This window comes from Hypanus sabinus, chromosome 8 (genome assembly GCF_030144855.1).
Source record: "Hypanus sabinus isolate sHypSab1 chromosome 8, sHypSab1.hap1, whole genome shotgun sequence".
Taxonomy (NCBI): domain Eukaryota; kingdom Metazoa; phylum Chordata; class Chondrichthyes; order Myliobatiformes; family Dasyatidae; genus Hypanus; species Hypanus sabinus.
Window position 1 is genome coordinate 118338238 of NC_082713.1, and position 144179 is coordinate 118482416.

The 144179-nt window shown below is 40.9% G+C and overlaps 1 protein-coding gene across 1 annotated transcript; it reads left to right on the forward strand.

Moving 5' to 3' along the window:
- Window positions 1-81873: 81873 nt before the first annotated feature.
- LOC132397658 (cysteinyl leukotriene receptor 1-like) lies at window positions 81874-82734 on the forward strand. Its single transcript, XM_059976426.1, has one exon. The coding sequence runs from the start codon at window positions 81874-81876 to the stop codon at window positions 82732-82734; it is 861 nt and encodes a 286-aa protein (XP_059832409.1).
- Window positions 82735-144179: the final 61445 nt, after the last annotated feature.

Consider the following 144179-nt stretch of genomic DNA (forward strand, 5'->3'; position numbering starts at 1 on the left):
GCAGTGGTAGAAATACTGACACCTGAGGAACGCCAGTAGTGCCTAGCGGCCAACCAGAAAAGGTCCTTTTATTTCCAGTCGCTTCTTCCTGTCAGCTATTCCACGGTCCATGCCACTATCTTTCCTCTAATGCCATAGGATTTTATCTTGTTAAGCAGCCTCACGCGTGGTACCTTATGAAACAACTTCTGGAAATCCAAGTAAATGACATCCACTGCCTCTCATTTGTCCACCTTGCTTGTTACTTCCTTCGAAGAACTCTAACAGATTTGTCAGACAGGATTTCCCTTCACAGAAACCACGCTAATTTTGACTTATTTTATGATTACTCTCCAAGTACGTCGAACCTTCAACAAGGTTAGGCTAACATGCCTATAACTTCCTTTGTTTTGCCTTCCTTCCTCCTTGAAGACTGGAGTGACATTTGCAATCATCCAGTCCTCCAGGACCATGCCAGAATCAACTGATCCTTGAAAGATCATGACCAATTCATCCATTATCACTTCAGTATCCTCTCTCAGGACTTCCGGATGTAGCTCCTATTGACCAGGTGACTTGTCCACCTCAAAACCTTTGGGTTTGTCTCGCACTTTCTTCTTTTGTAGTAGCAACGGACTCACTCCTGCTCCCTGACACTCACATACCTTTGGCATGCTACTAGTGTCACCAGCGTCATTTTCAGTGGTCCAATATCAACTTTCACCTCTCTTTCTATAAGTGAAAAAAAATATTTTGTTATCCTTGTGTTGCCTTTAAGGCATTCATTTGGTTTATTATATTTTCGCTTTAGTAATTCGTCTGTAATTATTTTTTAGTTAAAGTTAAGGTTGTTTAAAGTAAATTCGTTGCCTGTGATATATCGCGGCATGCGATGACATCACAGCCAGTTTCGCTGCGTCCTGTGGGAAAATACCGGTTTGGAGAAACGGGAAGGAGGGGTTGCGTGTACAGGATCAGCGCGAGAAAAATATTCTTTCTACGCACTAGAAACATCAGAGAAGCAACGCCGTAAGTTCATAAGATAATTGATACGTTGAAGTAAAAATGTTAACGCTGATTCTGTTAAAAGTAAAGACGGTTGATAAGGTTTATGTTCTTTGTTATTTAAAGAGTTGCGGATAGTTTGTGTTGAAGTGTATTTAAAGCAGTTGATGGCGTTGGTAGATTCTGACTGTATGTTGCACTTTAATGTAATATAGTTATTGTAGTTTTACTTTTGCAAGTATTTATGATGTAAATGTGATGCCAAGAAGGAAACAAATACTGTATATATTTGGTATTGTTTTATCAACAGTTTTCACCATACGTTAATGTGGAAGAGTGAACAGTAAACGGTTAATCTTACTGGGATCGCGCCTCATTGACTCGGTTTATACTGCGTGTTTAGTTAAGAGTTTTTTACACCTGTGCGAAAACACTACAATCCTGTTTTATATTAATGGCTAGTCTACCCTCATATGTCATCTTACCCCTTCTTAGAGATTTTTAATTTCCTTTCATTGAATTTTAAATGCCCGTAAGCTTTTGTTGGTTCGGAACATTAAATCAAACATCATCATCACTTGTATAGCATTATTTATTCTGGAATACTAAGTTTTATTATACGAGCTCATTTTTCACGAGCAGGTGGAGTAACACTGCAGGATAGATTCATGTCTAAATTCTCAGCGATTCGGCACTGTCTTGCTATGTCAGCCTTTGTTTTCTCCTAGAATCTTGAAACATCGATTTCAAACTTTCCTGGCTTTATTCTGGCTTGTTTCTGCAATCATCTAATTGAACTTGATGTTTAATTATAACGAGTAACGTTCAGCTAATAGAATCTTAACCGCTGGAGAGATAATAAAATACGGTTTCCTCAAAACGATTACCTCGTGCAATTATTGGAAGGATCTGTAAAAGTGAACACTGCTATAAGTTGTCGATAAGTCACATTAATATCAAACTTCAGAGGAAAGATGGGTGGCCTGATTCAGCAATTAAGTTTGCTTATCGGTGTGCTGCCTAAACTCTGAAGTGCTTCCAATAGCTTGAGGATGTTTTGCAGTTGTTCAATATGAAGGCTGAATTAATTGCAAATAACCAGATCAAATGTTCATTCGGTCTGCAATTAATTGTTCATTGCACATGCGCGTGTGTCAGAATTACTGATGAAGGATGCACACGGTGTGACGGGATATACAGCGCGGAACTCCCTCTCCGTTTATGCACCGAAAGGTAGAGGGCACCCCCATTGAACAATAAGTGAAATGATTGGATCCGCAGTCAGCGGGTCATTCAGACGCTTCATTCTGGGAAACCAATTACAGCTCGAGATGACCGAAGACACATAATATACCGAACCTGGGAATCGATATAACGATGTAACAACAGATAATATCGTGAAATGGATCGATGCTGGGGATAACAAAATGTTCAGAGCAGAAACTGAAACAGTATTACACTGAATTATATCTGAGAATGCTAAACTCAATTTTGATTGCAGGAAACCTAAAGGTGACCATATCCAGACAACAAACAGGTTTCAAACCACAATTGATACTTAAAAAGGAAATCGAGGAGTGGCTCTTCTAAAACTAGATCATACGCACAATGGCATTGAAATTGATGCCGCTGGTGACAGAAGGATGCATTTAGAGTGAAAAATGAAGATGTCCAGTTGTGAAGTTATCAGATTGGCTCAGACGGACTTTGCTCCTGATACGCGCGGAAAGGACCACGGAAGGTGATTGGAGAAGCGTTCGAGAGTATCGATGAACAGAAGCTGCATGGGGTATAAGCGCAAGAATCACTGGAGAGACCACAATGACACGCTTCATGATTATGTATCTCATCTAACGTAGATGTGCAGGACTATAAAGAGGTGGTTGCAGCAACTACCTTCTCACCCTTTTGCTATCCAACATTACCCAATTTTCAAATGGCCATTTATTGCGTGAAAAAAACGTTTATAATTCATGTTAACAACTTCCCCACTATCACGAGTTCTTAGTTTGTGGTCCATTTCACATCATCTTGTCATCAGTCTGAATACATCACATCCACTGATTTGAATGACACTGCTCGCAACACTCTAATCAACTCCGGCCAATTGGTCGAAAACATATCATCCTCAATATAGCCGCGTTGAACTGATCTATTACATTAACGTTATTAATTAACGAATACTTAGAAGATTATTGATTCTAGAATCTTGTCCATTTTCCTATGATCTCTCTCCTGATATTATATCCTTCCTTACCCCACAAACAACGCCCCCAAAGCCATATATGATGCCACGTAGACACATTCGCTGTGTCCTTAAATTTAGAATCCCCCTGGAACAACGTAAACTTTGAAAAACTAATGCAACCTCTTTCATTAAATTCTCCTGGGTTCGGGCCTTCAAGGCAGGATGACTTTTCCACTTTTTTGTTTTCTGATATTGTCGTTGAAAATATGTTTTTCTTTGCGAGTACTTGGATGCTGTTTGTAATTGGTCCTGCTGCAACCGAGTCAAACAGTCACGCAGCATGGAAGCAGACCACATCCAAGTAACATGTGGGCATCCACCCATAATGAAACCCACATTGCATGGTGCATAACTTTCTGTGCCTATGTGATTCGGACCCACATCCTGATGCTCGTTAAATATCGTAATTTAGTCACAGATACGTGTAGCATGCAAACAAGGCCTTCAGCCCAACTTCTCCAACCAATCAAGAAGACTATCCCCACTAATTCAGCTTCTCTGCATTTGGCTGATATCCTTTTGAAATCGCTGTCTCTAGTTGACTGTATCTGCCTCTAGTAGCATGTTTCATATACTAACGTAACCCCTTCAGAAACCTATTCCTCAGATCTTCTTTAAATATCCCCCTTTCACTTTAAGTCGATATCCTGTACTTTTAAAGTTCCATATCCTTTCAAAATGGCTACCAATATCTTCCTACGACTATCACTATCTGTGTCACTCATAAATTTATTAACTTCAAGTTCACTGCTAAATCTCGTGTGCTCCAGTGGGAACAATCCCAAACTATTCAAACATTTGTTTAACCAACGCTCTCCATTCCAGGCAACGTCCTGACAATTCTCCATTGCGCTCTTTCTAGTGTGAACATTTGTTTTCTGTAATGTGATCATCAGAAAATGCACACCATTTTCCGAGCATGATCTTACAAAAAACTTGTACAGCTGCAAAACTATTTGCCAATGTTTATATTCAATATACCTGCCCATGGATACAAGATACACGACACTCTCTTCACAACCCAATCCATCCGTGTTATAATTGTCATGTAGCTATGAACTTAGCACTTTCGCCCCTCCCCCCGCCACCACCCCAAAGCCCCCCGCTACAATAATCCTTCTCAGGAGAACTTTTCATCAACACATTCGATCTTTCGGATCCCACTCAACTTCCCAGATAATCTATATCCTTTTCTCCTTGAGGAACCATGCACACATTGTGCAATAATGCTGATCTTTGCTTCATCAGCAAAACTTACTGATCAGACCAGAAAAATCCTCACACAAGACGCTTACATGGCAATAACAATGATCCACGCGTTCATCCTTGCGTAGTACAATTGAAGACAGAATTCGAGTCAGAAAAGCCGCCTTCCACCATTACCCTCTACCGCCTGTCACTAAGTCAGTTTTAGGTTCAAGACATCTATTTAAATTGTTCCTATCAAACGTGTTAATTATGTCTACCGCCCCAAAATAAATGGTCAATATGTTTGTTCTTAACTCCTCTAATCTCCAAGCAATATAAATCAAATTATTTTCATTTAATTTGGTGTCAACCCTGCACCAGGTGATATCTGCCAATGTTCACATACAGACACCTCTCAGTCTCCACCCAGCAAATCGGATTCATCTGTCACTCGTTCTAGACTTATCACCCACAGCCTATTTAACTCTAGTTCTCATCCACAGTTGCTGCTCACTTATTGAGCCTGCCGGTCTATATCAATTGCTCCTTGCCTTCACTCTCCTGCTTAAAGTTTCCCTTTTTTAGCTGTAGTGTTTATTTTCTGTTCTCTCTTTTATTATGACTCTCGTAGCTTGCTACTTTGAGAACTACAATAAAAGCTGTCGTTTGGTACTAAATCGTCTCCGTTGCGCGACCTTAGGGTCCTGCCTCCTCTAAATTTCCTGACAGGACGAGTGATCGATTGAACCAGCAGACTAGGCTTTACTAAAATAAGGTGTCCACTGACACGAGCCCACAATCCAGGGGCAGCAGGAAAATATTAACATTCTGCCCGCCACTTTTATCGAACTCTCCGACTTGGTGCAGCAACTTCGCGTCACTCAACTTACTTACTCGCGGCACCAGATTCCCGTGCCCGAATGCTCCTTACAACATCACAAGGCGAGGTTGAATGGACATATACCCTTTCTAGTTAAATTATTCAGGCCGTGCTCTGATGTAACCAGAGAGGATCAACACCTGTTATCATAATTGTCCTCTAATTTGGGTTCTTCATGTCCTATCATCATCCTTGGTGATCCTAGTTAACTACTACATGTGTGGAATGTGACACAATTTAAGCTAATACGTCCAGCTGAGGGATAAACTCCGCTTGGTTACTTTTGTGTCAAAGAACGAACTGCCCTTCTAATTAAATGGGAGGTATAACGATAGCAGGTTGAAAGATACGGGGCAGGTTGACTCTAAATATGCAGCTGTTCGTGAGGAAATATTTATTACAAAGTGATTCAAGTCACACACTAAACGGAAGTGATAGATCTGAGGTCCGTTTTCACGCTGTGTGACTCCATGACAAGGAATTTACTGTAAAGCAACTCACCAATGAACTTCCCTCGATTGTTACACCACTCTTGCGAAAGCCTCAATGAGGATTTGCAAATGTAGAAATGCTACCAAGTGGTGGAAATCATGGCATTATACACGTCTGAAGGGGGTGACATTGGGCCTGGGTGTGAGTCCACCTGGAATATTGTCCACTCTTCTGGTCTCTTTACTTAAAATCTTAACAGAATGGACAGAAACCTCTCTGAACTAAGTCAGGTTCTCTTCAGCTGCTGACGCCTTGACTTGTTCAGAGTGACCTTGACGCCACTGTGTAATGACCAGGAATTGAAATCTAACGGACGACAATACATCACCATGTTCAAGTCAACAGGAGGAACATGAGCAGTCTCTTGGCGTTAATCCTGTGGACGTTTGCGGGGGGGTGGGGTGGTGATGCGGGGAATAATTAGGCGAACGTTCGTGCACTGCTTCCTTCACATTCGGTAAAAGGTGCGGTGTTACTATTTCCCATGGAAGAGTGTGCTGAAGTCTTCCCAGCATCACGGTTCAATGACAAAGATTCCACAACCATCATTCAGAATCACTGCATAAAGGTCAGGAGTAGGGAATAGAGATTTACATACTCTCTATTCTGATTCTGGCATGGATCTACAATTGGCGCAGTAAGTAGGGCTTAACATGGCCAACCATTCTGGAGTACAAGCTGTGCACTGGAAGTACCCTGGCATGAACAGCAGGAGGGCTCCGATGTACGCGCTAAGAATGTATCCATGAAAATCAAATATGAATGTTCCAGCGCATGTCCATTCAATGTTTTTCCAAACCTGCCGAAATCGAAAGTATATTCCGTTATACATTAGTTGCTGGGTGGAAAGATGTTAAATGAATCTGTTCATTCAGTGCAGTGAACTACAGTCTCTGTGGAAACTGGATGTGCCACCGGGGCTTTCTCCCGTCTATTAATGAGGGGTTCTTTTAATGCGTCATCTCAGAAGTGCCGGAGTAAATCAATACTTCGCCACTGACATATATCGACTCCATACATAGGGAGGAGAGAGGATTGGCCCTAAGACATGGAGTGGCACGTTACAGGAATGAATCGAACTCCAGTGATGGGCGAGTGGGGTTCTTCGAAAACGGGAAGGAATGTCTTCTGGATGTCTCGCTATATTTTTGGAAATTACGATGGTCTAACGTTAGATCAGCGGATCTATTACGCCCTTCGGACCTTTCAGCCAATATACTACCCTATTCTCGCCATTATTGCTGTTCCGGGTAAGTTTTTTTTCTGTCCGACAAAGATTGTATACTCGTGTTAAACTGCATAATCACACTCCCGCCACCATTTCCGTGATTTATTTCCCCATTCACAGATGCTAATTCAGCGAATCACTGCTACCTGTACAAATTTCACACCCTCGCCTCTGCTGCTGAGGGTGCCTGGAATCTGCCGGAATTTTCAACTATCAGAAGGATGCACGAGAGTTTTATTGCATTTCATTCATTCCGTGCAAAGCAATCCAAAAATCATATTCTGTTCAAGAATTCCGTTTCCTCAGCCGGTTTCCTTACAGCCCTAGAGTATATCCCAGGCTTACACTTAGTTTAGCTCTTAGATGTGTGACAACATTGTAGTCTTCCACTTATCAATCATACGACTTACACTTTCACAACACTGTTCTCTACCACATCACAACCCAGCTGCTGTAGAAACACCTAAGCCTTTGTTGTCACCAAAATAATTATTTCAACGGTTCCCTAATCAGACTCGCCTCACTGTTGCACGTCTCCAAAAGCAAGGTCTCCTGTCAGAACCTTCTGGCCATTCCGAACCCATACCGATTTAAGTCAACAACTGGCTTCTCTGCTCAGACATCTGCATTGTTTCTTGATTCCGATTCTTGTCGCCATCTCATTGGTCATATCCATCTAAGGTATCTTAAATGTCAGAGAAATGTATATAATATACATTCTGACATTCTTGTTTTTTGCAACCATCCACAAAAACAGGGACACGTACGATCTGGATGAACTCATCAAGTCGGGCCGCAGCCGTTGAAAGGAGCAGTCAACATTTCGGGTAGACCGGCTGAGTTTATCCAGCTTGTTGTACTTGTTGATTTGACCACAGCATCTGCAGTGTACTTTGTGTTCACTAAAACAGAGGAGTGCTCAAAGAAGGAATGACAGTTAAATTTTTGAAACCCAAAGCTACCCCCAGCTTCCACTCCCCCCCCCACATAACCAGCAGCGGAGCAACGAACCCCCTCCTCCAGCAACAAAAATAAACATCAGCACCGCGCAGCGAGGACTCAAGCATGCTGCGAAGCATCAATAAAGACACAGACTTGCAGTGCCCCAAAGACTCTTCGTTCATCCGGTAATATGACATACTACAGACTCTCTTTTTCCCATTTTAGGGAAACAGGTGTCCCGTTTCACAGCGAGAGGGCAGACATAACAAACAACTCGCTGATTTACGCTGTTTCGTCGCTTTTCCCAAGCTCTCTGCCCAAAGAATTATGGTGTTTGGGCATAATTATGCTGTTTTCGATCTTTCGTGTACTCCCAGGACACATCAGGCGTCAGCACGTAGCTCGAGTCCACCGGCCTCCACAGGCCAGGGTCTTCAAAACAACCCTCAAAGGGAAACATAGAGATATTAAAGACCGAAATGGAGCTGTTTCCGAAGATGCACCTAAAGTAATCGCCGTTAGGCGCCATCGTCCTCCTAATCTCTGTACTCCGACTTAGCCTCACGTATTTGATAAATTTCGTTGCTCCGGCTTCGATGCAATACTCCAATCCGAACCATCACGAGTGGCTTCGAGTCATTAAAAATAAACACAGCCTGGCTTTGCCTCTGAACATCATTCTCTGTAAACACATTGACATAGTGACTGCTTGAAAGCAAAAAAGAAAACTCCTATTCTGGTTGTGAAAGAGGCTGGCTCCAATCCCGTCGTGGTGAATGTCGAAGAAACTTTGGATTTTGGAGTGGTCTGAAAGGTGCTAACCCGCGCTCAGCGAGAATTACTCATAGGACCCGAGGCACGATATTTCTTTCGAGAGAAAGGTCCCAAATTCCGCAAGCCGCCTAGCTGAAGTATCCACCTTGTCGTTCTCCGACCAGCAGAAGCCGTTCCTGCACGTAATTTACTTCCTCGCCCTCTTCTGTGTCCAGTCACTCCGCGGGGTCAGCTTTACCGTCCAGAGACGAGGAAGGTCCTAAGCGGAGTTGTCTTAATGCAGGGTATTTCCTCTGTACTTTGGGGACCTATGGTTGCAGGTGTTTCCAGGACAGTGCAGTACAATTCATTTCCAAGCCGTTTCACTGACACGTCATCTACCTGTTCTTTTTGTGGCCGGCAAAATCAGTGCATAATGCACACGTGGAGTCCGAGATATTGGGGCCTCTTTTTCATTAACTGGGTTGGCTGCTCCTGAAGTTCCTGCCGCACTTCAGCGCCATGCTCCTGGTCGACGGTCACACAGTAAAGCCGGGGGCGGCGTGGGGATTTCCTGGTCAGCCCTTCGATGCCCTTCCTAGTCAGGAACCTTATAAATCTCAGGTTTAAATATACCCGATGTCTTAGCCTCCATAGCCCTCTGTGGCAATGAATTCCACTGATTTACCAGATAAAATTCCTGTTCAACTCTTTTTAAGAGACCTCTTTGGGCTTTGGGCTTTGGACCTAGATTATCCACGATAGGAAATATTCCCTCCACTTCCAATCTATCTATGCCTTTCACTTTTGTGAGTAGTTCGGATGAGTTTTCCCACTCCTTCTTGAAAATTCTGGTGAGTACAGTTTCAAAGCAATCAAGTTCACGTCATGTGTTAACACTTTCATTCCTGTGATCACTCTTGCAAATCTTCAAGGATGGTGTCCTGACCTAAAACCGTGGTAAGTATTAAATTAATGCTGGAACAGCAGTTGTTTTCTCACACTAAATTATGTCACTATGCAAAGATATGGAGCAGAAATTGGAGCCAGTAAACACGAAGGGTCATAGTGGAATAATTAGTCACAGACAGGCAGTTTGATATTGCAATACAAATCTGGGTCAATTCGGTTTTCATTAGAAGTACGATTATGGACTAATTATCTAATCTGGCCCAGATCAGTACTTGGTGATTAGGAATAGTGTGTTGGATATAGTTTCCCAGGGACTGTTATCCCTGCGGTAGAAACATATCACTGTTTACTTATTAGGAATATGACACGGCTCATCATACTAACTCAATTTCAATGAGGAATCGCCAGGAGATTAAGGGAGGTAACTTGGATGAATCACCAGACTAACAGAAGGGATAGAGTGAATTTGATATCCTATACAAATCTTTGGTCACTTCAAAATATTCAGTTGGAGGAACATTGGATAAAATGATTATTAAGTATAAATAGGTAAATGGAATCTAGACAAGTCCTATTCGCAAATACATTGATCGATGTGAATGTCCTCAGTTTTTTGAAACACATACTGATAACTTGGATGTGACTGTTGGAAGTATGATTAGTTAGGCCATGTATGGCTCATAAGTAGATGATGTTAAGGATAGCAAAAGAGTTTGTCTCAGGCTGCAGCTGGACATAAATCTGATTAAAAAAAAATTCTGGAGATGTTGTGGACCATTCGCAGCTGGAACTTTGTCAGGAAAAAAAGAAGATAAAATATTTCAGTAATATGAAAATATTTCCAAGACAGAGAGAGTTTGATTAGCAGATATACACCACCACTGCACACACTGGATTCAGATATGTTAACCTATTTTTTTCAACTGCTGCTTCTTACGTGTTGTTGGAACCCGAATATGAACATATTCCATAATACTGGTTAATTTCAATGTCACCTAATCCCTGTTTCCATGAGATGATCTGTAACACAGGTCAAAGTGTTTTGCCACATTCTGATTACAGTGGCATGCTTGGAGATCTCAGTTTCATCTCAGTGTATCTGCTGCCATTGCTCTGACCTGATATGTAACTCCTCTGTTTATTTTCCTTCTCATAGTGAATATCGTGACTATCATTATCCTATCCCAAGGGAAGTGTGGTCTCTCCAAGGGCGTTACTCACTACCTAATTGCGATGGCAGGGGCGGATTTACTGGTTTCTTTCCTCGATCTGATTATGGCGCAGATTCCAATTGTTTTTCGGGAACACTTTCTGTTCCTGAAGTCTGTCCCTTTGTGTAACATCCACGCTGTTCCACTTTACGCAGCCACTGACTGTTCTGTATGGTTCACAGTTGCTTTCACTTTTGATCGATGTGTGGCAATTTGCTGCCAGAAGCTGAAAACTAAATACTGCACTGAGAGAACAGCGGCTGTGGTTTTGGGAACAGTGACACTGCTGAGCTGTTTAAAAGATACTTTCTGGTATTTCATGTTCACAGGTGAATATGTACTTGGCAATATCCCCTGGTTTTGTTGGCCAAGAGCAGGTGTTCAAGAATCAGCCGTCTGGACTACAATTGAGTTCATCTATTACTACCTTAACCCTCTTGCCCCATTTTTCCTAGTTTTGTTGCTCAATGCTGTGACCGTCAGACATGTTTTAGTAGCCAGCAGAGTCCGCAGGAGACTCCAGGCCTCTAGTAGTAAGGAGGGTCCCAAAGACCCAGAGATTGAGAAGCGTAGGAAATCCCTCATCTTACTCCTAATCGTCTCAGGGAACTTTATCCTGTTGTGGGCACTGTTTACCTTAAACTTTATCTGGTACCGTCTGTGGCATTTGGGGTCTGTAGCTATGTTCCCCCCTGATTTCGTGCCAGAACTGTCCTTCATGCTGCAGCTCCTGAGCTGTTGCACCAACACAGCACTTTATGCAGTGACTCAGACTAAGTTCAGAGAGCAGTTGAAGGAAATGGTGAACTATCCCTTCACTCTCATTGTAAAACACACCCAGGGTTGAAAGCAGCTGCAGAATTCATGGGTTTCCATGCCTGGGCTAGTCATCTCCTTCCTTTAGCAACTTATCCTAACAGTGCAATTCAGTAATATGCATAACATCCAAACCAATCTTCAATAAAGCTATCATAGCACCTGCCAAATATAACACAGCTCTGTGCTGATCTACTTTTCAAATATACCAATGACCCTCTTCACTCCTGCCCTTCAGTACATTTCAACGTTACTTCAAACAATCATGATAAGCATCCTCATTCTCTACTGTCCTGCATGATACGTACAGACTCTTCTTCTATGTGATAGTATTGGGTTCCCTACCAGGAAAGCTATAAACTAAATTTTAATCCCGGTCCAATTTAGATGCCTATGGGTACCCCATTATAGGTAGGTTATACTGCAGCCACCTACTCTTGAAGGATGAGCATGCTTCCATTTCTAGCCTCTGCTGAGAAGTTAGGCTGATAATTCCCAATGCTTGATGATGGGCCTCCAGTCCTAACAAGGACTAGATACTTCCAGCTAACTAAGTAGATAAAACACATTTATTTTTAATGTTACATGTTTAAAATTTACAAATAATTATCTGTACACACTTAAAACTCACAGATGATTTCTAATTTATGAAATATTTCTGAACTACCAAATATTTACAAACTACAAAGACACCCGAACAAACATCAAATTCCGATAAACTGCAAGAACATAACAACTAGTTGCAAATGAACAAGTAATCAGGCACAGAAACTGAATGTTATTGAATTAATTCTCAATCGACTTTTTTTAACTCCATTTTTCTGTTGCTTTCATTGCCTTTCCGGACAATATCCAATATTTGTTACATTTATAATACTTTTTCTACTAGGTGACATCATCTGCATGTGATGCTTTCTAGATAACCTTGCTGGGACAATACATGTCTAATAAGTTGATGTTTGGGATTTCTGTCACCAGTAATTTTTAACAGAGATGGTGTTAAAAGCTTCTGGTAACACAGATGCCAAACATACATGATTAATGTGGGGGCTGATCCCCTTAGTATACAGCCATTACAACTTGTAACTATGGTTAATGCATAAAATGACGATCACTTATTGTCTTATTTTGGGCTAATGATGACAAGTATTCTGATCAATTTGCTATGGAAAGTAATGCCTCCAACTACAAACTGATAGCTGCTGTCAATTTGCATTAAGAACCTGGGACTGTTTCTTGTTTACAATAATAAAAAAAAAAACAGTAAAGAGTAATCACTAAATGTTTAATTTTATCACCAACAACACTGACCTTTTTTCGAAAACTCATGCACCTGTCCTAGAAAGCTAGGTTTAGCAATAAGCCTTACAGTCACTGAAAAGTGAATATTGATCACTATTTGACAGTGGTTCCATGTATTTCACCAACTATCTCCTCACTTACAACCGACCTGATGTTTCTTTCTCTTTCCCAATTTAAATTAATGGTACGTGCCTGTATTTCCATATAAGTTTTTGCAACCACACGCATAAAACAATTGCTCTGTTCTCTTTCAACCTCAAGAAGTTAGCGGTATTACCCCACTGTTAATTGCTCCAAATATGCGGTTGAGTGGCAGAACCTTAATGTTCGTGGTAATGCTGGAAGAATAAAATATGGTCAATGCGGATTCCTATGAAAAAGCAGGTGCTTGATGATCTATTTAGAGAGGTTGCACTCAACGTCTTCTCTCCACGTGGTATTCCCCAATATCTACATTACTTTCTCTTTCGCAATATATATTTAAAGTCAAAGTCCAGATTATAGACCTGTGAACAAATACAAGTGCAACTAACAAAACTAATTTGCACCAGCACCAGCACCAGCATCACTGTCACGTGGCATCATAGAAGCAGATTCACAAAGAAAAACATGGACTAAACATACATTACTCACAATTTTTACAACAGTGAACATGTTCTGAGCAATAAAAGGGCAAAATCCATTACAGTGCAAAATCATCAAAGTGCTGACTAGTGTTGTGCAGACCAGTGCAAGAATCGAATGGTTGAAAAGTAGTCTATCTGGGATCTAGTAGCACTGGACTTCAGTCTCCTGTACTACCTGCCAGATCATAATTACAAGAAGATGGCAAGGCCCAGATGATGGGGACCTTTGATGTGTTCTGAGGCACTAACTGCTAAAGATACCACAAATCGAGTGGGCAGATGAGTTTGTATTGTAGTAGAGAGTTTCACTACTCTGTCCTGTTTCATACATTCCTGCACATTTAAATTGCCATTCTAGACCATGAATCAATCAGTCATGATAAACTCAGCAGTATATCTATTATACCAAGACGTACTTGGTGACATGCTGAGCCTCCTTAACAGTCTGAACAATTAAAGAGACTCTGTGTCTTTTTTTTTCATTTGCATATAGGTGCTGGGATGATAGCTCATCAAATGTATTAACATCCTGTAATCCACCACCAGTCCTCTAATATTGCCAGTCAAATGGTCTCCTTCCTTCCTCTTTCTGACAACAGTGGAAGAATTTAAAAGAGTGCGGTTTGTACACCAGCCCAGCTGACCATTGCACTTTCCAGCCCAGGAGGAGGAGCAGGGATAGTATCAGCTGTAATGGGTGATTGGGAGATCAAGGAGGCAATCACACAGAGGTAAAATGTTCTGACAATCATGGTTGGAGTGAGCCAGTGTATATATGGGAAGTTGAGCTTTGGTGGCGAGGCAAAGGTAAGAGCAGGTAAGACTTTATTTGGTTTTACATCCTTAGTTGATATGAGTGTGTGTTTATCACCTAAATGCAGAGGGAGAGACACTGAAGTGGATGAGCTGTTCAATGAATCTTAATAAGAACATTGCAGACAGAAAGAAAAAAAAACACAATAAATGCTATGCCAACAGGGCCATTAACTAAAACTCTCAAATTGAAAATTTCATCAATATGGTGGCTCTGAAGTGGTAACAATAGTAAATAAATACTGCTTATTTACAGGATCAATCTGGACTGTGGTCTTCTTTCTCAGAACAAGGACACAGGTCAGCAGGGAGTGTTGATGTTGCTTTGCTTTGATCAAGACTCAACAAGACAGGAATGAGAGGAAGAGAGTTAAATGTAACTATAATGAAATATTAATTGGCTGGAATGTACATATTCACACGTGTGATTGCTGAACCCATTTAGCTGCCTGCCTGTGAGGGCACCCGGATTCCACAGCAGAGTCCATGTTTTGGCATTACGACTTGATTCAGTGCAGGCAGCGTGGCAGTTTGGACAACTGAATACATCTCCTGCAAGATGTGGGGAGCCAGGCAATCCAACAATAGTACTTAAATCTGCAGGAAGTGCACCGAGGTGCTATTTTTGACAGATGAGGCTAAGGAAGAGGAACTGGATCTGTAGATACTTCAGGATTCCTCAAGATACTGAGTGCATCATGGATGAGACTATAACTGAGGTTGTCACATCCAATGTACAGGCTTCAAGTAAATAGAGAACCATCAGGAAAGTAAAAGCATTAAAAAATATAGCATTTCTGAACATTCCCCTCAGTAACAGATACGTACACTATGTCTGTTTTTTATATTTTAGTGAGTGGGATGGTCGTTAGTGGTGAAGTTATACAGCATGGCAGCACTTAAGCAGCCTTTTCAGCTCATCTAATCCATGTTGAACTGTGATACTGTCTAGTCCCATCAACCCACACCTGGACCATAGCACTATATTCTCCTCTAGTCTATGCACATCTATAAATGAGTCTTAAATGTTAAAATTGAACCTGCATCCACCACTTCTGCACCACTCTGGTTAGTCATCTCTCTGGCACTATGACCAGCACTGTTGCTCAGAATGGAAGAGTTCAGATTGACAGGGTGATAGCAGTGGGAGAGTCAATAGTCAGTAGGAAAGACCGAAGATTCTGTCGCCAGAGAAGCGATGCCAGGATGGTGTGTTCCCTTCAAGGTGCAAGGTCTAGTATGTCTCTAAGTGGCTTCAGAACATTCTTGAGGGCGACAGAGAACAGGCAGAAATTGCTGTATGCGTCAGTACAATTAACTTAGGCAGGACAGGGATGAGTTCCTGTAGAATGAATTTGGGGGCTTGAGGGCAGTAATCTCTGTATCACTTCCAATGCCATGTGCAATCAAGCTCAGATAATAGGTCAGATGAATTTGTAGCTAAGGAACTGGTGCAGGGAGCAGTTATTCTGGTACTTGGACCATCATGATGACCTGGGGTAGAGGCGACCTCTTTAGCAGAATTAATTTGCACTTGAACCAGAAGGGAACCAATATCCTTTCTAGTGCTACTCAAAAGGACATAAACTAGTTTGCCAGGTGTGAGGGTTTGTTGAGTCAGTGCGAACTTGAGGAAGAGTTGTATTGACAATTGGTTCCATGCTGTAAGAATGGTGTGGTGGTATGAGTGAGAAATGTTTATATCCACAGTATTGACAGGGCACCCAGTGTGTTAAGGGCATTTATGGTGTGCATTTGTAAAACTTGTCCTTTCAGTGACACATTTCACTATATAGAAGGCCCTCCTCAAGAGGATGCAATACTGGCCTTCCTCATATCAACAAGACAGTCTGTGAACACTTTGGCTTTGGTGACCATAGTTAAGATAATGATGGTAAAGGATAGGTCAGATCTACAGTTTACAGTCTTAAGCAGGGTAGCACTATCTTTGCGGGCAACTGGGAGCAGATTTAGGCAGGTCTTAGTAGAGGTCAATTCGTTCAGGCAATTTGAAGAGAATTGAATGAATAGTAAGTGGAAGTAGTATATAAAAATTCATTTTCATCTCAAGATGAAGGGTAGACCTGTCAAAATCCATGGAACCTAGGCTGAGAGATTTTGAAGTATAGGTCAAGAAAAAGACGAAGCGCTTTGGTGGTTGTGATCTCATTAATCACTTGATGACAATAAAAATATATAAAGAATACTCTGGAGGGAATTCAGGAGGGCAAAATTTGGCAGATATGATCAAGGTTAAGGAAAATCCCAAAAGGCTCTATAGCTATGTTATGGGTAAAGGGGTAGGGTTTGCTAGCAAGAGAGTAGGTGCTCTTAGATATCAGCAGAGATATTTAAGTCTTGAATGCAGAAAACGATGGAACAAATAATGAAAATTTCTCCTTGGTGTTTACTGAGAACATTATGTTTGCATAACTATTAAGAGAAGCCAGTGAAGATGTAATGAATAACACCCTGTTACAAGGGAGGAGATATTTTCAGCTTTACAGTACATTAAATGCCCAGTGACTGACTAAATACTTGTCAGTCACTGTAGGAGGGGAGTAATGAAAATTACAAAAGCCTTTATGGAGATACTTGTTTCATTGCTGACCACCAGTGAAGTTCCCAAGAAATGGAAGTTGCTAATTTTTTCCATTGTTTAAGAAGGGCGGCAAAGAGAAGCCAGGGAAGTACAGGCCTGTTATCCTGACAGCAGCGTTGGGAAAGTTACTGGAGGGAATTCTAAGGGACACCAGCTATTAGCATTTCAATAGACAGGGTATGATTAGAACTCTGCGTGGCTTTTCTTGTGAGAAATTATATTTGACAAATCATTCATTGTTTATTAAGAAGGTACTGAAATGGTAAATTAGGGTGGGGAACTGAGAGTTGTCTGTTTGGATATTAACAAAGTCTTCTTAAGGTCATGCATGAATGGCTGGCCTGGTAGGCTAGCTTCCATGGAATCCAGGGAAAGTTGTTTACAGAATTTTAAAATTGGCTCCAAGGTAGAGAGCAAACAGTGGCAGTTGAATTTTGTTTCACTGAATGGGAACTAGTGTCTAATGGCATGCATACGTGGTGTTGGGACCTTACAATTTGGCATTTCTATATGAAATTTGGATTTAAATGCACAAGGTTCAATCAGAAAGATTGCAAATACCACAAAACTAGTTGATGTTGATAGTGAAGAAGGATTTACTAGATCACAGAGGGATCTTGAACAGTTAAAGAAGTGGACTAAGGAGTGGCAGGTAAGTTTCCATATAGATACGTGAGTGTTGATACATTTTGGAATGTTAAACTAGTGTAGGACTTAAGCTATGAATGGTAGAGCACCATGTAGTCTAATGGAACAGATGGATCGAGACACAGAAATGTGGTTTGTTAAAATTGTCATCATAGGTAGGCAGTTGGAAGAAATTGTCAATCAGCACACCACTGGTCTTCAGGGCAATGGGTATAAGTGTTGAGACATTATTTTACACTTGCATAAGTAGTCATTGACAATTTTCTTGGAATTCTGTGCACAGTTTTGTCACCCAATTATAGAAAAGATTTACAAAGATGTTACTAGAACTAGAGGACCTGAGTTATAGGGAGAGCTTGCCCAGGGTAGGGTTCATTCTTTGCAATGTAGGAAAATCAGGTGCATCCTAATAGAAATGTTTTAAATTATGACTGGCATAGATAAAGTCTTTTCTCCAATGCAGGGGTCTGGGGGTACAGATGTAGGTTGAGAGTGGAAATACTTAAAAGGGCAACTTTTCCATGGAGAGAACAGTGAGTATATTGGAAAGAACTGGCAGACTAAGTGGTTAAGGCAGGTACAAAAGTGTAATTTAAGAAGCACTTTGATAGATTCATGGAGGGGTGTGACTTGAAGGGTTATTAGTCAAGCTGGAAATTAGGACTAGCTTCATTGGTACTATGGTTGGCATAGACCGGATTGGCCAATGGACATTTATTGGTCTATGTCAATATTATAGTCTTCAATATGTAGTACTCTCAGTACCTTTAACAGTGGTGTTAACTGTTTGGGCTAACAAAAAGGCCTCTCTGTATTGTTATAATGAAATGGCTTCTCTGTAATGCTGTAATGGGTTACTGTGTCTGGTATGTTTGGGTTATGAATTCCGATAAGGGGGAAGATAACCAATGGAGAACTGTTATGCTACCTTGTATGTGTAAGCTGAGCGGGAGTTCACTGTCTTGTTCAGGAGGAGAGCAAGGAGGACGGACATGTGAGGAGCAGCCAGCGGTTCTAGAGCGACAAATACTGGACGTTGGCGGTTCGGACGGCGGCCGAAGGCTCAGAAGATCGTTGTGGATGGAACCGGAGGCGTGAGCTCCAACGTATTAAAATAATACTGACAATTTTTTTTTGAATTATTTGCAAACTTATTCAGCCAGCCATGTTCATTTCCTTCCAGGTCATTGATACACATCGGAAACAGCAGATGTTCCGTGATGTATCACCACCAGTCAGGGATCTGAAACAAGGACTTTTTTTTTCCATAAGCTATGACACTCTGTCTTCTACGGTCAAGCCAATTCTGTATCCACACATGCCACAGTGGATCCCATGCATCTTAATGTTCCGGATGAGACTACCAGGAGTAGTCATTTAAACCTTTAGTAAAATCCATGTCGTCAACGTCCATGCCATCAGTCACCTTTGATACTTCATGAAAAGTCCTATCATGTTAGTAAGATTCAATTTACTCAGCACTGAGCCATACTGACAGTCCCTAATTAGGCCATGGTTTTCCAAATGCTCACAAAATTCTATTCCTAAGAATCCTCTCAAAGAACTTCTGTTGAAATATGTATTGAATTCAGTATTTTTGTAACTATTTGATGTTAAAAATTACAGTAGCCGATCCCAGAGAGTGAGCAAATGTGTTGCAATATATGTATGTGGCTACAAAATAATGTGCTTATTGAAGGAATACGATACTGCCAGCGTGCAATGTACCGAAAATTATGCAAAAATAAGAAAGTAGCTGAAATAAGTCAACTGCAGATGGCAAAATACAACAAATGTATCGGACGGTCTGAGCTTAGTGGAAATAGGAACCTCATCTCACTGATATATATATAAAGAATACTTTGTAAACAGTATGATGGAGGTTAACTTTCCCTTTGCAAGTAATTAAGGCAGATAATAAAGATCCACTCAGTGTTGGTAGTATGTTTTTGTGATACCTAGTGGAGAGAGACTCAACACTCCCCTACCACTGATGTAAGAATCAGCAATCTTTTTCCTTCTTAATGCAGAACAACATCGTCCTCTAGGACTTTGTGATTGTAGAGGATACTGAGATCTGGATCAAGAACACATTAATCTCATCTCTTCCTTCTGTCAGGAGGTTGGAATATATTCTGTCAGGCTCTGGGAGATTATCCGCTATTCTATAAGAGACCCAACACTACTTGTTTCTTTATTTCAAAAAACCCTAGAATATTAGTATAATCTGCACTGATCTCAGTTGTCATCACATGTTTTTTGGGCAACTATACAATCGATGCCTTTCTGAATCAGGTGCTTAGACTGCATGTTAATAAATGGCAAGCTTGCTGAAAGAGGAGATCTAATTCAGTGAATGTAAGATAAGTGAGATTGGAAAAGTCAGAAGATGTAGAATGTGCCCTCCATTTTAAAGGTGCACAAGAATACATCCAACTTTATAGAAAGGGCTGCAACCACATGACATACTCAGCTGACGTCACAGTACAAAAAGCACTGGCTTGGAATTGAACCACTGACTCCTGTGTGATGGGTGGGATTTCTTCCAATGAGCAACCTAGGGCAATATTTGAAACAATCTTTGTATCCCACTGTCATCAGTGACAGTCAACAACAAAATAGATAAACCTGCATTCAGAATAATGAAAGCAAACATTTCCAGTACTCCAACTACATCCAGCACAGAACATAGAACATTACAGCACATCACAGTATAAACCCTTCTACCCATCATATTGAGTCAATTTTTAACCTAATCTAAGTTCTGCCTTTCTATATAGTCCTCCATTTTTTTTCTATGATCCATGTCCTTATCTAAAATGTCCCTCATATACCTACATTTGCAACCACAAGCAGCAGTGTTGAACATGTTCTAATTATCCATTTGATCTATGCTTATTACTATTTTTGCACCACTTTCCAATCACCTCTCAAACTGCAATCCAAAGAGAACAGCCAGAACTCACTCAAAGTTCCCTCATATAACATGCTGTCTAATACAGACAGCATCAGGTTAAGTCTTCTCTGCACACTTGCTAAAGCTTCCACATCCTTCTTATATGTGGAGTCCAGAAATATACACAATTTACCAATTTACAGTCTAACCAAGACTTTATACATTTACCTGACGGTCCTTGAACTCAATCCCCCAACTAATGAGGACCAACACACCAAATACACTTTAATAACCTTCTCAATTTGCAAGCAACATTAAGGATTTATTGACATAGTTTGTATAATTCCTCTGTTCCTCCGCACTAAAAAGAACCTGTCACGAACTGTATTTTCTGCCTTCAAATTGAACCTTCCAAAGTGAACTACTTCACATATTTCTGGTTTGAGCTCCATCTGTCATTTCTCCACCAACTTTGCATCCTGTCCCTGTCCCATTGTAACCTAGGACAATCTTCTACATTATTCACTACTCCACCAACCTTCACCTCAGTTTCAATGTTAACAACCCACTCTTCCACTTCCTCATCCAAGCCATTTATGAATATCACAAAGAGTGGATGCCTGCAGAAACACTACTTGTCAGCAGACTCAAGGCCGAATACAATACATTTACCAGCTTTCTCTACCTTCTATGGACAAGCAAATTCTGAATCCATGCAGTCAGGTTTCCCTGGATCCCTTGTCTTCTGACATACTGAATTAGCCTACCATGGGGAACCTTCTCAAATGCCTCACTGAAAACCATATACACCGCATCCACTGTTCTTCCCTTATCAGTATGCTTTGTTACATCTTCAAAGTTTTCAAACAGGCTCATGAGGCAAGATCTATCCTTCACTAAGCCATACTGATTCTCCCTATGCTTCTCCAAACAGTCATAGATTATGTCTCTAAGAATCTTCTCCAATAATATGCCCAACACTGAAATAAGATTCACTAGTTAATAATGTCCTGGATTATCCCTACTCCCTTTATTGAAGAAAGGAATAACATCCGTCTCTCTCCATAAGTTTCAATAGGTCCATTTAATGTCAGAGAAATATATACAATATACATTCTGAAATTCTTTTGCTTCACAAACATCCATGGAAACAGAAAAGTGCCCCAAAGAATGATTGACAGTTAAATGTTAGAACCCCAAAGACCCCCAACCCCCCACCCACACACAAGCAGCAGCAAGGCAACGAACACCCACACCCCCACCAGCAAAATCACATCAGCACCCCCCACCAAGCACTGAGGTGTGCAACAAAGCATCAATAAGGACACAGACTTGCAGTGACCCGAAAACTATTCAGTCACCTGATATTTGACATGTGACAGGCTCTCTCTCTCTATCTCTCCTTAATAGGGGGAAAGCGGTGTTTCCATTTCTTAGCGAGGGGAGATGTAACAAGAAAACTCGCTGATTTATGGCATTAAAAGTGTGTTGCGTCACTTTTTTTGAGCTCTGTGCCTCTCCAATCATTTGGTACTACTGCAGCAGCCAGTGATTATGGATTTACTAAGGACATTGCTACATCCTTCAACTTCAGGCAAATGTCTGAACACACACAAAATGCTGGAGGAACTCAACAGTCCAGGCGGCCTCTATGGAAAAGCTAACAACCAATATTTTGGGCTAAGACCCTTCCTCAGGACTTGAGAGAAAAAAAAGATGAGGAGTTGAGTTAAAAGATGGGCGAGTGGAGTGGTGAAGTAAAGTGTTGGGAATTTGACCGGTGAAAGATACAGGGCTGAGGAAGGAGGAATCTACTATCAGAGGACAGAAGGCCATGGAAGAAAGAAAAGGGGGGAAGAGCACCACAGGGAGGTAATGGGCAGGCAAGTATAGAGTGGAAGGGGGATGGGAATTGGTAGAGGATGGGGAGGGCCATTGAGGGATGTTTGAGAAATCGATGTTCTTTGCCATCCGTTTGGCGGTTACCCAAATGGAATATATGGTGTTGTTCCTCCAACCTGAGAGTGGCCTCGTCATAATATTAGAAGGGGCCATTGATAGACAGAGCAGAATGGGATTGGAAAGTGGAATTAAAATTGGTGGATACTGCGAGATCCCGTTTTTTTCTGAAGGATGAAGAATTGGTGCTCGATGAAGCAGTGTCCCAATCTATGGCGAGTCTCACCGATACACTGGATGTACTGGAGGCCACATTGGATGTAGTATATGACCTCAATAGACTCACAGGTGAAGTGTCACCTCACCTTGAAGGACTGTTTGGGTCCCTGAAATGTAGTGAGGGAGGTGTCGGGGCAGGTGTAGCACTTGACCCACTTGCAAGGATACGTGCCAGGAGGGAGATTAGTTGGGAGGGACAAATGGACAAGGAAGTCACATAGGAAGCAATCCCTGCAGAAAGCAAAAAGTGTGGCGAGGGGGTAGGAAAAATGTCCTTGGTGTGGGATCCCATTGGAAAAGATGGAAGCTTCAGAGAAGTATGTTCTGGATGTGGAGTCTCTGGTAGTGTGGTAAATGAAGACAAGAGGAAACCTGGCCCAGGTAGGGAGACAGAATTTTGGAGTAAGTGCAGACATGCATGAAATGGAAAGGGTGTGATTAAGGGCATCTTTGATGGCGGAGGAAAGGAAGACCTTTTCACTGAAGGAGGGCATATCCTTTCTTATAGAATGAAAAGCCTCATCCTGAGACCAGACACAGTGGAGATGGACGGATTGAAAAAAGGGGATGACGTTTTTACAGGTACCAGGCTGGCAAGAGATATAGCCCAGAGAGCTGTGAGTGTCTGAGAGTTTGTAATAGACATCATTAGATAAGTTGTCTCCAGAGGTAGAGACAGAGAGATCGAGGAAGAGGAGGGATGTGTTAGCGATAGACCAGGTAACTTTGAGGGCAGCGTGGAAGTTTAAGGCTTCTTCTATCCCTGATTGTCCTAACCTCATTCCAGTTATCCTCCTGTTTTTCATCTAACTGCAGAATGCATCGGGACTTTCATTAATCTTACTTACATAAGCTTTTCAAGGCCCCTTCTTGCTCTCCTAAATCAATTCTTCAACTCCTTCCTGTGTACCTTGTAACTCCCTAGAGTCATTTCTGATTCTTTCCCTCTAAGCTTTAAAGTAAGCTTCTTTTTTTACAATATAGTATTGCTTCATTGGACATTTCACTGCCAGTTTTGCATTATAACCCTGTCCCTATCTTTGTTGCAGTATTTCTGCTCACACAAACTAATTTAGTTTCAATCCTTCCATTCTCTATTATGCATCCAACCCTCTTCCATTCGTGGTTTAACCTTCCTGCATAGCTGCAGTGAACTTCCCTGCCAGGATATTGGTCCCCCTCCGGTTACACTGCAGTCCATCCTTCTTGTTCAGCCCTTGCCTAATTTAGAAGTGATCTCACTAACACAGAAGCCTGAAACCCTTCTCGCTTTACTAGCTCATCCACTCATTCTTCAACTTCTAAAGTTTGGTTCCCATCCTCACTGGCACATGGCACTGGGATAAATCCAGAGATTACTGCATGAGGTCCTGCTCTTCATCTCTCTGCTAACTAGAGGAACAACTTTAAAATGAGCTGTGGTATAAATGGGAAAATATCTGCCTGAAAAAGTGAATGATGTACGGAAAATAACACCTTATTGCCGGTTGGACTGGTAATACTTAGAAGGATATACATTAAATGCTGGCATCTAAGACAAACTTGTATCAGGCATTAAGATGAACATTAGATAGTTATGTGGAAAAACAACTTCCCTGCTAAATATTTCTATCCCTCAATATCAGAATGTCTAAAATCACATTAAAATGAGGACCTTAGTGATTTTGAGAGGATCTGAGGAAGGCTTTTCTTCACTTAGAAAGTTGTTGTGCACTGGAGGGTATTACCTGTGGACGGTCGGGGCACGTTCTCTCACAACGGTGAAGAGGAATCTTCATAAATTCCTGAAACACTGGTGCATTGTAGGCTGAGTGCAGGTATATAGGATTAGTGTGGATGTGGATTTGATTGTTGGCATAGACATAATGCATCGAAGGGACTGACTGTTCCTGTGCTGTGTGACTATGCACTTGGACTAAATGTATTGGTGAAACCTCAGTTTATATCCTGAAATCTTCCTACAGCCTAGCCAGGACTCTAATTACATTAACTATTATATGCTGAATCTCTGTATAGACGTTCTGAGACAGGTATATACAGGCATGCAGCTTCCTCTATAAACAAGGCCATCGCATGTTCTCACTGTGGTAAATTTCACTGAAGACCCTTTTCAAGGTCAATATGGGTGATCAACATTAATCCACCTGCTTTGTCATCCACAAAGGCTTTCAGCATCCTCCTTACGACCTCATTAATGCAAACCTAGAGTATTGATTTCAAAAAACAGAGTTGTACTTTGGGCATAAATAGCTCAAGCACATTACAAATTACAATCTCACAAGACTAAATGATACATTGTTTACAACTCAATTTTCTCTCATTTCACCACATCACAATACTCTCCGAATATAGACAATCCAAGTTTCTTTTGATAATCTCCTGTGTGGAAATATGTTGAACTTCTTCCTAAAGTTTATTTAGTCATAGCCACTGTTTCACCCTTAGATATGCTGCAAGCTACAACATCAAAACACCAGCAAACAGTTGTAGATTGTAGTTCAGTTTCATAAATCGGTGTTGAATCAATCCAAATCCACTGTTATCACCATAATTTACTGTTACAGATGCGCTTACAACATAACCTATTTTTTCCTAATTAGTGAAGCCAGTCAAACTTGACTAAGTTTCAATGGCTTCGCTCTCCGATATTAAGTTGTGCTGAGGCATTTGCATTCTATTTATTTATTTTATTATTGAGATACTGCACAAACATATGTACAGATAACTGATTTGCAGGTACTGGGAACTATTTAGATGCAACGGGATTTTGATTATGAAGTCTTAATATCATCAATCCTGCTGACGTTGACTGAATATTTAACCCTCTAGATAGAAAGGTTGTCATCAATTGGCCCTGCTGACTGCTCTCAACTCCAGTTGTGAAATCCTTCTAGACAGAAAGGGATTCACCTATTTGTCCATTAGCTTCAATTAAACTCGGTCTCCGTGGAGATGGATTGTGTCACTGATATGTCTCTCTTCTGTGTTAATAAAGGTTTTGTTCCATACCTGTTTGCAACAGAAGTTCCTCTAGCACCAGCAGAAATTAATAGCACTTGAAAGACGGAGGGGGAAATCCGTGAACAGTAGAGTGGAACAGGAAAGCGATCCATCAGAACACGGGAACAGATGTGGGGAATATTCCAGGAATGGGGAGAAATGCACTCTGGCAGCTCACTATATATTTGCAGATTCGAATTGGTTAACACTGGATGACCGGATCTACTATGCACTTGTGACTATTCAACAAATTTACTTTCCCATCCTTGCTATTGTTGCTGCTCCTGGTGAGTCTCTCAGTTCATTGACTAATTCCAAGATGTGCTTAAATGCCTCACTCTTTCTGAGGGATATTCTCCCTTAGTATTATAGATATTAATTAAGAAATCCTTTGTGATTCTTGTAAGTTACTTACTCACCACTGCTACTTTGGGTGTGGGTGTTTCAATGAAGTCCCCATTTTCAGTTATCACAACTGTAAATTTCTATTGTATTTTAGTTACTGTTTTTTCGATATTTGGAAATTTGTGGACTATTTTCAGCGTATAAACTCTTAATTCCTGTTCACTACACTCTCTACTGGACAATATCTGCCAGTGAAGGAGAGTGTTTTCTTGTGGAAATTTAGCCATTTCACATTGTCTACATTATCAGCAACTCTGACGGCCATCGCACCCCATTCTGGACATATGTATTTAATCTCTCCATTATGCCATCATCTTCTCCTGGTGTCTCTTGTTAAGAGGTTTGACAAACAAGAACTCTTCCCAGAATCTGCTGCTTTTTCTTCGATCCAGTGTCATTAACACCTTTTTATCAATTTTATCATTTTTAGCATATTTAGAAATGAACTCACATTTTCAGCGAAACCCGTTCCCTACATGTTCACCACAGCTTTGCATATTTCCTGCTTTCTTTCATCTCTCAATGTCTCGCTCTATATCTATCGTTCTCTCATTCTCTTTCACCTTTCTACATATCTCTCCCTCCCTCCCTCATTTTCTCATTCCCTTCCTCCCTTGCTCCTCCTGTCCCTCATTACTGCCTCCTTTATCACTCGCTGCTACCCTCAGTCAGAATAAAAAGATGATAACACACAGCCGACAAAGGCACACAGCTATATTTTAACTGACATTGAGTAGAAAGAAATATCTCTTCAGGATTTATCCCTCTCTTTTCTTTTCCAATGTCTTTTTGTCTCCAATATCTGTCTTTTTCAAGAAATCAACTTGACAGATTACACCAAAACCGTAATGAACTGGAACTGATTAAAATATCATTACTGTTCTCTGAAAAGAGGAATAACAGAGTTCTTCATCCATTATAAAATCACGGGTCCCGCTTGTTCATTATCTCTGAGTGTTTGATATGACTGTCCTTGGTTCTGAAACAGATACAGCAGTCAAACCAGTGTTCACTTGCTTGAAAAAAATAATTCCTGGCATTTACTCTCTGATGTCAGTATGTGAATCTAATGACAAGGGATTGTTTTTGCATTAAAGATGGAATTCAAAAATTGAAAATGGAAACAAATAGCACAGAAACAGGTCCCATGACCAATTACATTGTTCCAAACCAATCAAATCAGAAAGTAAATATCTAACGAAACCTATTCCCTCTGTCTACACAATGTCCATATCCATCTAATATCGTACATTCATGTGTTTATCTATTAGTCTCTTAGCTAGTTCTCTGATTGGCCTCAACTACTCTAGAGAGAACAACACAAGTCTGCCAATATATTCGTATAACTGTAGGACTTTTAATCCGGAGCGCATCCTGGTATGCCTCTTCTGCACCTCCCACAACATTCCACATGATTCCTATTATGGGTTGACCAGAACTGAATGCGGTACTCCAAATGGGCCCTAATCATTTTTTATGAAATAATGCAGAACATTTTGGAAAGAATTGGACCTGCAGATTTGTCTGCAACAGTGTGGGGGAGAAAAACTGTCTTAGTTACAGTTCATGAACTGGCATCAGAACAGGTAGGTCATATTTACTAAGGTATGGATGAATATGGGAGAGAAGATTTGAAGAATGAGCAATGTTTAAAGTTTACAAGGTGGACTCAAAAGACGGCAATCAAAATCGGTGAATATTAAGGACATGACAGGTCAGCTGATGACCTGGTCAAACTGATGATGAGTTTGATACGACTAGCATTAGAGTCCAAGGAGGGAGATCATAGTGGAGAGACGTATTGAAATCAAGGGAAACAAAGTTACTAGGTCAAGTTTGTCTACTGAACATTCAAGGTAAATATATTATCAATGTATGTCGATGTCACCATATACAAACTTGAGATTCATTTTCTTTTGGTAATTTAAGGTAAAATAAAGAAGGACTACACTATAATCAGGAACACAACATTATGAAGTGCAGAAGAAATTAGCAGAAAATAGAACATAAATAATACAGAGAATATGAATTATAGAATCCTTCAAAGTGAGTCTGTAGATAGTGTGGTGGCTGCCTTCTTGTGGTAACGACCCTTCTAAGTATGCTCAACGGTGTGGATCACTTTGTCTGTGATGGTCCGGGCAGTACTCACCACTTTCTGTAGATAGAATAGCAGTGATTCTTGCACTTGCCTCACATTCACTTCACTTACATGGTAAAGAGGAGGAACATAATCAGTGAAAGTTGGGTCCAAGTCCAAGGGTCACCATGCGATGACGTGGAACATCGCAGACTTCCCACACCTGATGATTGTCAAGAGATGACAGTTGAGCTTTTTCACCCACATTGCCAAGTTCATTCTGGGACCAGGAAATGGGGCTGCAATCCCCATGCTAGGACAGGAGCAATAGACTGGAGCAGAATCTGCATTGATTTCCTCATATTAAGTCAGGGGCACTGGAGGTAAGGCCAAGGTGCCTGGCCTGTTATCCGATCAAATGGAAAGTCATTGGGAGACAATCAGGAGCAGGAACTTGAATTCATTGCCCAAACCCAATCATTGTCAATGCATAATAACTAACAGAAGGATCCTGCATGATGCTGTCGTCTCAACCCAAGGTACTAGGGAATAACCAGAGGCAGGTATTTGGTACCTTCCCTCACACTACCCCGGGGTTGAAACCCCCTCATGGTCACTGGGTTATAAGTTAATGATCCGGGTGTAGACTGGTTAATCGATTGGAGTATCCTAACGTCACCAGTAATATATAATGGCATAAGCTTGGTCCGGCAACACCACAGGCACTGGTTTAGTGGACAGCAAAGAGCAGGAAGGATTTGGGCTGATTTAATGTCCACGTCATACGCCGGCCCCTAGTGACCCAGGATCTCTGGGTAAAGGTCAAAAGATGAAGCAGACTTTTTTTTTTCTCCTCGCACCCATCGCTTTTGTTAAGTAATCAGGAACACAAATCTGCACTAACTCCTTCAAATTTGCCCAAGATGCTCAAGAGCTCCTACTTACTTGCGCGTGCTTATCAGTGGCAACTTATGCTGTTTGCCTTGTTGCTATTTATAATCACAGTTACACTACTATAATGCCCTGTTTCATATCTTTACTGCTATGCTATAGGCATTTCATTTAGCAGCTCTGTGAAAGCAGTCTGTTCTGTGTTCAGCCCGTTGAAGATGAGGGATGATGTGGAACGTGTGCCATCCCATTTTTTTTGGGGGGGGCGTTCCTGGTGAGGGACAATAAGGTTGGTCTTCGGTTTTTTGTTCAGCAGAGAGAGAGAAGACGCTAGGGAGCACCGCCCATAGGATACTACCCGGAGGGAAACCCATTTTTTCGAGATGGATTACGAACTACTTTCGAAAGGTGTTGTGTGCTTTCACGCTGACCGAGCGCCCAGCGTGTGAATTCCGGAGAAGTTCAAGATGACCCCCAACTTGTGCAATGTTTAACTGTGTAATTAGAACGGCCCTTGTCTTTTTGGTTTTCTTTACTAACCCTTAAGTTAGGATTCATAAATATTATTCCTTTCATCGTATGCAGTGTACTATCCGTTATCTCATGGCACCAATTTGTTACAGGCTAGCAAATTACGCAGCATCCACACAAACCCGGCTTTGGGGCGGAGCCGGAGAGTGTTTCCCCCTGACCTACGCAGCGAAGGAAACCAGGTGGTTTCACTACGAAACGTTCTCAGTGAATCTGTTCTCTTATCTTTTGGCCTCATGCGTAATCCTTCTGTTTATTTCACTCCCCACAGTGAACATTGTGACGATTGCGATTCTATCCCGAGGGTAGTGCGGACTCTCCAAAGTTGTCACTCACTACCAGGTTGTCCCACTTTTCAAGAAAGGAGGGAGAGAGAAAACAGGGAATTATAGACCGGTTAGCCTGTCATCAGTGGTGGGAAAGATGCTGGAGTCAATTATAAAAGGAAATTACGACACATTTGGATAGCAGTAGAAGGATCAGTCCGAGTCAGCATGGATTTATGAAGGGAAAATCATGTTTGACTAATCTTCGTTAGTTTTTTGAGGATGTAACTATGAAAATGGACAAGGGAGAACCAGTGGATATACTGTACCTGGATTTCCAGAAAGCTTTTGATAAAGTCCCTCATAGGAGATTAGTGGGCAAAATTAGGGTACATGGTATTGGGGGCAGCGTACTGACACAGATTGAAACTTGGCTGGTTGACAGGAAACAAAGAGTAGCGATTAACGGCTCCCTTTCGGAATGGCAGGCTGTGACCAGTGGGGTACCGCAAGGTTCGGTGCTGGGACTGCAGTTGTTTACGATATACATTAATAATTTAGATGAAGGGATTAAAAGTAATATTAGCAAATTTGCCAATGACACAAAGCAGGGTGGAAGTGTGAAATGTCAGGAGATTGTTATGAAAATGCAGGGGATTTGGACAGGTTGTCTGAGTGAGCAAATGTATGGCAGATGCAGTTTAATATGGATAAATGTGAGATTATCCACTTTGGTGGCAAGAACAGGAAGGCAGATTACTATCTAAATGGAGTCAAGTTAGGAAAAAGGGGATGTACAACGAGATCTAGGTGTTCTTGTACATCAGTCAATGAAAGCAAGCTTGCAGGTACAGCAGGCAGTGAAGAAAGCTAATGGCATGCTGGCCTGTATAAAAAGAAAAATTGAGTATAGGAGTACAAACGTCCTTCTGCACCTGTACAAGGCCCTGGTGAGACCCCACCTGGAGTATTGTGTACAGTTTTGGTCTCCAAATTTGAGGAAGGGCATTCTTTCTATTGACGGAGTGCAGCGTAGATTCATAAGGTTAATTCCCAGAATGGCGGGACTGTCACATGTTGAAAGATTGGAGCGATGGGGTTGTATACACTGGAATTTAGAAGAATAAGAGGGGATCTGACTGAAACATATAAGATCATTAAGGGATTGGACACGTTGGAGGCAGGAAGCATGCTCCCGCTGATGGGTGAGTCCAGAACTAGAGGCCACAGTTTGAGAATAAGAGGTGGGCCATTTAGAACAGAGATGCAGAAAAACTTTTTCACCCAGAGAGTGGTGGATATGTGGAATGCTCTGCCCCAGAAGACAGTGGAGGCCAAGTCTCTGGATGCATTCAAGAGAGAAATAGATAGAGCTCTTTTAGATAGCGGGGTCAAGGAACATGGGGAGAGGGCAGGAACGGGGTACTGATTGTGTGTGACCAGCCATGATCACAGTGAATGGCGGTGCTGGCTAGAAGGGCCGAATGGCCGAACCCTGCACCTACTGTCTATTGGCTATTGCCATGACAGCGGCTGATCTTCTGGTTATTTTTCTTAACTGATTTTGAGGCAGATTCCGATTGTTTATTCGAAGTACTTTAGTTTCCTGTTTTCGCGGCGCATGTGCAACATCCAGGCGTCTATGATTTACGCAACCACCAATTGTTCAGTTTGGTTTACCGTCGCTTTCACTTTTGATCGATGTGTGGCCATTTGTTGTCAGAGGCTGAAGAATAAATACTGCACCGAGGGAACGGCGGCACTGGTTCTGGGGACAGTGACCGCTGTGAGCTGTTCAAAGAATATTTTATGGCATTGTATGCACAAAGGTGTGTATTTTATTGTTGATAACCCCAGATTTTGTGGGGCAAGAAATGGAGTTCTGGGCTCTCCAGTATGGGGAACAATTGCAATCCTCCATTACCTGCGCAGCACTCTGGTCCAGTTGGTTCTGGTTCTGCTGCTCAACGCAGTGACCATGAGGCATGTTTTCGTGGCCAGCAGAGCCAGCAAGAGACTCAGAGGTCCCGGAACTGGGGAAACTGACAGAGAGCCAGATGGAGAGCCACAGAAAATCCCTCATCCTATTGCTGGCAATTTCAGGGAACTTCATTTCCTTATGGGCATTGCTTGCAATGTACTTTATATGGGCTCGACTATGTTACTTGGTGCGAGGGACAGAAATTCCACCTCATTCATTGTAGGAGCTGACCTACATTCTTCTGCTTCTTAGCTGCTGCACCAACGCAGCTCTTTACGCGATAACCCAGACAATTTTTAGGAAGCAGCTGAAATACATTGTGATATACCCTCTCTCTTTCATTATAGGGCGCACCCAGTACCTGCGAGCGCCAATGAATCCACTTTCCCTTGCTGCCTGACATGCGTGACTATCTCGCAAACAGCGCCCCCCTCCCGCCAATAACTCGCTCTGTTCCACTGTCCTCGTCTCCCGCTTTTCCTGCAGAGATCTATATAACATATAACAACTACAGCACATAAACAGGCTATCTCGGCCCTTCTAGTCCGTGCCGACGCTTACACTCACCTAGTCCCACTGGCCCGCACTCAGCCCATAACACTCCATTCCTTTCCTGTCCATATACCTATCCCATTTTACTTTAAATAACAATACCGAACCTGCCTCTAACACTTCTACTGGAAGCTCAGAGTGGATTCTACCAGAATCAGTGTGGATAATGTGCTGGGCTGCTTATCATCCTGCTTGTCAATCTATTTAAACACTAACTTTTCACAGGCGACAGATGGATAATTATATTCCTCTCTCTGACAGAATTAATGCAACAAGCTATTGCAGATTAATCATGAAAGAAACACAAACTCTTTCCAGTTAATTGAACAGTTCCTTCGTTCTACTGGCTGAAAGATGACATGATAGAGTTAATTAAATTACAAAAGGCACCAATATGGTACAGTCATTCTTTTTTCATGGTCGGCTCTGAAACAAGTGGAGCATCAGGGAAAGGATTCAAAAGGAGATTGGAAGGGTTTCTGGTGGTGACTAGGCCGTGAATCGAGGGGGGAGAAAACACTGTACATTTTCCCCTTCATGGTGTGGGTTTCATTTGGTTGTTCCTGTTTCATCCCACATTCCAAAGATGTAGATTTAGGGTTCGTGGGTTGTGGCCATGTTATTTTGGCTTTGGAAGCATAGCGACACTGGATGAGCTACCTCCGGCACATCCTTGGACTGTGTTCATCATTGATTAAATCACACACTCACAGCATGTTTTGATGTTTCATTTTGCATATGACAAAAAAATAAACCACAGATTAAAGAATCAAATTAGTTCATTATTTCCATTTAATAACGAAGAATGTATACAATATACAACCTGAAATTCTTGTTCTTCACGGGCATCCATAAAAGCAGGAGTGTGTCCCGAAGAATGAGTGATAGTTAAAAAGTTAGAACCCCAAAGTCCCCTCCTCCCCCCCCACACACACAGAAACAACAGCAAGCCAGCGACCCTCACCTTCTCCCACTTGCTTTGGCAAAAAAGGCATCAACACCCTCCACCCACCAAATAAGCAATAGTAAAGTCCCACAAGACAGCCCATGATTCACCCAATAATTTAACATACCACAGACGCTCTCTCTCTCTCTCTCTCTCTCTCTCTCTCTCTCTCTCTCTCCCCCCCTCTCTCTCTCTCTCCCCCCTCTCTCCCTCTCCCCCCCTAATAAAGGGGAAGAGCAGAGTCACTTCTCTGTGAGGTGCTACGGTGCTACTTCACAAATTAGATTAGCTAATTAATATTTTTCAGAGTTTAAGAAATGTTCTCAATCTAGTTGGATGAATTGGTATAAGCCAATACATTGCATATTGCTCCAGAGGCCCTGAGTTATAAAGGTTGGACTGGCTAGATCTTCAATCCTGGGAACATGGGAGACTGAAAGGCGACCTTATTGATATGTTTAATATTATGAGAAATTATAGCGACAATAGTATTTTCCGAGGGTAGAGGAATCCAGAAACGATCATAGCTTTCGGATGTGAGTGGAATGATTTTAAAAGGCTGTCAAGGGCAACTTTATTATGTGGAGGGTGGTGAGCAAATGGAATATTCTACCAAAGGAAGAGCGTGAAGTGCATATGATAGCATCAATGAAGAAGCTCCAATATGGAGGTTGAGGTCTTGGAGGGAAAAAGGGTAAACACAGGCTACTGGGACTGGCTTGATGGACAATATAGTAGGCATGTACTTCTTGAGCTAAAGGGCCTGTGCCTGTGCAGTATTGCTATCTAGTTCCATTGTGACCATTCCATGGTATACATCAACTCACACTTATTGCTTGCTGGTTTGTTCTCAAATGAACTACAGTTGAAACACAAACAAGAGGAAGTCTGCAGATACTGGAGTCCTGCCAAATGGACTCAACCCGAAACATCAACTGCACTTTCTTCCATAGATACTGCCAGCCCTGCTGAGTTCCTCTAGCATTTTCTCTGTGTTGTACAGTCGAAATATTCATTTTGTCATTTAACAACACTTCCACCAAAGTTAATTTCCTTTTGCATCCTGCTTTCCCGAGAATGATGCATTCTGAAGTATATACCAACATCATTCTCCACAGCTAATTGACATAAATTCAAAGATTCAAAGTAGATTTATTATTTAAGTATGCCTGCAGCATACAGCCCAGCGATTCATCCTGTCACAGACAGCCATGAGACAAAGAAAACCATGGAAAATATCAAACACCCAACATGCAAAAAAAACTGAACAAATCAGCCAAGCAGCAAAAAAAAAAGCGCTTGAAATACACAGAGTACAAGACATATACTGTTCAGTTCAGTCTCACTATCTGTAGGCCACGGAGCCTGTCCGTCCTGATCAATATTGCACAGAAATCAGGATGTAGCTAACGTGAACCAGAGTGCAATCCACAAACCATGTTGATTACACTTTGCTCAAGACCAAGTATTCCAGCAGTATCGAGTGAGATGCAGAAAGAGGCCATTCATCCGCAGGCTGCTTCCTCCAGGAGCAGTGGATGAGAGGATGAAAGAGAGAAACTGGTCTCGCGCTGGCAGACACCACTGAACACCCACCTGCCTTCTGCTTTTGTCAACGATTTCAATTTACACTGAAGGTTTAATTGGTGAGGTCAGCAAGGAATAGAGTCAGACAAGTGCTCACACCCAGTCAGCAGGCCATACACTTTGCTTGAAACCTCACTGAACACTATTGGGAACAGTAAAGTACCGGATCGTTCAATTGGCCTAAAACAAAACCAATGTAGACAACAATGTAGATCTTAGACTCCAATTGTAGCAGAACCACTTTTGAAAGTAAAAGATAAAGTAACCATAGTGAAAAATAGTTTCATGAACTGCTTAAAGTATGTTGCACTTGGATATGTCGTTCTCTGGCATCATCTTCAATCATGAACACCAATTAGCTTCACAGGATGTAACTGTCTTCCTCACCGTACTACGTTTGTATTATTATTTCTTAAGGACAGGTTCAAGTGTTTTATTCTTTCTTGAGTTTTGATATGCTTACTTTGGTTGATTAAATATATATAGCCTATTTACTTGTAACATTTGTATATTTGGTCTTGTGCAGGGTGTTTCACACGCCATTGTCATAAGGGGGCGCTGACGGCGGACCCAAATGCAAGACACAGACACTGAAGTACTGGGAACTGGACTGGACTAGAGTTAGGGACGGCACTGGACACAGAGTAGGAGCTGGGACAGAACACAGACTTGGGCTAGGAAAGTGGGACCCGGACAAGGAACTGGGAACCCGGGCTTGGACTCCGAGCCAGAGACTGGGCATGGACCCAGAAGCTGAGTCTTGAGTCGAGCTCGGACCCCGGAACTAGGCGAGGACATGACGTGGCTACAGGATTGGACGAGGCTTGGTCTCTGAGACACTCCTGGGCAGTACGAGGCACTGCTGGGAGGATGAGGCACTGCTTGGAACGCAGGTACGGGACACTTCCTAGGACGCCGCGCTGGGATGCTTACCAGGATGCAGGACCGGGTTGACTGCCGAGGTAAACCGCCGAGGAAACTGTCAGGGTTCAGATGGAGAGGGGAAGGGAACAGACCAGCCTCTTGGTAACGACAACAACAGCTTGTCTTACCCAACAGAGGAGAGGACGGAAAGGGACTGATCCAACTGCAGAGTAACAGCAAGGATGGCCTGACTTACCCCACAGAGGCAAAGACACGAAGGGAGCTCAATTGGGGTGGCTCCGAGTCTGGCTGGCTAAGGAAACAGTCGAATCCATACCCCAATGACTACTCCGACTAGAAACAACAAGGCTCCATGAAGATGTGGTCCCCCAACCAGGCCTAGAGATCACTAAAGGCTGCTCTAGACTTCTACGGGCGGGTTGCTCCAAGGGCATACTGACGAGACAAACCAGCAACCACACTCGACCCCAGGGCCATTTACATTCCCAGCCGCAAGACGAAAATCAGGTGACTATGATTAAGCCCAACTGAAGCAAGGGACAGCTGGAAGATCCAGAGTCTAGAGTCCACGGACTGCACCATGAACTAAAATGCGCATTTCACGGACCGGACCATGACAGGACTCTTCCCCCCCCCCCCACCCAACCTCTATGGGAGCCTGTGGGCGACTGGACAGGCTCTCCAGGACTAAGGGCGAACGAGGCAGCTGGAGGGTATTCAATCAGGAGGGAACCCAAGATGACGAGAGTTATACGAGAGTGTCAGCGTTGCTGGGTCCATGGATGGCTGGTTCGTTCTGTCATAAGGGGTGCCTGACGGCGAAACCAAATGCAAGACATAGACACTGAAGTACTAGGAACTGGACTGGACTAGAGATAGGGACGGGATTGGACACAGACTAGGAGCTGGGACCGGAACACAGAAATGGGCTAGGAAAGCGGGACCAGGAAAAGGATCTGGAAACTAGGAACCTGGGCTTGGACTTCGAGCCAGAGACTGTACAAGGATCCAGAAGCTGGTTCTTGACTCGGGCTCGGACCCCGGAACTAGGCGATGACATGACGTGGCTGCAGGACACATTCCTGGGCATGACGCCGGGCCAGGATGCTTTCGCAGGGCCAGGTCACTTCCTAGAACGCCGGGCTGGGATGCTTACTAGGATGCGGGACGGGATGACTGCCAAGGTAAAACGCCCAAGAAACTGTCAGGAATTTAGACGGAGATGGGAAGGGAACGGACCAGTCTCAAGGTACCGACAAGGATAGTCTGACTTTCCCTACGGAGTCAAGGACAGGAAGTGAGCTCAATCCAGAGTGGTTCCGAGTCTCCAGGCGGCCAGCAACCTTGGCTGGCTACGGAAACAGCCCAATCCACTTGTAGCTCGGAGTGGCAGATGGCCACTCAGCTAGACCTGGAAGCGACTGAGTCCATATCCCGATGGCTAATCCGACCAGAAATAGCAAGGCTCAATGAAGCGGTGATCCTCCAACCAGGCCTACAGATCACGAAGGGCTGTTCTAGCCTTCTACCGGCAGGTTGCTCCAAGGGCATACTGAGGAGACGAACCAGCAACCACACTCGACCCCAGGGCCACTTTTATTCCCAGCCCCAAGACGAAAATGAGGTGGCCATGGTTAAGCCCAACTGCAGCAAGTGACAGCTGGAAGACCCATAGACCAGAGTCCACAGACCGGACCGTGAATTGGCCTTCGGATTTCACGGACCAGACCATGACAGCCATACTCTGCAAGTCCTCTGGGTGCTGAAACTGAGACTTCTGGCTCTCAAGAATTGTGAATGGATCGTAGGGCAGATATACATCTGCCTTCTGTAGCGATAAAATATATTGCTCTTCTCTGTCACGTATTAAGATGAAACTTAAAGAAACAAATTATCCAAAGAGCAGACACTGTCCCTCAACTACCTTAAATTCATGAAACTTTTGGTAGCAGTTTAATGAACGTACTTCCACCTTTAATGTCTAAATCTTTTCACTTTTTTCATATTAAGTAACTATGGAAACTCAGAGGAGTTTAACCTGAACAAATGAAAATATAGGAATAAATCATTTTGTGGGGGATCTTGGAGTCCAGGTGCATAGATCCTGGAAGGTGACTGCAAAGTTCAGATGGCTCCAAGGTCAAATTTACATTCATGATTTTGAGTGACAGGATTTTTGAACTACTGCAGAAGTTGGGAGTGATCAGGAATAGTAATTATAGCTTTACAAATAATAATAATAATGGGAGAAAGCATTAATTCTGGCTCAAGTTCTGTAACCAGTGGTGTTCATTAACAATCAGTGGGATTTTGGCTAATATCGATACGGGAACGGACGTGCCAGACAAGCAATCCAGACAAGTGTGCACTTAGGGACGGTTAGTGAAAGGGGAACAGTATACAGTAAATTTCCTTTGCATAAAGAAAATTCAGGAAGCAGGAGAGATCTGTCGTCTGCAGATGGCACACTACAACAAAGGTAACGGAGGGACTGAGCTCGCTGGATATGGTAAACTCATTTCATTTGTATGTATAAATTGAACACTTTGTAAACAGTGTATCTGAGATTAGGCCAATCGGGAAAGTTAGATCTAATATATGTCTCTTCCAGATTGACATTAATTACATGTAAAGGGGGTTTCTTCTTTTTTCTTTGTTACTATGTATATAATCAAAATGGCTTCTTTGTTTTGTTAAAAGTAGCAATGCTTCTTTGTTGCGAGAGAGTGTTGGAAGCTTGTTTGGGTTAAAATGTAATGATAACGAGAATTGTATTCCTTTGTAAACCAATTGGGTTAATGTTGTTCTTTCTTCTGAGTCTGTAAGCTATTGTTGGCGGGCTTTTGGGGAGATCGGCGCGAGGGGATGAGAGAGAGAGGACGCCATGCTGTAAGCTGGGCGAGGAACGGACCCCAAGCGGGGGTCCGAGGCCAGGAGGTAGTCTGAGGAGAGGAGATGAAGCCAGATGTGCTTGGTTGACCAATTCGGATGCTCCTAAGCTGTGAGTCGAGGAGTTCGGAGGGGATCGAATGGTGGCCAGAAGACTTCAGTAATTGAGCTCCAACGGCTGTGCACGAAGTGGTTTGGACTTTCATATGTTTGTCGCCTTTTCTTTATTTTTTTCTTCATATATACGGTATCGTTATTAATCACTTAGTTATAGTAACCTTTATAAATTGTACTCATTTAATCTCATATGGTGTACTGTCTGTTTCTGGGCGAGGCGGGGACATCACACAGCATCCACACCAGCTGATTACCAGTTCGGCGGAGCAGAAGGCTGCTCCTCGTAGACGAGAACGAGCTGAGCGAGCCTGAGGCGACCCAGTGGGTTACCTAATGGAAGCTCGTCCGGGATTGATTTCTGTGGAAGCTGTGTGATCACCCTCTTTAAATTATGTCTGCGGCGAAAAGCTGGTCTGCCTTTGTGGGTATGCGATTGCTGGTTATCACTGCGTGTGTGTTGGGTGAGTGGCAGTGCTTGGCTGAGGGAAAGCGACAGGGATTGGTTGAAAGTTTGAGTAGGCGGGCAGATGACGTTATTACAATTGTCGGGCGCAATTACCTCGAAGTGACAGCTGCCAGTTCTGGGAAAGTGTGGGAAAATGCGTTTGGTTCGACTGGAAGTCAAATGCCGCAGGTGGGGGGCTTATCGTATACGTGGCAGGAGATTGGTGGAAATTTTTTAGGGTATCCCTTTTGGCTAGGGGGACAGATAAATTACTTGCGGTGCCAAGTGGATCTGTCAAGGGGATCAGATGTTCCGTTCATCCGAGAGGTGTTGGGAAACTTAGAGGAGGCCCAGAGGGGGAACGGCTTGGGGTTTCTGGGGGAGCAGGTTCCCAGCAATGTACCAAGGAACACCTGAAAGGAGCAGCCCCTATTACTGAAGGCTTAGAGGGACCAAACGCACAGGTGTTGTTACGGATGGATGGAAGTCAAGTTAAAGCCATCCTCGGCACCAGGGCGCCAGTTAAGGTGCTGTACAGTTTGTTTTATAACCGTTATTGGAAGCATTTACCCTTGACGACATTGAGGACACTGGAGATTTGGGGTACCAGTGCTGGTGATTATCCAGACGACGGTTGTTGGTCAGTGAAAACAGAGTTCTTCGAGGCAAATGTGGAGGTGACTGAGGTTCGTGAATCGTTAATACTGATGTGTCCGGATACTGTTGAGACGGGCAGCGTTTCGGTTCTGGAGAGAACCAATATCCTGCTGGTGCGCTTGGGGGCCTGCCCGGAGGAGGCGAATGAGCGCTGTTTGGAGGCACTGTCGAGGCACCCAGAGTTTCGAGATGCTTGTGCGGACGTGTGTAGCAGCATTGGGCCGAAACCGAATTCAAACAAGAGCCGGCGGTGGTACGGCCTGGGGGAAGTATCTGGGGGTGAGACCCTCTTAGTGGACGATGCAAAATACCACGAGGGAGGGGAGTTGACCGCTGAAGACACCTCGGAGAGAGAGAGAGGTTGCGGCGACTGGCCCCTGAAGCCGTGACAGACAAAGCAGCGTGTCTGTGGAGTATATTGCGCTGAAGAGACGCACTGTCAGTGACCAGAATATGGCCCTGAGGGCCGAAGAGGCGATGGCCTATCTGAGTGGTGCCAAGTCGTTTAAGGTGCTGGATCTGAGGAGTGGATGACGCCAGATCCCGAGGAGTGGGGGCGACAAGGAGAAGACGGCCGTTATAGTCCCTAGGAGTCTTCTGGTCCGAAAAGATGCCAGAGGGCAGATCTGGAGCCCTTGCAACCTTCCTGCAGGGCATGTAGAAGACCATGGGGGATATAGAGGCATTTGGAGTTTTGGTGTATGTGGATGATCTCTTGGTATTTGGATTTGCCTCAGGAGAATATGAAGTGAGGTCCTTGCAGGAGCGGCTGAGAACTACCGAGTTAAAGTGTTTTCTGGACACGTGGCAGGGCTGGCGAAGGTCGCAGCTCGTGAGGGAATGTCTCTACAGAATTAAGTTTGAAATGAAGATGGAGAGACTGGAGAAAGTTGATCTGGAAGAAGTCATGAGGAAGAAAAAGCTGGAGAGAAGTGCAGTGAATACTGAACAGGAGGCTGAAGAGACTGCAGGAGCAGTGCAGGCCACGTGCTTCCGTTTGGAGAAGATCAAACAGCAACTACCGATCGCAGAAATTAGGAAGAATACAGATTCGATGGATAATGTGCTGGATATGTGGTACATGCTGCCTTTTGCTGACTTTCCCTCGATTGAGGAAGAGACCATTGGCCCTTCTCCCACTGAGTCAGGTGTAATGGGGAGGGTTAGCTGTGTGCAGTGGGGGGCATGAGTGAGAGGGTGAGAGAGGAGTTGGTAGTGGGCCCAATGTATCCCCAGTTGTGTCCTAGCCTGAAGGGTTTAGGTGAGGGGGTACAGAGGTCTCAGAAGGGTTAGGGAACTCCCAGATAGTTTGCTTATGTAGCGCCTGAGGAACAGGGCGTGAGGTTTACTGTGTGGGTAGGAAATGTCACTGTTTGTGCTTGGGTTATGGTGTGTTGGCAGGAAAGGTGGCGAGTTATTTAATAGTCATGAGGACATGACTTTTATTTGGTGGGGGGAGAGTGTAAAGGGGGTTTCTTCTTTTTTCTTTGTTACTGTGTATGTAATCAAAATGGCTTCTTTGTTTTGTTAAAAGTAGCAATGCTTCTTTGTTGCGAGAGAGTGTTGGAAGCTTGTTTGGGTTAAAATGTAATGATAACGAGAATTGTATTCCTTTGTAAACCAATTGGGTTAATGTTGTTCTTTCTTCTGAGTCTGTAAGCTATTGTTGGCGGGCTTTTGGGGAGATCGGCGCGAGGGGATGAGAGAGAGAGGACGCCATGCTGTAAGCTGGGCGAGGAACGGACCCCAAGCGGGGGTCCGAGGCCAGGAGCTACTCCGAGGAGAGGAGATGAAGCTAGATGTGCTTGGTTGACCAATTCGGATGCTCCTAAGCTGTGAGTTTAGGAGTTCGGAGGGGATCGAATGGTGGCCAGAAGACTTCAGTAATTGAGCTCCAACGATTGTGCACTAAGTGGTTTAGACTTTGATAAGTTGTTGCCTTTTCTTTATTTTTTTTCTTCTTATATACGGTATCGTTATTAATCACTTAGTTATAGTAACCTTTATAAATTGTACTCATTTAATCTCATATGGTGTACTGTCTGTTTCTGGGCGAGGCGGGGACATCACACAGAATCCACACCAGCTGATTACCCAGTTTGGCGGTGCCGAATGATAAAGAGGTCATGAAAGAAAAGACACCAACTAATCCACCAACCACATCACCCCTCCTCCACCGCTCATGAAAAATAACAACTTCAGTTTTGAGGATAGACTTGACAAGCTGTGCTTATTTTGTTTAGTGGGGGGGGGGGCGGGAGCTGACGAGGGTTCTGACTGAGGAATACAATGTAATAAGGGGCACTATTAAAGTTTATGGTAATAAATATCTCAGCAGATTAAGATCCCACCCATGTATGACAGAATATGTCCACATGACAATATGTCAAGGGGGAACAAACAGGTAACTGTTTTACAGGTACTGGGAACCATTTGGAAGCAATAGAATTTTGATTATGCAGTCTTGATATAATCAGTCCTGCTGACTGTGCCTGAATATTCTTCTCTCTGGAGAGAAAGGCTGACATCCAATATCCCTGCTGACTGCTCTCTTCTCCTTTTGATAAAGCCTTCTGGATAGAAGGGATTCAGCTATTTGTTCATTATCTGCAATTGAAGTCAGTCTCCAAGCAGCTGAATTGTGTCACAGATGTGTCTCTCTCCAGTATTAATTAGGGTTCCTTTCAATATATGCTTGCAACATCAGTAACAGCAGCTTTTCTAGAACCAGATGAAATTAGTAGCACATAAACACGGGAGGGTGGACTCTGTGAACAGTAGAGTGGAACAGAATAGAGATCCAACAGAAAATGGGAACAGATGTTTGGAATATTCCAGGAAATAGGAGAAATGTATTCTGGGCAGCTCACTATATATCTGCAGATGCGGACTGGCTAACATTGGATGACCGGATCTACTTTGCGCTCGTGACAATTCAACAAATTTATCTTCCCGTTTTTTGCTATTGTTGCTGTTCCTGGTGAGTCTTTCAATCCATCTACTAATTCCAAGATGTGCCGAACGAGCCCAGTCTTCGTAAAAGTCATTCTCCCTTCCTTATTAGTGTTACAGGTATTACTTAAGTAAACTCTTGCAGTTCTTTTAAGTAACTTACACACCACTGCAACGTTGGGTGTTTACGTTAGTTATGTCAACATTCAATTTTGATTGTGTTTTCCTGTCTGTCATTTCAGTATTTGGAAGTTTGGGTATAAACTCTTGATTCCTGTCCGCTAACTCCACTCTCTCCTGTGACTAAAAGAAACTGTTTTGCACTCAATTTCCTTCTATAACTTTAGCAATTACACATTGTTTACATTAGCAACCACTCTGACAGCCATCCCATTCCATTCTGGACATGTGCTTTGAAAGTTTCCATTAAGCTATCGTCTTCCTCTAGCAACTCTTGTTAAGAGGCTAGATAAACAAGAACTCCTCCCAGAATTTCCTGCGTTTTACAAATTTCAATCCAGTGGTTGTTAACATTTATGATCGATCTTATGATCGTGAGCATATTGCAAAAGGGACTCACCCTTTCAGAGAGACCTATTTCCCTCTATGTTCACTACAACTTCATAAATGTTCTTTTTCCCTGTACCCTGTCTATCTCTCAACATCTCTTTCAACTTTCTCTATATCAATTCCTTCCCAGCTATCTTCCTCACTTGCTCCCCCCCTCACTTGCTCCCTAATTTATTCCCTCTCTCGCCACACCCCCCCCCGTTCCCTCTGTCAGGGTAAAAAGAGGATTACACACAGCAGAGAGATACAGATAGCCATGGTTTTTAAACTGCTATTGAATAGAAAGAGCCAGCTCTTTAGTATCGCACTCTCCTCTGTTTCAATGTCTTTGGTCTCCAATGTCAGTCTTTGCCCAGAAATCAACTTGAATGATTACAGCAAAAGCCCTTATGAGCTGGAACTCTGCATTAAATATCATTGCACTTCGCTGAACAGACAAAAAACCAAAGTTCTTCATCAATTATTAAATCACTGGTCATCTTGCTCAAAATCCTGTTCATCTTCTCTGATTGGTTGATGGGACTGCCAATGTCCTTAGCTCTGAAATTGATACAGCAGTCAAACAGTGTTTACTAGCATAAAAAATATCATTCCTGGCCTTACTTTCCTGATGCCAGTGGGTGACTTTTATGTCCCATGGATTGTTTTTGCATTAAGGATGTAATTCAAAATTATAACATGGAACCAAACAGCAAAGATATTGTACCCATGGGCCACGATGTTGTGCCAAACTAATTAAACTAATAAGTGTAACTAAACTAAATCTAATCTAAAATGTCCAACTAAACGGACACTATCTCTCTGCGGAACATCTATATGACTCTAATCTTGTATATTCATGTGTCTGTCTAATAGTCTCTCAAATTATTTTCTTCTGTTGTAATTTTTTCCACTGTCACTTCTGGCAGCAGGTTCCAGACACTCACCATTCTTTTAAAAAAATGACCACACATTTCATTTAAACTTACCCCTCCCACTTGATTTAAATCCCCTTGAGTATCGAATAATTTGAACCTCGGAGAATGATGAGCAGCATCTGCTCTATCGATGCCTCTTATAATCTATCAAATTTCTGTCAGATCTCCCCTTACCCTCAACCACTCCAGAGAGAACAACCGAAGTTTGTCGATGCTTCTTCTAATAGTACAGGCCCTCTAATCCATACAACACCCTAGTAAGCCTCTTCTGCACCTCTTGCACAGTTCCAGGTGCTTCGATTCATGGGGTGAACAGGACTGTACGCAATACTCCAGAAGGGGATTAATCACAGTTTTATGAAATATAACAGAAAATGGTGGAAGTGATTGGAGTAGCGTGGTGGGGGAAAGAATCAGCATCTTTGTTACAGGTTCATGAACTGGCAGCAGAATAGGAGGTCATATTTACAAAGGCATGGAAAAATATGGGAAAGAAGAATTAAAGAGTGAGAAATCTGTTAAAGTGTAAAAGGTGAAGTCAAAGATGGCATTCCAAATCAGTGAATGTTACAGACATGACAGTTCAAATAGTGACCTGGTCAAACTGATTACGTCACCCGGACATCAGCTAATGACCAGGGTCAAGACTGGACATTTTATATGACTATGTCTTGGTCAGTGCCAATGTATAATGGCATAAGCTTGATCTGACAGCACCAACACACTTAAGGTTAGTGCACAACATAGAGCAAGAAAGATATGGACTGATTTCTCCCACTCCGTACATTATACACAGGCCCATTCCCCACACCCACACTGATGACCAGGATCACTGGATAAAGGTCAAAAGATGAAGCAGGCAACTTATCTTAACACAAGCCCATAACTTTCCTAGAATAATTAGGAACACAAAGCTGAACTGGGTCCCTCAAATTTGCCCAAGGTCTTTGGGTGATGCGCAAGAACTGGACCAAGTATTCCAACTTTGACACCAGCCAAGGGCACTTATATATGCCTGTCAGTGGAAAACCTACAATGAATTTGATATTTATGGCCACAGGGTTACATTGGTAAACCACATGACCATCAGGAAAAGAAAATTTAGACCTCTCTTCTTCACCAGTCCAGGATCAGAGTCACTGAGGCTTGGGTAGTGAGAGGGTCAACACTGACAGCTCCGTGTTCCGGGATTTTGATGTTTTCAATGTGATAAAAGGGAGCTAAGAGAGGTAAAATATCACCAGCTGAATTCAGAAAAAATATGCTAGAGGACTCATCCACTGATGCAGAAAGGGCTGAGCTTAAACATAGTCAAAGTTGAATCAGTGGATGGGATTTATCTGTGCTGTATGCCATCTAAATGCCTTTTGGAGGCAGGAATAGAAATACTGACAGATTATGGAATATTGTAAAAATAACGGGCCTGTAGCAATGGGTAAATTTAACTAGTCTAAGATTGACTGGGGCTTCCTCTGTGTCAGAGCTTTAGATGGAACAACATTTGTTCAAGAAACAGTAAATAGCTAGTCCATCAGGAGAAGCTATATTTGGCCTTGTTTGGGAAATTATCCTTGCTAAGTGATTGGAGTTTCTCTAGGAAAGCATTTTAGGAAAGTGTTCAAAGCTCCTTAGGTTTTTAGATAGTTATGTATAAGGGTAAGTCTGAAATTTGGAGGGCAATGAGAAGTTATTAGACAGGAGCAAGACAAAATAAATAAGGAGCAATTGTTATACGAAAGTCCACATCTGACATATAGGAGTCATTTGAATACCAACTGGACAGATTTGAAAACTGACATGTTCCAGTAAGGAGGAAGGGCATGGATGGCAAGGTAAATCAAACTTGCATTCACACTGAGGTTGTGCCGTTCATGAAGAAGTAAAAGGACACATACCTACATCTGTGTAAATGTAGATATAATATATGGTTTATGAAGCTGAAATTGGCTTACTCACATAAATGGCTAGAGGGCTGTAACCAGTCTTGTTCCACAGTTAAATACATTATAGATCTCTACTGTCTGTGACAAATATAAATAAATTGGACGAAATCATGGTGGGTGGATTAATAAATCCACAGATGCTACAAAGTTTAGAGTGATTGTGGGGAGTGTCAGTGATTGCCAAAAGATACAGTTTCGTTGCAGATACGGACAGAAAAAATATAGATAGATGTTCATACAACTAAGTGTTGCAATTTGGAAGATCAAATCTGAAGGAACCGTTAATGGCAGGGTCCTTAACAGAGATGATATACAAGGGATATTAGGGAGTAACACAACAGCTCCCTTCTTAGATTGTCAGGCTGGTAAAGATGAGATATGGCATGCTTGCCTTCTTAATCGAACATTGAGTAAGAATGAAGCAGAATGTTACAGCTTTACAAATATTTAGCTAAACTGAATCTTGAGTATTATATTAAGTTCTCATCACCCTATTATAGGAAGTATGTAGAGGCTTTGGATAAGCTGCTGAAGAGGCTCCCTCAGATGCTCCCTGGATTGAAACTATGTAATATAAAGAGAGTTTGGACAAGCTTAGGTTGTGTTCACTGGAGTGAAGGAGTTTGTAAGATTACGAGAGGCATAATCTCAAGAATCACAGGTGTTGATGAGTCAATTTTTAGTGTGAGATAGAACACCTAATTAGGTGATCACACAATAAGTCATTCATTAGCGACAACACTAAAGACATTATTGGTGAGTTCAGCAATGTTAGGGAGAGTGAATATGCACCACTCTGCATTGGAGGTTTCGCAGATTGGACAGTCAGCAGCGTTAAATTTTAGGGCATTAAAACAACAGAAAAAACGACAGTTTTTATCCTGACATTCTCAGTGAATCTGTTATCTTATTCTTTGGCCTCATACATAATCCTCCTGTGTATTTTCCTCTCCACAGTAAACTCTGTGCGATTGCAATTCTATCCCGGGGGAAGTGCGGACTCTCCAAAGTTGTCACTCACTACCTGGTTGCCATGGCAACAGCAGATCTTCTGGTCGTTTTTCTTGACCTGATTTTGAGGCAGATTCCGGGTGTTTATTCGAAGTACTTCAGTTTCCTGTTTTCGCTGCGCATGTGCAACATCCAGGCGGCAATGATTTATACAGCCACCGACTGTTCGGTTTGGTTTACTGTTGCTTTTACATTTGATCGAGGTGTGGCCATTTGTTGCCAGAGGCTGAAGAATAAATACTGCACTGAGAGAATGGCGGCAGTAATCCTTGGGACTGTGACTGCTGTGAGCTGTTCAAAGAATATTTTCTGGTATTTTATTCTCACAGGTGAATATTTTATTGCCGATAACCCCAGATTTTGCGGGACAAGAAATGGTGTTCCGGGTTCTCCAATCTGGGGAACAATTGCTATCCTCCATTTCCTGCTCACCCCTGTGGTCCCGTTTGTCCTGGTTCTGCTGTTCAACGCAGTGACCATCAGACATGTTTTGGTGGCCAGCAGAGCCCGCAAGAGACTCCGAGGTTCCGGCACTGGGGAAACTCACAAAGACCCAGAGATGGAGAGCCGCAGAAAATCCCTCATCCTATTGCTAGCAATTTCGGGGAACTTCATTTCATTATGGACATTGTTTACAGTAAATTATATTTGGGTTCAACTGTATTACCTGGTGCGGGGGACAGAATTTCCACCTTATTCAATGCAGGAAGTGGCCATCATGCTGCAGCTGCTGAGCTGTTGCACAAATACGGCTCTTTACGCTGTGACCCAGACGCTTTTTAGGGAACAGCTGAAAGATATTGTGAAATATCCTCTCACTCTCATTATAAAACTCATCCAGTTCCGACGAGGGCCAAACAATCCACTGCCTCGTTTTGCCTAACATGCCTGGTTTTCCCGGTCCCACCTCTAACACGCTCTGCGGTCCACTGATATTTGGCAAGGTCTGTGTTACACAGGTTTCCTACAGTTCTGGGCTGCTTATCATCCTGTTTGTGAAACAGTTGTTCCTATTTAACGCCATCTTTTCACAGCCAATTGATGGATAATTGTACTCCTCTGTCTAACACAATTAAAGCTACAAATTATTGTAGATGTGGTGGATTATTCAATGATTTTAAAATGAAAAATCCACAAAGATTCTCCAGTTAATTCAACAATTCCGTCTTTCCAATGCAAAAATGGTTGAAGGATTACGTGAAGGAGGTTAGATTAGATTAGATTATGAGGAAACTCAGTCCTCGTTTATTGTCATTTAGTAAAGCATGCATTAAGAAATCATACAATGTTCCTCCAGTACGATATCTCAGAAACACAAGACAGACCAAGACTAACTGAGAGAAACCACATAATTATAACATATAGGTTAAACAGTACGAAGCAATACTGTAATTTGATAAAGAGCAGATCATGGGCACGGTAAGAATAAGTCTCAACGTCCCCGGTAGCCCATCATTTCAAGCAGACGGTAGAAGGAAGAAAAACTCTCCCAGTCATGAAACTCCAGCGCCTCAAACTTGTCGATGCAGCATCCTGGAAGCACCCGACCACAGCTAACTCTGAATCCATCCGAAAACTTCGTGCCTCCGACACCGAGCACCGAGCACCATCTCTGCTGAGCGCTTAGATCCCGACCCCGGCCCTAGCCGCCAAGCAACAGGCAAAGCCGAGGATTCAGGGCCTTCCTCTTTGAAGAATTTTCGATGGTGGCGGCAGCAGAACAAACATTTCAGAAGTTTCACCAGATGTTCATCCTTACTTCTCACGTCCGTCTCCATCAAATCAGGATTGAACACGGCATCCTACTTGACAAATAACAGTTATTCATCCCAGAGTGGACGCTGTGCGCTGCGTTGCGCTGCCATCTTCTCTTAAAAAATGTCTTTTTTCATGGTTGGGTCTGACCCAAGTGGGACAAGGTGAGGGGAATAAATTTAAAGGGGGTTTGGAGGGGTTTTAGCTGAACATTACAAAGGGAAACAAGGGAGAAAATTGAACACCGCTGAGGGGATAGTTGCGGGACAAAACAACATTTACAAAAGAAGAACGCATGAATTAGTTAAGCTTCAAAAGCTACAGTCCAAGTGTTGGTAAGTGGTAATAGGATAAATAAGTATTTGATGGTCATCACCGACGTTAGGTGTGGTGGGAGAGACATTGAGTCACACAGCCCGGTAAACAGCCCCATGATAAGATGGACCAGCTGACTCTCTTTAATGTTGTGTGCCGGAAATAATGAGTATGAGTATGACAGGTATATCCTATCAAACAGTTAACAGGAATTATGCACACTCTATACAGTGTTTTCTCTGGATTGGCAGCTTTATCGTACCTTATTGTTTATTTCATCCATCTTCCTTGCCATCTCAAAAGGATTGGCGAGCTTTGCAAAATGAAGTCTTATAAAATCTTTACCAGTTGTGATCAAAATAAGATTCTGTTTCTATCCTTAATTTCTAATGCTACTCTATTATAAACTGCTCAAGCCTCAATAAATCATATATGTTCAGGTAAATAATATTTCAACTTTATCTATTCCGTGCCACTTTCTGATCAAACTGTTGCAGGAAGCATACCATGTTTCAGTTCAAACTGAAGGTGCTAATCTTTCAATTCCAAAATTATATCAATTTAACTCCATGGTTGCCACACCAATTTGACAGCTTAATCTTGGTCAAAATTAAAACAAGTAGCATTGTCCTATACCTTAACTGTCTTCTACTGTGTATTTCAAATTCCACCTGATCAGTAGGGACCAAACACCAGAATGTATATATTGCTTAGTGCATTTGTCCCGGTATACTGGGCAGTATGGTAGCATAACATTTATCATAATGCTTTACAGTGCCAGTAAACTGGGTTCAATTCCCAATCGCTGTAAGTACAATATCCTCTTGATGGCATGGACTTCCTTTGCGTGCTCATGTCCTCCAACATGCTAAAGATATAGCGTCAGAGTTAGTGAGATGTGGGCATGGTATTTTGTCATTGGAGGTATGGTGACACTGGCTGGGCTACATCCAGCACATCCTTGGACTCTGTTGGTCATTGATGTAAATAACACACTACATCTTTTAATATTTTATAGTGCATGTGACAAATAAGTAAACCTCAGATAAAAAGTACAAATGAGTTCAATAGTTATGCTTAATATCAAAGAATGTATGCAATATACAACCTGAAATTTTTATTCTTCATGGATATCCATGGAAATAGAAGAGTGCCGCAAAGAATGAGTGATGGTAAACTGTTAGAACCCCAAAGTCCCCTACATGCACAAGCAGCAGCAAAGCATTGACCATCCCCACCAATACTCTTCAGTGAAAAAGCATGAACACCCTCCACCCACCAAACAAGCATTAGCAAATCCCCAAGAAAGATCGTGATCTGCAATAGAACAAAAACTATTGGATTTCCTGACCATTTCACATGCCACAGTCTCTCTCTCTCTCCTGCACAAAGGGGCAGCGTGGTGCCACTTCTGTGTGAGGTGTTAGTTCACTTCAATTAAATTAGTTAATATAATTTGCATTGACAGTTTCAGAATTGTTCTCAGTCTATTTAGGTGATATGTTATGAACTAATACATTGTGTATTGCTCCAGAGGCCCTGTGCTATGAAGGTTGGCCAGATTAGGTCTTCACTTTTTGGAACTTAGGACACTATGGGACGACCTTATAGAGGTGTTTTAAAATTATGAGAGTGATAGATAAGGTGGATGGCAACAACATTTCCTCAGTGTAGGGGAGTCCAAAGACGAGCTTCGATTTAGGATTTGAGGAAATTATTCTGAAAGACAATGAAGGGACAACATTTTGATGTACACAGTGGTGAGTAAATGCAATAATCTGCTAGAGGAAATGGGTGAAGCATAGATGTTAGCGTCGTTTAGGGCCTAAAGGGAAATGAACTGAACATAGGCATTGGGACTGGGGTGATGTACAATATGGTGAGCATGGACTCTTTTGGCAAAAGGCCTTTAAGAATGCTGTATTGCTTTCTGCCTCTATTGTGACAATTCAACAGTTTGCTGAAGTGGATGCTTAATTCTGCTGTTTTGTTCTCAAACGAAGTAAACAGTCAAAAGATTCATTTTATCATGTAACAACGGCCAAATGCTTGATTTTCTGCACCAAAGTTAATGCTCTTTTACATCTTGTTTTCCCTTGTTTAGATCTTAGAAGCATGATACGTTCTAGGGCATTTACCAACTTTATCATCTACAGCTAATTGATATACATTAAAGAATTCAAATAGATTTGTTGTCTAATTTTGTATGTAATATACAGCCCTGAGATTCACCTTCCCACAGACTGCCATGAGACATAAATCATGAAACCCAATCAAAGAAATACATCAAACAATGAAGTGGAAAGAAAACTGATCAAATCACACAAACATAAAAAAGAAGAAAAACACAGAATACAAAACACAAGGTCATTGACCCAAGCATACTCTGTTCAATTCAATGTGGCGTGGTATCCCTTAATATCTATGACTATCTGTGGCTTTCAAGTCTGACAATCCAGGCCTGCACCAGAAAACCAGGTATGATTTGCGGATGGCTATTTCAAGGGCAAAGAGACAATTTTGAATGAGGTTGGAAGCAATATGAACTGTACGGCAACTCTGGCAGGGTCTGCAAAATATTACTTCCTACAAAGCAAAACCCAATAGTATGAATGGCAGCGATGCTTCACTACCAGATGGACTCAAAGCCTTCTATGCACACTTTGAAAGGGACAATACAACAACAACTGCAAAGATCCCTTTTGCACATGATGACCCTGTGCAGATGTTGGACTGTCTTTAAAGAGAGTGAACCCACGAATGTACTGATGGTGTACATCTTAAGGCTCTGAAAACCTGTGCTGACCAACTCCATAGACACATTGAATACTACAGCACAGTACAGGCCCTTTAACCCTCCATGTTGTGCCAACCCATATAATCCTTTAAAAAAAGTACTAAACCCACACTACCCCATATCCCTCTATTTTTTCATCCATGTGCCTGTCCAAGAGGCTTTTAAATACTCCTAATATTTTAGCCTCCACCACCAGCCCTGGCAAGTCATTCCAGGCACTCACAACCCTGATGTCTCCCCTAAACTTCCCTCCATTAATTTTGTACATATGTCTTCTGTTGTTTGCTATTGGTGCCCTGGGAAACAGGTACTGATTATCCACCCTATCTATGCCACTCATAATCTTGTAGACCTCAATCAAGTCCCCTCTCATTCTTCTACCTTCCAAAGAGAAAAGTCCCAGCTGTGCTAACCTTGCTTCATATGACTTGTTCTCCAAACCAGGCAACATCCTGGTAAATCTCCTCTGCACCCTCTCCATAGCTTCCACATCTTTCCAATAATGAGGTGACCAGAAATGAACACAATACTCTAAGTGCGGTCTCACCGGAGATTTGTAGAGTTGCAACTTGCAGGAGTATTAAAAGACATTTTCAACCTCTCACTGCTACAGACAGAAATTACCACTTGCTTCAAAAAGGCAAGAATTATATCAGTGCCTAAGAAGAATAACATGGGCTGCCTTAATGAATATCGCCCGGTAGCACTCACATTGACAGTAATAAAGTGCTTTTAGAGGTTAATTGGTTCCTTTACTTCCTAACCAGAAGACTACGGTCTTTTCAGATCGGTGATCACATACTCTCCTCACTGACGATCAACACTGGCACACCTAAGGGGTGTGTGCTTAGCCCACTGATCTACTCTTTATATACACGTGACTTTGTGGATAGGCATAGCTGAAATGCCATCTACAAATTTGTTGATGATACAACCATTGTTGATGGAATCTCACGTGCTAACGAGAGGGCTTACAGGGGTGTGATATGACAACTACTGGAATGGTGCCATAGCATCGACCTGGCACACAACGTCAGTAAGCTGAAAGAGCTGATTGCGAACTCCAGGAAAGGTAAGACAAAGGAGCATATACAAATCCTCATAGAGGGATCAAAAGTAGAGAGAGTGAGCAGCTTCAACTTCCTCAGTGTCAAGATCTCTGAGGAACTAACCTGGCCCCAACACATTGATATGGTCATAAAGACAGCAGCTATACTTTATTTGGAGATGGAAGAGATTTGGCAGGTCAACAAACACAGTCAAAAACTTCTATACTTGTCCAGTGGAGAGCATTCTGACAGGATGCATCACTGTATGGTATGGAGCCGCTACTGCAGAGGACCGAAAGAAGCTACAGAAGGTTGTAAATCTAGCCCGCTCCATCTTGAGCACGAGACTACAAAGTACCGAGGACATATTTAGTGAGAAGTGTCTTAGAAAGACAGCATTCTATTTTAAGGACCTCCACCATCCAGGGCATGACCTTCTCCCACTGTAACTATCAGTAGGAAATACAAAAGCCTGAAGGCATGCACTCAGCGATTCAGGAACTATTTCTTCCCCTCTGCCATCCAATTCCTAAATGGACATTGAAGCTTTGGACACTACCTCACTTTTTTAATATACATTATTTCAGTTTTTGCGCATTTAAAAAATTTGTTCAATATACATAATTGATTTACTTGTTTATTTATTATTATTATTTATTTTATTTATTACTATTTTTTCTCTCTCTGGTCTATGATGTATTGCGTTGAACTGCTGTTGCTAAGTTAAGAAATTTCACGTCATATGCCGTTGATAATAAACCTGATTCTGATTCACATATCGACAAACCACGTCAAATAAACCTTGCCCAATACCGAGGACACCAGCAGAATCAAGCTCGAGGAAGGAAACGTCCATTCCTCTGCAGGCACCTTGCAGTTTTGTCCTCATTGATTTCAATGTTCCTCAATGCTTTAATCAGTGAGATTGGCAACAAATGGTGTCGATCATGGGCTCATGCTTCATCACCAGGCCACATGGCCTCCAGGCCATACACTTCTCTTGAAACCTCACTGAACTCCATCTGGGACAGCAAAACAACAGATCTCTTCATCAGCCTGAAAACAGACCACCAAAATGTAGAACACAGGCTCCAATAGCAGCAAAACCACATTTGGAAGAAAAGGATGAAGTAAATGAAGTGGGCCGTGATCTTCAATAATAAGCACCAATCAGATTCATCGAATGTAACTGGCTTCCTCATCAGAGTTTTACTCTGTCTTGGGTCTTTATATACTGATGTGGTCATCCAGCAGCGATTATTGGGTTGGTTATATGGCTTATTTACTTACCACATTTGTATATCGACCTTATGCAGGGAGTGTTACACCATACTCTGGAAGCTGCAGAAGAGACACCTGGCCCTCAAGTATTTTCACTGGGTCAAAGGGAAAGATTTTAATCTGTTTTTGTCCATAAGTCAATGAGACATAGGAGCAGAATTAGGCCAATCTGCACACTGAGTAATGGCTGATTCTGGATACCACTCAATGCAATACGTCTGCCTTCTCGCCATATCCTTTGATACCCTAACCGATTGGGAAACTATCACCTTCCATCTTAAATATACCTACAGACTTGACCTTTACAGCAGTGTGTGACAGAGCATTCCACAGATTCACTACTCTCTGGCAAAAGGAAAAAAAAAATCCTCCTTACTTCTGTTCTAAAAGGTCACTCCTCAAATTAGAGGCTGTGCTCTCTCAATCTGGAAACCCCTACCATAGGAAACATCCTCTCCACATCCATCCTATCTAGTCCATTCAACATTCAGTAGGTTTCTGTGAGATCCCCTTGCATTATTTTCAATTCCAACGAGTACAGGTCCAAAGCTGCCGACAATCATCATATATTTACCCCTTCATTCCCAGTATCATCCTCCTGGAGCTTCTCCGGACTCTCTCCAATGGCAATGCATCCTTTCTGAGATGGGACCCAAAACCATTGACAATACTCCAAGTGCAGCCTGACTAGTGTCTTATAAAGCCTCAGCATCATCCCCTTGTTCTTATATTCTATGCCCCTGGAAATAAATGCCAATATCGCATTTTGCTTCTTTACCTCAGATTCAACCTGTAAATTAACCTTCTTGTGGTACTGCCTGAGGATTCCTCAGTCCCTTTGTACCTCTGATGATGGAACGTTTACACCATTTAGATAATATTGGATTATACAAGCTTTCTAATCATCCAACTTCCCATTCACGTTTGCTGACTTATATATTCTTTCCTTGGATTTTAGGCAGTCGTTAACCTGCCTTGTGAGCCATGGTTGCCTACCCCTTGCCATTTGAGAGCAGCTTCTTCTGTGGGACATATCTATCCTGTGTCTTTTGAACACTTCCCAGAAACTTCTCCCATGTCCGCTCTGCCGTAATCCCCACTAGTATTCTCCTCCAATCCACCTGGGCAAGCACCGCTCTCCTGCTTCTGTAATTCCCTTTATTCCATTGTGATACTGATACATATGTCACTTAAGCTTCTTCCTCTCAAATTGTAGTCTGAATTCAATCATGTTATGATCACTGCCTCCAAAGAGTTCCTTTACATTACACTCCCTAATAAGACCCGGGTCATTACACAATACCCTATCTAAGATAGACTTTCCCCAAGTAGACTCAAGTGCAAGCTACTGAAAATTCAACTCGTAGGTATACAACAAATTTCGTCTTGCAACTCGACACCAGCCTGATTTTACCAATCCGCTTGCATATTGAAGTCCCCCATTACAGTTGTGATATTACACTTGTTACATACCTTTTCCAGTTCCATTTGCGATCCAATCTCCACCTACTGGCTACTATTTGGAGGCCTATATATGATTCAGAAAATGTTTTTGTACCCTTCCAGTTTCTTAACTACACCCACAAAGATTCTACGTTCTCTGATCCCATGTCACCTCTTTCTAGGGATCTAATTCCATCTCTTATCATTAGAGCCACACCTCAGCCTATGACTTCCTGCCAGTCATTTCAATTCAAGGTATATCCTTTGAGGTTAAACTCCCAACTAAGGCTTTCTTTCAACTATGACTCAGTGATGCCCACAACATCATCCCAAACAATCTCTAAATGCACCATGAGTTCATTCACCTTATTCCAAATGCAATGCATATTTAAATTCAACGCCTTCTGTCCTGAATACTTCATCCTTTTATTTTTGCCCTGTTTTTCTTTGTTTTGTACTTTTGTTCCAGAGCTGTTATTCAAATTTCTGATATTGCTTATGCCTATTATCCAATATTGTTTTTAAAGGACACTGGTTAGTCCACTGAATTTTGTGAGCTGGAATGTTAAGCGATTGAACCATCCTGATAAAAGAAGGAAGGTGTTTTGCATCTTAAACAGCTTAATGCAGCAATTGTTTTTTTTGTTGTTGCAAGAAACACACATTTGCAGTTCTGATAACTCTCGTCTCATGACAAGATGGGCCGAGCAGCACTTCCATTCTATTTCTCAGGATAAAGCCAGGGGGGTCTCAATTCTCATAAATCAAAATGTTACCTTTGAGCTCCATAACAAATTATCAGATACAAATGGTCGTTTTATTATTGTCTCGGGGAAATTATATAATATTTTGGTAGTGTTAGATAACTTATATACTCCTAACTCAAATGATGTGGAGTTTTTTGATCGGTTCTTCTCTCTATTGCCTGAGTTGATTTAATGCTCTCTTATACTGAGTGGTGAGGTTAAATGTTGATTAGATCCTGTTTTGGATCGATCGTCTTCTATTACAGACTACCAAGCTTCATTAATTTAGATGCTTTTTTTACATAAGTACTAACATATCATCTGAAACTTCATGTCTGGTTGATTGGGACACTACGAAAGCTACCTAAGGGGTCAATTAATTTCATATTCTGCAATTTGAAAAGAAAGATCTAGAGAGAGCAATAAGATCTGGTCAATCAAATGAAAGAAACTGACCAACTATATGCCCAAACCAAAAGTCAGGAGCTGTATAATAAAACGAGTAGAACTTCAAACTAAGTTTGCATGTACTTCCACTCACTCAATTGAACGCTATCTTTTGCAAAGTAAGAGCTGCTTTTATATTTATGGTAATACATCCGGTAACATTTTAGTCAACCAACTAAGACACTTCAAAGCTAACAACACATTACAGAAATTTGGATGGGAAATGGGAAAATTACCTTGAATCGTTCTGAAATCAATGACCGGTTCAGGAATTCTTATTCCAGACTCAATACTTCTGAATCTTTAAATAGTAACATTTTGGCCCAGAATTTCTTAAATAGTCTAAATATTCCTAAACTTACTGCTAATCTCAAAACAAAACTTAATGAGCCGATATCACTAGAAGAAATCTACTCAGCCATTTCTTTACAGCAGACTGGTAAATCTCCTGGACCTGATAGGTTCTCTGTAGATTTTTTTTTTCTTTTCTTTTTAAATCTTTTTATTAGTTTTAAACAAACATAAATGAAACATGAATACAAAATGTTTGAGAGTACATAATTAATAGTTTAAATAGACATTCAGATATGTAATAATAAAAATATATAACCTCTCAAACTCAGAACATTAATGAACAAAGAAGTAAAAAGTGAAAAAAAAAAGAAAAACCCAAAAAAAAGAGAGAAAAAAAACAAAAAAAAACACTAACCAACATGGACCATTGAATACTATTAAGTACATATACAGTAGTGCCAATAACTCCGAACCTCCATCCAATTAATTAAGGATAATATAAGTAAGGTTCAGGAAAAGACAATTCAACTCATGTGAAAATGTTGAATAAAAGGTCTCCAAGTTTCTTCAAATTTGACTGAAGGATCAAAAACCACACTTCTATTTTTTTTCTAAACTCAAACAAGAAATAGTTTGAGAAAACCACTGAAATACATTTGGAGGATTAATTTCGTTCCAATTCAATAAAATAGATCTTCTAGCCATTAATGTAACAAATGCAATCATTCGTTGAGATGAATAAACGATTATTATCCATCACTGGTAAACCGAAAATTGCAGTAAGAGGATGCGGTTGAAAATTAATATTTAAGACTCTTGAAATAATACTGAAAATATCTTTCCAATAATTTTGTAAACAAGGACAAGACCAGAACAAATGAGTCAATGAAGCAACATCTGAATGACATCTATTGCAGGTTGAATTAAGATGAGAATAAAATCGAGCTAGTTTATCCTTAGACATATGAGCTCTATGTACAACCTTAAATTGTATTAGGGCATGTTTAGCACAAATAGAGGACGAATTTACCAATAATAAATTCTTTTCCCATTGCTCAGTAGATATAGGACAATGCAATTTTTCTTGCCATTCCTTCTTAATTTTTTCTGATACATCTAACTGTAAATTCATGATCATCTTATAAATGATGGCTACTAAACCGTTTTGATAAGGATTAAGGGCTAAAATTCTCTCTGTGATGTCCAATGGACATTCTTTCGAAAAAGACTAACTCATTATACAAAAAATTTCTAACTTGCAAATATCTTTAAAAAATGGGTTTTAGGTAAATTATATTTATTAGATAGCTGTTCAAAAGACATAATGTTACCATCCAGAAACAGATCACGAAAACATGTTATACCTTTTGTTTTCCATAAAAGAAAAGCTTGATCCATAGATGAAGGACGAAAAAAATAATTAGATATTATAGGACATGATAAAATAAATTTATTCAAACCAAAAAATTTACGAAATTGAAACCAAATTCGTAATGTATATCTGACTATAAGATTAGTTATCTGTTTATTCAATTTGAATAAAAAAAGGAAGTGAAGATCCTAAGACTGAAATCAGTGAAAAATCTTGCACAGATTTACATTCCAAATTTACCCATTGTGGGCAAGTAGCTATAGTCCATTCTTGTGTCCAGAATATTAAATACCGTATATTGCCTGCCCAATAGTAAAATCTTAAGTTTGGTAAAGCCAAGCCGCCCTCCTTCTTAGGCTTCTGTAAATATTTTTTACCCAATCTAGGATTTTTGTTCTGCCACAAGTAAGAAGGTATTTTAGAGTCAATAGTATCAAAAAAAGCTTTAGGAATAAAAATTGGCAATGATTGAAATAAATATAAGAATTTAGGTAGTATCATCATCTTAATAGCATTAACTCTACCAACCAATGACAAAGATAGTGGAGACCACCTAATAGCAAGTTGCTTAATTTGATCAATTAAAGGTAAAAAGATAACCTTAAATAAATCTTTATGTTTTTTTAATAATTTTAATACCTAGGTAAGTAAAATAATCTGTAACAATTTTATATGGGAAATGTTTACAAATTGGAACTTGCATATTTAATGGAAATAGTTCACTCTTGTTAAAATTCAATTTATAACCAGAAAAATTACAAAATTGAGCAAGCAAAGACGAAATAGCAGGGATAGATCTTTCAGGGTCAGGTGTATATAATAACAAATCAGCAGCGTATAATGATACTTTATACGTCCTCTCCCCACGGGTAATACCCAGAATATTAGGTGATTCACGAATAGCTATAGCCAACGGTTCTAAAGCGATGTCAAATAGTAATGGACTTAAAGGGCAACCTTGCCTTGTACCACGAAATAGCTGAAAAAAAAGGGGATATTTGATTATTGGTAGAAACCGAAGCTAAAGGTTTATGGTATATTAATTTAATCCATGATATAAATCTTGAACTAAAATTAAATTGTTGCAGTGTAGTAAATAAATTTGGCCATTCAACTCAGTCAAATGTTTTTTCAGCATCTAAAGAAATAACACATTCTGGTATTATAGATGAAGAAGTATAAATAATATTAATTAAATTTCTAATGTTAAAAGATGAATAGCGATTTTTAATAAATCCAGTCTGATCAGAAATAATTTGAGGTAATATATTTTCTAATCTAGTAGCCAACATTTTACCGAAAATCTTAAAATCCGTATTTAATAAGGATATAGGCCGATCGTCAGAGTACCATCTTGTTTACGAATTCTAGTAATCTGTTGTTTATCCGAAACAATTTTCAATTGGTTTGCCAATAACTTACCAGACTTATCTCCATGCATATAGAATTGAGTATTGGATTTAATTAACTGACTTTCAATCGAAGAGGATAATAATAAACTATGTTCCATTTGAAGTTCCACTCTTTCTTTATAAAGTTCTTTACTAGGGTTCATTGAATAAATCTTATCAATTGCTTTGATTTTATCAACTAATGTTAATATTTCAGAATTAGTCCGTTTCCTAACTCCAGCAGAGTATGAAATAATCTGTTCACGAATATATGCTTTAAAAGTATCCTACAATATTCCACTAGAGATCTCTGCTGTAGAATTTGTTGAGAAAAACTAATCAATTTCTTGTTTAATAAAGTTAAAAAGTCTAAATCCTGCAATAAAATAGGATTAAACCTCCAAAATTTAGCATTGATATATGAATCCGTTATTTTAATAGATAACTTCAGAGGTGCATGATCAGATATGGTAATACAGTCGTATTTACAATCAGTAACATCTGTGAGTAAATGGTGATCATTAAAAAAGTAATCAATTCTTGAGTAATTATGATAAACATGGGAAAAGTATGAAAACTCTTTGTCATTAGGGTGTAGAAAACGCCAAATTTCACAAATAGCTGAATCAATCATAAAAGAGTTAATAAGAGAAGCCGATTTATTCGGTAGAGTTTGGGTAGGCTTGGATCTATCCATCACAGGGTTTAAACAACAGTTAAATCCCCACCCATTATCAGTCTATATTGATTCAGATTGGGAAAGGATGGAAATAAGCATTTAAAAAATTCAGGACAATCAGTATTTGGAGCATAGACTTTAACTAAAACAACTTTTTGATTAAAAAGTAGACCAGTAATAACCAAAAATCTACCTTGTGGATCTGAAATTGTTTCATGATGTATAAAAGAAGTCGATGAGTCTATAACAATAGAAACACCTCTTACTTTGGCTTTGGAGTTTGCGTGATACTGTTGACCCTTCCAAAACCTAAAAAAACGTTGACTATCCACCTTCCTTACATGAGTCTCCTGCACAAAAATAACATTGGCATTCATACTATGGAATACTTTTTTCCGTTTGATCGGATGATTTAAACCATTAGTATTCCAAGAAACAAAATTAATAATCCTATCCATATTGACAATATTTATTACAGTTAACACATAAGTTTAAAAAAAAAGTGAACTCATGAACCCGGACGAAGGAAGTGAGTTCAAGGAGAAACCGGAAGTCATGACACTGCAACCATTTTTGTAGTTTCATATAGGCCCATGAAATAAAACTATGCAAAAAGAAAGGAAAAAGAGAAGAAAGAAAAAGAAAAACCCCACTCCCTCCACCCTCGAAACCCCAGGAAAAAAGCCAATAAGAGGCAAGCAAGAAATCTAATACTAAAATTACCCCCGTGTCTCAGGACGGCAACTCAGACAAAAAAAAAAGAAAAAAATACAAACAACCCATATTATAAGAAAGAGTTAATATAACAAGAGTTAAAAAATAAATTTAGTATTATATATATATATATAACAAAAGGGTTAAAAAATTAAATTGATTAAACCCATAAATAAATACTACTAAATTAGTATTTTAAATGAGAGTTTAAAACTTACAGACTCATCAAAACGGAACACTAGAGTCTGTCGGGAAGAAGAAACGCCATTTTAGTATTTTTTTAAATCTTAATATTTAAATGTTAAAAATATAAAAAAGCTAATACAAACTTCAAAAAGGAACCCTAATCAGTTATTTTCAAGGTTAATAGATTAATAAAATATAAAAAATAATAAAATCAGAATAAACCAAAAAAAGAGAACCTTTACAATATATAAAAAATACATGTCAACCATACCTGAAAAAAAAACATCTTTCTGTAAGAGATCGAAATTTATAGACTAATTATTACATGAGTCAATCCGATAGAGTGTCATTGTTCCAAAAAACTTTGAACGTCCGCTGGAGATTTAAATAGCCGAACAGTTCCGTCTTCAGAAGTAACTCTCAGATGTGCTGGAAATAACAGCGCTTGTTTGTAGTCTTCCTGGTGAAATTTAGACATAACCGGTCTAAGAGCCATTCTTGCCCTTAAAACTTCAGGGCTATAATCTTCCAAAATACGAAATTTAAATTCTTGAAAGTTAATCATACCCTTTTTCCGAGCCGCCCTAATCAGACGCTCTTTGATATGAGGGTAATGGATCCGGAGAATTACATGCCGTGGTTTATCTGAATCAGAACGATAGCGAGAGACACCGTGTGCGCGATCGATTATTGGAGGAGAGTCCAGAACTTCTGAACGGAAGACATCCATTAGAAGTTTAGAAAGGACAGCGGTAAGATCACCGCTCTCAAATTTTTCCGGAATCCCAATTAGCCGAAGATTTTGTCTTCGAGAGCGATTTTCAAAATCAGTAATTTTAGACTGATAACGATCCATCTGTTGAGAAGTCGAAGCTTGCTCTTGTTGCAAAGTTTCGATAATATGTTCTTTCTTACGAGCGGCTTCTTCAAGTACCAAAATACTTGCTTGTTGTTTTTGTAATTCCAGTGAAAGTGTTTTAAGTTCTCCTTCGAAAGATTTTAAACGCTCATCAAATGCAAAAAGCTGTTCGATAATTTTTCTCTCCAGACCCGCAAATTTACCTTCTATAAGCTTTACAATAGTTTATAAAGTTATCGGTTCTTTCGTCTGTTTCGATTATTTTATTTTAGACATTTCAGCGAGTTGAAAATAGATCGAATAGTTAAATAGAAAAATTCTGTATGTTTAAACCCCTTTAGAATAAGTAAAAAAGATCATTTAAGGGGTGTTTGTAGGTTAAAAAGACGTAAAAGGTTTGGAGCAAAGCCAAAAGCTGTTTACTCCATAAGCGCCATCTTGAGACCTCTGTAGAATTCTGTAAGTCATTTTCCTCATTGCCTTCACGTCAACCAGCATTGGTTTTATCTTACTCATTTAAGCAAGGGAAGTTGCCAGCATCATTTAATGAAGCATGCATCATTACTTTAGCGAAAAGAGGCAAAGATCCAATAGAGTGTCTTCGTGCGGGCCAATATCTTTGCTGAATGTTGAGGTCAAACTTTTGGCTATAGTTCTGGCCCGTAGATTGGAAAACTTCTACCCTTAATTGTTTCTGAAGACCAAACTGGTTTTCTTAAAAATCGTCTCCCTTTTTTCAATATACAGCTTCTTTTTAATAGCTTATACTCATATTCATTTGCAATTCCTGAATGTGTCATTCCTTTAGATGCGGAGAAAGTGATCATGTGGAATGGAACTATTCCTTAGTTGATTTAGGAAAAAATAATTACGTGGATTAAATTGTTATACTCCCATCCCACTGACTCTGTCCTGACTAACTCTCAGCAATCCAAACTTTTCAAACTTAAGTGTGGCACCGAGCAAGGGTGCCCTTTAAGTCCCTTACATTTTGATCTGACTCTAGAGCCATTGGCGATTGCGATTCGTGGCTGCACTGATCTTATGGGGATTTGGAGGGGGTTGTTGAGCACAAAATCTCTCTTTATGTTAATGGTCTGTTACATTTAATATCAAATCCGATTACCTCCCAACCTCCAATGTTTTCATTTTGTAACAAATGTAGCTTGTTTTCTAGATACAAACTTAAGTTACGTAAGAGAGAACTCATTCTAATAAACAGAGAAGCACAAATATTAGAGTTTCACAACTTCCCTTTTAAGGTAGTAAATAATCAATTTACTTACATTGGCATTACAGTAACAAGGAACTTTAAGGAGAAAATTTTTACTAATCTCTTAAATCATATAAAACAAAGTCTACTACAGAGGTCACCTCTGTCCATATACCTGATGGGTCAAATTAATGTTGTTAAAATGTACGTTGTATATCCCCTCTATATTTTTATACTTATTTCAGTCTTTACGAATTTTTATTTCTCAAGCTTTCTTTGACTCGTTAGACTCAATTATTTTGTCCTATTTCGGGAAGGATAAACGTCCCCGTTTATCTTTAGGTGCTTTGAAGACCTTTATATGGACAATCGTTTTACATGTTTTGAACAACCGTTCATAAAGTTCAACCTACCTAACACACACTTCTTTACATTTCTCCAAATTAGACATTTTATCAACCCTTTAATATCAAATTTCCCTGGGGCATCCGATAAAATGTTGTTGACTTGTTTCTACGCATGAATCCATTGTGTAAACGTTTAATATCTACTATTCAAGATAAGTTAGTGACTTTCAGGTGAGCCCCCCTTGACAAAATTAAAACTGCCTGGGAGCAAGATTGAAAATTTCCTTTGTCTGATAAAGTATAGGATTCAATTCTCAAGTCAGTAAATTCAACTTCTTCATGTGCTTGTCATTGCTTGTTACAGTTTAAGGTCGTACACAGGACTCATATGTCTAAAACTAAATTATCACGTATCTATCCAGACATTAGTTCCTGTTGCAACAAGTGTAAAGCCGGCAAGGTTTCCCTTATCCATATGTATTGGACTTGCCCTGGCATGGAGAAATACTGGAAAGCTTTCTTTCTAACTTTATCCCTTATACTTAAATACTCTTTGGATCCTGATTCTCTGATTGCTCTTTTTGCCACCTCGGGGAAGGTTGATACGCATCTGAGTCTGACTAAATGTCAGACTGCAGTTTGCCTCTCTGGAGGAAAGTGGATCTGCTGAATGAATTTGAGCAGTTCGGGACTAATTTAAAAAGCAGAACCGAAAGGTGGTGATTTGTGGGTTACTGCATGAGCTACATGAAAATTCGCATAGGGACAAGAAGACCAGAGAGTTAAATTTCTGGCTCAAGGATTGGTGTGGGAGAAGTGGGTTTGAATTCATGGGAAATTGGCACCATTATTATGGAAGGAGAGAGCTGTATAATGGGACGGGCTCCACCTGAACCATGATGGTTCCTGGATCCTACTGAATTGCATAACTGGGGCTATGAATAGTACTGTAAACTAAATAGTGGAGGGTGTGGGCGAGTGTTCAACAGATTGTTGAAGTATGGATAAAGTAAAAAAAAACTGTGGATAAAGAAAAAACAAATGATAGAAAGAAAAAAGTAAGAGTGGAGTGAAGAAAAAGTGATGTGCCTAAGAGTAAAAGATTACAAGATTTTAAAAGCACAGCGAGTGCTTTTTTGAATGCACGCGGTATTCAAAACAAGGTCAGCGGACTTGTGGCATGAATCAGTACAAAGGAGTATCTCACAGAACTAAATGATCCACTATTTCCAGCTGAATTTCGCTCATTGCACCACATCATAATGCTCTCCGAATACAGTTCCAGTTTGTTTTGATAATCTGCTGTGTGTAAGTAAGTTAAAGGTATTCGTAAAGTTTCCTTAGTCATAGCCACTGTTTCACCCTTAGATGTGCTGCAAGCTACAACATCAGAACACTAGCAAACTGTAGTGTTCTCGCACAGGTGTAAAAAAACTCTGCAGTAAACACGCAGTATAAACCGAGTGAATGAGGCGCGATCCCAGTAAGATTAACCGTTTACTGTTCACTCTTCCACATTAACGTATGGTAAAAATTGTTCATAAAACAATGCAAAATATATACAGTATTTGTTTCCTTCTTGGCATCACATTTACATCATGAATACTTGCAAAAGTAAAACTACAACAACTATATTACATTAAAGTGCAACATGCAGTCAGAATCTACCTACGCCATTGACTGGCTTTAAATACACTTCAACACAAACTATCCGCTGTAATGTATTATGTGAGTATTCGTAGGTCCGAGTGCGTATGATTTCAGAACGCGGGGTTTTGTAAAATGGAAGTCTGGTGAATAAACGTGTGTGTTTAATACTGCGGTGTCCGAGTCACATTAACGTTACATGGTGTCAGAAGAAAGCGAAAAGGAAAGGAAGAGAAGACAAGTCGACAACCACCGTCGAGTTTAAGCCTACGAGGTAATATTGCTGAGAATTCGAAGGTATAGCTCCAGCAGTTTGAGCTGTTTTGCACCGCTAGTGGCTAGTCGGAGAAAGTGCAATGTGCTACGTTTCTGCATGTGGCTGGAGCAGAGGCAGTAAAGGTTTGCAACACATTTGCCTTCCAAGAGGGTGAGCGAGATAAAATTGTTGAAGAAAAAGTTTCAAGATTACTGCGAACCGAGAAAAAACCTACCGTACATTCAACACATTTTTTTTTACGAGGGCTCAAGTACTGACAGAGACTATAGACGCCTACGTTACAGATTTGAAGAACAAGGCAAAAAGCTGTGAGTTCAGACAACAGCATGATTCTTTAATTCGCGACAGGATTGGATGCGGCATACGAGATGATCATGCGAGAGGCAGGCTATTGAGAGAGGAGGAGCTTACATTGGAAAAAGCCATTGATAAGTGCCGTGCTAGCGAGATCACGTCGAGTCAGGTTAAAATGCTTAATGAAGAGACTAAAGTATACAAAATAAAAGCTGTGAAAACTGACAAGAGTAGAACAAAGCCAGCTCCACAAGATAATCAAAAGGAAGTTAACTGCAACATATGTGGTTATAAACATGGATACAGAAAATGTCCAGCCTTTGGTAAGACATGCAAATTATGCAGAAAGAAAAATCACTTTGCAAAGATGTGCAAATCGCAGGAGCAAGCAAGGAAAATGCATGCTGTGGAACAGAGTGAGTGCAACAGTGACATGTTCATTGGAACAATTGAAGTGGAACAGGAGGTACGCATCAAGAATATCGATAATACAGAGATGGATATTGAAGATGAATGGACTCAAGATCTGATAATAAGCAGGAGGAATGTGACATTTAAGCTTGACAAGGCAAAGTGCAATGTAATGTCAACAGAAACATTCAACTCACTGGACATCAGAGGAAAACTTAGAAAATCCGCCTGCCAGCTTGTTTGGATATTTTGGCCACAAGACAGCATCATTGGGAAAGAAAACACTCACCTGTGTATATAAAGGACAGAAACACAAGATAGAGTGTGAGATTGTGTAACAGCATGTTTCGGCAATACTAGGCAGAGCAACATGCATAGAGCTAGGCCTGGTGAAGGGAATCTATGGTGTTCAGAAAGAAAATGACTTTCTCAAACACTTTGCTGACTTGTTTTCTGGACTAGGATGTTTACCAGGGCAGCACCATATCCAGATTGATTTAACTGTTCCATCAGTCGTGCATGCTCCAAGGAAGGTTCCAGTAGCTCTCAGGGATCGAGTAGTGGAGGAGCTAGACAGAAAGGAACAGATGGGAGTCATAACAAGAGAAATAGAACCAACCAACTGTGTGAATAGTATGGTGACAGTGATCACAGAGAAAAAGAGTAGGATTTGCATGGATCCGCAAGATCTCAACCAAGCCATCAAAAGAGTGCACTATCCGCTGCTCACAGTTGAAAAAGTTGTCTCCCGCATGCCTAATGCAAAATACTTTTCAGTAGTGGATGCAAATCAAAGCTTCTGGCAGATCAAGCTGGATGAATAAAGTTCCAAATTATCCACTTTCAAAACGCCCATAGGGAGATATTGTTTCCTGTGTCTACCCTTTGGGATCTCTTCTGCATCAGAGGTATTCCAGAGGTCAGTGGCACAAATGATTGAAGGCCTGGATGGAGCGGTCAGTATCATTGATGATTGTCTGATATGGGGTGACACCATGATCAGCGATTGATGAAGCTTCTGGAGAGGGCACGTGAGTACAACCTAAAACTGAACAAAAGTGAATGTACGATCAGAACTACAGAGATCAAATACATAGGTCACATACTCAGCACTAATGGGCTAAAACCAGATAATGGGAAGGTCAGGGCTGTGGCACAGCTACCACCACCTGAAGACAAGCAAGGACTTTTGAGGATCATGGGGATGATACTGTATCTTGCCAAGTTCATTCCCAACTTATCGGAGGTCAGTGCTCCACTTTGAAAGCTACTAGAGAGCAATACTGAATGGCATTGGGAAGATGAACAAAAGAAAAGATTTGACACATTGAAGCAGTTGGTTACCAATGCACCAGCACTCAAGTTCTATGATGTCAATAAACCGGTGACAATGTCTGTGGATGCCAGTTCGGAAGGAATAAGAGCTGTTATACTGCAGAATGGGAGGCCTGTGGCGTATGGATCACAAGCACATCCAGACTGTCAATGCCGATATGCTCAAATCGAGATGGAATTACTTGCCATAGTTTATGCGTGTGAGAAGTTCCACCAGTATGTATATGGCAAAGAAATCCAGGTTGCGAGTGATCACAAACCACTTGAGAGCATCTTCAAAAAGCCACTTCATCAAGCTCCTATGAGGCTGCAAAGGATGCTTCTCAGGCTATAGAGAACTCTCCCAGTTACCTAAAAGCCAGGAAAAGAATTGCACATTGCAGATGCTTTGAGCCGTGCTGAACTCAAAGAGCAAAAGGAAGAGTTGCTAGGAAGAGAGCTGGAGGTCAACTGGGTTAAACCTGAGCTACCTATTTCTGAGGAGAAGTTGAACATGTTCAGGAAAGCGACTTCAGAAGATCCTGAAATGCAAATGCTAAGAGGCATTACAATGAATGGGTGGCCAACAGAAAGAAAAGATGTTCCAAAAGAAATACAGAAGTACTGGACATTTAAAGAGGAAATTAGCTATGCATCAGGACTAATATTCAAAGCAGCAAAACTCATATTACCAAATCAAATGAGACAGGAAATGCTCGACAGAATTCATGAGTCAAACCTGGAGATAGTGAAATGTAAAGAAAGAGCAACGGACATTCTCTATTGCCCAGGTATGTCAACTCTGATAGAGGGCATTGTGTCTCAGTGTGCTGATTGTAATGAAAAAACAGCAATCCAAGAAAGCCTTTGCTTCCCCATCCACTACCAGGAAGACAATGGGAGAAACTTGGGACAGATCTCTTTCACTGCAATGGAGCAGAGTATCTGCTTTGTGTAGACTACTATTCAAAATATCCGGAAATCACCAAGTTAAGTGACACATCCAGTCAAGGTGTCATTACCGCAATGAAGTTGACATTTGCAAGACATGGTATTCCAGATATGTAAAGAGCAAACACGAGGAAATCTGCAGATGATGGAAATTCAAACAACAGCACACACAAAATGCTGCTGGAACACAGCAGGCCAGGCACCATCTATAGGGAGAAGTGCTGTCGACGTTTCGGGCTGAGACCCTTCATCAGGACTAACCGAAAGCAAAGATAGTAAGAGATTTGAAAGTAGTGGGTTGAGGGGGAAATGCAAAATGATCGGAGAATACCGGAGGGGGTGGGATGAAGCTAAGAGCTGGAAAGGTGATTGGCAAAAGTGATACAGAGCTGGAGAAGGGAAAGGATCATGGGACGGGAGGCCTCAGTAGAAAGAATAGGGTTGGGGGGTGGGGCAGAGGCAATATGCCAGTGGTGAGGTTAGAGAGTTTTCAGAAAGCTGGGAATTTCAACATGTTACGTCCAGTCCTGGGCACGCTCAATCAAATGGACAAGCAGAGAGAACTGTACAAACTGTGAAGAACATGCTCAAGATGGCACAAAGCAGCAACAATGACCCGTACATTGCTCTGCTTGAATACCGCGACACACCAATTGAGGGTGTGGGGTTCTCTCCTGCACAGCTGTTGATGGTATGTAGTCTGATGTCCAAGCTGCCAACATCCACAACTCTACTGACTCCTGAAAGTACTGCTCAAGTACATGACAAGCTAAAGTACAAGCAAATAAAGCAAAAGAGCTACTATGACAGACATACAAGATGGTTACCAGATCTGCATATAGGTGAAAATGTCAGAATACAGATAGGAGATACTTGGCAGCCAGCTGTGGTTGTGAACAGGCATCAGCAAACAAGATCCTTCATAGTTCGCACGCCGGATGGAAGAGTCTACAGGAGGAACAGGAAGCATCTGCTGAAGACAGGCGAGAGGGTGTTTCCCCGTACAGATACACAGGACATTTCCACGGATACAGACATGGAAACAAACGACACCAAGAGTGAGGGGCGTGACGAAACCCCACGAAGCAATGACGGCGAAAGTTCGGCACAGACAGATCCACGTGGAAATGCAGACACAGAAGTTCCTCGAGAGACTGACTCTGAAGGACAAGCACAGTCACAGTTCTGTTGTACAAGGTCTGGGAGACAAGTCAAACTTCCAGCTAGATACAGAGACTAGATCTACCTACAGTCTCGCGCAGTTTGAGACAAAATCACACATGTTATAAGTTCCAAGGTGTGAAATAAAAGATTTATTAGTCTATGTTAGCAAAAGAGAATATACTGCTGTTAGTATTGTAAGATACAATGTAGAATAGAGTATAAGAAGTTAAATTTTTTATTAGTTTATGTCATGGCTGTTGTAAAGTTAGAAAGTCATACCTAGAGGCATTGTTTTGCTAATTCACAATATTGTGTAAAAAAAACTTGAGAAGGGGGATGTAATGTATTATGTGAGTATTCGTAGGTCAGTGCGTATGACGTCAGAACGCGGGGTTTTGTAAAATGGAAGTCTGGTGAATAAACGTGTGTGTTTAATACTGCGGTGTCCGAGTCACATTAACGCGACATCCGGAACTCTTTAAATAACAAAGAACATAAACTTTATCAACTGTCATTACTTTTAACAGAATCAGCGTTAACTTTTTTACTTCAACATATCTATTATCTTATGAACTTACGGCGTTGCTTCTCTGATGTTTCTAGTGCGTAGAAAGACACTTTTCTCGCGCTGATCCTGCATACACAAACCCCTCCTTCCCGTTTCTCCAACCCGGTTTTTTCCCCACAGGACGCAGCGAAACCGGGTGTGACGTCATCGCATGCCGCTATGTATCACAGAAAACGAATTTACTTTTAACAGCCTTAACTTTAACTAAAAAATAATTACAAACGAATTACAAAAGCGAAATTATAATAAACTAAACACATGCCTTAAAGGCAACACACAGTTTGTCGATAGCTCAGTTTCATAAATCCCTGTTGAATCAACCCAAATCCATTTTATCACCATAATTTACCGTTAGAGATTCTATTTTCTTCTCGAATAGCGAAGCCAGTCAAGCTTTACTAAGTTTCATTTGCTTCGCTCTCTGATATTAAATTGCGCTGAGATTTTTGCATTTTATATATTTTAGTATTGAGATACCAGGTAAACATATGTACAGATATCTAATTTGAAGGTACAGGGAACCATTTAGATGCAATGGGATTTTGATTATGAAGTCTTGATATGATCAGTCCTGCTGACTCTGACTGAATGTTTATCTCTCTGGATAGAAAGTCGGACATCCGTTGGCCCTGCTGACTGCTCTCTGCTCCGATTACGAAAGCCTTCTAGACAGAAAGGGATTCACCTATTGTTCATTAGCTGCAGTTAAATTCGATCTCCATGTTGCTGGATTATGTATATGATGTGTCTCTTTCCATGCCTGTTTGCAACAGCAGTTCCTCTAGAACCAGCAGAGATTAGTAGCATTTGAAGAAGGAAGGGTGAACTCTGTGTACAGTAGAGTGGAAGAGGAACTAGATCCATCAGAATATGGGGACATATGTGAGGAATATTCCAGGAATAGGGAGAAATGTATCCTGGACAGCTGATTATATATTTGCAGATGTGAAGGGGCTGGCACTGGATGACTGGATATTCTATGCACTTGTGGCTATTCAACAAATTTACCTTCCCATCCTTGTGATTGTTGCTGTTCTTGGTGAGTCTCTCAATTCACTGACTAATTCCAAGATGTGCTTAAATGCCTCACTCTTTCTGAGGGGTATTTGCCCTTCTTACTTGATGTTACAGGAGTTAATGAAGAAAACCATTGTGGATCCAGTAAGTTACTTACGTACCATTGCTCCATTGGGTGTAGGTGTATCAATTAAATCACCATTTTCAATTATTAAAACTCTGAATTTCTATTGTGTTCTCGTTGCTGTCTTTTCAATAATTGGATGTTTGTGGGCTATTTTTGAGTCTTGGTATGCTTATGTGGGTTGGTTCAATATATGGCTTATTCAGTTACAACATTTCTATATTTGGTCTTGTGCAGGGTGACTCACACACCATACTCTGCAACTCCTCTGGAAGCTGGAACTGAGACCTCTGGCGCTCAAGGATTGTGAATGGATCAAAGGGCAGATTTACATCTCTCTCCTGTGGGGATAAAAGATATAGCTCTTCTCTGTCATGTATTAAGATGAAACTTAAAGAAACAAATTATCAACTGACCAGTCACTGTCCCTCAAAACCTTATATTCATTGAACTTGTTGATAACAGCTTAATGAACATACTTCCATCTTTAATGTCTAAATCGTTTCACCTTTTTCACATTGGGCAACTATTGGAACTCAGAGGAAGTTGCCAGGTACAAATGAAAATATCAGAATAAATTATTTTCTGAGGAATCTTGGAGTCTAAGTCCATAAATCCTGTAAAGTGAATGCAAAGTACAGATGGCTCCAAGATCAAACTCACATTAATGATTTTGACTGACCGGGTTTTTGAGCTATTGCAGAAATTGAGAGTGATCAAGACTAGTCATCGTAGCTTTACAAATTAGTGGGAGAGGGTATTAATTCTGGCACAAGGTCTGTGACCAGTGGTGTTCATTAACAATCAGTGGGATTACAGTCAATACCTATATAGGAAGGGAAGTGCTAGACAAATAATTTGGACAAGTGTGCGCTTGTATGGGTAAATGAAAGGGAAACAGTATACAATAAATTTATGTAGCATAAGGAAAAATCAGAAAGCTGGAAAGGTGTGTCATCTCCAGAAGGCAGACTACAACAAAGGTACCAGAAGGACTGAGCTAGCTGGATACGGTAACCTCATCTCATTTTTATGTGTAAAATGAGGACTTTGTACACAGTGTATTTGAGATTAGACCAATCAGTGCAGTTACATCTGATATCTGTCTATTCCAGATATACATTACTTACAGAATGATAAAGGGTCATGAAAGAAAAGTCATCAACTAATCCAACTCCGCACCCCCCCCCCCCCCCTTCACCGCGGCATGAAAAATAAGAATTTCAGTTATGAGGATAGACTGGACAGACCGTGCTTAACTTCTTTAATGAGGGGATAGCTGACGAGGGTTCTGATTGAGGCATATAACATTATAAGTGGTATTATTAGAGTTTGTGGTAATAAACATCTTCAGCAGATTAAGATCCCACCCATATATGATAGAGTACATCCACACGAAGAAAGGGGATGTGCTGGAAGGTTTGAAGAACATTAGGATAGACATGCCACGGAGACGAGATTGTCTATACCCCAGCTTGTGGGATGAGATTGCTGCCTGATATGTGCATCATTACTAACCACAGTAGCAGTACCAAATGATTGGAGAGAGGCAGATGTTATTGCCTTTTTCAAGAAAATGAGTAGAGATAATACAGGAAATTATCATCCAAAGCCTTACTTCAAAGTTGGGCAAATTATAGGAGAAAATTCTTAGAAATAGAACATTTGAATATTTGAAGAAGCATAGGGATATTCAGTACGGCTTTGTGAAGGATAGATCTTGCCTCATGAAGCTGTTTGAATACTTTGAGGATGTAACAAAAACACTGATACAGGTAGAGAAATCGAAGAGGTGCATATGATTTTCAGTAAGGCAGTTGATAAGTTCCCCTGTGGTAGACTCATTCAGTATGATAAGAGATAGTTTAAAGTTAAAGTCTGTCCCAAGACTTATACGTTCACCAGGCCGGTGCTTATGCTGGTTTCTGTGGCATGAAGTGACTGAGAGCAAGAGAGTTCCCCGACCACCCCTCCCCCCCCCCCGCCCCAGATAGGAGTGCCAGTCTATTGTGAGTTTAACTCTTAGCATTTTGTCAGTACTCATTTTCAGCTGGGTGGACTATAGAAATGTATGGTTAGGTGCCTTGCTCAAGGATAAAACACGCTGCCTTGACTGGGGCTCAAACTCACCACCTTCAGATCGCTAGTCCAATGCCTTAAGTAGTCACTGAGAGAAAGAAGTCTTTTGGCATGCTGGCCATTATAAGTTGGGACATTGGTATAGAAGTTTAGGCATCATGGACAGGACTCTGGTGATGTCACACTTAGAGGATCTTGCTCAGCTGTGGTCAACTTGGTATTATAAAGATTTTATTTAACTGGAATGTGTACAGAAAATACTTACAAGCATGATTCCAGGATGTGAATCTGGTAGATAGGGAAAGTTTGGAGGCATTAGGGTACCTTGGAGTGTAGTTATTGGTGATATTATAGAGGTCCAAACAATCATGAGGAGCATAGAGTGAAAGAACGCTGTCCTTTTCAGAAGGTTGGGAAATCAGGACTTTAAAGGGCATTGGTTTATGGGAAGTGGGAAAAGATTTAATAAGAACTTGAACAACAATAATTTTCAACAAGCAGTGGTATATATGGGGAAGGAGCTGTCTGAGAAAGGGAGTAATAATGCTTTTAAAAGACACACACAAAATGCTGGAAGAACTCAGCAGGCCAGGCAACATCTATGGAACAGTTGATGTTTTGGGCCAAATCCCTTCAGCAGGACTGGAGAAAAAATGCTTGGAGGTTGATCGGTGAAAGAGATGGAAGGCCATACAAGAAAGAAGAAAGGTGGGTGGGGGAGGAGCACCAGAGGGAGGTGATTGGTGGGCAAAGAGGTAACATGAGAGAGGGACAAGGGGATAGGAAATGGTGAATTGGGCAGATGATGGAGGCATTACTGGAAGTTTGAGAAATTTTTATTCATGCCATCACGTTGGAGGCTACCCAAATGGAATATAAGCTGTTTTTCCTCCAACAAAAGTGTGGCCTTATCTCAGCAGAGAAAGAGAACATGGATGGTCATATCAGATCCTTTCTGTTTTGCTGCTCTCCAACACTTTTAAGAAGCAGTCAGAATGGTAATATTTAGAATGATATTCATTAAGTGCTGGTGAATAGGAGGAGGTTGGATCAGGATTAAGTTCAGCATGGGATAGTTGAGCCTGAGAGCAATTTCCATCTGAAGTTATTTTATCCCTCACTCTCAGGGTGTGAATCAGGTTAAGGTGAGGATTTGGAGATTTTGAGAGCATCTGACGAAGATTTTTTTTTTCACTCAGAGGATTGCTGTACACTGGAGGTCATTTTCCAGTGGACTGGTTGAGGTAGGTTCTCTTACAATGGTGAAGAAGCATCTTTATAAATACTTGAACCAGTGGTACATTGTAGGCTGAGTGTAGGTACATAGGATTAGTGTGGATGCGGATTTGATGGTTGGCATAGACATAATGCATCAAAGGGACTGCTCCTGTGCTGTCTGACTCTGTGACTCTACATACTTGGACTAAATGTATTGGTGAGATCTCAGTTTATATTGCAAAATCTTCCTGCAACTAAGCCAAAAAGAATTCACATTACCTATTATATGCTGGATCTCTGTATAGACTATCTGGGAGAGGTGTAAAAAGGCACACAGCTTCCTCTGTAAACAAGGCCATTGCATGATATCACTGTGGTAAATTTCACTGAAGTCCCTTATCAAAGTCAATGTGGGGGATCAACACTTATCCACCTACACTGTCATCAACCACACTGTCACCAGCAATGTTAGGTATACTCCACAAAGACTTTCAGCATTCTCCTTCGGGCCCCATTAATGCAAACCTAGGGAATGTATCTCAAGAAACTGGGTTGATCTGATCTTCTAAATCAAGTCATGGGCATAAACGGTTAAAGCACATTAGAAACCACAAGCTCACAAGACTAAATGATCCCTTATTTCCAACTTGGTTTTCTTTCATTTCACCACATCATAATGCTATCTGAATATGGTGAGTTCCAGTTTCTTTTGATAATCTGCTATGTGGAAATATGTTGAAGGTCTTTTGAAAGTTCATTTAGTCATAGCCACTATTTCACCCTTAGAGGTGCTGCAAGCTACAACATCAAAACATCAGCAAGTAGTTTGTCGATAGTAGCTCAGATTCATAAATCCTTACTGAATCAACCCACATCCACTTTTGTCACCTAAGTTTATGGTTACAGAATCTTTCATGACAGCATCTATTTTTTTCCCAATTACTGAAGCCAGTAAAGCTTGACTAAGTTTCAATAGCTTTGCTGTCCAATATTAAGTTGTGTTGAGAATTGCATTCTACTTATTTATTACATAATTGAGACACAGAGTGAAACAGGCCCTTCCAGCCCTTTGATACATACTGCCCACAACCCCCAGTTTAACTCTAGTCTAAATCAGAGGACAATTTACAATGACAGTTAAACTGCTAACCCATATGTCTTTGGACTGTGGGAGGAAATCAGTGTATCCAACAGAAACCCATGCTTTGAAGGGAGAAAATACAGATATTTGATTTACAGGTACTGGGAACCATGTGACCATTTGGAAGCAATGGAATTTTGATTATGAAATTTTGATATTATCAATCCTGCTGACTGTGACTGAATATACTTCTCTTGGATAGAAAGGCTGACATCCAATAGCCCTGCTGACTGCACTCTGCTCCTTTTGCTAACACCTTCTGCATATAAGGGATTCGGCTGTATTTTCATTACTTGCAATTAAAGTGAGTCTCCAAGGAGCTGGATTGTGTCACTGATGTGTCTTTCTTCTGTATTAATGAGGGTAGTTTTAAATATAAGTTTGCAACATCAGTAACAGCAGCTTTTCTAGATCCAGCAGAAATTTGTAGCACATGAAGGAGAGAGGGTCACCTCTGTGAACAGTAGAGTGGAACAGGAAAGTGATCCAGAAGAAGATGGGAACAGATGTGCCGAATATTCCAGGAATGGGGAGGAATGTATTCTGGGCAGCTCACTATATTTTTGCAGATGCAGACTGGCTGACACTGGATAACCGGATCTACTATGCACTTGTGACAATTCAACAAATTTACCTTCCTATTCTTGCTGTTGTTGCTGTTCCTGGTGAGTCTCTCAGTCCAACTACTAACTCCAAGATGTAGAAAACCAGCTCAGTCATCATGGAGGCCATTCTCCCTTCCCTATTAGAGTTACAGGCATTAATTAAGGAAACGAGTTCTTTTCAGTTTTTTACACACCACTGCTATGTTGGGTGTTTTAATTAAGTTATCTCAACAGTGTATTTCAATTGTGTTTTTGTGTCTGTCATTTCAATATTTGGAAGTTTGTGGACTATTTTCAGGGTATAACCTCTTGATTCCTGTACACTAACTCCAGTCTCTCCTGTGACTGAAGAGAACTGTTTTGCACTCATTTTTTTTTTCCTGGAAATTTAGCTATTGCACATTGTTTACATTAGCAACAACTGTGACAGCCATCCCATTCCATTCTGGACATGTGCATTGAAAGTTTCCGTTATGCTACCATCTTACCCTGGCAGCTCTTGTTAAGAGGATTGATAAACAAGAACTCCTCCCAGAATTTGCAGTGTTTTACAAATTTCAATCCAATGGTTGTTAACATCATTATCAATCTTTTGATTCTGACCAGGTTGCAAAATTGACTCACCCTTCAGAGAGACCCATTTTGCTATATGTTCACTACAACTTCAGAATTGTGCTGTTTCCCCATGTTATGTCTCTCTCTCAACCTCTCCTTCTCTTTCTTCACTCTCTATATCTCTCCATCCCTAGCTATCTCCCTCCCTCACTCTTTCCCTTGCTTGCTCCCTCCCTCATTCCCTCCATCAGTCTGAGTGAAAAGAGGATAACACACAGCAGAGAAAGGCACATAGCCATTTTTTAAAACTGCTATTGAATAGAAAGGACCATCTTTTTGGTATCGCTGTCCCTTCTGTTTCAATATTTTGGTCTCCAATATAAATTTTTGCCAAGGAATCAACTTGAATGATTACAACAAAGGCCGTTATGAACTGAAACTCTGCAATAAATATCATTGCCCATCTCTGCACAGAGGAGATAAAAGCTCTTCATCCATTTTAAAATCTCTGGTCACTCTTCTTCATCCTCTTCTGCATCTTCTCTGAGCGTTTGATGTGCCTGCCAAAGTCCTTGGCTCTGAAATGGATACAGCAGTCAAACAGTGTTGACCAGTCTCAAAATTTCATTCCTGACATTTACTTCCTGATGCAAGTTGGTGATTTTTTTTTGTCCCAGGGATTGTTTTTTGTATTAAGGATGTCATTCAAGTATATAACATGGAACCAAACAGCAAGGAAACAGGCCCAATGGGCCATTATGTTGTGCCAAGCTAATTAAACTAAGATGTCTAACTGAACTAAATCTAATCAAAAATGTCTAACTAAACTATCCCACCTGTCTGCACATCTATATGACTCGAATCTTGTAGATTGGTGTGTCTATCTAATAGTCTCTTAAATGCCTCTCTTCAGTTGTATTTGTTTCCACTGTCACTCCTGGTAACAACTTCCATGAACTCACCATTTTTCAAAAAAAAAAAAAAAAATGCCCACACATTTCATTTAAAATGCTCACACTTGATTTAACTGTCCTTGAGTATCAAACATTTTTAGCCTGGGAGAATGATAACCAGTATCTACTCTGTCTATACCTCTTATAATCTAGTAAATTTATGTCAGATCTCCTCTTAGTCTCAACCACTCAAGAGAGAAGTACCTAAGTTTGTTGATGCTTCTTCTAATAGCACAGGCCCCCTAATCCATACAGCAACCTGGTCTCTTCTGCACCTCCTGCACCGTTCCACATGCTTCCTTTCATGGGATGACCAGAACTGAATGCATACTTCAGATGGGGCCTACTCTGAGTTTTATTAAATAAAACAGAAAATGTTGGAAAGAAATGGAGCAGCAGATTGATCTGAAGTGGTGGGGGAAAGAACCACTGTTCTTGTTGCAGGTTCATGTACTAGCAGCAGAACAGGAGATCATATTTACAAAAGCATAGATGAATATGGGATGAAAAGATTGAAGAATGAGCAATCTTTTAAAGTGTACTAGGTGAAGTCAAAGATAGCATTCAAAATCAGTGAATATTAAAGACAAGCCAAGTCAAGTGGTGATCTGGTCAAACTGATGATGTCTTTTGGCCATCAGCTAATGACCAGGGTCAAGATTGGTTATTTGATATGAGTATACCATGGTCAGTGGCAATGTACTGCATAATGGCATAAGCTTTATCTGACAGCACCAACACACTCAGGTGTAGTGCACAACAAAGAGCAAGAAAGAATTGGACTGATTTTTCCTACTCCCTCCATTATACCCAGGCCCCCTTGCACACTCACACTAGTGACCCAGGATCACAGGATAAAGTTCAAAAGAAGAAGCAGGCAACTTTTCTCCTCACAAGCCCATGTGTTTCATAGAATAATTGCGAACACAAAACTGGACTGAGTCCCTCACATTTACCCAAGGTCTCTGGGTGAGACTCAAGAGCTGGAACAAGCATCCCTACTTTGACATCAGCCAAGGCTACTTACACATGCTTGTCAGTGGAAACCTATACTGATTACCTGAAGTTGCTATTTATAGCCAAAGCCTTACACTGGTAAACTACATAAAAGTCAGGAACAGAAACTTCGGCCCTCTCCACTTCACCAGTCCAGGAGCAGAGTCATTGAGGCTTGGGTGGTGAGAGGGACAACACCGACATCTCTGTGTTCCAGGATTTTGATGTTTCCAATGTGATAAAAGGGAGATAAGAGGGGGGAAGATATCACTAGCTGAACTCAAAAAGAACTCATCCACTGAGGTAGATTAGGCTGAGCTGAAAAATAGTAAAAGTAAAATTACTATGATGGGATTCATCTGCACTATATGCGTTCAAAAAGCCTCTTGGAGACAGAGGATTGGAAATATTGGTTGCTTATGGAAAAGTATCAAAATAGAGGGGCTGTAGTAATCAATAATTTAACTACTCTAAGATTGGCTGGAGCTTCCTTGGTGTCAGAGGCTTAAGTGGGATAATATTTGTGATCAAGAATAGTCATTGTAGCTATACCAAAGAAGCAAATTAGTGGGAGGAGGTATTAATTCTGGCTCAAGGTCTGTGACCAGTGGTGTTCATTAACAATCAGTGGGATTACAGTCAATACCTCTACAAGAAGGGAAGTGCTAGACAAATAATCCAGACAAGTGTACACTTGTCTGGGTAAATGAAAGCAAAACAGTATACAGTAAATTTATTTAGCATTTGGAAAAATCAGGAAGCAGGAAAGATATGTAATTTCCAGAAGCTTTAATGGATAATTTAACTAATCTAAGATTGACTGGGACTTCATTAGTGTCAGGGGCTTAGATGAGACAATATTTGGTCAAGAGACAGTGAACAGTTAGTCCAACAGGAGAAGCTATATTAGGCCCTGTTAAGGAAATTGTCCTTGCCAAGTGATTGTTGTTTCAGTAGGATAGCATCTTAGGAACTGTGATCAAAGCTCCTTAGGTTTTTAAATTGTTATGTATAAGGGTAAGCCTGAATTTTGGAGGGCAATGACAGTATTATCATACAGGAACTAGACAAAATAAATAAGGAATATTTATTATTGTCAAGTCCACATCTGACATGCAGGAGTCATTTGAGTACCAAATGGTTAGAGTTGAGAACTGACATGTTCTAGTAAGGAGTAAGGACCAGGATGGCAAGGTACAGCAAAGTTGGATGCAAACAATGGTTGTGCATTTCATCAAGAATTAAAAGGCCAAATATTTAAGGTTTAAGAAGCTGAAATTGGCCTACTTACATAAATGGCTAGAGGGCTGCGACCAGAAGAGTTCCACATTTACATACATTACAGACTTCTACTGTCTGTGAATGATATAAATGAATTGGATGAAAACATAGTGGGTGGGTTAATAAAGTCACAGATGATTCAAACATTAGAGGGATTGTGGGGAGTGTGAATGATTGCCAAAAGATCCATATTAGTTGCAGATATGGACAGAAAAAAAGATAGATTTTCATCCAGCTATGTGTTGCAATTTTGAAGATCAATTGTGAAGCGAGAGTACACAGTTAATGAAACGATCCTTAACAGAAATGATATATAGGGGATCTTGGGGTGTAACTCAAGAGCTCCCTTCATAGGTTGATAGTCTGGTAAAGAAGAGGTATGGCATGCTTGCCTTCTCAGTCAAGCATTGGTTTCAAGAAGTGGAATGTTATAGCTTTATCAATATTCAGTTGAGCTACACCTTGAGTATTAAATTATAAATAAAAACTTAATAATCACCCGATCACAGGAAGGATATAGAGTGTTTGGTTAAGGTGCAGAATAAGCTCACTCAGTTACTCCTTGGATTGAAACCATGTAATATAAAGATGATTTGTACAAGCTTAAGTTGTGTTCACTGGTGTGAAGAAGATTGTAAGATTATGAGAGGAACAATCTCAAGAATCACAGGTGCTGATGAGTCAGTTTTTGGTATGAGACAGAACACCTAATTATGTAATCCCAAATGAAGCTATTCATCACCAATAAAACTAAGGACAGGATTGGTGAATTCAGCAAGGTGAGGGAATGTGGAAATGCAGCTGTCTGCATTGGAGAATTGGCAGGTGCGACAGTTGGCAGATTTAAATTTTAGGGCATCAATATAATAGGATAAAAAAGACATTTTATTATCCTGACATTATCAGTGAATCTGTTATCTAATTCTTTGGCCTCATATATAATCCTTATATTTATTTCCCTCCCCATAGTGAACATTGTGATGATTGCGATTCTATCCCGGGGGAAGTGCGGACTCTCCAAAGTTGTCACTCACTACCTGGTTGCCATGGCAGCGGCAGATCTTCTGGTCGTTTTTCTTGACCTGATTCTGAGGCAGATTCCGGTTGTTTATAAGAACTACTTCAGTTTTTTGTTTTCGCTGCGCATGTGTAACATCCAGGCAGTCATGATTTACGCAGCCACCGACTGTTCGGTTTGGTTTACCGTCGCTTTCACTTTTGATCGATGTGTGGCCATTTGTTACCAGAGGCTGAAGAATAAATACTGCACTGAGAGAATGGCGACAGTGGTCCTGGGGACAGTGACAGCTGTGAGCTGTTCAAAGAATATTTTCTGGTATTTTATTCTCACCGGTGTGTATTTTCTTGCTGATAACCCCAGATTTTGCGGGACAAGAAATGGTTTTCTGGGTTCTCCAGTCTGGGGAACAATTGCTATCCTCCATTACCTGATCACCCCTGTGGTCCCGTTTGTCCTGGTTCTGCTGCTCAATGCAGTGACTATCAAACACGTTTTAGTGGCCAGCAGAGCCCGCAAGAGGCTCCGGTGTTCCAGCGCTGGGAAAACTCCCAGAGATCCAGAAATGGAGAGCCGCAGAAAATCACTCATCCTTTTGCTGGCAATTTCGGGGAACTTCATTTCATTATGGGCATTGTTTACAGTAAATTACATATGGTTCCAACTGTATTACCTGGTGGGGGTGATAGATTTTCCACCTTATTCAATGCAGGAGGTGGCCTTCATGTTGCAGCTCCTAAGCTGCTGCACAAATACGGCTATTTACGCTATGACCCAGACGCTTTTTAGGGAGCAGCTGAAAAATATTGTGAAAAATCCTCTCACTCTCATTATCAAACACACCCATTTCCGACGAAGGCCAAACAATTCACTGCCTTGTTCTGTCTAAAATGCCTGGTTTTCCCGCAGCCCCCATTGCCGTTGTAACGCAGTCCTTTCCACTGAAACTTGGCAAGGTCCGTGTCACATGCCGTTTCTACAGTTCATGACCGTCATCGACCAGATTCAGAGTGGATGATATGCTGGTATGCTTATCATCCTGTTTGTGAATCTTATTTCTATTTAAATGTCATCTTTTCACAGATGGATAATTGTACTCTGTTTAACACAAAGCTACACATAATTGCAAATACTGTAGATTAATAAAGGGATTTAAGATGAAAGAATCATAAATTACTTCCAGTAAATTCAGCAATTTCTTCTTTCCAATGCAAAAGTGGTTGAAGAATGACTTGGGGGAGGTATATAAATTAACAAAGTTATAGATATGGAGCATGCTCTTTTTTCATGGCTGGGTCTGAGCCAAGTGCAGGAAGGTGAGGAGAAGGAATTTAAAAGTGGATTGGAAGGTTTTCAGCTGATCACTAAGAAAGGAACCAAGGAGAAAAAGGACATCGCTGAGAGGATAGTTGTGAGACATCACAACATTTACAAAAGAAAACCACATGAATCGGTTAAGCTTCAAAGTCTATAGTCCAAGTGGTAATAGGATAGGAAAGTATTTGATGGTCACCATAGACATTGGGTAGGGAGAGGAGAGAAACATTGAGTCACACAGCAGGGTTAAAGGTCCTATGATAAAAAGGTTCAGCCGACTCTCTTTAATGTTGTTTGCTGAAAATAATAAGTGTGAATATGACGGAGAGATCCTATCAAATAATTAACAAGTATTGTGTAAATATTATACAGTCCTTTCTCTGGTTTCACAACTTTATCGTACTTCATTGATTACTTCATCTATCTTCCTTGAAGTCTCAACAGGATTGGTGAGCTTTGCAAAATGGTATCTTATAAAATCTCTGCCAGGTGTGAACAAAATAATATTCTGTTTCTGCACGTAATTTCATTTTTACAAATACTACTTTATTATAAACTGTTCAAACCTCAATAAATCATACTTGTACAGGTAAATCTTCTTTCAAACTTTTTTTATTCCACACCTCCTCCTGATCAAACTGTTGCAGGAAGCATACAATGTTCCTATTCAAACTGAAGGTGCTAATCTTTCGATTCCTAAAATCACAGTAATTTAGCTCCATCGTTGCCACACCAATTTGGCAGCTTCATTTTGGTCAAAATTAAAACAAATAGAATTGTCCTATACCCTAACTGTATTTCAAGTACTACCTGATCAATAGTGACCAAACACCAGAATGTATTGATTGTTCAGTACATTTGTCCTGGTGTATTGGGCAGTACAGTAGCATAACATTTAGCATAAAGCTTTGCAATGCCAATAACCTGGATTTAATTCACATCACTGTAAGTTCCTTCTCCCCTTGATGGCATGGGTTTCCTTTCGGTGCGCATGTTTACTCCAACATTCCAAAGATGTAGGGTTATGGTCAGTCAGTTGTGGGCATATTATTCTGGTATTTGAAGTATAGTGACACTGGCTGGGCTACCTCCAGCTCAGCTTTGGAATCTGTTGGTCATTGATGCAAATAACACAGGTTGAATTGTGTAAGGTAAGGGAAACAAGTAGGGAAGTTATGGAAACTATTACAAAGCGGAGGAAGTACTGGCACTTTTAAAGAATATAAGAGTGGATAAATTTCCGGGTACTGACAGGATATTCCCTAAGACCTTGAGGGAAGTTACTGTAGAAATAGCAGGGGCTCTGACAGAAATGTTTCAAATGTCGTTAGAAACAGGGATGGTGCCAGAGGATTGGGGTATTGCTCATGTGGTTCCATTGTTCAAAAAGTGTTCTAAGAGAAAACCTAGCAATTTTAGGCCTGTCAGTTTGACGTCAGTGGTGCGTAAATTAATGGAAAGTATATATAGAGATGGTATATATAATTATCTGGATAGATATGGTCTGATTAGGAACAGTCAACATGGATTTGTGCGTGGAAGGTCATGTTTGACAAACCTGATTGCATTTTTGAAGAGGTTACGATGAAAGTTGACGAGGATAAAGCAGCAGATATTGTCTATATGGACTTCAGTAAGGCCTTTGACAAGGTTCTGCACGGAAGGTTAGTTAGGAAGGTTCAATCATTAGCATTAATATTCAAGTAGTAAAATGGATTCAACAGTGGCTGCATGGGAGATGCCAGAGTGTAGTGGTGGATAACTGTTCATCAGGTTGGAGGCCGATGACTAGTGGTGAGCCTCAGGGATCTGTATTGGGTCCAATGTTGTTTGTCATATACGCTAATGATCTGGATGATGGGTGGTAAATTGGATTAGTAAGTATGCAGATGATACTAAGGTAGGTGGCGTTGTGGATAATGAAGTAGGTTTTCAAAGTTTGCAGAAAGATTTAGGTCAGTTTGAAGAATGGGCTGAACGATGGCAGATGGAGTTGAATGCTGATAAGTGTGAGGTGCTACATTTTGGTAGGAATAATTCAAATAGTTCATACATGGTAAATGGTAGGGCACTGACGAATGCAGTAGAACAGAGTGATCTAGGAATAATGGCGCATAGTTCCCTGAAGGTGGAATCTCAAGTAGATAGGGTGGTGAAGAAAGCTTTTGGTATGTTGGCCTTTATAAATCAGAGCATTGAGTATAGTAGTTGGGATGTATTGTTAAAATTGTACAAGGCATTGATAAGGCCGAATTTGGTGTATTGTGTACAGTTCTGGTCACCGAATTGTAGGAAAGATGTCAACAAAATAGAGAGAGTAAAGAGAAGATTTAGTAGAATGTTACCTGGGTTTCAGCACCTAATTTACAGGGAAAGATTGAACACGTTAGGCCTTTATTCTTTGGAGCATAGAAGGTTGGGGGGGACTTGATAGAGGTATTTAAAATTACTAGGGGGATAGATAGAGTTGATGTGGATCGGCTTTTTTTCCCATTGAGAGTAGGGGAGATTCAAACAAGAGGACATGAGTTGAGAGTTATGGGGCAAAAGGTTAAGGGTAACACGAAGGAGAATTGTTTTTACTCAGAGAGTGGTAGCTGTGTGGAATGAGCTTCCAGTAGAAGTGGCAGAGTCAGGTTAAGTATTGTCATTTAAAGTAAAATTGGATAGGTATATGGACAGAAACGGAATGGAGGGTTATGGGGTGAGTGTGGGTCAGTGGGACTAGCTGAGAGGAAGCGTTCGGCATGGACTAGAAGGGTCGAGACGGTTGTTTTCCGTGCTGTAATTTTTATATGGTTATATATATTTTTTGATATTTCATAGTGCATGTGACAAATAAGTAAACCTCAGATAAAAAAATAAAACTAGTTCAATAGTTATTTTTAATGTCAGAGAATCTATGCAATGTACAACCTAAAATTCTTAATCTTCACGGACATCCATGGAAAGAGAAGAGTGCCACAAAGAATAAGTGACGGTAAAAGTGCTAGAACATCAGAGTTCCCCACATGCAGAAGCAACAGCAAAGCATTGACCTTTCCCCTTTCCTTTCTGGTTCATCAGAAAAGCATCAGCACCTTCCACCCACCCAACAAGGAATAGCAAAGCCCAAGAAAAATCATGATCTGCAGTAGAACAAAAACTAATTGCTCCCTGACAATTTGACAGACCACAAGCTCTCCCTCTCTCCCTCCTTCATAAAGGAGCAGAGAGTTGTCACTTATCTGTGAGGTATTAGTTCACTTAAATTAGATTAGCTAATCTAATTTGATTTGACAGATTAAGGGATGTTCTCACTCTGTTTGGGTGATCTGTTACGAACTAATACATTGTGTATTGCTCCAGAGGCCTTGAGTTATAGAGGTTGGCCTGGCTAAGTCTTCACTTTGGAATTTATGAGACTAAGGGACGAACATTTCTTCGGCAGTTTGAACGGGGCACGAGTGCGCAAGAGCATGAAGGTCGGCCTCTCGAGATCAGCTGGAGAGTTTAAAAACCGAACAGATTAACGGAGCGGGCAATGAAGTAGACGGAAACAGAATAGGAAAGCATTGGCTCGGTGGACTTCGGCGAGCAGGGGCTGAGGACGAGTTTGCTCCCAGTCAGGTAAGCCCGGGTAAACTCCTTTGATTAATCTAATTAATTTAGGAGTGGATAATGGAGGCGGCAATTAGGGCAGTTGTGTGCTCCGTTTGCAGTATTTGGGAAGCACAGAATGTGCGAGCATAATTGTCCATGATGACTACACCAGCAAAAGGTGCATGCAGCTGCAGCTCCTGACCAACCGAGTCAGGGAACTGGAGCTGGAGCTGAATGACCTTCGGGTCATTTGGGAGGCAGAGGCAGAAATAAACAGCAGTTACAGGGAGATAGTCAACCCTAAAAATCAGGAGACGGTTGACTATCAGGAGAGGGAAGATGAATAGACAGAATGAGCAGAGCAACCCTGTGGCCGTTCCCATAAATAATAAGTATACTGTTTTGAATAATGTTAGTGGGGACGACCTACCAGGGACAAGTTGCAGTGGTTTCGTCTCTGGTACCGAGGCTGGACCCTCAGCTCAGAAGGGAAGGAGGGAAAAGAGGAGGACAATAGTGACGGGGATTCGATAGTTAGGGGGACAAATAGGAGGTTCTGTCGAAGAGATGGAGTATCCCGGATGGTCTGTTGCCTCCCTGCTGTCAGGGTCCGCGATATCTCGGATCGACTTAGAGGGAGGCGAGCAGCCGGATGTCGTGATCCATGTAGGGACCAATGACATGGAAAGGAAGAAAGAGGAGGTCCTGCGAAGAGAATTTAGGGAGTTAGGTGCAAAGTTGACGGACAGGACCTCCAGGGTTGCAATCTCGGGATTGATAAACGTAGCACGTGCTAGTGTGGCCTGAAACGCTTCTGGACGACTGGACCTTGTTCCAGGGAAGGTGGGACCTCTTCCGACGGGATGGATTGTACCTGAACTGGAGGGGGACTAACATTCTTGAGGGAAGTTTTGCTAATGCTGCTCCAGGGGGTTTAAACCAGATTTGCAGGGTAACGGGAACCAGAGTGTTAGAGCAGATAGTGAGGTGGGGGAGGATAAATTCATGCGATAGCTGCAAGTATTGTGCATGTAGTAAAGCCAGATCTAGCATATAAAGAGGCTTTGAGGAAAGAGAAACAGAATGAAGGGTGTAAAGATAGTATGGTAGAAGGACTAAAGTGCGTGTACTTCAATGCAAGAAGCATCAGGAACAAAGGTGATGAACTGATAGCTTAGATACATACTTGGAATTATGCTGTAGTGGCCATTACACAGACTTGGCTGGCACTAAGGCAGAAATGGATTTTCAATATTCCTGGATTTCAGTGCTTTAATAGGGATACAGAGGAGGGAAAATGGGGAGGAGGGGTGACATTACTGGTCAGGGATACTATTGCGGCTACAGAAAGGGTGGGTATTGTAACAGGATCCTCTTTTGAGTCATTATGAGTAGGAGTCAGGAACAGGAAGGGAGCAGTTCCACTTTTGGGAGTATACTATAGACCCCCTTGTAGCAGCAGAGATACCGAGGAGCAGATTGGGAAGCATATTTTGGAAAGGTGCAAAAATAAGAGTTGTTATGATGGATGACATTAACTTCCCTAATATTGATTGGCACCTGATTAGTTCTAATGGTTTAGACTGGGCAAAGTTTGTCAAGTGCATCCAGGACCAATTCCTGTCACAGTTTGTTGACAGGCCGACTAGGGGGAATGCCATACTAGATCTGGTATTAGGAAACAAACCAGGTCAGGTAATACTTCAGGACGGATAAGTACCCGGGGTCTGATGGAATATTCCCAGGCTGCCCAATAAGGCGAGAGAAGGGATTACTGAGCCTCTGGCTAAAATCTTTATGTCCTCCTTGTCCACGGGAATGGTACCGGGGGATTGAAGAGAGGTGAATGTTGTCCCTTTGTTTAAAAAAGGTAGTAGGAATAGTCCGGGTAATTATAGACCAGTCAGCCTTAATTCTGTGGTGGGAAAGCTGTTGGAAAAGGTTCTTAGAGATAGGATCTATGCGCATTTAGAGAATCATGGTCTGATCAGGGACAGGCAGCATGGCTTTGTTAAGGGCAGATAGTGTCTAACAAGTCTGATAAATTTAATTGAGGATGTGACCAGGCATATAGATGAGCGTAGTGCAGTGGATGCTATTTACATGGATTTTAGTATGGCATTTGACAAGGTTCCATATGGTAGGCTTATTCAGAAAGTCAGAAGGCATGGGATCCGGGGAAGTTTTCAGGTGGATTCAGTTTTCAGGTGGATTCAGATTTGTCTTGGCTGCAGAAAGCAGAGGGTCGGGGTGGAGTGAGTACATTTGGATTGGAGGGTTGTGACTAGTGGTGTCCCACATGGATCGTTTCTGGGACCTCTGCTTTTCGTGATTTTTATTAACGACCTGGATGTCGGGGTAGAAGCGTGGGTTGGCAAGTTTGCAGACGACACAAAGGTTGATCGTGTTGTGGATAGTGTTGAGGATAGTCCAAGATTGCAGAGAGACATTGATAGGATGCAGAAGTGGTTTGAGAAGTGGCAGATGGAGTTCAACACGGAGAAGTGTGAGGTGGTACACTTCGGAAAGACAAAGTAAATGACAGTATACTTGGGGCTCAGTAGGAGCAGAGGGATCTGGGGGTACATGTCAACAGATCCCTGAAAATTGCCTCACAGGCAGATAGGGCAGTTAATAAAGCTTATGGAGTGTTAGCTTTCATAAGTAGAGGGTTGGAGTTTAATAGTCGCGGGTTAATGATACAGCACTATAAAGCTCTTGTTAGGCCACACTTGGAGTACTGTGTCCAGTACTCACTATAGGTAGTACTGGAAGCATTGGAAAGTGTACAGAGGAGATTTACCAGGATGCTGCCTGGTTTTGAGAGTATGCTTTATGATCAGAGATTAAGGGGGCTAGGTCTTTACTCTCCGGAGAGAAGGAGAAAGAGGGGAGACATGATAGAGGTATACAAGATATTAAGAGGAATAGATTGAGTGGGCAGCAAGCGCCTCTTCCCCAGGGCACCACTGCTCAATACAAGAGGACATGGCTTTAAGTTAAGGGGAGGAATATTCAAGGGGGATATTGAAGGAAGGTTTTATACTCACAGCGTGGTTGGTGCATGGAATGCACTGCCTCAGTCAGTAGTGGAGGCAGATACACTATTGAAATTTAAGGGACTATTAGACAAGTATATGGAGGAATTTATGGTGGAGGGTTATATGGGGGGGGGGGGGCAGGTTTTAAGGGTTGGCACAACATTGTGGGCCGAATGGGCTGTACTGTTCTTTGTTTTGTTCTTTGGCATAATAGGTTTGTTTAAAATTATGAGAGACATAGATAAGGTGGATGAAAACAATATTTCCCCAGGGTAGGGGAGTCCAAAAGGAGCATCGATGTAGGATGTGAGGGATACTGAAAGGCCCTGATGGAGCAACATTTCCATATAGTGAGTGGTGAGTAAATGGAACCTTCTGCCAGGGGAAGTGGGTGAAGCATAGCTGATAACATGATTCAGTGTGTTGCGAGAAATTAGTTGAACACAGGCTATTGGGACAGGGGTCAATGTCAATATGGTAAGCATGGACTCTTTTGGCAAAGGGTCCTAAATTGCACTCTGCCTCCATTATGACAATTCAGTGGACACTTAATACTGCTGCTTGTTCTCAAACAAACTATACAGTCAAAATATTCATTTTGTCATTTAATACTGGCCAAATGTTTTATTTTATACACCAAAGCTAATGATCTTTTGCATCTTGTTTTCCCTTGTTTAGAACATAGAAGCATGATATCTTCTAGTGTATTTACCATCTTTATTCTCAACAGGTAATTGACATAAAGCAAAAGATTAAAAGTAGATTTGTTCTCTAATTTTGTATGAGGTATACATCCCTGAGTTTCATCTTACCACAGACTGCCACGAGACAAATTCATGAAACCCGTTCAAAGAAAAACATCAAACAACAATGTTCAAAAAACTGATCAAATCACACAAAAATAAAAAAAGTGAAAAACATAGCATACAAAACACAAAGTCATTGATCCAAGCATATTCTGTTCAATTCAATGCTGTGCCGTATCTCTCAATATCGATGACTATCTGTGGCTTTCAAGTTTGGCAACGCAGACCTGTACCAGAAATCCAGATAGGATTTGCGGAGGGCTATTGCAAGGGCAAAGAGACAATTTTGAATGAGTTTGGTGGCAATATCAGATGCAAGGCAACTCTGGCAGGGGCTGCAAGGCATTACTTCCAACGAAACGAAACTCAATAGATTGAATGGCAGTGATGCTTGACTACCAGATGAACTCAAAGCCTCCTATGCATGCTTTGAAAGGAAGAACACAGCTACAGCTGTGAAGATCCCTGCTGCACCTAATGATCCTGTGATCTTTCTCTCAGAGGCTGATGTTGGACTGTCTTTAAAGAGCGTGAACCCTTGAAAGGCAGAATGTCCTGATGGTGTACCTGGTAAGGCTCTGTAATCCTCTGCCGAAAAGCTAGTGGGAGTATTCCCGGACACTTTCAACCTCTCACTGCTACGGACACAAGTTTCCACTTGTTTCAGAAAGGCAACAGTTATATCAGTGCCTAAGAAGAATAATGTAGGCTGCCTTCATAACTATCGCCTGGTAGAACTCACATCAACAGTAATGAAATGCTTTTAGAGGTTGACTGGATCCTTTACTTCCTAAGTGTAGGACTACAGTCTGTCCAGATTGCTAATAACATATCCTCCTCACTGACAATCAGCTCTGGCACACTTCAAGGATGTGTCCATAGCCCACTGCAATATTCTCTGTATACACATGACTTTGTGGCTAGGCATAGCTCAAATGCCATCTACATATTTGCTGATGATACAATTATTGTTGGTGGAATCCCAGGTGGTCATGAGAGGGTGGACAGGAGTGTGATATGCCAACTAGTGGAATGTTGCCGCAGCAACAACTTGGCACTTAATGTCAGTAAGCTCAAAAGAGCTGATTGTGAATTTCAGGAAAGGTAAGACAAAAGACCACATCCCAATTCACATTGAGAGATCAGATGTGGAGAGAGTGAGCAGCTTCAAGTTCCTCAGTGTCAAGATCGCTGAAGATCTAACCTGGTCCCAACATAACGATGTAGTCATAAAGACAGCAGCTATACTTTATTAGGAGTTTGACGAGATCTGGAATGTCAACAAATACTCAAAAACTTCCTTAGTTGTCCAGTGAAGACCATTCTGACAGGCTGCATCACTGTCTGGTATGGAGGGGCTACTGCACAGGACAAAAATAATCTGCAGAACGTTGTAAATTTAGTCAGCACCATCTTGAGCACTAGCCTATAATGTACAAAGAATATTATTAGGGAGCGGTGTCTTAGAACGGCAGCATTCTTTATTATGCATCTCCAGCACCCAGGACATGTGTTTTTTCTCACTGTTACCATCAGTCAGAGATACAGAAGCCTGAAAGCATGCACTCAGCAATTAAGGAACAGTTTGCTCCCCTCAGCCATCTGATTGCTAAATCGACATTGATGCTTTGGACACTACCTCACTTTTTTGATATACAGTATTTCTGTTTCTGCACATTTAAAAAAATCTATTCAATACACGTAATTGATTTACTTGTTTATTTATTATTGTATTTTATTTTATTATTATATTTTTTTCTCTCTCTCATAGATTATGTATTGCTTTGAACTGCTGCTAAGTTATAAAATTTCACATGCTGTGATAATAATCTGATTCTGCTTAACAAATCCACAAACCACGTCAACTGAACCTTGCCCAAGACCCCACCAGCAGAAACAAACAAGACAGAGAAAACGTCCATACTTGTGCAGGCACCTTCCACTCTTGTCCTGATTGATTTCAATTTTGCTTAATGCTTTAATCAGTGAGATTGGCAAGATATGGTGTCAATCATGGGCTCATGCCTCATCACCAGGCCTTTTGGTCTCCAGGCTTCATTTCACTTGAATCCTTCACTTGAAACCTCACTAAACTCCCTTGGGGTTAGCAAAGGACCAGATCGATTGATCAGCTTGAAAACACACCACCAAAATATAGATCACAGGCTCTAATAGCAGCCAAACCACATTTGAAAGAAAAAAAAAGATGAATTAAATGTAGTGAGGCATGATTTTCAAAAATGAGCACCGGTCAGATTAATTGGATGTAACCGGCTTCCTCATCAGAGTTTTACTCTGTCTTGGGTCGGTATATACTGATGTGGCCTTGCAGCAGCAAATATTGGGTTGTTTAAATATTTGGCTTATTTACTTACCACATTTGTATATCGATGTTATGCAGGGAGTGTTACACCATACTTTGGAAGCTGTCTGGCCCTGTGTCAAAGGGCAGATTTTAATCTGTTGGATCATAAGACAATGAGACATAGCAGCAGAATTACGCCATTTAGTACATTTAGGTTGCTCTGTCATTCTATCAAGGCTGATCCTGGATCCCACTCAATCCCATACTTCTGCCTTCTCAGCATATCTTTTTATGCCCTGACCAAGCAGAAAACGATCAACCTTGGCCATAAATATACCTACTGGCTTGGCCTCCACTGTAGTGTGTGGCAGAGCATTCCACAGATTCACAACTCTCTGGCAAAAATTTAAAAGATCCTCCTTACTTCAGTTCTAAAAGATCAGTACTCAAATTTGAGGCTGTCTTCTCTAGTTCTGGACACCACCATAGGAGGCATCCTCTCCACATCCATCCTATCTAATCCTTTCAACATTCAGTAGGTATTACTGAGATCCCACTGCATTCTTTTCAAATCCAATGAGTACAGACCCAAAGTTGCCAAGCAGCCATCGTATGTTAACCCCTTAATTCCCAGAATCATCCTCGTGACGCTTCTCTGGACTCCCTCCAATGGCAACACATCCTTTCTGAGATAGGGCCCAAAACAATTGACAATGCTCCCAGTGCGGCCTAACTAGTGCTTTACAAACCCTCAGCATAATCCCCTTCCTTTTATATTCTATTCCCTTTGAAATAAATATCAACATTGCATATTTCTTCTTTACCCCAAACTCAAACTGTAAACTAACCTCCTAGGAGTCTTGTATGCACCTCTGATGATGGAACTTCAACCCATTTATATAATGTTGGATTTTACAAGCTTCTTAATCATCCAACTTCGATTTCAATTTTGGTACCTTATATACCCTTTCCTTGGTTTTTATGTGGTCCTTAACTTCCCTTATGAGCCATGGTTGCCTACCCCTGATTTTTGAGAGTAGCTTCTTCTGTGGGAAATATTTATCCTCTGCCTTGTGAATAATCCCCAGAAACTTGAGCCATGTCTGCTCTGCCGTAATGCCCACCAGTATTCTTCTCCAATCCACCTGGACAAGCTCCTCTCTCATGCATCTGCAATTCCCTTTATTCCATTGTGATACTGTTACATGTGACTAAAGCTTCTCTCTCTCAAATTGTGGTATGAGTTCAATCATATTATGATCACTGCCTCCTAAGGGTTCCTTTACATTAAGCTCCCTAATAAGATCTGGGTTATTACACGCACAATCTAAGGTAGCCTTTCCCCAAGTAGACTGAGGTGTAAGCTACTGAAAAAAAAAGCCTCCTCGTAGGTAGACAACACATTTCCTCTCCCAATTCGACACCAACCTGATTTCTCCAATCCCCTTGCATATTAAACTCCCCCATTACTATTGTGGCATTACCCTTAATACATGCCTTTTCCAGTTTCCTTTTCAATCTCAACTCCACATCCTAGCTACTATTTGGAGACCTATATATGTTACCAATTTTTTTTCAACACTTGCAGTTTTTTAACTCCATCCAAAATGATTCAAACATCTCTGACCCGATGTCACCTCTTTCTAAGAATGTAATTCCATCTCTTTTGAACAGAGCAACACCAATACCTATGCCTTCCTGTCAGTCCTTTCAATACCATGTATATCCATTGAAGTTCAACTCCGAACTATGGCTTTCTTTCAACGATGACTTAGTGATGCCCAGTACATCATACTGACCAATCTCCAAATGCACCATGAGTTCTCCCACCTTATTCCAAATGCAATGCACATTTAAATACAACACATTCAGTCCAGTATTCTTCATCCTTTTAAAAGTTGCCTCTTTGTGCAACAGGTGATGACTATTCAAGGAACTCAGCTTTAAAGTTGATGATCTGGAATCTGAGCTTCTAACACTGAGGCACATTAGGAAGGGCAATGGTTACCTTGATTTTCTGTTTCAGGACGTAGTTGCACCCATTAGATCAGCTGCCTCAAATTCGGTCTTTGTTCAAGGACTGTGTCATTGCGAGTGAGGCGAGTAGTGGGATCCAAACGACAGAGTTCATGGAGTCTCAGCCTTTGAGCTTGTCAAAGAGATCTGAGATTCTTGCTCCCTATGTGGATGTGAGTGAGGGCTGTAGGAACAATGAGCAACCTAACTGTGGCACTGCAGTTCAGGACACCATTCTAGATGGAGGAAAATAAATGCCATGGTAAATGGTGATAGTATAGTTCGCAGAATAGAGCAAAGTCCTCTGAAGTGAACATAAAGTGCCCTGAAAGCTATGTTGCCTGCCTACTGCCAGTGTTTGGGACATCTTATCTGTATGTAGGGAAAGATCCAGTTACCCTGGTCCATGTGGGTACCAACAACGTAGGTACAAGAAGGAAAGAGGTTTTGCTGAGGGAATTTGAGCAGTTAGGGACTAAATTAAAAAGCAGAACAAAAAGGGTGGTAATTTGCGAGATAATACATGAGCCACGTGCAAATTCACATAGGGTCAAAAAGATAAGAGAGTTAAACATCTAGTACCAGGATTGGTGTGGGCGATGTGTATTTTAAATAATAGGAAATTTGCTCCAGTATTGGGGCAGGAGGGAGCAGTGCCAAGGGGACGGGTTGTACCTGAACTATGATGGGACCTGGATCATTGTGAGCTGCATACCTAGGGCTGTGAATACTGCTTTAAAATAAATTGTGGCGGAGGAGGGTTGAACAGATTGGATAAATATGGATAAAGTAAAAAAAGTAAAGTGTGGGTAAAGAAAAAGCAAAAGATAGAGAAAAGTGAGAGTGGAATGAAGAAAGGTGCCACGCACAAGAGTAAAAGATTGCAATATTTTAAAAGCACAGTGAGTGTAAAGACACTATTTTAATGTCCGTAGTGTTCAGAACAAGGTCAGTGAACTTGTGGCACAAATCAGTACAAATGGGTATCTCACAAAACGAAATGATCTATTATTTCCAATTCAATTTTCTCACATTTCACCAACATCTAATACTCTTCGAACACAGTGAGTTCCAGTTTATTTTGATAACCTCCTGTGCGGAAATATATTGAAGGTCTTCCTAAAGTTTATTTAGTCATTGTCACTGTTTCACCCTTAGATGTGCTGCAAGTTACAACATCAAAATACCAGCAGTTTGTCAATAGTAGCTCAATTTCATAAATCCCTGTTGAATCAACCCAAATCCATTTTTATCAGAAAAAAAACACTGTTACGTTATTTCACAACTGAGTCTATTTTCCCAATTAGCGAACCCAGTCAAGCTTGATTAAGTTTCAATGACTTCACTCTCTGATATTAAATTGTGCTGAGACATTTTAATTCTGTTTTTTATTTATTTATTTTAATATTGAGATATCGCATGAACATATGTTCAGATATCTGATTTGCAGGTACTGGGAACCATTTAGATGCTATGGAATTTTGATTATGAAATCTTGATATTATCAGTCCTGCTGACTTTGACTGAATGTTTAACTCTCTGGATCGAAAGGCTGACATTCAGTGGCCCTGCTGACTGCTCTCTGCTCCAGTTGCAAATGCCTTCTAGACTGAAAGGGATTTGTTGATTAGCTCAAATTAAATTAGGTTTCCATGCAGTTCGATTGTGTCACTGTTATGTCTCTTTGATGTATTAATAAGGGATACATTCTATGCCTGTTTGCAACAGCAGTTCCTCAAGCACCAGCAGAACTTCGTAGCATTTGAAGGAGAGAGGGTGTACTGCCTGAATAAGAGTGGACGAGGAAAGATATTCATCAGAATATGGGAACAGATTTGTCGAATATTCCAGGAATGGGGAGAAATGTATTCTGGGCAGCTCACTATATATTTGCAGATGTGGACTGGCTGACACTGGATGACCGGATCTAATATGCACTCGTGACTATTCAACAAATTTACCTTCCCATCTTTGATTTTGGTGCTGCTCCTGGCGAGTCTCTCAACTCATTGACTAATTCCAAGATGTGCTTAAATGCCTCACTCTTCCTGAGGGGTATTCTCCCTTCATACTTGGTATTACAAGTGCTAATTAAGAAAACCCTTGCAGTTCTTCTAAGGTACTCACTCAACACCGTTACTTAGGGTGAGGGGATATCAATGAAGTGGTCATTTTTATTTATCGCAACTATAAATTTCTATTGTGATTTAGTTACTGTCTTTTCAATATTTGGAAGTTTGTGGACTATTATTAAGATATAAACTCTTAATTACTATTCACTAACTCCACTCTCTACTGGACAATATCTGTCACTGAAGCAGACTGTTTTGTCACTCATTTTTCTTCTGTAAGATTAGGCATTTCACATTGTCTACAGTACCAACAACTCTGGCAGCCATCACACCCCATTCTGGACATGTGTATTGAACTTCTCCATTATGTGATTATCATCTACTGGCATCTATTGTTAAAGGGTTTGACAAACAAGAACTCATCCCAGAATCTGCTGCTTTTTACAAACTTCAATCCAGTGTCATTAACCCCTTTTTATCAATTCTATCATTCTTAGCACATTAAGTAATGAACTCATCCTTTCAGAGACAACCATTTCCCTATATGTTCACTATAGCTTTGTAAATTTCCTGCCTTCCTCCATCTGTTAAACTCTCCCTCCGTATCTATCTATTTCTCTTTCTCTTTCACTTTTCTCCATATATCTGCTTCCCGCTATCGTTCTCTCCCTCCCTTCCTCCGTTCCTCCTAATGTCCCTCGTTGCTTCCTCCTCCATTACTCCCTCCCTCCTTCAGTCACTAAAAACAGGAAAAAACACAGCAGAGAAAGGCACACTGCTATATTTTAACTGCAATTGCGTAGAAAGAGGTATCTCTGCAGGATCTCTCTGTCTTCTGGTCTCCAATACCTGTCTCTGCCAAGAAATCAACTAGACAGATAACACCATAAAGCCCTTATGAACTGGAGCTTCATAAAATATCATTACTGTTCTCTGAACAGAGCAATGACAAAGTTCTTCATCCATTATAAAATTACTGCACCGTCCTGTTCATTTTCATCTGCATTTTCTCTGAGCATTTGATTTGATTTCTGCTATCCTTGACTCTGAAACAGTTAGAGCAGACAAACCAGTGTTCACTGGCTTAAAAAATAATTACTGGCATTTACTTCATAATGCCAGAGTGTGAATCTAATGACAAGGGATTGCTCTTGCATCAAACATGGAATTCAAAAATAGAAAATGGAAACAAATAGAACAGAAATACGTCCCATGGCCTACTATATGGTGCCAACTTAATTAAACTAGAAAGTAAATGTCTAAACAAACTAATCCCCTCTGTCTACACAATATCCATATCCATCTAATCTCGTACATTCATGTGTCTATCTTATAGTCTCTTAAATACCTCTGCTCTATCATATTTATTTCCACTTCACTGCACTCAGCACATTCCTGGTCCCCACCATTCTGTTAAAAACAATGCCCACACGTCCTTCAAGCTACCTCCCTCACCTGATTTGCATACCCTTGAATATCAGACGCTTTGAGCCTGAGAGAACAATACAAATAATCCACACTATCTATGCGTCCTATAATCCAGTAAATTTCTATTAGATTTCTGCTTGGCCTCAACCACTCTAGAGAGAACAACGCAAGTCTGTCCATGTGTTCGTAATTGTGTAGGCCGTTTAATCCAGACAACTTTCTTGTAAGACTCTTCTGCACCTCCTACACTATTCCACATGCTTCCTATTATGGGGTGACCAGAAATGAATGCAATATTATAAATGGATCATAATCAAAGTTTCATGAAATAAAGCATAAAATGTTGGAAAAATTGGATTTGCAGATTTGTCTACAACAGTGTGAGAAAGAAGAACTGTCTTTGTTACAGGTTCATTAACTGGCATCAGAACAGATAGTTCATATTTACTAACGTAGGGATGAATATGGGAGAAATTTACTGAAGAATGAGCAATCTCTTGAAGTTTACAAGGTAGAGTCAAAGATGGCAGTCAAAATCAGTGAATGTTAAGGAAGTGACAGATCAAATGGTAACCTAGTCAAACGGAAGATGAGATTGATAGGACTAGCATCAGAATCTGAGGAGAGAGATCATAGTGGAGAGAGGTATTAAAATCCGGGGGACAGAGATACTTGTTCAAGTTTGTCTACTGAACAATCAAAGTAAATTTATTATCAACATATGTGGATGTTACCGTATAGAAACAAGAGATTCATTTAGTAATTTACTGGAAAATAAAGAAATACAACATTATGAACACTGTATTTCAACAAGAACACAACATAATGATATGTAAAAGAAGAAAATTGCAGAAAAAAAGAAAAAAAAACAAATAATACTGAGAATATGAATTTTAGAAAATGAGTTGTAGAGTCCTTCAAAGTGAGTCTGCAGATAGCATGGGCACTGCCTCCTTGTGGCACCACTCCTTTTAAGTATGTTCAATGGTGTAGATGACTTTGCCTGTGATGGACTGGGCAGTATTCAGCACTTTCTGTAGATAGAACATAATCAATCATTGCTCTTCTCTTATGTTCACATCACGTACACTGTAAAGAGGAGGAACGCAATAAGTGGTTGGGCTCAATTCAATGGGTCACCATGCAATGCCGTGTAACATGGCAGACACGCCACAACTGCTGATTGTCAAGAGATATGAATTGAGCTTTTTCACCTATATTGCCAAGTTCATTCTGTAACCGTTGTGACCTGGAAATGCAGCTGTCATCCCCACACCAGCGGGGGGGGGGGGGGGGGGCAATAGACTGGAGCAGAAACTGGATGGATTTCCTTATATCAATCAAGAGCACTGGAAGAAAGGACACGGTGCCTGGCCTGATATCTAATCAAATTCTGAGTGATTGGGAAACAATCAGGAGCTGGAATCTGAATTGATTGCCCCACCCCAATCAGGGACAGTGGATAATAACTAATAGAAGGATCCGCGATGATTTTGTCAATGCACCAACCCAAGGTCACTGGGCAATAACCAGTAATAGGGACCTGGTAATTTCCCTCACACTTACCACGTGGTTGGAATCCCTTCATGGTCACTGGGTCAGTGGCTAATAATCAGGGTGTCGATTGGTTATTCCATTGGCGTATCACAACGTCACTGGCAATGTATAATGGCATAAGCTTAGTCTGACAACACCACGCAAACTCTGGTTTAGTGCACTGCAAAGAGCAGGAAGGATCTGGGCTGATTTAACACCCAAAATCATATGAAGGCCGCCTCCCCACACTCCCCCAGTGATGCAGGATTTCTGTGTAAAGGTCAAAAGATGAAGGAGACATTTTTTCTCCTCTCATCCATAGATTTTCTTAAATAATCAGGAACACAAAACTGAACTAAGTCCCTCACATTTGCCTAAGGTGTTTAGGCGATGCTCAAGAACTGGAACAAATACTCCTACTTTGACATCAGTGGAGCGTATTTGCGCATGCTTGTCAGAGGCAACTTATGTTGTTTGCCTCCTTGCTATTTATAACCACAGTCAGACTATTATAATGCCCTGGTTCACATTTTTACTGCAATACTTGGCAAATTTTATTTAGCAGCTCTGTGAGAGCAGTCTGTTCTGCGTTCATCCTGTTTGGGTTATTGTTAAAGATAAGGGATAATTTGGAGTTTGTGTCATCAAATTAGGGTGAAGTTTTCTTGGTGAGGGACAATATGGTTGCTGTTGGGTTTTTTGTTCAGTGGGAGATGGAGAGAGGAATCGCTGGCGAGAACCGAAAATTCCTTTAAACGCACTCAGTTTACTGTCTGTTATTTCATGGCATCAATTTGTAACAGGGTAGCAAATTACACAGCATCCACACAAACCGGGTTATGAGGCGGGATCGGAGAGTGTTTTCCTCAGACTTACGCAGCCAAGGAAACCAGGTTCTTTGACTAGTAGAAGTTCTCAGTGAATCTGTTATCTTATTCTCTGACGACATGCATAATCCTCATGTTTATTTCCTTCCCCATAGTGAACATTGTGATGACCGCGAATCTGTCGCGTGAGAAGTGCGGACTCACCAAAGTTGTCACTATCTACCTGGTTGCCACGGCAGCGGCAGAACTTCTGGTCGTTAGTCTCGACCTGATTTTGAGGCAGATTCCGGTTGTTTATAAGAAGTACTTCAGCTTCCTGTTTTCGCTGCGCATGTGTAACATCCAGGCAGTCATGATTTATGCAGCCACCGTCTGTTCGGTTTGGTTTACCGTCGCTTTCACTTTTGATCGATGTGTGGCCATTTGTTACCAGAGGCTGAAGAATAAATACTGCACTGAGAGAATGGCGGCAGTGGTTCTGGGGACAGTGACCTCTGTGAGCTGTTCAAAGAATATTCTCTGGTATTTTATTCTCACAGGTGAGTATTTTATTGCTGATAACCCCCAATTTTGCGGGACAAGAAATGGTTTTCCGGGTTCTCCAATCTGGGGAACAATTGCTATCCTCCATTACCTGCTCAACCCTGTGGTTGTAGCGGTGTGCTACACGCAGTGCTAAAATTAGGACACGGAGTCGGTAACTGCAGTCGCAGAAAAAGCTTCATTCGAAATCCTCAGCCTCACTTTTAAGCCTCCCTCAACCTGCCCCCCCGTGGCGCAGAGGCTCCAAAGCTCTGTGCTTGCAAACCCCCATAGGCTATCTCCCTTAGCCGGAAAGCTGGCTAATTGTGAGCCGGTTCGGATGTGCCAGGAAATGTGTCGCCACAACCACAACCCCCCAGAACCGGCGATACACCCCCTAATGACCACAGTCTGGGCCGGCACCTGCTTGGCAGGTCGGCCTCTGCGCCGAGGTGCCGGAAACTCGACCGGTTGCGCCAGGTCCACATGGGCCGGTTTGAGTCGGTCCACCGTGAAAACCTCCTCTTTCCCCCCAACCTCCAGCACGAACGTGGACCCGTTGTTCCGGAGCACCATAAACGGCCCCTCGAATGGCCGCTGCAGCGGTGGCCGATGCCCGCCCCTTCGTACAAACACAAACGTACAGTTCTGCAGGTCTTTGGGTACGCAGGTCGGGTTCCGCCTGTGTTGTGAAGTGGGTATTGGGGCCAGGTTACCGAGCTTCTCGCAAAGTCTGCCCATGACTGCTGCGGGATCTTCCTCTTGCCCCCGTGGGAACTGGTAGGAACTCCCCGGGGACGACCAGGGGCGCGCCGTATACCAACTCGGCAGACGAGGCGTGCAGGTCGTCTTTGGATGCTGTGCGGATGCCGAGTAGGACCCAGGGAAGCTCGTCCGCCCAGTTAGCTCCTCTCAGGCGGGCCATGAGGGCCGACTTCAGGTGGCGGTGGAAACGCTCCACTAGCCCGTTCGACTGTGGGTGGTAGGCAGTTGTGTGGTGCAGCTGAGACCCCAAAAGTCTGGCCATAGCTGACCACAGGCTGGAGATGAACTGGGCGCCTCTGTCGGAGGTAATGTGGGCCGGTACACCAAAGCGAGATATCCAGGTGGCGATCGGTTCGGGCGCAAGATTCGGAGGTGGTGTCGGTGAGCGGGACCGCCTCTGGCCATCTTGTGAACCGGTCCACGATAGTCAGGAGGTGCCGCGCTCCGCGCGACACTGGTAGGGGGCCCACGATATCCACATGAATGCGGTCGAAACGCCGGTGGGCGGGATGGAACTGCTGCGGTGGGGCTTTGGTGTGCCGCTGAACCTTGGCCGTCTGGCAGTGCATGCACGCTTTGGCCCATTCACTGACCTGTTTGCGGAGCCCGTGCCAAACGAACCTACTGGAAACCATCCGGACAGTTGTCCGGATGGAGGGATGCGTCAAGTTATGAATGGAGTCGAAAACACGGCGCCGCCAGGCTGTCGGGACGACGGGAGGGGGCTGGCCGGTGGCGACGTCACAGAGTAGGGTCCTCTCACCTGGGCCTATGGGGAGGTCCTGGAGCTGCAAACCGGAGACTGCGGTTCTGTAACTCGGAATCTCTTCATCTGCCTGCTGTGCCTCTGCCAGTGCCTCAAAGTCTACTCCTTGGGAAAGGGCATGAACGGTAGGGCGAGAGAGCGCATCCGCCACGACATTGTCCTTACCCGAGACATGCCGGACATCCGTCGTGTATTCAGAGATGTAGGACATGTGGCGTTGCTGGCGGGACGACCAGGGGTCGGACGCTTTCGTAAACGCAATGGTAAGCGGTTTGTGGTCCGTGAACGCGGTGAAGGGCCGACCTTCTAGGAAGTACCTGAAATGCCGGATTGTCAGGTAGAGTGCCAACAGTTCCCGGTCGAAGGCACTGTACTTCAGCTCGGGTGGCCGCAGGTGTTTGCTGAAAAACGCCAGGGGTTGCCAGCGACCTGCGATGAGTTGCTCCAGCACCCCACCGACTGCCGTGTTAGATGCGTCCACTGTGAGGGCGGTAGGGGCGTCCATTCTGGGATGTACTAGCATCGCGGCGTTCGCCAAAGCTTCCTTCGTTTGAAGGAAAGCGGCGGCGGACTCCTCGTCCCAGGTAATGTCCTTGCCCGGACCCGACATCAGAGCGAACAGGGGACGCATGATCCGGGCAGCTGAAGGGAGGAAGCGGTGGTAGAAATTGATCATACCTACAAATTCCTGAAGGCCTTTGATCGTGGTGGGTCGGGGGAAGTGGCGGACCGCATCTACCTTAGCGGGCAGAGGGGTTGCCCCGTCTTTAGTAATCCTGTGGCCCAGGAAGTCAATGGTATCGAGTCCGAACTGGCATTTGGCGGGGTTGATTGTAAGACCGTACTCACTCAGTCGGGCGCAGAGTTGACGGAGGTGGGACAGATGCTCCTGACGACTGCTGCTGGCTATGAGGATGTCGTCCAAATAGATAAACGCGAAGTCCAGGTCCCGTCCCACCGCGTCCATTAACCGCTGGAAAGTCTGTGCGGCATTCTTCAGGCCGAACGGCATGCGGAGGAACTCGAAAAGGCCAAACGGGGTGATGAGAGCCGTTTTGGGGACGTCGTCAGGATGCATCGGGATTTGATGGTACCCTCGGACGAGGTCTACTTTGGAGAAGATCCGTGCGCCGTGCAGGTTTGCTGCAAAGTCCTGAATGTGCGGCACAGGGTAGCGGTCCGGTGTGGTAGTCTCGTTCATCATGCGGTAGTCGCCGCACGGTCTCCAGCCTCCCGTCGCTTTGGGCACCATCTGTAGGGGGGAGGCCCATGGGCTGTCGGACCGCCGGATGATCCCCAATTCCTCCATTCTCTGGAACTCCTCCTTCGCCAGTCGGAGCTTGTCCGGGGGAATCCGCCGAGCGCGGGCGTGGAGGGGTGGTCCCTGGGTCGGGATGTGGTGCTGTACGCCGTGTCGGGGCATGGCCGCTGTGAACTGCGGTGCCAGAACCGATGGGAAATCCGCCAGGACCCTGGTGAAGTCGTTGTCGGACAGCATGATGGAGCCGAGGTGAGGGGATGGCAACTGGGCTGCACCCAGGGAGAACGTCTGAAAGGTCTCGGCGTGTACCAGTCTCTTCCTGGGCAGGTCGACCAGTAGGCTGTTAGCCCGCAAAAAATCCGCACTCAGCAGCGGTTGGGCTACGGCGGCCAGTGTAAAGTCCCACGTGACCTAGCTGGAGCTGAACTGTAGCCGCACCTGACGGGTGCCATAGGTCTTTAGTGTGCTGCCGTTCACGGCCCTCAGGGGGGGCCCCGATGCCCTGCTGCTGGTGTTGTAACTCGTCGGAGGTAAATCGCTGATCTCGGCACCAGTGTCGACCGAAAACCGGCGTCCCGACCTTCTGTTCCACACTTACAGGAGGATATCTCGATGGCCAGCCGCCGTAGACATCAGCGGCGGCTGGCCCTGGCGTTTCCCGGGAACTTACTAGGCGGGCGACAACGGCGGGCATCTGCGCCCCACCGCTGGTGGTAGAAGCACCAGTGTTCGTTGGGCCCCCCACCTCTGCCCCTGGGGTTGGTGGGCTCTGCGGCCGGGCCTGGACTGGTTTGCTGCTGGGAGCGTGGCTGGGAGATCTGTGCGATACACCTTTTTGGCGTTCCACAGCAAGTCCGCCCGGGCTGCCACCTTCCGGGGGTCACTGAAATCCGCGTCGGACAGCAGCAGGCGGATGTCCTCGGGCAGCTGCTCCAGAAATGCCTGCTCAAACATGAGGCAGGGCGTGTGTCCGTGGGCCAGAGACAACATCTCATTCATTAAAGCCGATGGAGGTCTGTCGCCCAAGCCATCCAGTTGCAGTAAACGGGCAGCTCCCTCGCGCTGTGAGAGTCCGAAAGTCCTGAGGAGCAGGGCTTTGAATTCCGTGTACTTGCCGTCCGCCGGGGGCGACTGTACGAACTCCGCGACCTGGGCCGCTGTGTCCTGGTCCAGGGAGCTCACCACGTAGTAGTAGCGGGTGTCTTCTGAGGTGATCTGGCGAACGTGGAATTGGGCTTCGTCTCGCTGGAAACATAGGTTCGGTCGCTGTGTCCAGAAACCCGGCAGTTTCAACGAAACCGCATGAACAGAGGAGGCGTCGGTCATTTCTGGTCCAAAAATCGTTTGGACCGTCGGGGTCACCAATTGTAGCGGTGTGCTACACGCAGCACTATAATTACGACACGAAGTCGGTAACTGCAGTCGCAGAAAAAGCTTTATTTGAAATCCTCAGCCTCACTTTTAAGCCTCCCTCAACCTGCCCCCCGTGGCGCAGAGGCTCCAAAGCTCTGTGCTCGCAAACCCCCGTAGGTTATCTCCCTTAGCCGGAAAGCTGGCTAATTGTGAGCCGGTTTGGATGTGCCAGGAAATGGGTCGCCACATGGTCCCGTTTGTCCTGGTTCTGCTGTTCAACGCAGTGACCATCGGACACGTTTTGGTGGCCAGCAGAGCCAGCAAGAGACTCCAAGGTCCCGGCACTGGGGAATCTCCCAGAGACCCAGAGATGGAGACCCGCAGAAAATCCGTCATCCTATTGCTGGCAATTTCGGGGAACTTCATTTCATTATGGACATTGTTTACAGTATATTATATAGGGGTCCAACTGTATTACCTCGTGCGGAGGACAGAATTTCCACCTTATGCAATGCAGGAGGTGGCCTTCAAGCTGCAGCTCCTTAGTTGCTGCACGAATACGGCTCTTTACGCTGTGACCCAGAAGCTCCTCAGGGAGCAGCTGAAAGATGTTGTGAAAAATCCGCACTCTCATTATAAAACACACTGAGTTCCGGCAAGAGCCAAGCAATTCACTGCCTCGTTCTGTCGAACAAGCCTGGTTCTCCCGCATCCCCCTCTCCTTTAACACGCTCTCCGTTCCACTGATAGTTGGTAAGGTCCGTGTCACACGCTGTTCCTACAGTTCATGACCCTCATCGACCAGATTCAGCGTGGATAATGTGCTGGGCTGATTATCATCATGTTTGTGAATCATTTTGTTTCTTTTTAAACGCCACCTTTTCACAGCCAACTGATGGATAATTGCACTTCTCTGTCTAACACAATGCTACAAAATATTGCAGAAATTGTAGAATTATCAAGGACTTTAAAACAATAAACTTCTCCCTGTTACTTCAACAATTCCTTTTTTCCAATGCAACCGGGCTGAGGATGACATGAGGGATGGCATGACATGACATATACATTATCAAATGCATAGATATGGCACATAGTCTTTTTTCATGGTTTTGTCTGAGCCAAGTGGAGGAAGGTGAGGGAAAATAATTTAAAATGGAATTGGAGGGGTATCAGCTGACCACTAAGAAAGGAACCAAGAAGAAAATGCAACGTCTCTGAGAGCGAAGTCGCAAGACACCACAACATTTACAAAAGAAGAACGCATGAATAGGTTAAGCTACATAGGCGACAGTCCGAGTGCAGGTAAGTGGTAATAGGATAGATAAGTATTGGATGGTCATCATAGACATTGGGGTGGGGGGAGGAGAGACATTGAGTCACACAGCAGGGTAAAAGCCCCTGTGATAAGATGGTCCAGCTGACTCTCCTAGTTTGGTATGCTGGAAATAATGAGTGTGAGTATGATGGGGATATCCTATCAAACAGTTTACAAGTATTGTGCACACATTATACAGTGCTTTCTCTGGTTTGACGCTTTATCGTAGTACATTTATTATACAATTTTTCTTCCTTGCCGCCTCAACAGGATTGGGGAGCTTTGCAAAATGCAGACTTATAAAATATTTACCAGTTGTGAACAGATAATATTTTGTTTCCACCATTAATTTCATTTTTACTAATACGACTCTATTACAAACTGTTCAAGCCTCAATAAAACATATTTGTACAGGGAAATCATTTTTCAACATTTTCTATTCCGTGCCTCCGTCTGATAAAACTGTTGCAGGATGCATACTATGTTTCAATTCAAACTAAAGGTGCTAAGATTTCAATTCCCAAATTGACATCAACTTACTCCGTTTTTGCCATACCAATTTGGCAGTTTAATTTTGGTCAAAATTGAAACAATTGGCATGGTCCAATACCCTAACTGTCTTGTACTGTGTATTTCAAGTACCACCTGATCTACAGGGACCAAACACCAGAATGTATGTATTGCTCAGTATATTTGTCCTGTTATATTAGGCAGTATGGTCGCATAACATTCAGCATAATGCGATTCTCCGGGTGGCAGTCATGGAGTGCAGTCTTAACCTGGTTTCGTTGCGTTCCTTCTACTTTTATTACCCGTAGCTACCCTTATTTACTCCTTTTATACCTACACTAAGGTTTATGTTACAGATTAATTTTGGACTTTGACTTTAATTTGTTGGAAATGTATACCAGATCACGAGAAACAAAGAACGGAAAAGACTCGGATCCTAACGGAGAAAGAGACGCTGACCCTACATCTAAGCCTGTTCCATTAACGTGGAAACTTATTGATGCAAAACTCAATCAAAAATGTGTGGTTTTTGAAGGAGTTTTAAATACGGTCGAGTATAATTTTAGATCGCTTAAACATGAAGTTGAACAGCAGCAAGCAACAATCTCAGAACTCGATGAAGGCACTCGGCAAAGAGATCGAATGATTCCAACTTTGGAACAAAATTTAGCTTCGTTATTTTATGCACTTTAAGATGTCGTCCTGTTTTTTCTTCCTATAAGACTTCATTTTCTTGCTCCGCCATTTTCAATTGTTTATGCATGAAAACTATCAACAACACGGATAGCTGTTTGCTTTTTTCGTGAAATATTAGTATCTTAGTACTCTGCTCTACGATTTAATCTTTTTTTTAAATCGCGATTTTTGTTTTTTTTTATTTTTTGTCGTATGTTTCTCGGATTATAGGTAGCTTTTCTATTCAACTTTTATATTTTGGTCTGTCATCAGGAGAGATTTAGCTTTATTTATCTCTTGGCCAATCTCTGACTTTTTTCTGGGTCTTTTGGGGAGGGGGGTGGTGTCTCTTTCTTTTTAGATTAGAATTTTCTAAATGGGCTAATTCGAAACTACTAAAATGTCCGATTTGTCGTTACTTTCGGTTCCGCTTTGAACCTTTTTTCCGAGTCCATGAGTGTGTATTGTTAACTCTGCGTACCATATTTCTATTTTTGCTATGATGGCTAAGGTTATCAATTTTGTCTCGTGGTATACAAACAGTTTAAGTCATCCGATTAAACGAAAATATATTAAGGTGTTCCATAGACTGAATGTTCATATAATTCTTATACAAGAAACTCATGTGAGGAAAGAGGATAATCAGCGTTTTTTTAATTTTTGGTTTTGAAAGGATTAGCTGTATCCTTCGAATTCCCAAGCTAATGTGAGAGGAGTTTCTATTTTTATAAAATCTTCTATTTCATTTGCTAATTATGATACAATTTCGGATTGCGGAATTACAGAATTCTGGCGGAAAAATAGTTTTCATTCTTTTCCCATGTTTACCATAGTTATTCTAGAATTGACGACTTTTTTATTGACTCTCGTTTAATTCCATCTGTTACTGACTGTAACTATGATTCCATTGTTATCTCTGACCATGTGCCCCTGAAACTTTCCATCAAACTAATGGATACGCCTTCTAGTTTTGGACAATGGTGACTCAATTGTGTATTACTACAAGACTCGGACTTTGTGAATTCCATTTTGGGACAGATTGATATTTTTTTTTCTTTTCATCAAACGCTACGGATGAAATCTCCAGCGGGGTTCTATGGGATACCTTCAAAGCATATATCCGTAGTCAGATTATCTTATATTCTACTGGACTGAAAAATGAAACGTATTAATAAAGAGATTGCTATGTTGGTTGATAAGATTAAAGCAACTGACAAGATATACTTATCAATCCTAGTCAGGAGCGTTATTTTAAAAAAGATCAAACTTCAAATGGAGCAGAGTTTATTTTTAACATCATCGATTGAAAATTCGTTAATTAAGTCTAGGAGTCATTTTAATATACATGGCGATAAATCTGGTAAATGTCAATTTGCTAGTCAGTTGAAATCTGCTTCAGTTAAGCGTAAGATTGCTAAAATTCGTAAACGTGATGGAGCTATGACGGTTGATCATGATGAGATAAACAAATCTTTTCAAGAATTTTATTCCTCCTTATGCCAATCAGAATCTCATGATGATCTCACTTTAATGCATGAATTTTAAAGGAAATTGAATTTTCCGAAACTATCACCTAACAAACAATTAGTATTAGATGCTACTATTATGGAACAGGAAGTAAAGGATGTTATTTTTTCATTGAACTCATGTAAAACACCTGACCCAGATGGTTTTACAGCAGAATTTTTCAATTCCTTTTCCATTATACTTTCTCCCTGGTTATGTAAAATTTTTAAGGATGCACTATTTATTGGTAAATTAGCATAATCATTCTGTGGTGCCTCTATTTCTTTAATTCTTAAAAAAAAGATAAAAGATCCTACTGAATGTGCTTCATATAGTTCTATATCCTTATTGTACGCAGACTCTTTGATTTTTTCGAAAATACTGGCTACCAGATTGGAAAATGTATTGCCTCGAATTATCTTGGTCGATCAGATCGGATTTATTGAAAACAGCTATTTGTCCTTTAATATTAGGAGAGAGATGAATATTGTTTATACGCCCTCATCTAAAATTCCAGAATGTGTCATCTCATTGGATGCCGAGAAAGCATTTGATAGATTCAATAGTCATACATATATACCACGTTTGAAAAATTTGATTTTAGTTTGCAATTTATATCTTGGGTTAAATTGATATATTATGCCCCTGTGGCTTCGGTACTGACTAATAATACAAGATACCCTTTTTTTCAGTTATTCTGCGGCACTAAGCAAGGTTGCCCTCTTAGCCCACTGTTATTCGATATTGCCCTGGAATCTTTAGCTATTGCTATTTGTGATTCACTTTCCATATTTGGCATATACCGCGGGAATGTGATACACAAATTATCATTATACACAGATAATTTGTTATTATATATTTCAAATCCGGCGAAATCCATTCCGGCTGTTTTATTTTTGCTCTCTCAGTTTAGTAACTTTACTGGTTACAAACTTAAGTATCAAAAAGAGTGAACTGTTTCCCTTAAATATGCCAGTTCCTATCTATAGACATTTACGAATTAGATTAGTTACGGGTTATTTTACTTATCTGGGCGTTAAGATTCCTAAAAAAAAAGAAGGATTTATTTAATGTTAATTTCTTACCCTTAATTGATCAGGTCAAACAATCTAAATGGTCCTAATTGTCTATGTCATTGATTGGCCGAAATAAAGTTATAAAAATGATTATTTTGCCTAAATATTTATATATTTTCCAAGCAATGCCAATCTTTATTCCTAAATCATTTTTTGATACTATTGATTCTAAACTCTCGTCTTATATATGGCAAAATAAAAATCCTAAGCTAAGTAAAAAATATTTTCAGAAATCGAAAAAGAATGGTGGCTTGGCTTTGCCGAATTTCAGATTTTATTATTGGGCAATTAATATTAGATATTTAATATTTTGGACACATGAAGTGCATTTGAATGTCAGTCTTCATTGGGTTGATCTTGAACGCAATTCGGCGCAAGAATATTCATTGGCTTCCATCTTAGGGACCTCGCTTCCCTTGGTTCTCTCTAAATTGAATTAAAAAATGGTTAATCCTATAATTAAACATACATTACGAATATGGTTTCAGTTTGATAAATGCATTGGCTTGGATACATTTATTTTATCAAGTCCTATTATATCGAATTATTTTTTTTAAACCTCTGTCATGGATCAAGCCTTTATGGTTTGGAAAATGAAGGGTATAATATGTTTTCGTGATTTATTTTTGGATAACTCTTTCATGCCCAAGTCTTTTTTTTTGACATTTACAGATTAAAGGGTTTTTTAAATACGATATTACTGATCTTTCCAATTTGATATTCAGCAGATATCATGAAAAAGACAGGCTTACATCCTTATCAAAAGGGTATAATAACTCATTCATGTTATAATTATGAATATACAGCGAGATATATCTGATAAAATTAAAAACGAAAGGGGAGAAGGAGCTTCAGCTTTTTGGACCTATAGATAAATGGGAGAAAATTTTACAATTAGTTAATTTTTCATCTAATTGTGCTAAGCATACGTTGATTCAATTTAAAGCGGTACATAGGGCACATATGTCCAAAGATAAGCTAGCTCGATTTTATTCTCATATAAATCCGATCTGTGATAGATGTCATTCTGAGATAAGCTCTTTGACTCTTATGTTTTGGTCTTGCCCTCTGTTGGAAAAGTTTTGGAAAGATATTTTTTGATATATTCTCAACAATTTTACATATGGATTTACAACATCATCCAATTACTGCAATCGTTGGCTTACCAATAATTGATTTGCCCTGTCCAGCTCGGCGGAAGACTGCATTTGCTACCTTAATGGCTAGAACATCTATTCTATTGAACTGGAAATAGATTAATCCTCCAAACACATTTCAATATTCTTCCAGATCAAATCTTCTTTAAATTTAGCAAAAAATAGACGTGGTACAGTTGACCCCTCGGCTAAATTTGAAGAAGCTTGGAGGTCTTTAATTCAACACTTTCACAGAATGCAATCCGAACTTTTCCAATTCCTTTATTTTATTCATTGACTCGAGTAGAGGAGCGGAGTTAACAACATTATTTGATATAATTGAATAACCCAACATTGTTTAGTTTTGTCTTAGTTTGGTTTAGTTTAGTTTTTTTTTAATTTTCAAATTGGGTTTCTTTCCATCTTTTTTTTCTATTTTGTGTATCAAGAGTTTGGGAAGTCAATTATATTGGTGCTATTTATAGCTTATTTCATATTTTTATTACCATCCATATGATCCTACTCTCTTTACACTACTATGATTATTATGTATTTACTTCTGAAAAACTTAATAAAAAGATTGAAAAAGAAAAGACATTTAGCATAATGCTTTACAGTACCAGCAACCTGGATTCAATTCTCATCACTGCAAGTACATTCTTCTCTTAATGGTATGGGTTTCCTTTGGGTGCTGATGCTTCCTCCAACATTCCAAAGAAGGAGAGTTAGGGTGAGTGAGCTGTGGGCATGGTACTTTGGCATTGGAAGTATGGAGACACAGGCTGGGCTAACTCCAGCGCATCTTTGGACTCTGTTGGTCATTGATGCAAATAACACACAGAGTATTTTTTCATATTTCATCGTGCAGTTGACAAATAAGTAAACCTCAGATTGAAAACAATAAACAAACTAGTTCAATAGATAATTCAATATCCGAGAATGTATGCAATATACAACCTGAAATTCTTATTCTTCACGGACATCCATGGGAACAGAAGAGTGCCGCAAAGAATAAAAGATGGTAAACGTGTGAGAATCCTTTTAGAACCCGTTCTGCTGGATGAAGTGGGTGAAGCTTAGATGATAGCATCATTTAGGGCCTGGAGGGGAATAAGCTGAGTGCAGGCTATTGGGAATAGGCTGACGGACAATGTGGTAGGCATGGCCTCTTTTGGCAAAAGGGCCTGTACCAGTGCTGTAATGTCGCCTCTGCCTCTATTGTGACTATCAAATGTTTGCTTAAGTGGACACTTAATTCTGCTACTTTCCCCTCAAGTGAACTATACAGTCAAAATATTCATTTTGTAATTTAACACGGCCCAAATGCTTGATTTTATACATCAAAGCTACTGTTCCTGTTTTCACTTGTTTTGATATTAGAAGGATGATACATTCGAGCATATTTACTAACTTTATTCTCTGCGGGTAATTGATATAAATTAAAGGACTCAAAGTGGAATTGAATATAATTTTGAATGTAGTTTACAGCCCTGAGATTCATTTTCCCACAGACAGCCACGAGACTAAAATCATGAAACCCATTCAAAGAAATACATCAACAACAACGTGCAAAAAACTGTTCAAATCACACAAAAGCAAAAAAAGTGAAAAACACAGCCTGTAAAACACAAAGTCATTTATCCGAGCATATTCTGTTCAATTCAGTGCCGCCTCTCTCAATATCTATGAATATCTGATGCTTTCCAGTCTGGCAACGCAGGCCTGTACCAAAAAATCCGTGCATTATTTACAGAAGGCTATTTCAAGGGCAAAGAGACAATTTTAAACGAGGTTGGAGGCGCTATCAAATGCACAGCAACTCTGGCATGGGCTGCAAGACATTACTTCTTACAAAGCGAAACACAATGGTTTGAATGGCAGCGATGCCTGACTACCAGATGAACTCAAAGCCTTCTATGCATATTTTGAAAGGAAGAACGCAACTATAGCTGTAAAGATCCCTGCTGCACCTGATGCAATGTGATCTCTGTCTCAGAGGCTGATATTGGACTGTTTTTAAGACAGAGAACCTTCGCCAGACAGACGGTCCTGATGGTGGACCTGGTAAGGCTTTGAAAACCTGTGCTGACCAACTACTGGGAGTATTACTGGACACCATCAACCTCTCACTGCTACAGACACTAGTTTCCACTTGTTTCAGAAAGGCAACACTTATATCAGTGCCTATGAAGAATAATGTGGCGTGCCTTAATAACTATCGCCTGGTAGAACTCACATCGACAGTAATGAAATTCTTTTAGAGGTTGATTTTCTTCCTAACCAGGGAACTACAGTCTGTCCAGGTTGCTGATAACATATCCTAACAATTGACCATCAACACTGGCACACTTCAAGGATGTGTCCTTAGCCCACTGCAATACTCTATGTATACACATGACTTTGTGTCTAGGCATAGCTCAAAAGTCATCTACAAATTTGCTGACGATAGAAGTATTGTTGGTGGAATCTCAGGTGGTGATGAGAGGGTGGACAGGAGTATGATATGCCAACAAGTGGAATGCAACAACCTGGCACTCAATGTCAGTAAGACGAAAGAGCTGATTGTGGACTTCAGGAAATGTAAGACGATGGAGCACATACCAATCCGCATTGAGGGATCAGAAGTGGAGAGAGTGAGCAGCTTCAAGTTCCTCAGTGTCAAGATCTCTGAGGATCTAACCTGGTCCCAGCATATGAATATAGTCATAAAGACTGCAAATATACTTTATTAGGAGTTTGAAGAGATTTGAAATGTCATCAAATACCCTCAAAAACTTATATAGGTGTCCAGTGGAGAGCATTCTGACAGGCTGCGTCACTGTCTAGTATGGTGGGGCTAATGCACAGAACAGAAAGAATCTGCAGAACATTGTAAATCTAGTCAGCTCCATCTTGAGCACTAGTCTACAAATTACTGAGGACATATTTAGGGAACAGTGTCTTCTAAAGGTAGCATTCTTTATTTAGGATCTCCAGCACAAAGCACAAGCCCTTTTCCCACTGTTACCATCAGAGGGAAATACAGAAGCCTGAAGGCTCGCACTCAGTTATTCAGGAATAGTTTGTTCCCCTCTGCCATTCGATTCTAAGATGGACTTTGAAGCTTTGGACATTACCTAACTTTATTAGTATACAGTATTTCTGTTTTAGCACTTTAAAAAATCTATTCAATGTACGTAATTGATTTACTTGTTTATTATTATGTTTTATTTTGTTTCTTATTATTTTTCTCTCTCAGATTATTTTTTTGCATTGAACTGCTGCTGCTAAGTTAACAAATTTCACGTCACATGCCAGTGATAATAAACCTGATTGCGATTCACAAATCCACAAACCACGTCATGTAAACCTTGCCCAAGACACAGACCACCAGCAGCATCAAGCAAGAGGGAGAAAACTTTCATTCATGTGCTTACAATGACATCAGTCAGGGCCTCATGCCTCATCACAAGGCGTCTGGGCCACCAGGCCATACACTTCACTTGAAACCTCACTGAAATCCCTTGGGGTCAGCAAAACAACTGTTTGCTTGATCGGCCAGAAAACAAACCACTAAAATGTAGGTCACAGGCTCCAATAGCAGTAAGACTACATTTAAAAGAAAAAGATGAAGTAAATGAAGTGAGGCATGATCTTCAATAATGAGCACCAATCAGATTCATCAGAAGTAACTGGCTTCCTCATCAGGGTTTTTCTCTGTCTTGGGTCTTTATATACTGATGTGGTCTTCTAACAGCAAATATTGGGTTAGTTAAATATATGGCTTATTTACTTACCACATTTGTATATCGATCTTATGCAGGGAGTGTTACACCACACTCTGCAAGTTGCAGCCGAGACGTCTGGCTCACAAGTATTTTGGATGGGTCAAAGGGCAGATTTAATCTGTTTTGGACCCTAAGACAATTAGACCTAGCAGGACAATTAGGCCATTCCGCACATTGAGTCTGCTCTGTCTGTCTATCATGGATGATTCTGGATCCCACTCAATCCCACACATCTGCCTTCTCTCCATATCCTTTGATGCCTTGACCAATAGGTAAACTATCTACTTCGGCCTTAAATATACCTACATACATGTCCTCCACCGCAGTCTGTGGCAGAACATTCCACAGATTTTGTACTCTCTAGCAAAAAAACAAAATTCTCCTTACTTCTGTTCTAAAAGGTCGCTTCTCGAATTAGAGGCTGTGTTTTCTAGTTCTAGATACTGCCACGATAGGAACCATCCTCTCCACATCCGCCCCATCAAGCTCATTCAACATTCAGTATGTTTCAGTGGGATCCTTTTGCATTATTTTCAATTCCAATGAATACAGGCCCAAACCTGCCGAACACTTACCATATGTTAACCCCTTTATTCCCAAAACCATCCTTGTGGAGCTTCTCCAGACTCTCTCCAATGGCAACGCATCCTTTATGAAATGGGGACCAAAACCATTGACAATACTCCAAATGCAGCCTAACTAGTGCCTAATAAAGCCTTAGCATTATCGCCTTGTTTTTCATTTTCTATTCCCCTTGAAATAATTGTTTACAGTGCATTTTCCTCTTTACCTGAGACAGCCTGTAAATGAATTTTCTAGTAGTCTTGCATGAGGACTCCTTATTACTTCTGCACCTCTGATGATGGAAGTTTATCCCTATTTAGATAATGTTGGATTTTAAAAGCTTCCTAATCATCCAAATTCCCATTCACATTTGCTACCTTATATACCCTTTCCTTGGCTTTATATACAGTCCTTAACTTCTCTTGTTAGCCATGGTTGTGTACCCCTGCCTTTTGTGGGACATAACTATACTGTGCCTTGTGAACAATTCCCGGAAATGTCTGCCATGTCTGTTCTGCTGTAATCCCACCAGTATTCTCCTCCAATCCAACTGGACAAGCTCCTCTCTCGTGCATCTGTAATTCCCTTTATTCTTTTGTGATACTGATAAATGTGACCTAAGCGTCTCACTCTCAAATTCTGGTATGAATTTGGTCATATTATGATCACTGCCTCCTAAGGGTTCCTTTACATTGCACTCCCTAATAAGATCTGAGTTGTCACACAACATCCAATCTAAGATAGCCATTCCCCAAGTAGACTCAATTGCAACATACTGAAAAAAGTCACCTCGTAGGAATACAACAAATTTCCTCCTGCAATTTGACACCAACCTGATTTTACCAATCCGCTTGCATATTGAACTCCCCCATTACAACTGTGACATTACCCTTATTACATGCCGTTTCCAGTTCCCTTTGCAATCTCAACTCCACATCCTGGCTACTATTTGGAGGCCTAATTATGATTCAGAAAACGTTTTTGTACCCTTCTTTTTTCTTAACTTCACCTACGAAGGTTCATCATTCTCTGAACTTTTGTCACCTCACTCTAAGGATGTAATTCCATCTCTTACCAAAAGAGCCAGCCCACTTTCTATGTCTCCCTGCCAGTCCTTCCGATACTGTTATGTGGTGGGCAACAATGAATAACAAGTCAGGTTTTATAAAGAAGCATGAACTTTTATTAAACTCCGTTCAACCAAAATGAAAAATAATCAAACGACTACCTTAACCGGAAGTTAACTGCTATGCAGCAATTTAACAAACAGCCAGACTCTGGAATAACTCTTAAAGTGATAGATTTGAACAGAGTCTTAAAGTGGTTAATTCGAATGTCCAAGTGACTTATGCAGTCAGTAAGGAGAGACCTCCCTGAAACAACCAATTACTTCGAAGCATTGACATTACTGCTGATCCCAGCAAAGAGATGCCTTCTCCGAAGGATTGACAATGAAGGAAATAAAATGGCTTAAATAAACATACTTCTTTGCTGGAGGGTGAACGCTGCACATACCTTCCTGATCTTGTAGGGTTTATCTCAGATGCAGGCCACTATTCCTGAATGAAGATTCAATAAGGTCGATCCTTTACAGAACCGTCGAATGACACCAACTTTACTCAATTCTTCAGGTTTCTGTACTTTGACAATGTCTTCACTCTCCAATACTGGAGGTAAAAAAGGTGTATAAACAAAAACTGGCAGCAATTGGTGGAACTGCCAGTAATAATGTTTCCACCTTAAAATAGAAAGTAAAACCACTTTAAAAAGAAGCTGCATCATGAGAAGAATACGCAGCAAAGCTAAGGAACTAACTCACGAACTAGCTGCGTCAGAACAGGGGTTTCCCCTTATACACCTGTTGGAAGATGCCACCACATGACCTCACACTGGCGGGAAAATTACATCACACAACCATCACAAGTCAATTACATCATGCTCGTAAGGTAGTCAATTATAGAATGGCCATAAGACAGTCACAAGATAACCATGGGGTACGTAACACGTCTCTTCAAAAAGGGAAAATTTTGGTCTGTTATGAGCAAAATTTTTTAACAACTATTGACAAAAAGATTATAATCAGTGTAAACATCAAGTGGTTTCTAAGTTGTACCAACATACACATCAAAATGTTGTAAAGCCAAAAGAAGAGATAATAATTCCTTGTCTGTGGTTGAATAATTTCTTTCATGTTCATTATATTTCTTAGAAAAATAAGCTACTGGATGTTCAATATCGTCACCCTCATTCCTCTGAAGTAATACTGCTCCTTCGGCCTCATCGCTAGAATCTACAGCTAATGAAAATGTCTTTTCAAATACATGTTCCCTGTGCACAGGTTGATGACATAGCATAGATTTCAGTTTCTCAAATGCCGCCTGACAAAGCACTGTCCACACAAATTTTTCATTTTTCTTTAAGAGGCTAGTTAATGGAAGGGCAATATCAGCAAAACTGTTAAGGAATTTTCAGTAATATACTATCATTGCCAAGAATCTTTGGAACGTTTTTTTTACCAGTTGGAGTGGGTACCTTTAAAATTGCCTGAACTTTTGCCTGAACAGGAACTAATTTACCTTGACCCACAGCTTATCCAAGGTAGGTCACAGTGGCATGAACAAATTCACTTTTAGTTAAGTAAGCTTTTGAAAGCCGTTCAGATAGTTTCTCTACCGCAGTGACATGTGGGTCCCAAGTATCGTATCCTGTAACTGAACATCAATATATGCATCTGTGTCTTTAAACCCATGAATAAGAAAATTAATCATTCACTAGAGAGTACATGCTGAATTTTTCATTCCAAAAGGAAGAACATTATATACATATAATCCAAATAGGGTTACAAATGCGAAAATCTCTTCACCTCTATCTGTCAATGGAACACACCAATACCCTTTTAAGAAATCAATCTTTCTAAGGAACTTTGCTTGTCAAACTTTGTTGACACAATCATCCACTCTAGGGATTGGATATGAATCAGACTTGTTACAGCATTCACTTTCCTGTAAACAGTTCAGAACCGGATAGGACCGTCTGTCTTGGGCACTATAACACAAGGTGAACTCCAATTCGAATTAGAAGGTCTAATAATATTATTCTTTTGCATATACTTAATTTTATATTCAGCAAGATCACATCTTTCCATGTTCATCCATTATGGATATTGCTTTAGGGGTTTGGCATACCCAACATCTACATCATGGAATAATTCAGACATAAAATTACTACCTTGTTCAGATTGTATTTCCTTAGGCAACCCAAAATAAGTGAAGAATTTTATAAGAGCCTTTATTACAGTTTTAGCTGTTATCTTCCTGAGTGGTATTGCCTCAGTAAACCTATACATTTGCACATGATGGTCAGCAAATATTGATGCCCAGTTTTAGATTTGGCAAAGGGCCTACACAACCTACAATAGAGTATGGAAAACGGGGGGCGGGGGTTCACCAAATGCAGGAATAGTTTGCAGAGGGGCCACTGGAGTAATTTGATTAGGTTTGCTCACTATCTGACAAGCAGAAGAAGTTTGGCAAGATGTCTCCACATCTTTTCTTAAACCAGGCCAATAAAAAGTTTTAAAAACCTTCTTCACAGTTTTCTTCACACCTTGATGCCCAGCCAAGGGCATACAATGAGCCAAAGTTAAAATCTGATTCTGATAAACTTTAGGAACTAATACCTGGTCAACAACTTCCCATTCCTGACTTACATAAATTGTAGGTGATCTCCACTTGCTCATTAACACTCCATTCTTAAAATAATATCCTACTGACACCTTCTCAATTTCACTATCTGTAAGAGCTTGTTCTTTTAATTTGATAATCTCTGTGTAACTACTCTGCTCTGCTACTATCTCCTTCTGTGATAGATACAAGTCTTCATGGCTGGACTTACCAGAAGTGTTTTGATCAACCAATGAAGGGAATAACGTTTCTGACACATCCTCAAAATTTGAAACCCGAGTTGAACAGTTATAGGTAATAGCCTCATCCCGCGTAGATCCATTCACCTCAGAAATCTTATTTATATAACTCTGGTTACAACACAGGAGGAATCTATATTAGAACTATTTTTGATTCAACAGAGATGGGCTTAATCGTCAAATGCACTTCAGGAATAAAACTTGTCCAGCTGCTAACTCATTCCCTAACAATAGGGAAACATCATTCATTGCTAAACTGGGTTGTGGTCCTATTAAAATAAGTCCTGTAACTAACCCTGACCTTAACTTTACTCGATGCAAATGAACAGGCACAAGAGCACTCGTAACACCCTGTGTATAGTTTACATCACCAGTGTCAGACTCATCACTAAACTTTAGAACACTGTCTAATGTAAGTGACTCAGAAGCTCCAGTATCCCTAAGGATTTTTATTGGCACCACAGTGGATCTCTCTTTCAAGGATACAAATCTTTCGGTTATAAAATAATCATATCCCCTCTTAACTTGGACAGGCTCTGACAAAGCTTCATTTGTATTTCTCGAATTCTGTGGATTTACAGGTTTTTCAATATGGCCTGCATAGGCATCTGGGACTGCCTCCTTCTCCTTCTTCTTCAGTCGGAAACAGTTAGCTATTACATGACCAAGTTTCGTACAATAATTACAACTAGGAACAAATTGTCTTTCCTTCACACGTTTCCCTTCATCCTTACTAACTATTGACTTAATTTCTGATTTACCTTGACTCCCTGTGCTATTTTTCCTTTTAAAAGCTCTACCCTGAGGAAAGTTACTCTTACAGATTAAAGCATACTCATTTGCTAATTTAGCTGATTCCTGCAATGTAGCAGGTCCCTATCATTTAAGTTTGTTCTTACTTCAACAGTGATACTCCTTATCAATTCCTCCATTAAAATCAAATATTCTTATTTATTGTACTCCCCATTCACATTTTTAGTGGAAACTCATCTCTCAAAGCACACAGCTTTATCGTAGGCAAATTCCATGTAAGTTTTTTCCACGCATTTCTTCAAATTTCGGTATCTTTCTCTATTTTCTTCTGGAACAAGAGCATACACTTTCAGTATATGCTACTTCACAATATCATAATCAAGAGTTTGCTCAGCAGTCAAAGCTGGATAATCTTGTTTTGCCTTGCCTTTAATTACACTCTGTAACATCATTTCAGCCACTCAGAACCCTGAGCAACAGTTTCAAAATGTTGCAAATATTTATCCACTTCTCTTTCATTAAATAGAGGAGCTAATATAACTTATTGACTAGCAACAAACAGTTTCCTAGCATCAGAGGACTGATTCTTGGACCTTAATTTTGCCATCGCAAGTTCAAATTCCCTCTGTTTATTTGCAGCTTCTAACCAACTTAGTTCCAAGTTAGATTCCATTTCTTTCTGTTTTAACGCAGCTTCCGTTCTAAGCATTTCTAACGCTTTACATTGCTCTAACTTAATTTGTTCGATTTATAACTGCATTACCATGTTCCCTATTGGAAACATATCTAACACTGCTTCATCAGAATCACCCAACTCTACATAGTGCAACGCGATTTTGCTCTGAATTACGGGCTTTGTGGTAGCCGTCGAAATCGCCTTAAGCTCCAACGTGCTAGCAATCTCAGATACATCACTCTTTTTCACCTTGACTAATAACTCCGGTTCTGGCGATTCCAGAAAGTCATCAATGTTCATTGCTGCCCACAAGCCAATCAAACAAAAGGATCAATTATTTCCCTTTTCCAAATCAAACCGATAAATAAGCAAGCAATTAAAATGAAAAACAGAACAGATGTTGGGCGAGCCCCTAATTATTAAGATACGGCAACAATGAACATAGAATTGGAACAGGTTTTTAATAAACAAATAAGCACTTCATTAAACTCTGCTCAATAAAAATGAAAAGTAAACAAACAACTAACTTAACCAGAAGTTAACTGCCATATGGCTACTTAAACAGTTCTTAAAGCGATAAACCCGTACCCAGTTCCTAAAATGATGAATACGGTAGTCCAAATGATTTATACGGTCAATTAGGAGAGACTTCCCTGAAGTAATGAATTCCTCGACGATGTGACGTTACTGCTGATCCCAGTCGAAATATGCCCTCTCCAAGGGATTCACGATGAAGGAAATAAAAATGGCTTGAAGCAACTGAATCTATCCTTGGTAAATAACACTGCACCCAAACCTGTCTGCTCTTACAATGCAGAGGCTATCTCGGTAGCAGGTTACTATTACCGAAATGAAGATCCAATAAGATCAATCCTGTATTAACGCCGATGACACCAACTTTACTTGCTCCTTCGGTTTTCCGTACTTCGGTAAATCTTCACTCTCCAAAACTTATACTTTAACATTAAATAGAAGAGATATCAAACATACCGGGCAGTGATTTTCCAAATTGCCTGCACAACGACAATGTACCTCACAGTAAGAATTAAAACTCCACTTTTAAACAAAACTGTGTCATGAAACCAAATACGCAGCATAATGGAGGAAAGAACGACTTAAATGACGTCCCAACAAAAACTCCTGCATCACAGCAGGCTTTCCCTGTTTTATTCCTGTTGGAACAGGCCATCACATGACCTCCCAATGGCGGGAATTTACAGCATGTGACCTCACACTGGCGGGACAATACACCTCCCTACCATCACTAGAACATTACATCACGCTCACCAGATAATCGACTACATCATGGTCACAAGACAATCACAAGGTACCCACGAGGTATATAACAGTATGATAAAGAAGCTAAAATGAGTTCATTTAAGCCTGGAGACAAGGTGTTGGTTCTTTTCCCTGTGCAAGCGAACCCTTTACATGCTAGATTTCATGGTCCTTATGAAATTATGTCTAAAGTCAATGATGTGGATTATGTGATAAAAACGCTCGATCGAAGAAGGCTAGCGCAGATTGCTCATATAAATCTGATAAAACCATATTATGAGAAACAGTCTGCTACTATGACTGTTGTGGTCAATAATAATGAGTCTGATCTCACTACCATCTTAATAGATGAATCATCTGAAACTCATTTTAAACCCAATATTATTTCTGCTAGATTACCAGACTCAACCATTCTGGAAGATATTGATGAGAAACTAGCTCATTTCCAGCCAGAGCAGAGGCAGAAGATGAAGCAAATCATTCTTAAATATAGGGAATTATTTCCAAACATTCCTAAAGGAACCACAATAGCTTCACATGATGTAGGTGTTGGAGATGCCAAACCCATAAAGCAACATCCTTATCGGATGAACATCGAAAAATGTGAACTCGCTGAGAAATAAATTAAGTATATGATAGAGAATAATATGACTATACCTTCTAATTCATACTGGAGTTCACTTTGTGTTATGGTGCCTAAGTCAGACAGTAGTATTCAGTTTTGTACTGACTACAGGAAGGTGAACGCTGTAACAAATCTGATATGTATCCAATCCCTAGAGTGGATGATTGTGTGGTTAAAGCCAGAAAAGCAAAATCCCTGACAAATATTGATTTGTTAAAAGGGTATTGGTGTGTTCCATTGACTGATAGATGTAGAGAGATTTCTGCATTTGCAACCCCAGCTGAGTCATATGAATATAATGTTCTTCCTTCTGGGATGAAACATGCACCATGTACTTTCCCGTGGATGATTAATTCTGTGATTTATGGGTTAAAAGATATGGATGCCTATATTGACAATATAGTTACAGGAAATGATACTTCGGAAGCACATGTTACGGTGGTGGAGAAACAATTTGAAAGTCATTCAAAAGCTAACTTAAATATTAATTTAGCTAAAAGTGAATTTCGTCATGCCTCTGTGACTTACATTGGTTATGGTATGGGTCAAGGTGAGTAAACTCCGGTTCAGGCAAAAGTTCGGCCAATTGTAGAGGTCCCCACTCCAACTGACAAAACAAAAACTCTCCGAAGATTCTTGGGAATGGTAGGATATTACCAAAAATTTTGTATGAATTTTGCAAATATTACACATCCATTAACTAATCTCTTGAAGAAAAATGGAAGGTTTGTATCGGCAGTACTTTGTCAGGAGGCATCTGAGAAATTGAAAGCTATGCTATGTCATCAACCTGTGCTCAGGGCACCAAACTTTGAAAAGCCATTTTCATTAGCTGTAGATACTGGTGATGAGGCCGCAGAAGAAGTATTAATTCAAGGGAATGAGGGTGACGAGGTTGATCATTCAGTAGCTTACTTTTCTAAGAAATTTAATGAGCATCAAAGAAATTATTCAATCATTGAAAAGTAATTATTATCCCGTTGTTTGGCTTTACAACATTTTGAAGTGTCTGTTGGTACAACTCAAAAACCACTCATAGTTTAGACCGATCATAACCCTTTATTGTTTCTGAATAAGGTGAAACACAAAAAAAGAAGGTTAATAAATAGTAGTCTGATGTTACAGGGGTATAGTATTTTGATAACTCATTTTAAAGGCAAAGATAATGTGACTGCTGACTGTCTATCTAGAAGTTGAATGTGCAATGTAAGTGGTATCTTAACATCTATAACATTACTACTGTATATTACTTTGTAAATTGTTGTATGATAATATTATGCATATTGTGTATGTTGTACATTTTATACATTTGTATTTATTTATGTAATTAGTTAATTGTTAAAATTTTGCTCATGGCAGACCAATTTTTTTGGAGGGAGCTGTTACATACCCCGTGGGTATCTCGTGACTGTCGTCTGATCATGATGTAATTGAGTATGTGGTGAACATAATGTAATGGTCTTGTGATGGTGGGGTGACATAGTTTCCCGCCAGTGTGAGGTCACATGATGTACTTTTCCCGCCAGTGTGAGGTCATGTGATGGCCTGTTCCAACCGGTATAAAACGGGAAAACCTTCTGTGACACAGTTTTGTTTGATGATTATTTAATTGTTTATATTCATATAACCCAGATGGAGTTACAAATGCTGAAATCAATTGTCAGGCACTCCAGTATGCTGCGTATTCATCTCAGGATGCAGTTTTGTTTAAAGTGAAGTTTTACTTTCTATCCTAAGTCTAAAAGGTGATTGCCAGCAGTTTTGCCAAACGCTGCCAGTTTTGGTATGATCTACCTTTGCAATTCAGTTGGAGAGTGAAGCATTTACCGAAGTACAGAAACCCGAAGGATCGAGTAAAGTTGGTGTCGTCGGCCGTTTAATACAGGATCGAGCTCATTGGATTTTCGTTCAGGAAATAGTAACCTGCATCTGAGATAACCTCTCTGTAAGACCAGAAAGGGTTGGGGCAGTGTTATTCGCCAAGGAAAAGGTCAGTTTCTTTAAGCCGTTTTTATTTCCTTCATCTTGAGTCTTTCGGGAAAGGGATATTTCAACTAGGATCAGCAGGATCGTCACGTCGTCGAGGAATTTGCTAATTCAGGAAAAAATGACTAATTAACTGTATAAATCGTCTGGACTTTTGCATTCATCACTTTCAGAACTGTGTTTGCATTTATCGCTTTAAGAACTGTTCAAGTTGCCGTATAGCAGTTAACTTCTGGTTAACTTACACGTTTGTTTACTTTTCTTTTTTTGTTGAACAGAGTTAAAGAAATGTTTCTTTGTTTATTAAAAAAAACCTGTCTCAATTCTATATTCATTGTTGCCGGAGACATACAATAACAAGAGTTTTGAAGTGGTGAATTCAAAAGTCCAAGTGATTTATACAGTCATAAAGGAGAGACTTCCCTGAAACATACGATTTCTTCAAAGTATTGATGGTACTGCTGATCCCAGCTGAGAGATGCCTTATTCAAAGGATTCATGACGAAGGAAATAAAATGGCTTATAGGAACTGATATTTTGCTGGAGGGTGAACACTGCACAAACCTTCCTGATCTTGCAGGGTTTATCTCAGATGCAGGCCATTATTCCTGAATAAAGATTCAACAACTTCGATCCTTTACTGAACCACCGAATGACACCAACTTTACTCAATCCTTCGGGTTCTCATACTTTACTAAAGTCTTCACTTTCCAATACTAGTGGCAACAAAGTTGTTCAAACAAAAATTGTCAGTGATTGGCGAAACAGCCAGCAATAACGTTTTCTCCTTACAATGGAAAGTAAGACACCACCTTAAAATGAAACGGAGTCATGAGATGAATACACAGCAAAACTAACGAACTAACTATGTCACGACAGGGGTTTCCCCTTATATACCTTTTGGAACATGCCATCACATAACCTCACAATTTCAGGAAAATTATATCATGTGATCTCACACTCGCGGGAAGATCATGGGAAGATTGTCTTGTGATTGTGGGGTTATATCATCACCCCACCATCACAAGACAATTACATCATGCTCGCAACGTACTTAATTACATCATAGTCATAAGGCAGTCACTAGATACCCACGTGGTATGAAACACCTCCAAATTATATAATTTGATGTTCAACTCCCAGCTATGGCTTTCTTTCAACCATGACTCATTGATGCCAACTACATCATACTGACCAATCTCTAAATGCATCATCAGTTCATCCACCTTATTTCAAACGCAATGCCCATTTAGTTACAACATCTTCTCCCTGTATTCTTCATATTTCAATCTTTGCACTGTTTTTTTCTTATTTTATACTTTTGTCCCAGAGCTGTATTCGAGTTTCTGACATTGATTATGCCTATTATCCAGTATCTTTTTTTAAAGGACAATGGTTGGTCCATTGAATTTTGTGAGCTGGAATGTTAAGGGATTGAATCATCCTGTTAAATGAAGGAAGGTGTTTTTGCATCTTAAACAGCTTTATGCAGCAATTGAACTTATGCACGAAGCACACATTCATAGTTGTGATAATCCTCGTCTCATGTCAAGGTGGGCAGAGCAGCACTTCCATTTGATTTTTCAGGCTGAAGCCAGGTGGGTCCCAATTCTGATAAATACAAATGTTCCCTTTGATCTCCATACAAAGTATCAGATACAGATGACTATTTTATCATTGTCTCGGGAAAATTATAGAATATATTGGTAGTGTTAACTAACTTATCTGCACCTAACTCGGATGATGTCCAGTTTTTTGATCGTTTTTTCTCTCTATTGCCTGAGTTGAGTTCATACTCTCTTATATTAGGTGGTGTCATTAACTGTTGATTCGATCCAGTTTTGGATCGATCATCTACTGTTCCCAGACTACCAAGCAAATCATGTGTGGCGTTTTCTCCACCCTAATGAGGTAGATTATTCTTTTTTTCACACTTTTATCAAATTCTTTCTGCAATTGATTATTTTTCAATTGATAATCAGTTGGTCCCATCTGTCCCTTTTTGTGACTATCAGGGTATAGTGATTTTAGATCATGGCCAGCCACCCTGTCGATTATTCTTCTTGTTCTCCATAAATAAATAAGCATTGGTGTTTTAATTCAGCCTTACTGTTAGATAATGATTTTGTAAAATTTATGGACGATCAGATATTTTTTTTTCTAAGTATTAACATATCATCTAAAACTTCAAGTCTGGTTTTTTGGGAGGCAATGAAAGTATACCTGAGGAGTAAAATAAGTTCATACTCTGCGAATTTGAAAAGGAGGACCAATAACGAGGGATTAGATCTGGACAATCAAATCAAAGAAACAAACCAACTATATAACTCAACCAAAATTCCGGAGCTGTATAAGAAACTACTGGAACTTTAGACTAAGTTTGAAGTTATTTCCACTCAACCAAATAAATGGTAACTTTTGGAAAGGAAGAGCGAGTTTTGTATTCATGGTGATAAATATAGTAAATTTATTCAACCAAATAAGACACTTCAAAGATAAACAGCACATTACAGATATTCGAATGGGAAATGGGAATATTACTTTGAATTATTCTGAAATCAATGACACATTCAGGAATTTTTATTCCCGACTCTATACTTTCAAATCTTTAAATGACAACATTTTGGCCGAGAATTTCTTAAATAGTCTAAATATTCCTACACTTTCTGCTGATCTCAAAGCAAACCTGAATGAACCAATATTATCTGACGAAATATCCTCATGCATTTATGTACAGACTGGTAAATCTCCTGGACCTGATGGTAGAATTCTATAAATCATTTTCCTTACTGCTTTCACCTCAACTATCCTTGTTTTTATCTGACTCGTTTAAACAAGTTACATTGCCAGCATAATTTAGTGAGGCATTATCATTACTTTAGCGAAAAGAGGCAAAAATCCAACAGAGTTTTCTCCGTACAGGCCGATCTATTTGCTAAATATTGATGTCAAAATTTTGGCTAATATTTTGGGCCATGGATTGGATAATGTTCTACCCCTAAAATTGTTTCTGAAGACCAAACTGGTTTTAATTTAAAAATTCGTTTCCCTTTTCTCAATATACAGCACTTATTTAATATATTTTACCAACAGTGAATTGGGATTCCTGAATGTGTTATTTCTTCAGATGTGGTGAAAGTGTTTGATCATGTGGACCTATCATAACTCTTTTTGGTTTAAGTAAAATTTGATCATGGTCAAATTTTTTTACGTGGATTAAATGGTTATAATCCCATCCCACTGCCTCTGTCCTGACTAACTTACAATAATCCCAACCTTTCAATCTTAAACGTGGCATCCGGCAAGGATGTCCATTAAGTCTCTTACTTTTTGATCTGGCCACAGAGTCATTGGCAAATTCATTCTGTGGCTGTGCTGATCTGATGGGGATTTGGAGGGGGTGGTTGTTGAGCACATAGTCTCTCTTTATGCTGATGATCTTTTAATTTTTATATCAAATCTAACTACCGTTTTCACTCCTTAACGAATTTAGCTGTTTCTCTGTATACAAGGAATTTACATAAGAGTGGACTATCTCCATTAAACAGAGAAGCAAAAATATTAAATTTTCACAACATCCGTTTTAAAGTAGTGAATAATCAATTTACTTACCTTGGCATTACAGTGACAAGGAACTATAAGCGTCTGTTTGGATAAAATTTCACTAATCTCTTAAATCATATAAAACAGAGTTTAGCAGAGTGGTCACCCCTGTCCATGCCCCTAATGGGTGGAATTAATTTCGTTAAAATGTGTATTCTTCCTAAATTTTTATACTTATTTAAACGTTACCAATTTTTATTTCTAAATCTTTCTTCAACTCGTTAGACTCAATTATTTTGTCCTATTTATGGAAGGGAAAACGTCCCCGATTAAATAAAGCTCACCTTCAAAAACCTAAAAGTGTAAGGTGTATTGCCTTGCTTAACTTCCGCTTACATTACTGGGCAGCCAAAATACACTGTCTTATTTTTTGGTCTTACTTTCATAATAAGTCTGACTGCCTAATATTGGTTGCAACGGAGTTGAACTCTAATAAGAATTTCTCTATCTCCACACTTCTGGATTCCGCATTTCCTTGCCATCCACCTGAACCAATTGTTAATCCTGTTATCAGGCACACTTTGAGAATATGGGCTCAGTTTAGATGTATAAAGGTCTTCGCAGTTTCTCTCTCTCTAGTCCAGTCTTACATAATCATCTCTTTCAGCTTTCTATGCATGATTTAGCATTTCAAGTCTAGAACAGAAAGGGTATTAGTGGCTTTGAAGATATTTTTATAGACAACGGCTTTGCATCTTCTGAACATCTATCTGTAAAGTTCAATCTACCCAACACTCACTTCCTTAGAGATCTCCAAATTAGACATTTTATCAAATTTTTAATATGAAACTTCCCTGAAATATCCGCTATAACGGTGATTTCTTTCTTTGCATGAATCCATTGTGTAAAGGTTTAATATCTACTGTTTGGGATAGGTTGGTGACTTTGAGGCGAGCCCCCCTTGACAAAATTAAAACTGCCTGCGAGCAAGATATAAATTTTCCTTTTCCAATGATGTATGGAAATCAATTCTCTTCTTTATGTGCTCGCCATTCAATTCTTAAAGTTTAAGGTCGAACACAGGACTCATATGTCTAAAACTAAATTATTGCATCTCTATCAAGACATCAGTTCCTGTTGCGACAAGTGTAAAGAGAGCGAGCTTCCCTTATTCATATGTATTCAACTTGCCCTGGCTGAGAGAAATAGTGGGGAGATGTCTTTCAAATTTTATCCCATATACTCATTACTATTGTGAACCTAATCCTCTGATTGCTCTCTTCGGCACGTCAGGAGAAGCTGACACACATCTGAGTCTGACGAAACGTTGTACACTGTCCTTTGCCCATTTTTTGGCCAGACGCACAATCGTTCTCAGGTGGACAGATGCTGCCGCACCCATTCATGCTTAATGGCTAACAGCGACATTATGTCTTGCTTAGATCTTAGAAAGATTCAGTATTCACTTCTTAATTCAGACAAAAATGCCCAAAGGGTGTGGGGACCTTTTTTTGAATACTTTCATAATTCCCACTTAGATTAAAGGTCTATCCTTTTCTCCCCTTCTGCATATAAATCCCTTACTTCTGGCTTCTTTCAGTTAAGATTTGTGGTTTTTGATGTGCAAACATATTATAGTCCAGTTAGTGGGCAATATAGCTTCTTCTTATAAATACAGATCTGTGGAGATAAAAGTTCTGATTAACTCTTCTATATATTGTAAGGTTGGCCTGAAGTCGACAATGGGAGGGTAATTAACTATTAACTGAAGTCGACAATGGGAGGGTAATTAACTATACATGATTCTTCCATGGGTGCTATTTTTAACTGTTATGAACTGTGCATTCAATACCTTTGTTTTGCTCTACAAACTTCTTCCTGCCTAGGATTCTTTTCATTCTAAAATGTAATTTCAGTTTTTTTTTCTTAAACTTTACTTCTGCAGCAAGTGTTGACGACTCGAAGAGATCAGGTTCAAAGTTGATGACCTGGAATCTGAGCTTCAAACATGGAGACACATCAGAGAGGGGGATAGTTACCTGAATTATCTGCTTCAGGAGGTAGTCATACCCATTAGATTAGCTGCCCCAAATTCAGTCTGAGCTCAGGGACAAGAGCGTCTGATTGCGAGTGAGGCGAGTAGTGGGATCCAAGAGACAGTGCTGGAGGAGACTCAGCCTCTGAGCTTATCCTAAGGCCTGAGATCCTTGCTCCCTATCTGGATGAGATTGAGGGTTGTAGTCAGGATGAGCAACCTAACTGTGGCACTGCAGTTCAAGAAAAGAAAAGAAAAAAAATGTAGTGGTAATTGGGTCTAGAATAGTCAGGAGAATGGAGCAGAGTTCTCTGTCATGACCATAAAGTGTCCTAAAGGCTTTGCTGCCTCCTTGGTGCCTGGGTTCGGGACATCTTATCTGACCTGCAGAGGATTTCGGAGAAGGAGGGGAAAGATCCAGTTGTCATGAACCACATGCGTACCAACGACATAGGTAGACTAAGGAAAGAAGTACTGTTTGTCACTAACTTTTCCTCCGGGAATTTGGTCATTTCACATTGTCTACCTTACGAACAACTCTGACAGCCAACCAGGTCCATTCTGGACATGACTATTGAACCTTTCCATTATGCCACGATCTTCCCTTGGCATCTCTTGTTAAGAGTATTGACAAAGAAGAACTCTGCCGAGAATCTGCTGCTTTTTACAAATTTCGATCCAGTGTCATTAACCCCTCTTTATCAATCTTATCACTCTTAGCACATTAAGAAATGAACTCAACCTATCAGAGAGACCCGTTTCCCTATATTTTCACAACAATTTTATAAATGTTCCTGCCTTCCGCCATCTTTCAATCACTCCCTCTGTATAAATTTATTTCTCTTTCTATTTCACCTCTCTACACATCCCTCCCTCCTTCCCTTGTTCTCTCATTCCCTTGCTCCTTCTGTCATTATTGGTCTCTCCTCCATTACTCCCTCCCTGCCTCAGTCAGACTAAAAAGGGGATAACAGAAAGCACACAGCTATATTCTTAACTGACATTGAGTATAAAGTGCGATTTCTTCAGGATTTTGTGCTCTCTTCTATTCTAATATATTTTGGTCTCCAATATCTGACTTTTGTCAAGAAATCAACTTGACAGATTACACCAAAAGCCCTTATGAACTGGAAATGCATACAATATTATTATGTTCTCTGAACAGAGGAATAACAGAGTTCTTCATCCATTATAATATCACTTGTCCCTCTTGTTCATTTTCTCTGAGTGCTTTTTTGTGAATGTCGTTGTCCTTGATGCTGAAATGGATACAGCAGTCAAACCAGTATTCACTGGCTTAAAAATTAATTACTGGAATTTACATACTTCCTGATGACAGTTTGTGAATCTAGTGACAAGGGACACACACAAAATGCTGGTGGAACACAGCAAGCTAGGCACCATCTATAAGGAGAAGCACTGTCGACGTTTCGGGCCTAATAAACATTGTCAGGACGAAAGGTCTCGGCCCGAAACGTCGGCAGTGCTTCTCCTTATGGATGCTGCCTGGCCTGCTGTGTTCCACTAGCATTTTCTGTGTGTTGCTGGAATGTCCAGTATCTGCAGATTTCCTCATGTTTGGTAATGACAATGGGTTGTTTTTGCATTACAGATGTAATTCAAAAATTAAAAATGGAAAGAAATAGCACATAAACGGGTCCCATGGTTCACTATATTGTGCCAAACTAATTAAACTAGAAAGTAAATGCCTAACCAAACTAATGCCCATTGTCTACATAACATCCATGTGCCTCTAATCTCGTAAATTCATGTGTTGATCGAATATTCTTTTTAATGCCTTTCTTCTACTGTATTTGTTTCCAATTTCACTCCTAGCAGCGCATTCCAGTAACCAACCACTCTTGTTAAAATAATGCCCACGCATCTCACTTAAGCTAACTGCAACACCTCATTTGTATGCCCATGAGGATCAAACATTTTGAGCCTGGTATAATGATGTACAGTGTCTACACTACCTATGCCTCATAATCTAGTAAATTTCTATTAGATCTCCACTTGGCCTCAACCACTTTATAGAGAACAACCTAAGTCTGCCCATACATTTTGTAATGGTGTAGGCTGTTTAATCCAGACAGCATCCTGGTAAGCCCCTTCTGCAGCTCTCACACCATTCCACATGCTTTCTATTATGGGGTGACCAGATCTGAATGCAAAATTCCAAATGGACCCTAATCAAAGTTTCATGAAATAAAGCAGAAAATGTTGGAAAGAATTGGATCTGCGTTTTTGTCTGCAACACTGTGGGACAGAAGAACTGTCTTCGTTACAGGTTCATGAACTTGCATTAGAACCGGTAGGTCATATTTACTAAGGTATGGATGAATATGGGAGAGGATTGAAGAGTGAGCAATCTGTTAAGGTGTACAAGGTGGAGACAAAGATGGCAATCAAAATCCGTTAATGTTAAGGACATGACAGGTCAAATGCTGACTTGGCCATGCTGATGATGAGTTTGATAGGACTAGTATCAAGTCTGAGGGGTGAGATCATAGTGAAGAGCGGTATTGAAATCCAGGTGGACAGAGATACCAGAACAAGTTTATCTACTGAAAAGTGGAAGTAAATATATTATCAATTATGTGGATGTCACCATATACAAATTGACATTCATTTTCTTGTAGTAATTAATATGAAAATTATGAGATACAACACTATGAACACTATATTCCAACAAGAACAGAACATAATGATGTGTAAAATAAGAAAATAGCAGGAAAAAAAAACATAAATAATACTGCGAATGTGAGCTGTAGAGTCCCACAAAGTGAGTCTGTTGACAGTATGGGTGTTGCCTTCTTGTGGCAATGCTCCTTGTTGTATGCTCAATGGTGTAGATGACATTGTCTGTGATACACTGGACAATATCCACTACTTTCTGTAGATAGAACAGCAGCGATCAGTGCAATTGCCTTACATTCACATTACTTACATGGTAAAGAAGAGGAACACAATCAGTGCAGGTTGGGTCGAAGTCCAAGAGTCATCAGGCTATGACGTGGAGCATAGCAGACTCGCCCACACCAGATAATTATCAAGAGCTGAAAATTGAGCATTTTCACCCACATTGCCCAATTCATTTTCTAACTGTTGGTACCTGGAAATCATGTTGTCATCCCCACGCTAGCACAGGAGCAATAGACTGCAGCAGACACTGGATGGATTTCCTCATATTAATCAGGGACAATAGAGGAAAGGTGAAGATGCCTGGCCTGTTATCCAGACAAATTCAGAGTCATTGGGAAACAATCAGGAGCAAAACATTGAATTGATTGTCCCACCCCAGTCGGAGTCAGTGGATAATAGCTTCTCGAAGGATCCTGGATAATTCTGTCAATGCAACCCAAGGTCACTAGGGAATAACCAGCAGCAGGGACCTGGTAATTTCCGTCACACTTACCGTGGGGTTTAAACCCACTCATTGTCACTGGGTCATTAGCTAATGATCAAATGAAGACTGGCTAATCCATTGGAGTATCGCAAGCTCACAGGCAATGTATAATAACATAAGGTAGATCCGACAACACACACACACACAAGGGATTAATGCACATCAAAGAGCAGGAAGAACTTGGGCTGATTTATCCCCACTGACCATGTGCAGGCTGCCTCCCCACATTCCTCCAGTGACCCAGGATCACTGGGTAAAGGTCAAAAGATGAAGCAGACACTTTTCTCCTCGTGTCCAAGCTTTTGTTAAATAATCAGGAACACATCAGTGGACTAAATCCCTCACATTTGCCCTAGGTATTTGTGTGATGCTCAACAGCTGGAACAAGTACTCCTGCTTCGACATCTGTGGATGGTACTTGCGCATGCTTGTCAGTGGCAAGTTATGCTGATTGCCTCATATTGATACGCACAGTTACACCATTACAATGCCCTGGTTCACATCTTTACTGTTATGCTATATAACTTTCATTCAGCAGCTCTGTGAGAGCAGTCTGTTCTGCGTTCTGCCTGTTCGGATTATTGTTGAAGATAAGGGATGAAGTGGAATGTAGGCAATACAATTATTTGGAGGTTTTCTTGAAGAGGGACAATAAGGTTGGTGTTTTTTTTTTGTTCAGCGGGAGATGGGGAGAGAAGATGCTGGGGAGAACTGATAACTTTTTCATCGTATGCAGTGTACTGTCTTTTATTTCATGGCACAAATTTGTAACAGGGAAGGAAATTGCACAGCATCCACACATACAGGGGTATGAGGTGGGTTGAGAGAGTGTTTTCCCCAGACTTACGCAGACAATGAATCCTGCTGATTTTACTACTAAATGGTCTCAGTCAGTCTGTTATCTTATTCATTGTCCTCATGCGTAATCCTCCTGTTTATTTTCCTCCCCATAGTGAACATTGTGATGATTGCGATTCCTTTTTTTTTGGTAATTTATTTTTTAATTGAAGTTCATCATCAAATCAACATTTCCATAAGATGTATTTGAGACATTTTACATATATATCATATAATCATATATATCACAAATCTCCACAAAGTATTTATCTGAGGTATCCTATTATAGAAAAGAGTGGAAAGAAAGAAAAAAACAAGCAAAAGGAAAGAACTATGTACAAGTAGGGAGTGATCTTTTTTTTAACAGATTCATTGATTTGTGAGAATAAAATCAGGCCAATGAGGCGTTATGTAGTTAAACCATCTTTCCCAGTATGAATCAAATTGTTCCAGCTTATGATTAATAGATGCTGTTGTCTTCTCCATTTTGTAAATGTCCATTGTAATTTCCATCCATGTATTTAAAGTTGGGCTCTCCTGTGATAACCATTTCCTGGTAAGAGTCCTTTTACCAGCCACCAACAGTATTTTCATTAAATATTTATCTCTTTTCAACCATTCTTGAGGTATATATCCAAAATATATGGAATTACTCTCTAAGGGTATTTCATATTTAAAGCTGTCTTGTAGGGCAGTGTGTAACCCCATCCAATAGATTTTGATAACAGGGCAGTCCCAAAAAATATGATAAGGATTTACATTTTGATTTGCACAATTTCTCTAGCAAACAGAGAGGTTACTATCACAATGGGATTTCTGAGAGGGTGTAATAAAATATCTTATCAAGTTTTTCCATCCAAACCCCCTCCATTTCTGTGAACTGGTACACTTCCATTGATATTTCCATATTGTTGTCCATTCTTCGTCAGATATAATTATCCCTCCTTACTTCTCCCATTTTGTTTTAATGTATGAAGACAAATGTGTTTTAAGATTTGACAACCCCTTGTACATGCTTGAAATGATTCTACTACCATTATCTGAGTTATATGCTTTTCTAAAGAGCTGTATCAAACATGTACTTGCCTTGGTTACATTTTTAAGCATCTTATTAAGATATTGTCACATCTGTAAATACCGATAAAAATCTTGTTTTTCTAATAAGTGTTTCTCTTTAAGCATTTCAAAACTGAAGTGTTCCTCCTTTCATTATGTTGCAAAGAACTGTTTTTCCTTTAGCTGTCCAGTCCTTAAATCTAGCATCCAATTTATTTGGTGTAAAATCTGATTCATATGCACACCATTTAAGAATTGCAGTATCTCCCTCTGGATTATATTCTTTCATAGTAGTTTTCCATATTTTAAGAATCAATTTCATCCATGGGATATCAATAGTATTTATGTACCTTTGCAGGGTGTTATCAGCCAGAATTGCTTGTATGGCGATGGGAAGTACCCGTTCCTTAATTTTTTTCCATTGAGCGTCATATGATGGGTTGTAGCAACATATCAAAACTCTCAACTGTGCTGCAAAATAATAATCTCTACGAGAAGGTAGGCCCAATCCCCCCTTTCCCTTTGCTAATTGCAAAGGTTTGAGATGAACTCTAGGCCTTTTACCCTGCTAAATATCCCTTGATATCATCTTGTTCCATTCATTGAATTGCTTTTGATGAATCTCTATTGGCAGTGTCTGAAAGAGATATAACAGTCTGGGCAGTATATTCATTTTAATAGACTCAGTCCTTGAACTGAGACTGAAAAAAGGAATCAGGTTCCTCTTGCCACATCTTCCTTAATTTTTATATAAAGTCTGATAATTACATTCTGATAATTTTGCCAAATCTTTTGGCATAATGATGCCCAAATATTTGAAAGACTCTGTGTGCCATGCCCAGGGGTATCCACTTTCGATTTCTCTTGGTGGGCTATAGTAATATGAAAGTAATTGGGTTTTATCTATGTTGATCTTATATCCTGATAGTTGACCATATTGTTCAAAGGATTGCATCAATTTAGGTAAAGAGTATGTTGGTTGCCCTAGATAGATCAAAATGTCATCCGCCAATTTATGCTCTGCCCTTTTAATAGTAATTCCCCTGATATCTTCATTCTGTCTGATGGATTAAGCAATTGGTTCCAGATATAATGCGAAGAGTAGCAGTGACCATGTTCAACCCTGTCTCGTGCCCCTTTCTAGGTTAAGACTATTTGATAAATGTCCATTCATTTTAATCCTAGCAAAAGGATTGTCATATAGTGTCTGTATATTTTTAATAATTTTGTCTTGGAAACCAAATTTATGTAAAACTCTGTAAAGAAAAATACAATTAACCAAATCAAATGCTTTTTCAGCATCCACCCTTATCACTACTGCTTTAATTTTATTTTTTGTATATGATCCATAATGTGAAGTGTACTTCGTATATTGTCTTGTGTCTGGCATTGTCATATAAAACCCGTCTGATCATTACGTATCAGTATGGGTAGAAACTCCTCTAATCGTTTGGCCACGATGGAAGTAAATAATCTAGAAACTACATTAAGAACAGATATTGGTCTAAGTGACCCGCATTTCCTTTTATCCTTGCCTTCTTTCGGTTTAGCTGAGATTATCGCTCCCTTCTAACTGGGTGGCATTTGTGCCTTTTTTAGAGTCCAGTTCAGTGTGGGGAGTAAACCAGGAATTAACTCATTTTTTAAATTCTTTGTACCACTCTGCCGTATACCTATCTGATCCTGGTGACTTGCTTAATTTAAGCCTATTAATTGCAGCTTTTAATTCAACTTCAGTTATGTCAGCAGTCATCGTTCTATTTTGTTCTTCACTTAAAGTGGGTAACTCTAGAGAATTCAAGAAGGTGTCAATTTGCGTTATGCTTCCCACTGGAATTTTGGAATATAGAGTTTTGTAAAACACTTCAAAAGCTTCTTGAATATCACTTAGCTTATTTTTTTATTATTATTTTCGTTCTTGGGTCGCTAATTTATGAATTGTATTTTCTGCTTTTTTTCAGTTTCCACAACAGTATTTTCTTAGATTTCGATTCACTTTATAATGTCTCTGTTTCAGAAACATTGCTATTTTCCTGATTTCTTGCGTATTTCCTGATTTCTTATTTTTTAAAAAAATTGTTCGTTAATGTACGGATCATTGAGTAGATTTGAATTTAGTTTCCAAATAGTATTCTTTGGTTCTAGCTGAAAATCAACAGATAGATATATAGGTGCATGGTCACTTACATCTATTGTCCCAATTCCAGAGGTGTTTCTTTTGTCTTTGTCTTTTGCAAATGTTATGAAATACTCTGTTATTGTATATACAGAATGGGGACCAGAATAATGAGTGTAATCCCTTCCGTCGGGGAAAAAGTTTCCTCCATATATCAATTAAACCAACATTCTCAAAAAAGTGTATTAACTTTCTTATGTAAAGATTGTGCTTCATAGGTCTTTCTATTGAAAGAGTCTAAGTTTGGTTGTAATTGTAAACTTAAGTCTCCCCCACATATCAGGAAACCTTCTGTTTCCATTAATATAGTATCACTAATTTTCTGAAAGAAACCAATATCACTTCCCGGTGGTGCGTATATATTCAATAGACTAACTGAATTTCCATCCTGGGGAATTACGTACTCTCCAAAGTTGTCACTCGCTATGCAAAGTTGCCAGGACAGCGGCTGATCTTCTGGTCATCTTTCCCAACCTGATTTTGAGGCAGATTCCGATTGTTTATTTGAAGTACTTAAGTTTCCTCTTTTCACTGCGCATGTGTAACATCCAGGCGACCATGATTTACGCAGCCACTGACTATTTCGTTTGGTTTACCACTTTCACATTTGATCGATGTGTGGCCATTTGTTGCCAGTGGCTGAAGAATAAATACTGCACCGATGGACCGGCGGCAGTGGTCCTAGGGACAGTGACCGCTGTGAGCTGGTTAAAGAATATTTTCTGGTATTTTCTGCTCACAGGTATATATTCTTCCGCTGATAACAGATTTTGCGGGACAAGAAATGGTGTTGTGGGCTCTCCTGTCTGGGGAACAATTATTATTCTCCATTACCTGCTTACCCCTGTAGTCCCGTTTGTTCTAGTTCTGCTACTCAACGCAGTGACCATCAGTCACGTTTTGGTGGCCAGCAGAATCCGCAAGAGACTCCAAGGTCCCGGTATTGGGGAAACTCCCAGAGACCCAGAGGTGGAAAGCCGCAGAAGATCCTTCATCCTATTGTTGGAAATTTCGGGGAACTTCATTTCCTTATAGGCATTGCTTGCTGTAAATTTTATAGGGGCTCGACTAGCTTACTTGGTGCGTGAGATAACAATTCCACCTTATTCAATGCAGGAGCTGGCCTACATGCTGCAGCTTCTTAGCTGCTGCACCAACGCGGCTCTTTACGCGATAATCCATACGATTTACAGGAAGCAGCTGAAAGATATCGTGATGTATCCTCTCTCTCGTATTATAAAACGCACTCAGAACCTATGGGCACGAGGTAATCTACTGTCCCTTTCTGCCTAACATGCGTGACACTCCCGCTTCCAGTGCCATTCCCCTCCCCTTCATCACGCTCTCTGTTCCACTGATACTTCGCCAGGTCGTTGTCGTCCGCTGTTCTTGCAGATATCTATTAGATTTAGAGTGGATATTGTGCTGGGCTGCTTATCATTCTGCTTGTAAATAATTCGTTTCTATTTCAACGCTATATTTTCACAGCTAACAGATGGATAATTGTACTCCTCTCTCTGACGCAATTAATGCACCGTTATTGCACATTACTAATGAAAGTACCACAAACTTTCTCCAATTAATTCAACGATTCCTTCATTCTAATGGCAGAGAGATGACTTGATACTGGTATTTAAATTCCAAAATGCACCACAATGATCCATAGTCAGTCTTTTTTCAAGGTAGAGTCTGAAACAAGTAGAGCATCAGGAAAAATGTAAAATGGGATTGGAGGTCTTTCAGGTGATGACGAAGTGGTGAACCGAGGTAGAAAAAAATCACTGAAAAGGACATTTGCCTGAGGACTTCGTGGATAGACCACATTTAGGTAAGAAAAACACATCATCACTTGAGCATCAAAGGGTAAAGTACGAATGCTGGTAAGTAATTATAGTATATAAGAATATTCGATGGTCATCATAGACATGGGGACTGGAGAACATTGTGTCACACAGCACAGAAAAAGGGCTTATGATATGATGGTCCACTTGACACTCTTTAATGTTGTGTGCTAAAAATAATGCATCTGCGTAACATAGAACATAAAAACATAGAAAACCTACAGCTCAATACAGGTCCTTCGATCCACAAAGCTGTGCTGAAAAAAAAAAAACATGCCCCTACCTTAGCACTACCTGTACTTCACCCATGGTCCTCTAGTTTTCTAAGCTCCATTTGCCATCCAGGAGTCTCTTAAAAGACCTCATTGTTCCCACCTCCACCACAACCACTGGCAGCCAATTCCACGCACTCACCACTCTTTGCATAAAAAACTTCTCACAATATCTCCTCTGTAACTGTTTCAAGTACCCAAAACATTTGCACTCTCGTGCTAGCCATTTCAGCCCTGGGAAATGTCTCTGACTATCCGCATGATCAATGCCTCTCATTATCTTGTACACCTCTATCAAGCCATTTTTCATCTGCTGTCACTCCAAGGAGAAAAGGCCGAGTTCACTTAACCTATTCTCATAAGGCATGGTCCCCAATCCAGGCAAACATCCTTGTAAATCTCCTCTGCACCTATTCTAGGATTTCCACATGCTTTCTGTAGTTAGGAGACCGGAACTGAGTACAGTACTTCAAGTGGGTTCTGGCCAGGTTCCTATAGAGCTGCAACATTACCTCTCAGCTCTTAAACTCAATATATGACTGGTATAATCAAATGAACAATAGTTACGCAGTGTACTATCAAACAATAGCACACATTATAGAGTGCCTTCTCAGGTTTGACAACTTGATCTTCCTTTATTATTTCATCTATTGCCGACACCTTCTTAAGAAAAGGATTGGTGGGTTTTGCAAAAAGGAGTTATAAAATCTGCACCCGTTGTGAACAAAATAAGATTCTGTTTCTGCTGATTATTTCATTGCTCATTGTAATTAAAACTACCCTATTATAAACTGTCCAAGCTTCAATAAATCATATTAATAAATCATTTTAGAGCTTTCGATTCTATTCCTCGTTCTGATCAAAATGTTGCAGGAAGCATCATCTTTCCTTTCATACCGAAGTTGGGAATCTTTCAATTCCCAGAATCATGTCGATTAACCCTGCCTTTTGCCATACTAAATTGGTAGTTTCACATTGGTCAAAATTAAACTCAGCAGCATTGTTTTGCAGCATAAATCTCTTACATTGTGTATTTCAAGTAACACCTGATGAAAAGGGAACAAATACTAGATTGTTCTTACTGCTCAGTACATTGGGCAGCATGGTAGCATAACAGCTGGTGTAATGCTTTTCTCTGCCAGTGACCTGGGTTTTTAGCACCACCGCCACACACATATGAACAGCAGCAAGGCATCGACTCTCCCCTTCTCCAACTTCAGCAGAAAAGCAGCAACACCCGGCACCCACCAATTAAGCAATAATAAAGCCCTACAAAAGAGACCATGATCTGCATTACAACAAAAACTAATCATTCACCCATCGGTTTGACATACTACAGGCTCTCTTTCTCTTCCTAATAAAGGGGAAAAGTGGAGTCACTTCTCTGCAAGGTGCTACTTCACTTAAATTAGACTAGCTAATTAATATTTTTGACAGATTAAGAAACGTTCTCCATCTAGTTGGATGAACTGGTATGAGCCAATACATTGTGCATTGATCCAGAGGCCGTGAGTGAGAGAGGTTGGCCCGGCTAGGTCTTCCCTCCTGGAGGAAAATGGGCTAAGCACGAGCTACTGGGGCTGGTTTGATGGACAATATAGTAGGCATGGACTTCTTAGGCTAAAGGGCCTGTGCCAGTGCTGTATTGCTGTCTCCTTCTATTGTGACAATTTGATGGGATACTTCAACTAACACTTATTTTTGCTGCTATGCTTTCACATGAACTATACAGTGGAAAGACAAAAAGAGAAAATCTACAGATGCTGGAGTACTGCCAAAGGGTCTTGGCCAGAAACATCAACGTTAACAGCACTTGCACCTAAGCTAATTCCCTTTTCCATCTTGCTTTCCCTAGCCTGATGCATTCTGGAGTATTTACCAACATCATTGGCATTTTCCATTGAGAGTAGGGAAGATCCAAACAAGATGACATGAGTTAAGAGTTAAGGGGCAAAAGTTTAGGCGTAACACGGGGGGTAACTTCTTTACTCAGACAGTGGTAGCTGTGTGGAATGAGCTTTCAGTAGAAGTCGTAGAGGCAGGTTTGATATTGTCATTTAAAAAAAATGGATAGGTATATGAACATGAAAAGTATGGACAGTTATGGGCTGAGTGCAGGTCGGTGGGACTAGGTGAGAGTAAGCAATCGGCATCGACTAGAAGGGCCGAGATGGCCTGTTTCCACATTGTAATTGTTATATGGTTATGCGGTTATCATTCTCCAAAGCTAATTGACATAAATTCAAAGATTCAAAGCACATTCATTTTCTAAGTATACATGCAGCATGCAGCCCTGAGATTCATCTTGGACAAAAGATAATAGCTGCAGGAGTAGGCCATTCAGCCCCTTGAGCCAGCACTACCATTCACTGTGATCATGTCTGATCATCCACAATCTGTACCCCGTTCCTGCCTCCTCCCCATATCCCTTGACTCCAACATCTTTAAGAGCTCTATCTAACTCTTTTTTGAAAGCATCTGGAGAATTGACCTCCACTGCCTTCTGAGGCACAGCATTCCATAGGTCCACAACTCTCTGGTTGAAAAAGATATTTCTTTATTCCATTCTAGAGGCAGGTTCGGTATTGTCATTTAAAGTAAAATTGGATAGGTATCTGGACAGGAAAGGAATGAAGGGTTATGGGCTGAGTGCAGGTCAGTGGGACTAGATGAGAGTAAGCATTCAGCATGGACTAGAAGGGCCGAGATGGCCTGTTTCTGTGCTGTAATTGTTAAATGACCGAAGCCCTATTCTTAACCTGTAGCCTCTGGTTCCACAACCTGTAGCCCCTGGTTCCACAACATCGGGAAGATGTTTCCTGCCTCTAGCTTGTCCAATCCATTAATAATCTTATATCTTTCAATCAGATTCCCTCTCTTCCTTCTAAGTTCCAGTGTATACAAGCCCAAAGGCTCCAATCTTTCAACATATGAGAGTCCCGCATCCCAGGAATTAACCTCGTGAACATACGCTGCACTCCCTCAATAGCAAGTAAGTCCTTCCTCAAATTGGGAGACCGAAAATGCACACAATACTCCAGGTGTAGTCTCAACAGGGCCCTGGGGAACTGCAGAAGGACCTCTTTGCTCCTATACTCAACTCCTCTTGTTATGAAGGCCAAAATGCCATTAGCTTTCTTCATTGCCTACTGTACCTACATGCTTATTTTCAGTGACTGATGAAAAAGGCCACCTAGATCTCATGGTACTTCCATTTTTCCTAACTTGACACCATTCAAATAGTAATCTGCCTTGCTGTTCTTGCCAGCAAAGTGGATAACCTCACATTCATCCATATTAAACTGCATCTGTTATGCATCTGCCCACTCACCCTGAAGTCACCCTGCATTCTCGTAACTTCCTCCTCACATTTCACACTGCCACCCAGCTTTGTGTCATCTGCATATTTGCTAATGTTACCTTTAATCCCTTCATCTAAATCATTAATGTATATTGTAAATATCTGCGTCCCAGCACCGAGCCTTTCGGTACCCCACTAGTCACTGCCTGCCATTCTGAAAGGGACCCATTAATCCATACTCTTTGTTTCCTGTCTCCAACCAATTTTTAATCCATGTCAGTCTCCTGACCCCAATACCATGCACTCTAATTTTGCCCAATAATCTTGTAAGTGGGACCTTATCAAAGGGTTTCTGAATGTCCAGGTTCAGAAACTCTCAATGGAAGCCTATCCACGTCAGCTCGATCAATCCCCCTCATTATTTTAAATACCTCCAACAAATCCCCCTTCAACCTTCTATGCTCCAGAGAATAAAGAC

Excerpts from the sequence above, each read along its gene's own strand:
- LOC132397658 (XM_059976426.1), top strand. The coding sequence starts at position 81,874 with ATGGCAGCGGCAGATCTTCTGGTCGTTTTTCTTGACCTGATTCTGAGG.